The sequence below is a fragment of the Amblyomma americanum genome, chromosome 1, assembly GCF_052857255.1.
Source record: "Amblyomma americanum isolate KBUSLIRL-KWMA chromosome 1, ASM5285725v1, whole genome shotgun sequence".
NCBI classification, from domain to species: domain Eukaryota; kingdom Metazoa; phylum Arthropoda; class Arachnida; order Ixodida; family Ixodidae; genus Amblyomma; species Amblyomma americanum.
In genome coordinates, this window is record NC_135497.1 from 473,812,570 (window position 1) to 473,956,748 (window position 144,179).

Below are 144,179 nucleotides of genomic sequence, written 5' to 3' on the forward strand. Positions count from 1 at the left end.
TTTGGAAAAACGTGGGGAATAAAACCTAAGGAAAATGTGTCTGTCGCCAACCGGACATGACGTCAATAACAGTCACATGACCATGACGTTACATTTTTTTGACCAATCAGCGTTTCCAGCCTACCGACCCGCAAACGATTCTTTCACTGTTGTCGATGTTGGTCTAGTGGCGCGAACGGGACAAGCGTTTGCGGGTCGGTAGGCTGGAAACGCTGATTGGTCAAAAAAATGTAACGTCATGGTCATGTGACTGTTATTGACGTCATGTCCGGTTGGCGACAGACACATTTTCCTTAGGTTTTATTCCCCACGTTTTTCCAACGCGCGCGGGATAAAAAAAAGCGCATCTTGCACGTGTGCAGGTGTCTCTAGTCAAGCTAACTGCGCCGCTGATTCCGCATTGACTATTCCTGCCGAAGAGGCTCCAGGGAAGTCTGCCCTTTCTGCGTTTGATTCTGTTTATTTGTTTACTCGTTTTGGCCAGCGGCACGCGAATACATGCATCTATAATTCTTATCTGTTCCGCGAGTTGAGTGGTTGTAAACTACCGGTGGGTTTAGCCTTGCAGTTGCTGCCGGCAATTGCTCCACCATAGCGACACTTAAATAGAAATCACAGAAACACTGTCCGCAAAAACCCAAATAGACACTCCTGAGGTCACCATGTGGAGGCCAAATCCGTGTCCTGCAGGTAAAGTAGAAGAAGGCGAGAAGCATCCCTTCTACTCGACTGGCTCCCGCGCGGGAAAACAATGTCCTGAAGAGAACTGTGAGGAACTCTTGCCTTCTTGAGGGATCCGAATAACACAGCCCGTTCCGCGTTGTACAAAGTACAGCACAAGAGGTAATGTTCTATGTCACCACACACACCACACGTTGAACACAATGGTGACAACGCTAGGCCAGTCTTATACATCCACGCCGGCGTACGAGCAGAATCCGTGCGAACGCGGTGCAGCAAAGTGGCTTGTTACCTGTTCCGCGAATCCGCCACCGTCTGTTTCTGTACTAGACGCCGCTCTGCCTTGAGGGCGCCTATTCTCCCCTCCTGCTCCTCGTTTTCCTTTCTTTTATTTTTTTTCTGCCCGCTCCCCACGGATGCAGTCTTCTACGCCGCCGCCTCACGTCTCTTTTTTCCCCCGTGCAAATACTTCATTGGAAAATCTCCACTGTACCTTGGCCAATCCCCCCGCGTGTGTATGTGCCATATTTACTGAGGTGAAGAAGAAGAAGAAGAGTGTGGACTACAAACACTATATGTACTTGTGCTCTGTGTGTTTTTTTGTCTGTTTGCAATGTAAGCCAATACTAGGTGAAAAGGCATGCACGTAATGGGCATACCCTATGCACATGAATGCGGAAATCTGGCCATGGTTGTCCAAGCATTGCCAACAAAGCAACGGGACCTTCAAGAAACAGGATATGATTGTGGCCCCTCACATGCAATGATTTTCATACAATTTGAAAATGTGGCAATTTACAGCAGTCCCGTGGTTATATTGTTGCAAAACAAGCCAGCTCATTTAGGCGGAAACATTTTTAGAGGCTGCCAAAAAGGAACATGTCAAAAAGTTACACATAGCATCCTGTTTCATTGATGTTGTTTATATGTGTGGTAAACGATATGAACAAGCATCTCTTTGTTGGTTAACTGCATGCTTTGCTATCCACGCACTGTCATGCAGTACATACACAATCACAGTTCAGTGACTGCAGAGCGCTCTGCAACCAGTAACTTGCAACTATACTATGCAGCAAGCTTCTTTGCACGGTATTTGTTATATTTATCGAACGATGAGATGGAATTGGTATGGCTATTTCTACACAGTGCATTTCCTAAAGACTCCTTTCTGCCATACTGTACTTTTTACCCAAAAAGCAAACGTTTTGTTCTCACTAATCAGTTTTGTAATTTTTCGCCAAGCCGCTGTCGTCGAGATTACACAGGTCGCGCTTGCATGAGTTCGGGAAACTCATTCAATGGGCGAATGTCGTTAGCTGTGAATGTCATTGACTGTGCCCGTGTAGCAGCGAAAAAAAACGCCATTCAAACGTAATGTCATTCGCTGCGAATGACATTCAACGCCCCGTGTGACAGGGGTATTACACTGCAAAATGAAACCTTGTCTTTCTTTTCCAAATGCAATTTCATTTCATTTTTACAAAATGCAAGTTACATCCTACTGAGATGCAAGGGCTAAAAGCTGCTAAAAAGCAGCTTGACTGGGCCCAAGCGCCTCTGAAATGGCACTACACAACAAACGCACTTCAAGCAAAAAAAAAAAATGTTTACATATACGTATAAAAAAGCAATAAAAATGTTTACGTGCTCTTAACGCAGCGCTATCCACGTTATTTTTTTGATGACGCCATAAGCAGAGCTTCAAATCTGAACCATAGTCAAATACTCCAGGGGCACCGAAGAGATAATCGAAATGATTACACTTTAAACCTTATTCTCACATTTAACAGTAACGCACCGAACATAAACAGAATTCTTAATAAGCACTTTAGTATTCTCCAGCAAAGTCAACGACTATCGAAAATATTTACATGCGCACCCCGCGTGATTTACAGGCGTGACAAAAACATTCAGAACCATCTAGTCCACTACAAGGAATACAAAACCCCAAAATATGGATGCCAGCCCTGTGGTAAAGGTCGCTGCAAAGTTTGCAAGCACATGAAGACTACGTGTTCCGCAACTAGTACGAGGTCAGTTTTCCAGCATTCAATCAACGGCAAGTTTGACTGCGACTCATCAAACATTATTTACCTTCTTGAATGCACTGTGTGTAACCAGCAATACATAGGACAGACAAACACTGCATTCCGCATTCGATTCAACAACCACCGAGCACACACCAAGTCTCTCCCCAATCTTCCCCTATCCAAGCTTGTAAACTCAGAAGGACACCCATTTGACCAACTAAAAGTAACAATTATTCAAGGGGGCTTCAAAAACAGGCGAGAACGTGAACAACGTGAATTCTATTTTATCGACAAGTTTAATACTATTCAAGAATGTCTTAACGAAAAGCCTGGTATCCTTTCTTTTATTCACGACCTCCAAACAAAATAATACTGCACCTCTCGTTAATTGGCTAACTTAGATATACCCTTTATAACTCCTAGTGTATATCCCAGGCAATCATACCCCTCCTTACTTACACTATCCTGCCTCGTGCAGTATTAATAAGCTTTGACGTTCTTTCCTTTTTTCCGACAATTTGAAATCTTTGTACACAGCTAACCCAGCCCTCCTCCACTACAACCAAGTATTCCCGACGAAGTCGGTTCAACGACCCGCCCAGGGAGAGGGGTTCACCATTCAGTGAAACCCAGACCCCCTGAGTAAGTTCTTACACATGTGCTCGTTAACGTAGCCCACTCCTTCCTTAACGTTCTAGCCCTCGGCTCACCGGAAATTAGTGAGACCCCCGAAAGGCGCCTGGTTTGACCTGTTCGTCGCTGCCAGTGTCATTTGCGCAGCGGCGCCTCTTTGGCCACGCATCTGCAGCGGCGCCCATCTTTGTGTTTGTGCATTTTGTTTGTGTCATGTTTGCACGTTTTGCTTTCGTACGCCTGTGGTTGCCGCGCTGCCCATGTCCCCCGCACCGTCTTCCTCTCCCTTTCTCTCGTTTCGCCATCTCCTTTTTTTACCCCGTCCTTCCTTACTATAATAGTTCCCCCCTTTTTTTCTTTTCTTTCTATTTTTTGCTTCCTCCCCCAATCTTGTCCCTGTCTGCTCCCCACACCCCTATCTTTATTTTTTTTTACTTCTTTTGTTCAATTTTTTGAACTGCAATGAAAACAATGAGCATGTATGTTCACTAACAATAGTTTACAGACGCATGAAAACAAAGAGAAGACCCGAGAAAAATAAAGAGAAAAGAAACACTCAATAGGCATACATGGCACCGGCAGACAACAAAGGAACATTAAATGCAACCTGGCTATATATTAACAAAATACATTTTTAACTCGCTTGGTTTAACACTATCCAAAACTTTGTGCTTATTAAGAGTGGTCAGTATATTGTGTTCAAGCGTTTGTAGTTGGTAATTAATTCGAAAATATGGAATATACCAGAGATCGGTATTTCATGTGTAGAGTCGATTCGAAGCGGTCCTTAAATGTGTAGTACGTATTAAGAAATCTCTATAAGCAAGAGAAGAATGGTAAAAGAACCTCAAAATGCGAAAAACATATATATGTTCAAAACGAATTATGTTATAATTTCTAAAAGCAGTTTGCGTTGGAGAGACAGATAAGGAAGGTTTGCAATGTAGCGGATCATTTTCTTACGCAGAACCTGTATTTTTATCACATTTGTTTTTGTGGTGTTGCCCAAACAGAGTTACGGAACCGAAAAGAGCATGATAAATTTGAATTTTCACGTGAGTGGGAAGGAGCCATCGACATCGTGTTAGAACACCTGCTACTGAAGAGAGCTTTTTGCAAATATTTTCCACATGTCGATCCCACCTGAGATGCGACGAGAAAGTAACTTCAAGGATTTTGTGGCTGTCTACAATTTGAATTTCTTGACCTGCGTATTTAGGAGCGCGTTGTAGTTCGACTGGCTTGTTCCTTGCACGGAAAATCATTACCTTAGTCTTTGTAGGGTTTATTTGGAGGCAATTAGAAGAGGACCAGTTCTCTAGTCTCGTAAGGATTACGTTGCACTCTTCAATTAACTTGTTTATGTCGGGACCAGGGATTAGTAAAATGCTATCATCGGCGTATATAATAAATTTCGCTTTGTCATAAATATGCACAATGTCATTTATATAGATGTTAAAAAGCATCGGGCCCAGAATGCTGCCTTGAGGCACACCATTTCGTACCGCCAGAAAAAAAGACTGATGGTTGTGGATATAGACAGAGTGTTTTCGATTTTGCAGGTATGATTTCATGAGGTCTAAAGGTGTTCCACGAACTCCGTTTTGAGAAAGTTTATGAGTTAAAATTTGATGGTTTAGGGAATCGAAAGCCTTACTAAAATCAATGAAGAGTCCGACAGTGAGAATACCTGCTTCAGTGTTTTGCAGGATACATTCCTTAAGTGATAACAAAGCCGTTTCCGTCGACTTTCCCCTTCGGAAGCCAAATTGAGCATCAGACAGGATTTGTTTTGCATTAAAAAAGTTGACTACACGGGAAAAGATTACTTTTTCCAAGGCCTTTGAAAAGACTGGAATCACAGATATAGGTCTATAATTGGACACTACAACTTTATCTCCCCCTTTAAAGACAACTGTCACTCTTGCTTTCTTCATTTATTCCGGGTAAACTCCCGTTTCAATTAACAAATTGAAGATGTATGCAAGCACAGGTGCAATATATGATAGTACATATTTGACTGGTTTTATCTGAATATTGTCAACATCTAAGGCTTTGCTATTATTCAAATTCATAAAGGTCTCATTGGTGGGCTCAAGGAAAAGGCTTTCGAATGGGCTACAAGATGAAGGAACTTCATGTAGATGCATCATAGGTAAATGGGGTGGTTAAAAAATTGCTGTTTAAATGGCCAGCAAGAGTCTGACCGGATAATTCAGAGCCCTTATAGATTATTCGTTGAGCTGGCGCATTTTTCGTATTGCGACGTAACAAGTTACCTACAACTTTCCACACAGTGTCTGAATTTTTCATTCTAACATCAGAGAACAGTTTTGATGATACACAGTCTTAGCACGCTTAAGCTCAGCATTTAGATTATTTCTTGTTTTTTTTTTAAATAAGAGATTCAAGATAGCGATTGTTTAAAAAGGCATGGTACTTGTTTTTGCTCTTTATCATTCTTCTGAGCTCTGGCGTGATCCATGGTTCTCTTATTTGTTTAGACTGCTTAATGTTCTTTATATATTTCTACAAAAACATTGATAAACGCTGAATATGCATTATTTGAGTCCTATATAGAATAACTAGGACTCCCGCCCAAAACCATTTCAGCTTATCTGGGTACCTCCAACCTTTTTTATTTGCGTGTAACTCCAGCCCCTGTTCATCTTTGTTATTGTAGCCGCTATTGTTCCTCAAGTACCATCTTGATATTAGCAGTTCCTAATTCAAGCCTTCTGCAGGGTTTGAAGGACCTGTTTAATTGGAAATGAGAACACGTGCACAGGGTGGAAAGCGTGTGATCTGCCAGGAAACACTGAGGCGGCCCCGAGAAGTGCGTTTATTAAGGTTGACCGCCGTTTTGTGCCTCTTCACTTGGCAGCGACGACACAGCGTGTGCGGTCCCCATGGTTTTGCCCCAGCTGTCGAAGCAATCCTCGGGCACGACCTTCGACATCTGATGTTTTTATTTTAAAAAAACACATGGACCAAAGTCGTGCTGTATGCAGTGCGATCGCCATGTGGTTCCACTGACGGCGAACAATCATCCACCCAGCCCGGCTCTTTGGACAGATTCCGGAAACGACTGAAAAGAACAAAAGTAACGAGCAAACAAGTTAGAACGCAAAGAAACGAAGGCGCTCTGCGCTAATGCTGTAGCGAGGTCTAATATGTAAAATTTCACGGCTGGCGTCGATTTCTACAAAGCGCGGATAGTCGCTACGGAAATAAACAAAGGCGCACTGGAGCTGGGTAAGTCTGCAGCAACAAGCACGAGTTTTTTTTTTCTCTAACGCCGATTTCCACACCGCGCGATCGTCATAACTTTTCTTGGACTTGCTGTTGAAGCTGACAGCGATCATAAAAATTAAGGCCGCCGACTGTAGTGACAGAGGCTTGCCACTGAAAGGAACAAAGCCGTGCACTTTGTCAACCGGGCAACGAGGCCTAGCGCGAGTTTTAGAGCCGACTTGGACAAAGCGCGAGACGGCGCTCGCTTCTAACGCTTGCCGACGCAAAGAAACCAAGGCGCGCTGCGCTGGGATAATGCTGTAGCGAGGTCTCATATGTAAATTTTCACGGCTGCCGTCGATTTCGACAAAGCGCGAGGAATTAAACAAAGCTGCACTGCACTGGGTGAATGCTGGACACTTAGGCCAGGCGCGATTTCCACAATGCGCTGATAGCGATCCTAAAGGGCAGATTGTAGTGGCAGAATTATCGTGGCCACTTTTACCCTGGACTTGCCACTGCAAAGGAACAAAGGCGCACTGGGGTCGATGCCCCGGCGTCTCGCCACGTGGTATCGGTCCGCGGCAAATAAGGACAGCATCGGCTCGCCAGAAGCATCCAGGAAACGATGCTGCAAAAAAAGTTACGTTACAAGCGCCGCAATTTGGCGAGTTCTGCACGAGAAAACTTGCGAAAACGTTGTTCAACCCTTACCTCGTGATTGAGAACGTGCACGCCCGACAAGCGCTTCATCGTGGCTGTCAGACGGCGGTTCAGATGGCGACGCCGGCGGTCCTCAAACCGCACCTTATGTGGGTCGTCGTAATGGAGTTGCAAAATTTTGAACACCAGCACGACGTGCTCCTGCAGCAGGAAAACGAGGTCCTGAAATGCGCAAGGCATGTAGGTAAGCGGTACAGCACTTCATGAAGCGAAATTTGAGATAAAATGCGTACCTTTATGTCGCTGGCGATTTCTCGCGGGTCAGCGCCTTTTGGGGGTCGTCGCAATGTCGTGGAAGCAAGAACTGTACAGAAATTTCAGCTGGCTGCGCCGACGAGCGCACCACGCAAAAAAAAAAAAGCCATACCTGGACAGCTTCCAAAACACGCGCGTCGCCGCCTGCGCTCACGAAGAGAATGCCCGCGGGCCGCAGACCACGCACGCCCGGCGGCCGGCCGGCCGGCCCTAGCGATTTCCTAGGCACTCTAGGGACAGGCCGAGAGGGGCGCGGCGACCCCACATCCGGTTGAGAACGAGGACGAAGCGAAAAAACGTCACGCAGACACGCATCCCACCGACCAATCGGCGTTTCCAGCCCACCGACCCGCAAACGCTTCTTTCCTCGACGGCGTTGTCGTGACGCTTTGCGCTACCGCAAACAGATGGCGCCACTGCCGCCCTTCAGCGAAAAAGCGTCGTCTGCGGGTTTTGGTTTCTGGTCTCTACGTAGACGATTATGTTTTCGCATCATGCACGGCTCAACTAAGTAAGTACCGTTGTCAAACTTCCTACGATACAAAAGTTACCATAATACGCAAGCTCTGTGTGCAGTTTCGCCGCATACGAGCCAGCGGTTGAGGCGGGGAAATTTTTGAAAGTGACAGCGATAAAAACGCACAAAACTGTGTGTGTATATATATATATATATATATATATATATATATATATATATATATATATATATATATATATATATATATATATATATATATATATATATATATATATATATATATATATATATATATATATATATATATATATATATATATATATATATATATATATATAGTTTACAGACGCATGAAAAGAAAGAGAACACCCGACAAAAATAAAGAGAAAAGAAACACTCAATGGGCATACATGGCACCGGCAGACAACAGAGGCACATAAAATGCAACCTGGGTATATATTAACAAAATACATTTTTAACTCGCTTGGTTTAACACTAGCCGAAACTTTGTACTTATTAAGAGTGGTCGGTAAATTGTGTTCAAGCGTTTGTATTGTATAATTAATTCGAAAATATGGAATATACCAGAGATCGGTGTTTCAGGTGTAGAGTCGATTCGAAGCGGTCCTTAATTGTGTAGTACGTATTAAGAAATCTCTATAAGCAGGAGAAGAATGGTAAAAGAACCTCAAAATGCGAAAAACATATATATGTTTAAAACGAATTATGTTATAATTTCTAAAAGCAGTTTGCGTTGGAGAGACAGATAAGGAAGGTTTGCAATGTAGCGGATCATTTTCTTCTGCAGAACCTGTACATTTATCACATTTGTTTTTGTGGTGGTTGCCCAAACAGAGTTAGGGAACCGAAAAGAGCATGATAAATTTGAATTTTCACGTGAGTGGGAAGGAGCCATGGACATCGTGTTAGAACACCTGCTACTGAAGAGAGCTTTTTGGAAATATTTTCCACATGCCGATTCCACCTGAGATGTGACGAGAAGGTAACTTCAAGGATTTCGTGGCTGTCTACAATTTGAATTTCTTGACCTGCGTACCTTCCTTATCTTGATGATGAAAAATGATGAAAAATCGCGTCGCTCTATGTCGTCTGCTACCGACAAAGGGCAATGCGAAATGCTCACAGTTTTGCTGGTGGATGTAATTTGTTTAGGTGCATCTCTTACTGAGCTGATTTTGTTTACGAGGGACTATTGAGCTATCCTAGTGATTCATCTGTGAGGGCACTGTACGAGTGATCTCCTAAATAACTTTTCCACATTTAAAGCGACAGTGTTTAGGAGCTCGTGTCGCAGAAAAGCTGGTGTCGTCGGCGTCTTTGGCCGTGAGCAAATATGGCGCATCTCGGTGGGCACCTGAACCGCGCCGTAAGGGAAGGGATTTTCCTTCCCTTACGGCGCGGTGAAAAACGCTAAGGCGCTCGTGTGCTGTGCGATGTCAGTGCACGTTAAAGATCCCCAGGTGGTCGAAATTATTCCGGAACCCTCCACTACAGCACCTATTCTTCCTTCCTTTCACTCCCTCCTCTATCCCTTCCCCTACGGCGCGGTTCAGGTGTCCAAAGATGTATGAGACAGATACTGCGCCATTTCCTTTCCCCAAAAACCAATTATTAATTATTATTACGGCGCGGTACGGGTGTCTCGGAGAATTGTGAGACAGGCGTCATTTCCTTTCCTTAAAACCAATTTTCATTTCAATTTCCTCCGCGTGCGGGAGTGTCTTCAGGGAGCGCTGACAGCAATCGACGCCCGCTTGGACGGCATAGGTCTGTCGCTGTGCGCGAGCAAAACGGTAGCCATGGCTTGCGTTTCGCGCTCGCGCCCTGCGCCACTGTCGCTGGGCGGGACTCCGATTCCTTGGCGCAAATCGGTGCGGTACCTTGGCTTGGACATCGACTGGCGCCTCTCCTTCCGCCCCGCGGCGACCAAGGCCTGTTTGCAGATGAAGAGGATCACCGCCGCCGTACACAAGCTCACCGCTCGAGGCCAGGGCATCAGCCAGCAAGCCGCGCTGCGACTATACAACGCCGCAGCATTGGGGGCGGCACTCTACGCGTTGCCGCTCGTCTCGGTGCGCAAACCGTGCTGGAGGAAGCTTGAACTCCAGCACCGCAAGTCCCTGCGCGTGTGCCTCGGCCTGCCGAAGGACTCGCAGTGCGCCGCAACACTGGCCGAGGCAGGAGCATGGCCGCTTCAGCTCCAAGCGGCGCGCAGGGCACTGCACCACATTGATCGTTTGCATCGCGCACCGGACGGCGGCCCGCTATTGCAACGATTACGCACGCACCCACGCTCGCAAATGGGTGCGGCGCTTTTGGACTACGAGCGCCTCACAGAAGCCGCCCCCCCCCCCCCCCCCCCTACGGCCCCTGCCAGCCATGGCCTGCTGCCTCGGAGATACAGCGCGAGATCGTCGGCATCGCGGGAAAGCGGAGCACGCCCCTCTGCGCTGTGCAGCAGCTGACCAGAGCCGTCATTCACGAGGATCTTCAGGGCCATGTCCTCGTGTACACAGACGGCTCAGTGGTCCGCGACAGCCGCTCCATCGCAGCGGCGGCTACCATCCCAGCCCTGCGACTGCACAGCCAGACCCACGCCAACTTCCTGGGATCCTCTACCACGGCGGAGCTGATGGGGATAAACCTGGGCCTGGACCTGCTGCTCTCCATCGCACCTCCGCCACCCAGGAGTGCTCTGCTCTGCGACTCCCGCACCGCCCTCACCCGCCTACAGTGCATCGGCCGCGGTACCCCCCTAGTGCGCGGCATTCGCGCAAACATCGAGCGCCTGTGCGCGTGCAGTGGGTGCCCGGTCACTGCGGCATCGCGGGAAACGAGGAGGCCGACGAACTTGCGACCGCCGCACATCAACTACCTCCGAGCGATCCCCCGCTAGCGCTGGAGGACGTGCGAGCGGTCATACATGATCATCTCCGACAGCAGCACCCCGACCCACGCATCGCGGGAGGTGAGCGCATTCCAAGCATCAACGGCTGCCGCGCCCTCTCGCGGGCGCAACGCGCAATGATCCTCCGCGCGCGCATCGGCTGCGTGTGGCCTGGGGACCGACGGGTGCGCCACTGACTAGCGACGAGCGAAGTGTGTGTTAGATGCGGTGCAGTGGAGACACTGGAACATCTGCTACTTCGCTGCACCGCGTTCGCTGACGCTCGTCGTGATATGCTCGCGACCTACAAGGCGCTGGGCATCCTACCAGACTCGCTCAAGACGCTGTTGTGGCCGCAGGGCAGTGCGCGCACCCGTGAGCGAACAATGGTGAGCTTGTGTGCTTTTCTCGAACAGACGGGCCTGACGTCCCGTCTGTTCTGCGCCAGGTAGTGTTAGGCAGTGACGGAACGCTCCGCTTGTGCTACCTCGGACGCTTAAAACAGCTGGCCGCCCCACACCAGCTGTTGTGTACAAGTGCTGTGCGCGTGTGTCGCGGTGGTTTCTGTTTGTAGGCGCACGCGCGCAGCCATCTGCATTCCAGGCGGCGCCTGGCGGCGACGACACGGGCACCTCCCCCTTGGAGACGACGCGGAGACCCAACGCAGCCGGCCGCCTCCTCATCGGCGACACCCCCATCTCCCGCCCGGCAGCCGCGGCGGCTGAACGCGCGCGGCCTGAACATTTGACTTGTAAATAGTGTATATATGCCCTCACCCCTATCTCTTTCCTGCTATCCCCTCACCTCTTTTGTTTCACTTCTTCAAACTGCCTGCTATCCTATATTTCCGCTACCCCAGCTCAGGTGCCGTCGTTTAGTGATGGCAGATGCCGGGGTGAGCAAACATCTTTTACCTTCCTTTTTGTTATTTTAAATAAATAATCACTATATATATATAAATTTCCTTCCCTTATGGCTCGGTTCAGGTGTCCACCGAGATATGTGAGACAGGCATCCTTTCCTTTCCTTAAAAAAAATATTTTCATTTTCCTTGCATTACGGCGCGGTTCGGGTGTCCACCAAGATATATGTTTCCTTTCCTTAAATTGTCCGGGCAAGGGGTCGCACCGAAGGACGATGGCGTTCCGTGGATCCCTTGGCAATGCTGCAACACGCTGTCGCGTCCTGCTCTTATAAGGCGAAGCTTATAAGCGTCGTCCAAATTTTCCTGAAGAGGTTCATCGGCCTCAGAAACACATTTTATTCACAAAAATTTACACACGTATAAAATTAACATATTCACCCCAATTTTAGGCAAGGCTTGCATTGTAAGTGTAAACATTTGTAAAATAAAAAATATAGCAAATGTTGGCTTCCTGGCAGGCACATTCTTCGAGTAACCAGCCGAAATTATGTGAAATGGTATTTCACCCTAACAGGTTTCTTCCAGGTTTAAGCACACTGACTAATTTTCTGATACTCAGAATCTTTTTACTTCCGATTGTTCAAAAATGGAAGGTGCTTTTGTTTTATAAAGTAGTGATAGCTATAGGCACTACAGCAGTGAGCTCGGCTGCCAAATTTTCAGTGGCCAGAGAGCCAGATCTGTTTTTGCCTTAAACACCAATATCAATATGGGTACTGTCTGCATGTAGCTTTATAGGAGGCTAAAGCATTTAATGTAAGCATTTTCCAGGTCAGCTACAATTTGTAGAGGGGGCCTGCAGAGGGACGACGGTCACCCTTGTCGTTCATGCGAGTGAACTCGGCTGGCTTGAGTTCGCTGTCGCTTCTTTAATTGCATTAGAGGCAAATTCAGACAGCCTTCATAGCCTGTCTTCAACACGCCATTTTTTTTGCTACATAACATTGCAGCTAACAATACGAAACAGCGCTAACAATACGAGCGCGCATAGACGATACGTGCACATGAGCGCTCGATCGTGTGTACTATCGCAATGGAAAGAAACGCGAACAGAGCGGAGCCTACAGGCGCTCCGCTGTTGGGATTCATTTTCATCGTGCTTTTACCTCGGTGGTAAGAAAAAGACGTTATAGAGTCATCCTAGAAAGCATTACGGACGACTCTGGCGTCCTTTAGCGACCACCGAAGTAAAAGCACGATGAAAATAAATGCTAACAGCGGAGCGCCTGTAGGCTCCGCTCTGTTCGCGTTTCTTTCGATCGCCCCTTACCTATTGTCTCTGCGTCCTCGAATTGCTAGCGCTGTGTTTTAAGAATGATCCACCACCAACACGCCCAAGCTTCTCCATTAGAATATTAGCCGCCTAGGTGTCACTTGATGCTACAGTGCAAGTGGAATGGTATATGGCGGTATTTTCAGAATTAAGTGCTGTGCCTGCTGCATCTGGATGTTGCCTGCATCTAGAATTTATCATTAAGCTCCTGCGTGCCACTGGGACAGCTTTGCTGGCCAGCATCTGCGTACAAAATGGTAATGAGGATGCCAGGCTCGAGGTTTCCCGTAGAAAGCGAGTGGGAAAGGTTGTTAAGTGCAAGACAGATTACAGTATAACTATATAGGAACGTCTTCTCAGACGCTGGGTATGGGTATTGCAGCCAGAACGAAGACTGGCGCACAATTCTCTTAAGATGCCTAACCGGATCCTGGCTCACTCTACTTGTCATCAGGTAACTGAAACCTGCACGTTCTATTAGCTACTTCAACAGTGACAACACGCTAAACAGCGTCGCACGCAGTCCTGTAGGTGTCGGCTTGATTATAAAAGCCTTGCATTCCATCCCAATGGGCACTGAAACTCGCTTAGACGTCCTGTGGACGTCCAGGACGTCCATGAGACATCCAAGGTAGTTTCAATGCCCATTGGGATTAGTCTGGTTTTCCCATGCACTCAAGTGCGACAGAAATTAATGAAGCTTGTCAACAGATGCAGAACTGGGACCTAGAACACCAGCAGCGAGGCGTGAAAAAGCAAGTGTTGAGCCATTCGTACTGCCCTGCCAGCACGGCGGCAGAGGCGCGGAGCTAGTAAATGCGCGGTAGCGCCCCTTGCGGCGAGAAGAGGCGTTTTGCTTCAGCCGCTCCGCTGCCGCGCGCCTCCGTTCGCGGCACTACACCAGTAGTCTAGTTATCTGAAGATAGATTCACCGCAAAAAAAATCAAGTTTCGGTTTAAAACTAATAACATTAATAAATTAAAGATGTCCCTTAATAGAGTCAATCAAAAAACTTTTAAAAAAGCATTTGAACATTAGCGCCATCTCCTATAAAACATTGAAGCATTGGTTCCTGTTGCATCGCCTAGATGGCGCCACTTAATGGCAATGTGGCGCACCACTGTAAGAGAATAAATGGCGGACATCGCGGGCACCGCGGCGGAGCAGGGATTGAGCCTCTCCGTCGGGTTATTTTTTCAGTTTCCTATGAAGCTCCTAGTCGGGTACCACCTACTTTGGAAGTACAGCGGTAAGCTTCCTGATTTCATTTGTTTGCTTTTTAAATCTATATTATTAAGGCTGGTAGTGCGCGTAAACTGCGTAATCTTGTCGTGCGTTAGGCTTACTTCCGCGGAATTTGGCGCCGCTCAGCAGAGCTGTTGCTGCCACGGTTCCTTAACGTAGCGCTGGAGTTGAGACTGATGGTTTGCTAAATTGCGGTTAAGATTTTGGTCACTGCAATCGGACTCCATTTCGCAGTGTTTAGGATAATTTTATCGCTCTAGCCTAGCCGCCGCGCCGCAAACGTGAACGGCGCATCGCCACGAAGGCTGCAAATCCTGTTTTAAATAGGTTACCAGATCGGAATGTGCTTGTCGCGCGCAGTGGGAGAAAAATATCCGCGAGCGTCGCAGCGCATAGCTGCTGGTAACGCACATTGTCGCAGAAACGGAGACGACGAACTCGTACGAGTCGTGGCATTTGGCGTCAGCCGCACGATGTTGCGCGTGAGAGGTACGCGCTAGATTTGATTGCGTGGTGTTCTTTCGTGCTTGGCTTACTCATTTCTGGCTTGCATTGCGCAGAGAGTTGATACGAGCCGGCAACGACCAGCGGTGTAGCCGTCCCACTGCGACTGCCAAAGCTACGATGAATTCGAGGCACTCCGAGATGGCCCTGAAGAAAGGTATGCACGCGCCGTGTTTTTGTCGGTCGTCACGTCCGTCGTGTCGGTGTTTTTTTTCACCAGGTGAAGTGCGGTGGTCGCCTCTTTGGCCACGAACGCCTTGGTTCGTTGCCAAAGAGTCTGTGCTGCATCATGTGGGCGCTTCGTTAGTGTGACGTAACCGTATGCTGACGTTTGTTTTTGCATGCGCTCGGTGCAACACGCCGTTCGGCCCGGGGAAGCAGTGAAAGGACAGCTGCGGAGCGTCCCTTTCGCTGCTCTCAGGACGGGCGTTTTGCTATCGAGCACTGCTTCTGCGCGATGCGAGCAAACAGCTTTGGTACTGCGTAGCGACCGCTTGCTGGCCCCGCGCGTGAAAGCCGAGTGCCCCGCTGCTGACATCGTTTCGACTGCGCTTCTGGGTTCCTCGATCCGCGGCGATGTGCTTTTTCTTTTGCCGTGCGACCGACCGTACGCACCAAGGCCTGCCAACTTAAAGCTGCACAAACGGCCCTGCTCCATAGTTCATTACTTTTGCCGCTAGGGCCGGAACCCCGTTGCCTGCATCGCTGGAAGACTTCTCGGTGTAATGCGGAATTTGGCCGCCACACACAATACAACAGAGCAATGCGCAGGTCTGGTCTGGATGGCATTTCACAGTCGGTGACAGAGAATGCGCAATGCTGACTCCTCCCTAAAGTTTGCTCACGTTGCGTGCTCATGCTGAAGGAGTACATTTCTTTACATTACAGTGCAGCTGAAGGATGGCTCGTGCTTTCCTGATCTGTTCGTTTTACATGGGCAGCTTCATTGTTTTTGTGCTCGCACTGCGATTGATTACCTCCAATTACTGTTTTTCAAAGATTTGTTCAGTGTTATTTGCAACCTCTTGCAAGGAACTTGGCTTTTCCTACCAATGTAATTTCCTTTTGCATTAACTCAGCCTCATATTTTAAGCACTGTGCCTCTGTCCAATACAGGTCCTTACATTATAGCAGGGTTTTGTACGTGTCTTACTGCACACTCCACAAATGTGCTGAGGTGATGTCACATCCACACTTCCTTCGTTTCCTGTCTCAGCATGTCTAACAATGTTGGAAGTTGTTCTGTGGTAACGTGGTCACCAGACCTTCGTTTTTTTATGTGTGCTGTGTATAATTGAGCACAAAACGTTAGGGGTTTCAGCTACAAAGTGACATTATATTGAGGAAGGAAAAATTCCCAGATCTGCCTTTTATGTTTCTCGCACCAGCATGTGTTGAACTGAATGGTGCAGTTTATCTGCAAGAGTATGGAGCTGTGTAGGTTCACATGTTCCAGTTTCTATCCCAGCTTTTGCTTGTAAAGCAGTGTTGGATGATAGTTTCTGTCATGCTGCTTATTAAAATGTTTAGGAAGTTAGGTTTGGTTTGGTTTATGGGGGTTTAACGTCCCAAAGTGACTCAGGCTATGAGGGACGCCGTAGTGGTTTTTGAGGACTTCTTTGCGACAGTGTGCGTGCTTGTGTGTTGAAATGTTGGGAGTCAGAGATTGCCTTCATCCACTTTATTCACCAGGTTCCCGAGTGAATGCTAGTCAGAAGCTGACCAAGGGACATGTATGCTTAAAGCAAGAACCTTGCACTACCAAACCACTTCTGCATTATTCAGCAAGAGCTTAAATTTCTGTTTGCAATCGCTCCTGCAATGCTTGTGAATGTGCCGTGGGGGAAGACTTCCATTCTTAAGGAACATATGGTTTTGCTTGGCATACCTTCACTGGGGTGAAAGTTATGAGGGTTACAACTAGTGTAATTTTCGTAACCACATGTGCTTCATAAAATAGGTTTGGTTTATGGGGTGGAACGTTCCAAAGCTTCTTGGGCTATGAGTGATGGCATAGTGGAAGGCTGCAGAATTTTTGACCACCTGGGGTTCATTAACATGCACTGACATTGCACAGTACACGAGTGTCTTGCTTTACACTTCCATCGAAAAGCCGCCGTCGTGGCCAGGCTTTCAGAAAATAGTCCTTGCATTATATTGCTAATGTTAATTATTGGTTCTTGTTAAGCTACAAAACGAAGTGGTTCGTACCAACTACTAGTACTCCTTATGACAAACAAACCTTCACCTACGTGCAACTACCTCTAACGAACTAATAATGAAGATTTCATTATTTCCTGTAAACAAATCTTTCTTCAAACAGTTTTGCTTGCAGACAATAGTAAAATCAGCCTTCCATTTTTATTGATTCATTCTTGGTGAGTTTATGTTGCTGATTCATTGCCATTGTACTACCTTTTTCATTGTTGTGTTTGTGTCACATGGTCTGCGTGTTGGCAGCTTTTCTATCACTTGCTGTTTGCTTATAATTTTTGTGTATTACTGGCCATCGTCTTGCCACACTGCCAATCAGCAACTTGTTGGTACCTTGTCAAGTAGTACAAGCTTTTAGTCTTGCACTCCTACTTCTGAAAGCAGATGTACTTGCTGAGACGTTAGTTGGTTTATCATAAAGTTGAATGGCACAAAGGAACAAACACAGGAAGACACAGCAGGGGCACTTTTTCTGTCTCTGTGTCTTCCTGTGTTTGTTCCGTTGTGCCATTTAACTTTATTCTGAAAGCAGTATAGTGAATGAAATGCATTCACTATATAGACCTTTCCAATAAGGGCCCCCTGGGTATCACCATATTTTTTTCGCTAGGCTGTTGCATGCACCTGATGCTAGCCCAATGGAAGCGGATACCTCTGACCAAAAAGCTGTTGGTACTTACAATCATATTACAGTGAACATTTTATATCTAGTCGAAGATTAAGCAATAGCTGGGAGAAATTTTTTCTTTTTGCTCATGAAGGTAATGAAATCATGTTGGTCACAGGTGGAAGCTTCATATTTTTGCACACATTATCCACACACAAAGCAAACACAAAAATGTGATTTAAATGTGACCCAATGGTGAGAGCTTTGAAAGACTCACAGTGTGATAAATTTCATTACATTCCCATTCCAACTAGTTAAACGAAAGTATACCTTCTGTGAACAATTTCATGTCATTACTATTTTGCTGTGGTCAAAACTCCCCCCTGTTCTATCACTTGCCCCCCAAAAACCAGTTATGTTGCAAGAAAAATATCAGCCTTGAAGCAAACAGTTCCTGGTGAACATGCAACGGGAAGTGGTTCTGAGTGGAGAAGCAGGTAGAGTGTTACTGCGAGAGCAGCAGCAATGTACTTGCAACAGACTTGTACCCCTGTAGTGTATGAATAGGCTCTGTTAATAACTAATACTGCAAGCTTCCGCGGTAGCCGGCCCGCACTACACAATTCACTGTTTAAAACACAATACAAAACTTTCAGCAGCAAAAGATCTCAGTTCATCTCATCACATGGTGTAACATCATGGAAAATCAAATAACTTCCAGCTCTTCTTTTGATCACTTTTTACAGGGCGAGTCATTATTTTCTTTGTTGCCTAGAAAGTTTGCAAGCAGTTGCACCATGCTTGCAATCCGCCTTTTTCATTTTCCTGTGCTGCCACCTCGCGTACAACGCTGGAAGCTCACTGGTAGGGTACTGCGCACCCAACCCGGCCGGACTGAGTGCCGCTGCGGAGCACGTTTTGTTGGAATCTGTCAACGATGGCGTGTCCTGGGCAGCACCTGGTACGTGGAGGATTTCTAGGGTTGACTGATGGCTGGGTGCGAAGTCCGAGGCAGGCTGCAGTGCCCACCGAAGAGCAAATTCTTCAGTATATCCGATCATCCGGCATGCGATGCGAACACCAGCTGCGCAAGGGCCGCCGCTTCAGAGATGAAGGCTACATTCGGAACGTAATGTTCAATGAAATATCCCCGACCACTGAGGTTGGCGTTTTTCACTGTATATGCCTGCCATTCATGAAAGGTGGATACTACATCGTGCACGCCGTATCACAGAAAACAACTGGGGACAACAGTTTTCACAAGAAATCGTTGTGCTCAAGCGCTGCCGAATAGCTACACGAGCTATAAAAGCACAAGCGTACTCGCAACAAAGCAGCTCTGCTAGCATTTCACTGTATTTTCCCACAACACACCGCTGCATATGTTAAACAAGCATGTGCGTCCATAAAGACGAGCGCGAGAGGCGCACACTGATCCATTCCGGCGATACCACGCAGAGCTCTTCATAATGGATATGATTCGAACACACGCATAACGCACCTTCTTCTTCTTTTGCCTCTTAATACATGGCACATACCCACACGGGGGGATTGGCCAGGGTGTAGTGGCATAAACAAGGAAATTTCCATAGCAGATTATGACAAAATTTTAGCACCATGCGTGAATGCTCTCGTAGCTTCTTTTTCGTTGCCCGCTCCATCGCGCGTTGAAAGCGGCTCACAGCACTTGCCCATTTGGCCTTGCTTGAGAAAGCAAAAAGCGTCGGAACGAAGTCTGGGTGCCGCGGTGACATTCGAGGCCTTCCTGCCCATGAATAAAACACTTCGTGATAGACTGCACACGCTTTTAACCACAGTACCTCTCCCGTACCTGTCACAAAGTGATTCCCGCACAGTCGACATGCGCGTGCGACGGTGCCCAAGGGCAGCCACGATTGTCGAGCCGGCGAACTGCTTTTATCCAAGCTTCGCGTCGAAGGCTGTCCCGGGAAGCGCTCGGAAAGCGAAAAAATCAGTTTGCTTCCCTTTACATATTGGGCATTGCAGCCGCATGCAACACATTTCGTAGGTATCGCCAAATGCGTCGCGCTGAACGCCCGACGGCTGCAGCAACGCAACCCGCGTAGGAAGCCGGTTTGTTTACACTTCCACGGCCGGTCTCGAGAAGAGCGTGCGACCCTTCCAATATGTTTCGCGACATCGCCGCCAGGGGATGGGCGCATGCGCAGTCGCGTCGTGAAAAAGGCGGATTGTGGCATTCGCTTCCTTCTGGAGGCGCACCATTTTCTTGCGTATTTTGTGTGCCTTGCGGTCGGCCTTTGCTGCTGCCTCGCTTTCTCCTTTATGGAGGGCAATTAGCTGCTCTATAGCAGATCCTTGTCGCTTGTGGTGGGTCTTTTGGGGTTTCCTTCTTTTGGCGCGTGTGCCAGCACCGGCACTGCTGCTTGGCCCAGCACCGGCACTACTGCTTGTGTCGCTGTTGCCTGTGCTTTGCAGTACAGGCACTGCAGCACTGGTATTGCAAATGGGGGAGCTGGCCGCAATCCGCCTTTTTCATTTTCCTGTGCTGCCACCTCGCGTACAACGCTGGAAGCTCACTGGTAGGGTACTGCGCGCCCAACCCGGTCGGACTGAGTGCCGCTGCGGAGCACGTTTTGTTGGAATCTGTCAACAATGGCGTGTCCTGGGCAGCACCTGGTACCTGGAGGATTTCTAGGGTTAACTGATAGCTTGGTGCGAAGTCCGAGGCAGGCTGCAGTGCCCACCGAAAAGCAAATTCTTCAGTATCTCCGATCATCCGGCATGCGATGCGAACACCAGCTGAGCAAGGGCCGCCGCTTCAGAGATGAAGGCTACATTCGGAACATGATGTTCAATGAAATATCCCCGATCAGTGAGGTTGGCGTTTTCGGCTGTATATTCCTGCCATTCATGAAAGGTGGATACTACATCGTGCACGCCGTAGTACAGAAAACGACTTGGGACAGCAGTTTTCACAAGCAATCGTTGTGCTCAAGCGCTGCAGAATAGCTACACGAGCTATAAAAGCACAAGCGTACTCGCAACAAAGCAGCTCTGCTAGCATTTCACTGTATTTTCCCACAACACACCGCTGCATAGGTTAAACAAGCATGCGCGTCCATAAAGACGAGCGCGAGAGGCGCACATTAATCCATTCCGGCGATACCACGCAGAGCTCTTCATCATGGATATGATTCGAACACACGCATAACGCACCTTCTCCTTAGTCTGCCTCTTAATACATGGCACATACCCACACGTGGGGATTGGCCAGAGTGTAGTGGCATAAACAAGGAAATTTCCATAGGAGATTATGACAAAATTTTAGCACCATGCGTGAATGCTCTCGTAGCTTCTTTTTCGTTGCCCGCTCCATCGCGCGTTGAAAGCGGCTCACAGCACTTGCCCATTTGGCCTTCTTGCTTGAGAAAGCAAAAAGCGTCGGAACGAAGTATGGGTGCCGCGGTGACATTCGAGGCCTTCCTGCCCATGAATAAAACACTTCGTGATAGACTGCACACGCTTTTAACCACAGTACCTCGTCCGTACCTGTCACAAAGTGATTCCCGCACAGTCGACATGCCCAACGGTGCCCAAGGGCGGCACGATCGTCGTGCCGGCGAACTGATTTTATCCACGCTTCGCGTCGAAGGCTGTCCCGGGAAGCGCTCGGAAAGCGAAAAAATCCGAGTTTACTTCCCTTTACATATTGGGCATTGCTGCCGTATGCAACACATTTCGTAGGTATCGCCAAATGCGTCGCGCTGAACGCCCGACGACTACAGCAACGCACCCCGCGTAGGAAGCCGGTTTGTTTACACTTCCACGGCCGGTCTCGAGTGGAGCGCGCGACCCTTCCAATATGTTTCGCGACACCGCCGCCAGGAGATGGGCGCATGCGCAGTCGCGTCGTGAAAAAGGCGGATTTGTGAGAGGTCATCTCTGCTGCTTCCTTCAGTCAGGCTGTCCTCACATGACGGGAGCACTTCTGAGCCGTCTGGTGCCTCATTGACAACTGGCAGCTGCACATGATGAAGCATACAAGACAGAATGTTATCATCTCAGAACAGAGGTTAGATGTGTCCTAATGTAATGCGATCATTAGCTTCCACAATATATTACAAAAACACAAACTTATGATGGCCAAACTGGAAAGAAGGCAGTGGTTCAAATTTTTGTTTTCCTGAACATAACTAAATAGATATATGAAGATCCCAACATGTACATGAGCATTCTGTAGCCCCAACTTTCACATGAATCAATGGGTTCAGTTCAGCTTTTTCCTGAATACTGTTGCGGAGTGCAGTCACCTTCCTTTAGGTTTTTGTGACTCGAAATATTTTGTGAAGGAGTTGTAGGATTTTTGTATGGCTCCTAGTGTTGGTGTTGTGATGAATGTTGGATTTTATGCCCTTTATATGACTTGTGGCTGTTGCAGCTAATGGTTTTATGGCTTTTATAATTGTGTGCCCCTCCTGCTTGGGGCCAAAGTTATGGCTCGCAGTAAGTACAAATAAATGAATGAACAGCTGAACAAGGCAGTATACCAAGCTGATCGAAGTCAATAACAAGCAATATGTTAAACATGTGCAAGTATGTGGGGCATGGTTGACCAAGGGTAAACCCAGCTGATGAGGTTGAGTTGAACAGAAGTATATGGAAGGTGAGGTGCGAACTCCGGCACGACAAGGCGCTCCGATTTGAAGACGCAGGTGCCATTCCCGAGTCTGTCCAATGGTAATCCCTCGTCAACATCAACATCATTCTAAAGGAAGGATTGCTGGGTCAGTTGGATCACCATTCAAGGCTTAAAAACAGCACGAAAAATGGGATAATACAGAAAGAAGCAATAGACAGCACTGAACCTGCACTTGAGTGCATTTTATGGGAAATGGCAATTAATACAGAAAGTATACACAAAGAACTTGTAGACAAACACGCAGTACAATACAGATATTACTTATATACTTCGAACGAAGACAGCGCAAAAAAGGACAACCACAGAAGAGGACACGACACAAAGAACGCTTCTCTTCTGTGGTTGTCCTTTTTTGCGCTGTCATTTGGTCCAAGTATGAATAACCAACTAGCCCACCACTATGCTTTATTGAATTACTCGGACATTACAGACATTACATAGAAATTTATTGTCTACTTTGCTACTTCCCTTCAGTGTCCCTGCAGAGAAACATCAGTTCACAATAACAGCTTATGGTCCACAGGTTGCTGCGATACTCCACTGTAATCAAGCCCAGTTTCTGATGAAATCAATCGATGACGATGGGTATCTACAAGAGAGAAGGATGAAGGTGAAGCTGCATGTGCACAGGTGTGAAAGATGAATTGTCATACAGCACTAGCAATATTAATATATCACGCAAATAAAGACACCGAAATTCTGGTGCGTACCATAATTTCATCTTACTAGAGACTTAAGTCGTATCCATCCGCAGTGTGTGCCTATTGACATATGATTCCCACCTGAAGAAAAAGGACGTAACCTAAACATACAATGCGCATTGAACTCCCTGTACAACAAAGAGGTCTTTTCTCTGGCATGGTAACATTAAGTATATGGGGAGACAACCAGCTAACTATCGATATGTAGAATTGCTAGACAAAAACAAGGATTTATGGACGAGCAGTGGGAGTTGCTTGGCTAGTTGGTTCTCGTTTCATGACAAAGAACAACAGCACAAGGCAAAAATGTAGACGTGGAGGCCAGTGCCCATGTTTGTGGGAGTGGTTTACACAGCTGCTTGAGTCTGTTCTTTATTATCTATTGTTGGCCAGAATTTATAATGAGTATATGTTCCGCACTGAGAAATGAGCAGCAATAGAATTCTGAAGTGATCTGAACGACAGATAACATGCAATGTTATAAATCACAAATTACCTCTAAACTTTCTTCGACTCACCTATCATCGTTGATGGGAAGGCAGCTGAGGAAACTGTGGAGCGGCCAGTAGAAGATCCATGGGACACCAGTTGACCCAGTGGGAGTGCCTGTCCATCTCAGCTGCCTGGACAAATAAAAATGATGTGCGCTATTAAATGTGAGCTGTTAATTTGTCTAAGTGGATTAAGCCTCACTGTACACATTCTCAATGCAAGACTAAAATTTCTTAGATAAGTGTCTAATGCATATGCAGAGGTACTGGTGAAATTAATGAATGCAATTTACATTTGCAGTGTGGCTAAACTAAATCCTGCTAGTTGCAGCAAATTGAAGCCACAACTATGCATTATGGTTCAACTATTGTCATTCTAACAATATGTTACTTAGTGAATTTCTAGATTTTTTTTCTTTCTTTCCCAGGCTGCACTGTGTATACTACTTCAGTGATGCTGCTAGTACACTGTGAAGCCTGGTAAAGAATTATGAAATAAATCTAGAAATTCAGTTCACTACATTCTTGCTCTAGCAGGTGGCCAGAAATAGAGACGCGTACAGCAATGCTGTCAGCGCTGCAGCTCACAATTTGCAAATAAGAACGACGAACAACACCTGTGCAACAAGGAAGACGATGTTGTCATGCAGCGCGGCGCACGCGTGCACGAGCGAAGGTTTTAAGTGCTGCGTATACTGCTCCTGCCTGGGGTCGTTACCCTAGAGTCCTTACCACCTTAACAATGCATTCTAAAGACCGTCTGGAACACTCCAGAACTGCGCGATGACGGGGAAGAGAATCGACGCGCTACTCCAGCGACAACACATGCTACTGTCGCACATGCGAGGCTGACGTAAGCAGTTCAGCTGCACTATGAAAACAGCGCCAAGAACCCCATGGCACGAGCATCGTTCGGTAAAGATCACACTTACCGGTATTTCTTGTTGGGGTTTTCCATTTTCTGCTTCACTTGTTTGCTGGCGTCTGAGTATTCTCCCGGCGGTAGCCTGGCGTTCAGTTCCGCTGCAATTGCAGCGTCTATCCGAGCGTTGCATGTGTTACCACGCAGCGCAGGTCCTCCCAGATGCGTATCAGGGCTGCGGTTGTTGAATCAAGCCAGATGACACGCCTCTGGGAGGACGAGTCGTTGGATGTTACTGCTGCCACGGGCGCCGCCATCTTGTCGGTTAAGGTAGAAAACGGAGGTCGGCAAGCTCGGTTTGGGTAACTGTTGTTAGGTGGCGTTACTGCAGTTTCGTCTGCCGTGTGAGCGTGGCTAACTATAGTTATGGGGAACCATAGTTACCTTAACTGTGTTAAGGTTGCCCGTGTAAATGCGGTATTAGTGTTTGGCTTTTGAAATGCACATGTTGGGAAATCTTAGCGAGTGCTTTCTCAAAGCAAATGTTCTTGGTTTTTCCTGGGTCATTGCAATCTACCTTTCATCAAAAAGGTGGCACTGAATTGCTGTTACTAATGTAGCCTGGTGGCTGCTGTATCTTTGCAGTCAAACGTTGCGAGTCCCAATGCAGTTCAGGTCGTGCAGAGCATTAAAAAAAAAGAAAGAAGTGGAGTGTAAAATGAAGGCAACCTACAACATTGCCCCTTATCTGTCTTGTGCATTGTTTCTGACTTGCTGTGCAGTTTTCTGTTAGCAGTGCAACAGCTAATAACTAACATGTCCCTGTTCTTCTTGGTGGCCTGCTGTTGGTTCTTGTTTCCTCGGTAATCACTAAAGGCATCACATAAGATAGGGGTGGACCGATGATGCACATCAGATGTACGATCTTCACTTGCTTTATGCCACCACAGCATCATGTCTTCTCTGAGGTCAGGGATTTTAGAAAAAACAATGTTTCTTATCGTTAAGATGACAGCAGTAAATGGAGTAACTGTTGCATGCTACGTCTGCAACAGTGGTCAAATTCCGTTTATTGCTGGTGTGGGACAATCCCCTCTTTGGCTTTGCCGTTGAATCCTGCCTGTCTAGTTTGGGTTGTGCGTGAGCAGTGCTTTGTTTTGCTGTGTCGGTCAACTCTGACTGAATGGCCTTTTGCATTCTTTCACAAAAAGACAGAAAAGTGCTACATAGATGCCCATGAGTTAGAAGGCACAAAAAAAAATTCAGCACTTACTCACAAACTAAGTTCATTCAGCATCAAAATATACCCCAACAGAAATGAGCTGCTGTGACTGAAAAGAAGAATTGCACACAGCACGGGTATCTACTGGAGTTGACCTGAGAAATTCAACACACTCGTACAGTCCTTGTGACATGGATGTGCCACTAACGCAGTCAGTGCCTTTATTGAGTGCGGAAAATGCCTATAGATCTTCACAAGAACCATGTTTCTGCAGCTCACAACTAATGGAAAATAAAAGCGTGGGAAGGTGGATGCCATCATTTCCCTGTCAAGTTTCCATGCTCCCTCAGGCAGTCAGTCGTTAAAACAACGGCTAGTTTGTCTGATCAGTTCTTTTACTTCAGACGTCCTCTGCAGGACAAAGGCCTCACTTACTGAGCTGCACCTAACCCTGTTGTGCACCCACAAACTTCCTAATCTTGTCTGCCCTTTGACTCTGTTGCCAAGTGCTGCATTTGCCTTCTCTTCGAGTCAACCTCATTACCCTAAGGGACCATCACTAATCTCCTGTCTGCATTGTAGCTGATGAATAGGATTTCACTGCCATCTCTTGACAGGAAGATGAGTTGTATATTCCCAGTACTCACCAGTGGGGCAGAAGCTTGGAGGCTCATGCAAAGGGTTGAAATTAAGTTCAGGACTGCCAAACAAGCAATGGAAAGGAAAGCTGTAGGTGCAATGTGACAGGCAGGAAAAGAGCTGAGTGGATGAGGGAACAAACGCATGTGGACGATATCCTAGCTGAAATCAAGGAACGGGGATGGGCAAGGCATATAATGTGAAGAGACTGTAACCGGTGGTTCCTGACTGTAACAAAGTTAATTCTCATCGTCATCATCATCATCAGCCCTACTACACCCACTGCAGGGCAAAGGCCTCTCCCATGTCTTTCCAATTAACCCTATCCTTTGCCAGCTGCATCCACCCTTTGCTTGCAAACTTCTTAATCTCATCCGCCCACCTAACCTTCTGCCGGCCGTCCCCTGCTACGCTTACTTTCTCTTGGGATCCACTCCGTTACCCTTAAGGACCAGCGGTTATCTTGCCTTCGCATTACATGCCCTGCCCAAGCCCATTTCTTTCTCTTGATTTCGACTAGGATGTCATTAACCCGTGTTTGTTCCCTCACCCACTCTGCCCGCTTCCGATCTCTTAACGTTACACCTATCATTTTTCTTTCCATGGCTCGCTGCGTTGTCCTTAACTTAAGCTGAACTCTTTTCGTTAGCCTCCACGTTTCTGCCCCGTAGGTGAGTACCGGTAAGATTATGCTGTTGTACACTTTCCTCTTGAGGGAAATTGGTAAACTGCCACTCATGATCTGCGAGAATTTGTCATATGCGCTCCACCCCATTCTTATCCTTCTAGTTATCTCCCTCTCATGATCCGGATCAGCTGTCACTACCTGCCCTAAGTAGACGTATTCCGGCACAATTTCTAGGCTCTCGCTGCCAATTGTGAACTGTTGTTCCCTTGCTAGGCTGTTGAACATTACCTTGGTTTTCTGCATGTTAATTTTTAGACCCATCGATCTGCTCTCCCTGTCTAACTCGTTGATCATGATTTGCAGTTCACCTCCTGAGTGACTCAGCAAGGCAATGTCATCAGCAAATCTCAGATTATTTAGGTATTCTCCATTTATTCTTATTCCCAACTGTTCCCAATTCAGGCCTCGAAATACCTCCTTCAAACATGCGGTGAACAGCATTGGCGAGATCGTGTCTCCTTGCCTGACGCCCTTCCTTATTGGAATTTTATTGCTGACTTTATGGAGCACTATAGTAGCTGTGCAGTTGCTATATATATCTTCCAGTATTTTGACATAAGGCTCTTCTACCCCCTGATTACGCAATGCCTGTATGACTGCTGAGGTTTCCACTGAGTCGAATGCTTTCTCGTAATCAATGAAAGCTATATATAGAGGTTGGTTATATTCTGCGCATTTCTCTATCACCTGATTGATAGTGTGAATATGATCTATTGTAGAATATCCTTTACGAAAGCCTGCCTGATCATTTGGTTGATTAAAGTCTAACGTTGCCCTTACTCTATTAGCGATTACCTTAGTAAATACTTTGTAGGCAACGGATAGTAAGCTGATCGGCCTGTAATTTTTCAAGTCCTTGGCGTCTCCCTTCTTATGAATTAAGATAATGTTTGCATTCTTCCAAGCTTCTGGTACAGTCGAGGTCATAACGCATTGCGTATACAGGGTGGCTAGTTTTTCTAGCACGATGTCCCCTCCATCCTTCAACAGATCTGCTGTTACCTGATCCTCCCCAGCTGCTTTTCCCCTTTTCATTGCTTCTAAGGCTTTCTTTACTTCATCTTTCGTTACTGGCGGGATGACGCATTGCTGTGCACTGCTGTCTTTCTCATTAGCGTTCTGATTACATTGGCTACTGTACAGGTCTGTGTAGAACTCTTCGGCTACGTTAACTATCTTATCCATATTGCTAATGACATTGCCCTGCTTGTCTCTGATAAAGATCTGATTAAGAAGCGCCAAAACATGAAGTTAATTCTAAGAAGAGGCAAACGTAGGATGGAGCAGCAGAGCGTCAGTTAGGGAGGAATTTTCAGGGATAACATGGCTGCAGGTAGTGCAAGACGAGGTTAATTGGAGGTCATTGGGGGAGGACCTTGTCGTGCAGTGGACTACAGTATTGTAAAGGTGTTGATGATGGTCACTCTAACCGCTTTCATCTTGCGATATAATTGTAATGCATGCACTTGCATTTTTTTAAATTTTCTTAAAGGCTTTAACTGCCCCTTTCGCGTTATACTGTTAATGCTTCTGTGGTATTTGTGCATTGTGCCTTGAAAGCATTCGTGAGCAAGGGTAGGTGGACATGCATTCAAGTTAGTTTTACCTTTCCTGTCAATTTTGTTGCAGAGTGAGGAGGGTCTTGTAGTGATGAGTACTATTGGTAAAGGCTAGTATAAACCAAGGACTCTTTTCCCTGTATCGCTTTCATCAAAATTTAGCAGCTGTACCCTCATGTACTACTTGATATCAGAGAAAATTCTAGTTGTTGAAAGTTCACATATAGTGCCATCCAGTCGGCGAACAGCAGTGGGAGCAGTTTTATCCAGTGGTAGAAGGAAGCAGTCCAAGCTGATACCTCTTAAAAAGCGGAGTGTAAGGAAGTCATGCGACATTGAAACATTATATTCTTGCTTTTTTCTTTTTTGTTTTGTTGCTTTGTGCATGCGAGCCTTTCTCTTCATAGCCATTATTTTGCCTTCATTGTGCGTTTCTTAGAGGGCGCCACATCTTTAAAAAAAAAAAAGGCTTGGTATAAGCTTTCATTCTGAACTTGGACTCAAGTTTAGGAAAGGACAAGGTTATTGAAATGCACGTGGGCAATCACCAGAGCTGGGCTTGATCTGAAAACAGAGATTGACAGTCATGTTAGCTACTGCGCACACAGAGAATAGTACGGGAGCAACCATCCTCATGTGGTGTGCTACTCTCTGAGCACGGTGACCATTCCAATTGCAGAACAAGTACTCTTTTCCTCGATGTGCTACTGCCACTGGAATGCGCCAGTAGTTAGGCTTGGTTCAGGGCTTATTTGGTTCATATCGAGTAAACTTAGCAGCACTACAACAGACCAATACAGGACAGCCCCTAACTGATGAATTTAAATCCATAGCATGTACTCTGGTATAACAATTGAGTTAGTGCCTGCCCCTTATCAGTTCCTGTCTGTCTGTAGCAGTACAATTTTTTTTTTTTTTTCCAAAGAGAAGACTTGTATCATGGCATTCATATGCGCACTAAACAAATGGCATTTGCAACCATACCTATGCCCACGGTCGTTTTTCTGCACACATTTCAGTGTTTGGATGCTATCCTTGCCTGGCTTCTGCATGTTAGTGAAACAAGACGCAGGTCTTTGCTCTGGGAAAGTTCTTGTTCCTTAGCTTGCTTATTGCCTCCTCCAGTCCAATGTGCAAAGCTGTGAGCAGTAAGGCACTGGGCTGACCTGTCTGTCAATTGGAATTGGGTGGTGGAAGAAAAATTGATGGAACGGTCAGGCGATTGTCTGACGGTTGATGCTTCGATGCTTTTACAGTTGGAACTTTTCTAAATGATGCTTTTGTGTTTGGTGCTTTTCTGGTCTTGCCGCATCTAAATGCCTGAACTTTGCATCGTTTCATTTCATCTTTTCTTGGGCTGGCTCATGTGAACTTGCCACAGTGTTGCTTGCGATGGCAGACTTAAGCGAATGGTTGCCACTCTCATTTCTGCAAGATCATGATGGCCTGCCTCCACCCATGGAAGCTGATGCAATTGCTCACACCTGTCAGTCACTCAATGAATTGTTCTCCATTGATTTTCTTGTGTTTTGACGGATGGCGTTGTTTTAGGCGTGACCACCAGTTGGTCTTTCCGGCTCCAAGACCAAGACCATTTATCTCCAAGACCATAGCCATGGGCTCTTGTGGTGGTGACACACGTGCTGGCATGACCTGCTGATACGGGAAGCTGGCGTGCGTTGCTCCGCTTCTCCGCCCTCCTTAATGCGGCTCAGTTGTTGTCACTGCTGATGCGAGCGCTGCCAGACATCAGTTGCAGGTGTGTGCAGCTGAGCGTGCTGCACTGCTTGTCCCCCTTATCGCTGCATCCTTCTCGCTCACTCCTTGCTTTGCACTGTACCCTCCCCTATGTTTGAGTGCTGCTCCTGTATGTAGTGTGCCGAGGCCTCAGGCACTGAGTTGTGCCATATTAGCATGGGAGGGAGGGAAGGGTGGAGTAGCAGTGCTTATGCAGTGAAAAAAATGTTTTAATGCTTAAGTAAAAATTTCCAGGAATAAATGTGTCACTTGCTGCCAAGCAAAGATCGGCACAGCCAAAAAGAGTCACACCACAAAATTTTTATGAAGACCGAAAATTGGACTGAGTTGTCCTAAATGGCCCTTTGATGTGTGGGCCCTGGATTCGAGCATTTCTTCCATGTGTTTTCTTGCTATCAGTAGCGGGAAGGGCTGTTCTGGAATGCGAATTGAATGTTTATGTGGTATCATGTTCACAAGGAATGCAGTTGCTGGGAAGATGTCCTCTTGGGAAACAGTAGAAACGTGTTGGTGCATGTGATGCAGGTGGAAATGCATGCTGCATTCATTCTCTTTTTTCACAACCTTCCAAATGTACTCCATTTGGTCTTGAAGGAGGTGGTGATGTACTGGTACCTGGAAAAGTGCTCTGCAGCATAGCGCAGATTATTTAATGCACACCTCATGGCATGACACGAGTTCGTTCACGCAAAGGTTACGGCAACTTATGCCCTTGCAGGTACTGAGGAATGTTTTTTGGGTGTGATCCACCGTGGTGGCTCAGTGGCTATGGCGTTCGGCTGCTGAGCCCAAGGTTGCGGACTTGAATTCTAGTTGCGATGGCTGCGTTTTGATGCCGGCGAAATGCAGAAATGCCTGTGTTCTGCAATGTCAGTGCACATTGGAGAACAGCAGTTGGTTAAAGCTTATCCGAACCCCTTCACTCTCTCATAGCGCCATGTGCAGCTTGGGGATGTTAAACCGTGCGTACCATACCATCTTTTGGTATACGGCCTGATGTATATAACACAGAAGTCAGACCCGGAAGTGCTGACCACACGCTCTGGGCTTGCAGGTCTATTAAGTCATTTTAGTCTTGGCAGGGAAGATGCTTTTGGCATCACGTGATACTGTTTGAATTGAGTGGGGTGTTGCAGAAGCGGCGAGTGCTGAAGACGAGGACCTGACAATCCCACGTGCGGCCATGAACAAGATGATCAAGGAGCTGCTTCCCAACGTGCGCATAGCCAATGAGGCGCGCGAGCTCATCCTGGCCTGCTGCACTGAGTTCATCCATCACCTCTCCACCGAGGCCAATGACATCTGCAACCGGCAGCAGAAGAAGACTATTTCAGCTGACCACGTGCTTGGAGGTGGGTTGCTGTTCAGCGTTTCTTTGACCAAGTTTTTGCCTTCGATGCTGTCGTTTGCTTGGTGGAGCTGAGCGGCACTTTACTTAACTGGCATCGTTGTGTGCTATGAGTCTGAGCGCATTGTAGCATCTGCGCACTACAAATGGAGAATGCGTGCAAAGTGTCTTGCCTGTACTAGTTTCCTGCTTTCATTCTTGTGGGGATTACTATTCAGACGCACATGCTCATGACAAGAGGGGTCCTGGCTCTGCCATGGTGCAACTTCTTTTGATAACACAGGGTCATGTGGGAATAGCAGGGTTCGCACGGGTCCTTGAAAACCTTGAAAACCCTTGAATTTGAAAATGTGGTTTTCAAGGCCTTGAAAACCTTGAAATATTTAGTGGTTCCTGAAAAACCCTTGAATTCCGTGATGATAGTCATTGGCGCCGTTCAGTGATTGCCTGTTGATCAGCTGGCCACCTTGAAAGTGAAGGTAGCCTCCCGATCCAAGCCAAGAAAATTCAGTCCGGTTCGGGCGTTCGTCCTCCATGTTGTCGGGTTGTGTTTTTTTGTTCGCTGCGGTCGCGCACTTTTTATAGTTGCCGTCCTCATACTGCTTGTTAATCGCCTCCCGTTGGCTTATTCAGAGCACTTGTATTGCGGCACGCGCTGGACGTGGGCGTAATTGTGTGTGCGCACAATGGCCGGGAAATGCAATTTCCAGCGATCGTGGCTTAGCCATGACGAGTACAAAGACTTGATTGCGCCGGACACCACGAGTTCGCATCGTGCTAGATGCAGACCGTGCGGAAAAGTGTTTGATATCTCATCGATGGGAGAGTCTGCGCTGAAGAGCCACAAGAGGAGTTCGAAACACAGCGCGAGCATGAAGAACGCAGCAGGTAGCTCCATGTTGAACTACGTGACATCGCGCGAGTGTGGCGAATCCATTCGTGTGGTCGAAACGCAGTCCTCGAATTTGAATGCCGCAAGCAAGGCTCACGATTTAGTGACAGAAGCAGAAATATTGTGGGCTTTGAAAGTTGTCACGTGTCATTACTCGTACAGCTCATCCGCCCACACAAGCGATCTGTTCAAGAGAATGTTTCCTGATAGCGAAGTGGCGAAGGTCTTCACATGTGGAGAGAAAAAGTGCACGTACCTGGCGTGTCATGGTCTTGGACCATTCTTTGTATCATCCATTCATCGGGCAATAGATAAGTGCGACTATTACGTCGTTCTGTTTGATGAATCCGCAAATGATTACCTCCATCAGAAGCAGATGGATATACACATCAGGTACTGGGATGCATCTCAGAAAATAACAAGGTACTTCACATCCATTTTTATGGGCCACGCGACTGCAGATGACATCGAGGATAAATTGTTGAAGGCACTGGAGCCATTACCACTTGTTAATATCCTACAAGTGTCCATGGACGGACCGAATGTCAACTTGAAATTTTTCAGAAGCTTTCAGGAGCACCTGCAAAAAAACTATCAAGTACAATGCCTAGATTTAGGCACTTGCGGTCTGCACGTTGTGCACAACGCCTACAGGGCGGGTGTAACTGCCAGCAAGTGGGGAGTGGACATTCTGTTGTCTAGTCTAAATGCATTGTTTGAAGATTCCCCGTCGAGGCGAGAAGACTTCGTAGCTGTGACTGGTCAGGCTACATTTCCTCTTAAGTACGTCGCCCATCGCTGGGTTGAAAACGTTCCGGTAATTGAACGAGCCCTTTCGCTGTGGCCTGGCGTGAGAATTTACATTGAGCCTGCAAGAAAGAAAGAAGTGAACCAGCCGAAATGTGCCTCCTTTCAAAACTTGCTCAGTTTCTCCAGTGACCCGCTAGTCCCCGCAAAACTTGACTTTGCCCTTGGGATTGCAATGATTGCACGGATTGCACCAACCACTTGTGTTTTTTCTGGCAAGGGACCTCGAAACAATTGTCAGGAAGCTTCTCACAAAGTTTGTGAAGTGTTCAGTTCTCTCTGCGTCAGTTGGGACTACAGGCCTGTTGAAAATCAACATTGAAGACGTGAACAATCACACAGCACTTGAGAAATGGACATTGGTTATGCAGCTGAACAAATTTTGAAGAATTCCAAGGTCAGTGGAAAAGATGCGTTTGCTTTTAAAATGGAATGCAAGCAGTTCCTTGTTAGTGTGTGTAAAAAGGTTCTTGAGAAGAGTCCTTTAAGATTCCCTTTGGTCAGAGGCCTTTCCTCACTGGATCCCCGTCAAATGTGCACCAAGCCAGACCAGTGCCTAGCAGGACACAAGAATGTTTTGAATGCCCTCATCGCTGCAAAAAGGTTGAGCAATCACCAACGGGACTCTGTTCTCTCTGAGTACGCCGAAATGCTGCAGATGGAGAAGCATAAGCTGCAATTGTTTGAAAAGAGCTCTGACAGGCTAGACATTTTTTCTTAGAACTCCTAAAGTTCAATTCATCCTACGCTGAGCTCTGGACAGTAGTCCAACTTGCTTGTGCTCAGCCACGGCCAGGCAACTGTGGAAAGAGGGTTTAGTGTCAACCGGCAGGTCTGTGTGGAAAACCTGAAAAATCTGTCGTATATCTCACAACGCGTTATATGTGACGCCATTGACAAGGCAGGTGGCATCCTTAACATTCCTGTAACAAAGGAGTTGAGGACCTCTGTTTCAGCTGCAAGGCATCGTTATCAGGCATATCTGGAGGCGCAGAAGAAGGAGCAACTTGAAGAAGCAAAGGAGTCAAAGAGGCGTCTTGTTGAGGAAGAAATTGATACCTTAAAGCGAAAGAAAGTAAGACCTGAAGCAACCGTTGCTGATCTGACAGCTTCAGCAGACAACTTGGCTGAGAAAGCAGAAGAGACGGGCGACGTCGTGCACATTGTGAAGTCAAATTGCCTTATGAAAACGGCAAAAAGCAAGACTGAAGAACTTCTGAACATCAAGCAAGAAATAATCACAAAGCTTCAGGAGCTTTCATGAATACTTGTTGCGACCTGTCTTAGTTTAGTATTAAACTAGTCTAGTCTGTATGTGCGTCTTTTTTTAGTGTTCAATAAATTTGTTACAGCGTGTTTTTAAAAAGTTGTTTTACTATAAAGAGTACTAAATTGAGTATCGAAATGAGTCCTTGAAAAAAACTTTTGGGGGCCTTGAAAGTCCTTAAAAACCCTTGAATTTGTGCCCTCAAAGCCTGTACAAACCCTGATTGTGAAATCAAACAGTCTTAGAAAAACTGCAAAAGAAAAGATGCAGGACCTTCAAGCAATTGATCGTGCAATTACAGCAAAACTTCAAGCACTTTCTTGATATGCTTAATGAGTGTGTGCTTCAAGGAAATGTGTGTGTGTTTACTGATATGTGTTTTAAGATGGTATATGCCTCTTTCCTTTTTTCTTTTTCAATAAAATGAATGATTTTGTTGTTGAAGAATCTTTTTTCGTCCGAGCTGCTAAACACATTGTTTGAGGTCCTTGAAATTGCTATGCCAGGGCCTTGAAAGTCCTTGAAAACCCTTGAATTTTTTCAACTAAAACTGCTACGAACCCTGGAATAGGTTTGAGCAAACAGTTGGATTGAAATAATTTGTTATGCTGTCCAGGCAATGTCTTCATTGTTGCACTGTTGTGTTGAACTGGAGGCCTATGTGCAAAGCTGTTCAATAGTGATGTGCACAGTATACTGTATTTACTCGAATCTAGGCTGGCCTCGATTCTAGACTGACCCCCAAAATTCAGAAGGTCAGAAAATAAAAAAAAGGTTTACCTGGAATGTAAGCCGAACAAGAAAAAGGCACTGAGTGGGGCTAGAACATGAATTTTATTATGCTTGCAACGCTCGTCGTAGGTTGTCCTGTGCTCGCTCATCGTCGTCTTCAGCGACATCGCTGACGTCGCTGTCCTCTTTGTCGCTGGCTTCTTCCCACAGCGCTGTCCTCGCTTCCGTCCAGTGCATTCCAGCTGCTGCACTTCGGGAGGCCCGTACAATCAGTTTGTCTGGAATTTCGTCCCATGCCACGGCGACCCAGCTTGCTACTTCGCTAAGCGAAGCACGCTTAATACGCCCCAGTCAGTGTGAGCTGTTGGTCTTGCAGTGTCAGCCAGTCGTTTTAATGCTTCCGCAGCCTATCCTGTAACAGTTTGTTGATGGCAACATCGAGCGGTTGTAGCTGGCTCGTCATACCTCCGGGTATTACCGCAATGTCCGTACCGCCTTCCAAAAGCATGGACTTTGCGGAATCTGTCAAGTGGCCGTGGTAGGAGTTAAAAACCAGGAGTGACTCCTTGAACAACAGGGCCCTGGCACAGCGTTGCCTAACGGTCTTCACTCTATCTTCGACAAGGGCACCACTCATCCATCCATTCTGATGAGCATGCACAGACTTTTTTAAGGAAAACCTCTTCGGCTGGAAGCATCTTCCACTTAAGGGGAGACACTGGTCTTAAAATGAAAATTTGTATTATTAGAGATATCGTAATGAAATTACGTATGCATATGTATTTCTTCCTCCTGTTTTAAAAATGTAATTAGTTTCAGTTTATCTCAATTAGTTCTCTACTTATGGAAAAATAACTGAATTAAGGTACATCATCATATAAAAATGTTCAGTTATGTCGATGCATCACAATTCTGGAATATTATTGTTTACAAAATTTGATGTGTTCAACTTAGCCACATAAAAATAGCATAGCTCCACAGTTCAATTCTTTCTGAATTCAACGGTGCTAAATTTGTTTAAATTGCACCACGAAAACATAATGAAAAGTTCCGTAAGGCTAGTGACGGCAAAAAACATGAAGCTGAGAAAATCGCATTTAAAGTTTTGACGCTGACTGTAGAAAATTTTGGGAGGAATCTTGAACAACGAATTTTATTTAGATGTTCCCTATCTGTTTCTCTACAAAGCAAAACAAAAATTGTCTTATTCCATCCAAGCAAACATTAATAAAAAAAATGTGGAAGGTGTAAGCATGATGAAGTTGTAAAAAAAATAATTTCTCATGAAGTTATCGGTACATTTTTTTTAGAGACAATGGAGTGCGGGGCTAGGGTGTTGAGCTCTAAAGACAATATTTTGAACCCTGAAAACTTTTTTGAGAGACCTAGCGGTCCGGAGCCAAGGAGATTCGAGCCCCCACCATGACAAGCAGTTGGGTGGTCCTGAAAAGGACCGTTGGGTGCGACACTCGACATGTCTCCTACTCTGTCTTTGAGAAGAACCGCCTGGATGTTAGGCAGCACGCTGCCCTGTGCTGCTGGAGAACGTCTTCGTAGCAGTCCAGGACTGTAATCTGCAGTTGCTTGCATTTTGTACTGCCTTATCAGTCTCTTTCGTATTTGTGCTCTTTAGCTGAGCTCCATTTGCCTTGCGCAAATGCGTGGCGTCTTTTTCTAGGCTTCGGCGAACAAGGCAGCCACCAGCAGCGTAACCCAGACTTGCAGCTATGGATTCATTAGTTGCCCTCCTTCCTTGGTTCTAGATGGCAACAGCGTCAGCAGTAGCCTGCTTCACACTTTCTAAAGAAGCATTCCCATTCTTTGAAGCTTGCATCCAAATGAGAGAGTGTAGGCTCTCACTCATCTGAGTCTTTCCTTCACTGCACTGTGCCAACAGGTTCTCATCACTGAGCCTTGCAAACACTGGCTCCAGAGCAGCCCCAACACAAGCCGGGAGGGCACTCTTGTGTGGAGGTGGAAGTTCACCATTAGCCAAGGCTCTGTTGAACTTGCACCAAGAGTCAGCACCCTCAGGGCACTTGGAGTGGTTCGGGACATCATCTGTAGAAGTCATGTGCAGGAGTGTAGCTTCCACTGCCTTCTTCATGCCTGGAACGTCATTACTGTTGCTCCTCAGGGCGTAGCCGTAGTAGTTGGTGATCTTCTTGATCTTTTCCTGTGTTAGCTTGCCTCTTCCGCCAAGAGATTCACCTTGAGCTTTCTTTCTATCAACCAGGTTCTGCAGAGCAGTCCCCATTCGCTTATGAACATGGGTGATGCAATCCTTCTTGTCAATCTTTATGAATCCGTACACTTTTGCTTCCGACAAAGCATGAGAAGTCCGACTGTCTCTATCGGAGAGGACGGTCGTGTAGTGCAGACCATACTTGGCCAGAGACCTCTGAAACATGGTCAGCACAGCCTCCACTTCCGTGCGGCCAGAGTTACAATCGATGTTTTGCTGGCACTCGTGGGTGGCGAGCCAGTCGCTGTAGCCTTCATCTTGTGGCTGTGGTCCCAAGGCACATCCGAGACAAAAGTTCGAGTAAACAATGTGGCCGATCACAAGACCATTGTACAGCGCAACAATGCAGTCCACACTGATGTGAGAGCTACGACCTTGGGTCATCCACGAACCATCAAAAATGACGTCAATGTTCCCAACTGTATTCAAGAAGTCTCTATAGAGATTCTTGATGACTACCACTCTTGCAGCTTCGCTTGCGGTCGCTGTGCTCTCGCAGGCTTTCACAAAAGTTTTTAGGTGTCCCTGAAAGGTCGTGTGGTGCAGACCTCGGTGTGAGAGGTTCGTACAGGCGCAAAAGTCTGCGAGGATGGTCACGCCTTTGTCTATCGTCTGTATTCCCTTCATGGCCCTCATGCTGACCTCGAAGGGAGTTATGTTGGCAGTTCCACTTAGTCGTGGGGAAGAAAATTGCTTTCTCTCGAAGTTGCAGCTGCCGCAGACGAGCTGGAGCTTTACAGCTAAGCCATACTCCTTGTCTGTTGCCTTGCTCAGTCAGACTTCCTGTGCTGCAGGTTCCGCACTTCGCTTGCGCAAAAAAGTTGTTTAAAACTTTCATGTCCACAATCACAAACTCGGTACCAGCATCACCGGTCTGGCACTCCGCACTGACGCCAAGAAGTTCAAACTTGCGCTGGGTTGCTGACTTTTCCGACAGAGTGGACTTCGTGTGTGCCGATCGCTCAGCAAGCTGCGCCTGCTCCGCCGCAGAGTAGTGTGCAGCATCAACACGAACTGTACTTTGATCCGGGATGCAATTCGTGCTGGAACTCGGTCCCGCAGTGTCGTCAGCGAGCAGTGTGGTTGACGTTCCTGGCAGATCCAGCGAGTCCGGCACCGGCTCTAACGAAGGTCCCGACGGTGTGCTTGTTGCCGACGACTTCGGCTTTTTGTTCCACGCCCGTTTCTTACGGCTTCCAAAAGCTCGTTGCATGCACGGTTTAAGTCGAGTGTCTCCCGTCATCTTGATCGTATGGAAAAACTCCCGGCACAAGCAGAAACACGGCGTGTCGAGAAAAAACAAGCGCAAAAGCAGACGTGCACGAAGCGGCAGCAACTCTGGTGAACGCAAAAGAGAAATAAAAAAATGACGAGCCGGTCACTCCAGCCGATGGCAGGCGCGGAAACGGTCTTCGGAAAAGCGGCCAGGGCAGTCGTTTTGCTTGAGCGACGCCATTTTGAGATATCGCGAATAGTGCACAAAGAAAACAGCTTCAAACCAAGCCCAAGATGGCGGCGATCGGCCGGCTGCAGTGTCCGTGGTGTGCGCAGGAAGTTCGAACAAATTTCGCCTATTTGGGGGCATTTCATGGCTGCCGTGGTATATTGAAAGCATATTTTATCGCATTTCCCGACCGAATTTAACGTTAATCATTTGAGAATAGGTGTTCGAAGGGCCAAACGTTCTGAAAATTAGTTTTGCTCAAAATCGATTTTTTTGACCATTTTTGACTGTTTTAAGACCCGCGTCTCCCCTTAGAAATGATGTAGGGCGACATTTTTTGCCCATCGGCTGTGCAACATAACATCACGGTAATACGATGCTTCTTGTACCCAGCAGTTCTTACTTTCACCTGTTTTGCGCCCTTCTCGTTGGCTGTGTACGCCACAGGCATGTCGAAATACACTGGGATGTACTCCTTCTCCAGCCGCTTGTTGATAATGAAGTGCTGGAATGAGACCAGTTTTCCTCAAAGTCAGGGGTTAGGTTTTGGCACGCGGAAGTCCACCGTCGCAGGCTGAACCCAAAACGCTTCATGAAACAGGTGACCCAGCCCCTGCTGGCTTTAAATTGGGTCCGTGCGATGCCTCTAACACCTGTGCTCTTCCTCGCCTTTGTCTGTATTATTTTTGTTGTCACGGGTATTGCACTTTCCCTTTGCTTCCTGATAAAGTCTGCCATCTTTTCCACCACGTGGTGTTGCCCGCTCTTGGGTACAGTCAAGGCCATTCGCTTTGCAGTGCAGTTGAAAGGCTCGTTCCGCTGCTTCCGCCACCGGCGCATGTTCTTCTCGCCCACGGCAAAGTCGTGCTGGGTTTGTAGGTTTGAAGTTTTCTCCACCTCCAATACTACCTTCCACTTAAAAGCCATGGTGTAATGGCATTGCTTGGTGGGTGCCATTGCGCTTCTCAAGGTCACGCAATGACGAACACAAGCAATTTACAACGTTCAAACAAGCAAAATGGAGCCTACAAAGCTGCAAGTCTGTGGCCACGAGTTGGCGTTGTGTCTAGCGGTTGCGGGCAAACTGCATCCTTGAACCTAAGCTGACCCCCGACTTTCGTAAACGATTTTTTAAATAAAAAGTACTGGCTTAGATTCGAGTAAATACAGTAGTAAAGATTCAGTAAGCATTCCCCATGTTTGCCTCAGGCTGACATGACTTGCTGGTCCAGACAGTTGAGCTCTTGCATCAGAGGTGCACCTTCTGGGGACACAGCTTGCCTGAGTCAGTGTTGGCACATCAATTTTGAACAACTGAAGGAACGGGCGTTGTGAGCAATTTCTTTTTAGCCTATCTGACGGCTAGTCGGATGAGGTAAGGGGTGAATCTGACTAAACTGGAAGAGACCCTGAACCTGTGGTGGAAGAATAGGAGAGGTGTGTGACGGGTGCACGTCCTGGCGCCGTACGCAAGTGGCGGAGCATGGCCCGCTTTTCTGCCACCTGTCGAGATGGTGCAGGCTGTTGGTGGCCATGGGACTGTAGGTGGTCTCTAAGAGCACACATTAGGCACTGCCTTGTGCTGTCATGTCCTTTCTCGTTTGCTCAGTTTCTTCTGTTGGGCTGAATTGTAAATTTGAATATGCATTGTGAATATGCCCGCCACAAACGTGTAGTAGCGGCTAGCTCGCGTTAATAGATGTGATTGCTTCGGGCTCTGCCCCCGCGGCGGGGCGCTATGACCCCTCAATCTGCGCCCATTCGATAATTTGAACTTCGCTTAATTCAAACAATTTTCCGGTCCCCATTTAGTTCGATTTAATGGGCTTTTACTGTGTACAGAATGTTAGGTGAACGGCAGTTTGAATATCCCGTGCAAAATTATAGCACTGTTGTTCGCATTTATCAAAAGGATATTCAGACTATTTGATATAAATGAAATTTGATACATCCGGGATTGACTATATGTATAGCGCATTTGCTTCACGTTTAATTTAAATACCTCAAGAGCGCTGCAAAGCATTACATGAGAGAGGGGGGCATTGGTCAATTCGGACAGACTTTCAAACTGGTGCCGTGTTGTGCTATGACCCATTTGACAACTGATCATCCATATATTCGTCCCCAGGCCTCAACTGCATGTTAATTGCTTCTGGCGCCCCTTTGACATGCTTGCAACGACAGGTGTTCTGACGATTGGCAGGCCCCGAGCGATAGGCCAATAGAGAGTCTGGCTGTGTAGTTCCAGAGCTCCGCTACCTGCCAGGAGCAACTGCGGCTATTGGCTGCTCTTATCGGTCAGGCATCCGAGCCGCACGCCTTTTTGAACAATGATTGCGTTGTTGCGGATGTTTTTGTTGGTTTTCTTGTTTATCGAAGGCATGTTGTCGCTCTGGCAAGGCTTTCGCACCAATGCGCTCTTCCCCCCGATTCCGTCTGCGTGATACATATGTTCTCCTTGTGCGCTGAAACTCTGTGCTCGGTGTACGGGCCCGAGCCCGGCTCGGGCCCGTACATAGAGGGCCTGCGTACGGCTTTTGATTCATTACTGTAGAGTGAAATACACTTAGGTTGCTCTAGCAATGACTCAGACGAAATAGGGCCGTGGTGTTCATTGTGAAAAAGATTACTTGGCGCTTACATACTTATTTTTGGCATCTGCTATGTTCATGTTCCTCACATAAGAAAAAATATAAGTAATGACAATTTTTCTTTTCGACTGTTCCCCCAAAACATCTCGGAAATGAAAGAATCCCGGAGCTGAAATTTTTCCAGTGGCTTATGAATAAACCACTGCTATTACTTCTTTTTTTTTTGCCCATGCCAAATGAAAGTTCAGCTGATTTGTAGACCAACTTCAATCAGTGTCACTCACTGTGCTATGCCCAAATAATTTCGGATGCGTATGCCTTGCCGCATTGAATGATGCAAAAGTTAAAAATATAAATCTGCAAAACCCAGCACTGAACTGCTCTAAGCAGCGTTTTTATTGGAGCGTTCTAACAATTGGCTCGCGGCTTATTGCATGAGTGCGCTCGTCTACTAAAAGTATGTGGCACCGCTCACTTGGCTGTTTTCAGCTATCAGCAGCACACGCCGCCAGATCTTTCAGAAGGCGCTCCCCATCTGCTCATTTTTTTGTTGCCGCTCACGACTGGACAATTGAGACCTCATAAGAAGTGCTGGAGAAGGACCTTCGTTCAAGTATCGACGGTCAGCTGTCTGTTCTAAGAGAATCTTTGACTGTCTGCCTTCGTCTACCAATACCTCCTCTCTACGGTACAAGAAACACTATAGAAGAGAGCATATTGGTTTAGGGCACATGTGGTCTACAAACATGTACTACCCAATAAGCAGGCGCTTTTATTACTATTCGTCACCATAGAAACGCACCCATTGCTGCCATAATTCAACCCTAGAAATCATGGTCATTAAAAAAAAAGGAAATGTCATTGCTACAGATTTAAGGGGGCTTTAAGGGGAGTTGTGGGTCGAAAAATGCGTTTTCTTTTTCGAAAATCATGAATTTTTTGTTTTTACTTGTTTTTACAAGTTTAGGCTCTCTACTTTTATGAAAATAAAAATCAGCACAAAATCCGGACGGGAAAATGAAGAAAACTTCATTTAAAGGGCACACTGTGGCTGTTAAAAGTCCAAAAGTGTGCTGTTTTTGACCGTCCCGCGATTTATGCAGCGAGGCCATTCTCCATTGCGAAACATGTGAGGAGCTCAGCCAAGCCACATTCTCGCAATGACCAAGGTGGCCTGGGCTGCAGCAGTGGAGGAAATAATAAAAAAAAAACGCGTCTTCGCGGCGTTTTCCGAGCGCTGCAACTGGCTTTTAAATCGCTTGACACAGATCAGGGATTGCCATTGGCCGCAGCGGGCATGTGTGTGGTGACGACTACTTGCTGGGTCCATTTGTTCCATGCTTCACTGAGGTACGCAGCTGAGTGGCAAACCTTCGGCATTTTTATCTTCGCCATGGATGAAGCAGGACCAAGCAAGTGGAGTCATCGTGAAGTGAAAAGCCGTTCTGTGCGCAAATATAGAGGCCGCCTGTGGAAAACAAGGGCGAAAGCGTGTCCAGCGGCAAGTGTACCCGTGGCCACTAGGCCTAGCGGAGGCGACGTCGATTCTGGTGGAGAAATTGAAGCGATGTTGGAATACGCGAGGATGAGGAGAAGAACTTTAATGGAACAGGAGAGGTCTGCCTGATTGTCGGCCTGGAATGCTACTCTAGGGGAATACTTGAGTGCTTCAGAAAAGAACATTGGACTTTTCCAAGGTGAGGAAGGACTGCTCGATAATGGGTCGTGTGTCATTAGCGATTTGACAGCTCTGAACATTCTCATGAGTGGCGAGATTTGCCTGACGTGTCAGCGATCAGAACTTTGTGTCCGGGAACCAGTCGCGAAGCGTAAAGGACTAGCATCGTTTCTAAAACTCTACTGTGAAAACTGTGCGTGCCCACAAAGTGTTATTTCCAGAGCATATGCATCGTGGCGAGTTATGGCCGGCAAGGGTGCCAGCAAGAGTGCAGCCCGAGCTTACGACAGCGGGAGCTTGCACGAAAGCTTCGCCGTCAACGTAAAAGCTGTTGTAGCGGCCCATTCCGTCAAAATTGGGTATGAGCAGGTTATGGTGCAGGAAGTTTCTAGTGAAAGTGGCTTTTTTATGGACAATTTTCCTCATTTGTGTAAAAGTTTGATTAGAAAGTAAGCCTTCTTTTGTAAATAAACATGTAATTTAACTTTAAAATGCATTTTTCTCAGAACCCAATTTTGGGCAACTTTCTGAGTTTGCCCACCTTGCTTTTGGTACTTGTGATGCTCAGATTTTCGTGAAATTGTGCACATATTTTCTCTGAGGTGTGAGGAGTGTAATCTCCTTTAGACACCAATAGTGACCACATATTTACCAACAAATTTCAAGTTACACTCAGTGGTGTCTCGACAACGTAGACTTGCCAGGTTCCAATTTTTCTTTTGTATTATTTTGTATGCATTTCATGAATAGTTTTCGACATTCTACAGTCTATGTGGAGAAAAATAAGCCATCAATGGTCTATAATTATGGAGGTTTAGTGTGAGAAGTAGGGGCAAAAATATGTACATTTTGCACTTTGTCATGACACAGAATAAAAACTGTGCAACTCACAATAAAAATAATTGAAGGTGTGAAATCAGCATAAACAACTGTTAATAGCTGGAGTTTCATTATTCTAGGTCACATATTTAGGAAAGCGTGTCTTCGAGTGGCATCTCTCCTTCAACATGTTTTAATATTTAGGCTTCGCGGGCAGGTAAAAATGACTGACTGATTAAAAATCTGGACGTAATGCAAAGTTTATTGTGCATTTATGCAACGTTTTTCATTTGACTCTCAGAAGTTCGGGGCTATTCACAGACAAGATCACTGTTCAGAAAGCCAAGCGGGCGAACCCGCCTTTGTATTTGTATATGCCAAGCCAACTTTTTTCAGTGTTACTTGAGATATGAGCGCCTTTGCCTGCCACTTCTTTACTTGCGTAGCGTGCGACTAGAGAGGTTTAGCACCACCATAGGGTAAACACGGCAACTACGGCTACTGCCACCGTACGAAACATGCGGCTAGGCAAGCCTGGCAACGGTAGCAATGTCAACATATTGCCGTATTTAGCGAACAGCTGTCCGCTTGTGCTAAAACTAAGTACTATTTGTACTTGGTGAACGATTTACCACTTGAACTGCTGTGGGAATGGGCCCGGCCCAGGCCAGGGCTCAGTAAAGTGACAATGTAGCTGGCCGGGCCGAGCTGGGCTGGGCTTGATGCCACGGGCCTGGGCCGGGCTCGGGTCGGGCTCGGGCCTCAGAATGTGGCCTGTGCAGTGCTCTACTTTGCACATCTCCTATGTCAGGAGCCTTTTGTGCATGCCATGGCTTGGAGGGTGCAGTAACACATTTGCTACATGTGGCCAAGGTACTACATCAGTATCCCACATTGCTCTATATTGCCACAACTGTGCTTTTGCAGCTAGGACTCTGCCATGTTCTGGCAGGTGTGCTTTTCGTTTCTCTGCTTTCATGCTAGGCCTAGCTTGGGTGCACTCGAAGGGGCACGGCAAGATGTGGACCATGGGGGACATTTGGGAGTTTTAGAATAGGGGGACCCGATCAGTTAGGGAGATAGGGCAACAGCACCCTGCCACTGCACATATGCTGAACGATAACCCAAGGGGCGTTGTTATGCTCATGCGCACTGGCGGGGTGCTATTCCCTATGCCCCTCTCTGATAGGGCCCCCCGATTCTAAAACTCCCTATTGGCTCACTGCCTGCGTCGGCCATCAGCTTAGAGCACGCGTTCTCAAACTGGGTTCTGGGGAAAGTTCCTTGGAGTGGTTCTTGGTTCCTGAGCATTTGAATCCATGCTTGTCTGAACCCGCCCACCTTCACTCTGTCCGCTTTATTTTTGGGCTAATCCATACTGTAACTGCTTATAGCAGACTGTTTACCTTATAGAGCCAGTTATTAACTTAGCCGTTTATTGTTTTTTCTTGAGTGGCTATGCATCATGGCTTTCTTTGCTGGCAGGTCAGGCAGGGAGGGACAGCAGCCAGGCACCTTTCGAAAGCCATTGGGGTTGGCTGCGGCTGTAAAAAATTGAGTACCCTTAGAGTTAGTGTCAGAGGTGCATAAAAACCAGCTGGCGTGTGCAAGACATGGCAGGTTCTCCTGTGAGCTGTGGCCGCTTTCCAAATGGGCCTCTCCTCACTGTCGTGTGTGTGTGCAGCACTGGACAGCCTGGGCTTTGGCGCATACCGCCAGGATGCAGAGGCGGTACTCAAGGACTGCAAGGCAGTGGCTGCCAAGCGGCGACGCCAGAGCACCCGTCTCGAAAACCTGGGCATCCCTGAGGAGGAGCTGCTTCGGCAGCAGCAGGAACTCTTTGCACAGGTGAGCCATTGGGGCAGGCAGAAAGCTGCTGCGCATGCACGGGGTACTCTAAACTTACCACCACACCAAGTAAAGCCATTCGGGTGCTAGCCTACCCGTGTGTATCTTGTGCAGGACCATTAATTCAACACACCAGGCATTCAGTCATGTGGGCCAAGTGCATTCTCATGGGCGGCCTGATGTTGTGCTGCTCCCACCGCCAAGGATGAGTTACGTACGTTTGGCAGTTGCGTTGCTTTCAATTTTCAGCTCTAGAGGGCAGTAGTTGTCCATGGAAGTGTTTCGGGCCTTTAGTGCTTGTTTTAAGCCTGACAACAGTCATTTCATAATGGCATCACACATGAATGGCGGTGGCAATGATGTCCCGAGGAATGCTTTGAGCAGTTCTGACAGCAGCGGCGTTGTTGATGATATATAATTTGTTTCCAATAGTGACTAACTTAGTGAGCTGGAGACTGCTTCAGATGACGATGAGAGTAGTGCCTGTGTGTGTCTGTCTTTGTTTCTTCCTGTGTTTCGTCCCTTGCGCTGTTCCCCCACCATGGAGACATTGATGGTGATGCCCTAGGTAGTGCTCTCTAGCTACTGATGGTGAAATCTTGTTTGTGTTAGAGCGAAGCAATGCCTGTGCACTTTGCAGTGAGATGGGTGTTGCAGAGCATGGGGATGACCAAACAGGCTAGTGTTTCTTATACAGAAAAGGGCTGCAAATAAACGTGTTTTGTGAAGTAAGTTACTCATTATATAATTATTTTCTGCTTTCCTTTTATTCAGTGGTAACTAAGACTGTGAGTAAAATGAAATTTGCGAGACTTATTAAGCGCTTCACTTTATGGCCAAAATCGTGCTGCAAGCAGTGAACAGAATCCAAATGTGACCTCCCCCGTTCTAGAGCTTGTTTCTGCGTATGTATACAAGTCTCCACAGAAATTTTCAGAATATGGAAGTCAAGAATAAAGCTAAATGAAGGCTGCCTTGAAAGCATGGCTTGAAATTAGGGTTGCTTTATGCAGGTTGCTCTAGGAAGCATAAAGCACAACCTTCAGTTCAGTTCCTGCTTGCCTGCTTAGACTGGAGCCAAAACCTCTGAACAGGCTGTTTCCTGGAAAACTCAGGGCACCTGTGTGTGTTGCAATGTTTTTCTATTTGCTTTTCTATATTCTTTATTTGTTGCCTCTGCAATGCACCCTTGGCGTTTTGCTACTCGAGACGTGACCAGAGCACTATGGGACCTCCATGGTCATGTGCAGCAGCTTCTGCAATGTTTCTACAGGATTGTTGTCAGCGTTTTAGGCTCCTTATCTCAAAAGTTTGATGTCATCTTTGAATTGAGGGCAGTGAAGAATGACGGGCACTCTCAGCCTTATGGCTGCTGAGTGCAGGGGTTGCTGTCACTGACACTGAAGCTTTTTTTTTTTTGTTATTATTACCGTATCTGCCTAGATTCGAATAAATACGGTATTACGGCGAACTTATGCCCACAGATTAGTTTGCTGTCAGCCTGCTAAACCACCACATGACAGTGTAGGGAAGTTTGGTGATGTGATAGTTGTCATGTTTGTGCTGCTGTTCTTGCCTCTCATGCTTCAGAGGCCGACAGGGGGTACCATGCTGGATTTCAGCCTCTATGTTCCACATGTTTTGCCTTTTTCCTAGCTTCATGTGCCCACTATGGGACCTTTTTTTGGGCACTCTTCCATTCTGTCACTTGACATTCTCAGTTGTGCTACTGCGCTTAATTTTTGGCTGTTATGTGTATCCAGTTCCTTTTGAGTCTTTTGTTTTTTACCACTGGGTTTCAGCTATCACCTTGGGTTTTCGAATACTGTTGGTTCCAGGTATGTCAAACTAGACGGAGATTACCAAATAGTTTGATGTATTGGTAATTAAGTATAAGAAGTATGTTAGTAGCTAACCTAACCTGTCACCTAGAGGCACGAATAGGGCACACTCGAGCTACTGGCATGCTTCTAACAGCAGTGTGTTGCCTACCAGAAAACTGGTAGTGTGCCACTCTCTGGGTGTTGCTAGGCCTAGCATACTTCACATTGAAGCCGTAGTGGATGGTGCTGTGAAACTGTTTATTGCAGAATGTTGAACCTTTTTACCAATTTATCATGAACTCAATGGTTTCACATTAATATGAAGGCACGGTCGGTTTCTGCAATGCCGCCAGCAGCAAAGCATGTGGAAAGGCAGGCCGGGTGAGAGTTGATGTCCATGTTTCTTGCTAGATCCGAATCCTTCTTTCTTGTGTCTGTAGTTTCGGTGATCATGAAGCGCAGTGCCGCAAATGTTGCAGGGAAAATGCACCACGCTACTCTGGTCGCGAGCTTGAACATGGCATGACCACTGACTGGCCACCTCTGGTGCAGTTCTTCTTTCTTTCTCTATCCCCCTTCATGCCCAGTCACACCCCACGCTGCCAGTAGGCATGCAAGGCTGTAAGGCCGGTGTGGCTGTGCTGCTTCCTCTGCAGGGCCCTGTGGGAGGGCTGCTAGAGGCACCACTGGCAGGGATGATGCAGCATGCCTGTCAGTATAGCAAATGTTCTCTGCAGGAATTAAATAAGCATATACAATTGGGCTACATATGATTTTGCTTGGCATTTGCAAGGGGGATGCAGTATACAGTAAAACCTCGTTAATTCGTACTTCCGGTTAATTCGAACTGATGGCCAGGTCCCGGCAAAGCCCTGTGTATTTCAGTGGGCCAAAACTCCCGATAATTCGAATACGCCGGTATCCACGTCGGTTAATTCAAACTATGTGCCGATGGCTCGCATTGCTCCTCGCATATAGAAGTCGCCTTGTAGAGGGTACAATGCACTGAAAATATTAAAAAATGCAGAATGATGAGGGGAAAAAAAATAAGCCAGCACGCATGTCAGCACGCACGAGGCGAGACGTGAATTTCGTTGCCCGAACCAACCCTCCGGTGCATGCCGTAGCAGGTTTTCGATGCCGGAGCGCCGAAGCGTTGGCTTGTCTATTTTTGGCTGACGCACGGTCGCGCGGGTAGCCACAAGAGCGCGGGCGCCGCCTATGCTCCTGCCACAGCGGCTGCGGCGCAAGCCGTTGCAGGTTTTCGTTGCGTCGAGGCGGCCGTGATCGTTGGAGACGCACGCGACTACTGAGGGAGGAAAGTACAGTAAAACCTCGTTAATTCGAACTCGAGGGGGACCGGAAAATTGTTCGAATTAAGCGGAGTTTGAATTAACGAGCGGGCGCTAAAAAAAGCGGCCATCACACCCGGCAGCACGGGCCGAAGCTAAAACAGGCATATCTGAGATCGTTATCTCTTACTACGTGCTACTACATATTTGCGGCGGGCGATTGCGCGCATTAAAATCATAGAGCCCGAATGTCGAAGGAAATAAAGTTAATTTGTTTATGCGGTTGGAGCTAACATCAAAATGCATTCGCGTAAGCAGCAAGCTTAATGATAAAATATGACACTATGCTTCAAAAACATGTTTATTAACAACAGAATGGCTAAGCGTATCAAAGTGAAAAATAATCGGTGATGCGCATTTGTTTGAGTTTTCTTTGCCGTGACTCGACAAGCATCGTCTGCAACTTGCCCAACAGCTCCAACGCAGCGTCCGAATTATCATCGGCGGAGAAGTAGCGCGCAGCCAGATCGAGTGCTGACGCTGTTTCACACGCATTCGGGGGTGGCAATGGATCGTCGCCTCCGTCGGACTCGTCGTCGCTGTCAGCTGTGCTCGCCGCGCCCGAGTTGTGCGGCATCTGGTCACCGCAGGCCGCTTCAATAATCTCGGCATCGCTTAACGGCCCCGATGTCTCCACGCCGCTGTCAACGTCTACGAAGCTCTGGAAGTCAACACCCTCCGATAAAGCAGCGTAGGCAGGGTGCAGCGCGACGGAGTCATCACACTGAGCATCCAGCTCTGCCGTGCTGCAGGCTTCTGGGCCTTCAATGAAGCCGCACTTTCGATAACAGTTCGCGACTGTGCCCGCCTTGACAGCATTCCACGATGTTGCCAGCATGTGGCAGGCTCCGAGGAGATTGACGTCGTACGATTTGCCGCTGTCCATACACACAAGAATCCGCTCTAGGAGGTGGCGCCTGTACAGTGTTTTGAGGTCCTGTCCGTCCGCCTGTCCGTCGACCCCCAACTTGCACCCCTCGTCACCGTGGTGGCTCAGTGGTTATGGGGCTCGGCTGCTGACCTGAGAGGTGCGGGTTCAATCCTAGCTGCACCGGTCAAATTTTGGTGCAGGCGAAATTATAGAGGCCCGTGTACTGTGAGACATCAGTGCTTGTTTAAGAACCTAGGTCGTCAAAATTTCCAGAGCCCTTCACTACGGTGCCCCTCATAGTGTGAGTCGCTTTGGAGAGTTAAACCACCACCACAAACCAAACCAACTTGCACCCCTTGCTGAGCAGAAAAGAGTTGACTCCAAGTATAGGACGTATACCCCTCGCCCCGCAGGATACCAGAATGTAGTTCCCCCGAATTATGCCATGACAGCGCGTGTACAGCTCAGAGCAATAAATGTGACTAGCGGCAAACAGAACAGTGAGCGGTTCATTAGTTTTGGACTTTGGCACGCGCCGCAAGTTGCCGGAAGTTTGCTCTTTCAACTGTTCATCCAGGAATGCGATAGCCAATGTGCATGAGCCGGGCAAGCAAAGCAGAGCAAACTGCATGCAATCCTTCCCCTCACCACTCGCACCTTTCATAGCCCACACATGGCGGTGCAGCCGCGCCGACCTTCCTAAGCCGTTGTGCATGCACCCGTGTGCACACTGGTGGTCTGGCGCAGCAGGGAGCGTAAAATGTGCGAGTAAAATTTTAAAAAATAAACCCCGGTTGAAAAAATGGGAGTGTGCAAATTGTGCGAGTAGATATGGTAAATGTCCAGTTTGGTCAGAATTTTTTATTTCTCACTTCATCTTTTTTTCGTTTTCCTTGGCTCTTCATCTGTCTCATGACAACAAATTATAGTAGTGTGCAAATTTAGAAAGCGCCATTTTTTGTGTGTGAGGTTACTGAAAATTGTGGGTGGCTCATGCTTTTATGGGCCCAGTGCATCGCGGATTTGCGGCTGTCCGTGGTGGAACGCCACCATCTGATTTGTCACCATGATGAAGAGAGATCAGAAGATCAGACCTTCTTTTGGTTACAGTGCCGCATTTTTCTGACCAAAAGCAAAAGCAAATGAGGTGATAAGCGAAGCAGCCAAGGGAATAAACTTTGAAGTTCGATTTTCTCAGTTTTCACTTTTTCTGTAATCGCTACCACTCACTCCTTTGGCATTTAGTAGAATGATTCTCTCTTCTTTGCTTATGAATATTAAGGTGTTGAGGAGTGCAATAATGCTCTCGATTTTTCTATGCACATGTGCAATAGTTATTGAAAGAACTGTTCTCATGTCACACTAGCCCTGTTACATTAGCAAATTTAATGTCATTGGAATTAAATGGCATTAGCATCTAATGTCATTAATCGGCTGTACATGGGAAAACAGCTGAACCTGGATGTAACGAACCTCTATTCCTCAATGTAACGAAATTTTTTACTTCTCCAACGCTGCCCCCATTGAAGCGCGTGTATTTGAGACCTGCATGTAACGAACGCGCCGCGGTGGTTGAACTTGATATAACAAACTCGCTAAGCCGACCATCTGTTGGCTTGTGCTGAGTTACGAAATTTGGGAGAAAAGTTTCACGACAATGAAGCGTGAATTGACATGAGAGAAACGCCAACGATCGCAACGAGTGACCACATTGTGCTCCAGTGCCACCGGCGCATCTCCATTGCTTTCGCTTTTGGAACGCCACACCCCGTGGCACTACAACAGTTCATGCTCAGGAGCAGAGAAAAATGATAGGGCATAGCAAAAACGAAACTGCACGAGCAGTACGCACCCATTGCCGCCGCACGGTACGTTGTTTGCGTGGTTCCGGTGCCGATAGCTCTTGCGCATCAGGACTCTGGAGCAGGGATGACTGAGAGCACCAGAGACACAAGGTGAAGAGACAGTTTCCTGGGGTAACAGTGTCAGGCAGACTAAGAAGGGGGTTATGCGGGAAGAAACGTGTGCCTCCGCGGTCGGTCTATACAGCAGCAGTGCGACTGCGTGCGCTCTCCTCTAGCTCGGCCGGTGACCCCGCCTCTCCCACTCTCCCCACCCCACTCGTAGCGGTGTTGCGTGAGCCGCGGCTGCGGTGGCAGCAGCGTGATTGCGGAACGTTTCTCCATGTTTGTGACTTAGAGTACAGTGGACTCTCGTTAAACGGAACCTCAAGGGACTGGGAAAATATTTTCCGTTTATGAGGAGTTCCGTTTAGAGAGAGAAGGTTCAGGATTTCGCAATCCGTTCCGCGCTGCTTGGTCCCGACGAGGCAGGTGTGCGCGCAGTTGGCAGTCTTCGCGGAAGGTGATCTCAAATGCAAAATCTAGATAATAAAGAGAACGGTACACTATGGGCACAAACTTTATTGCAGTAAGCAGTGAACTTTTTTTTTTCAAAGCACTACTGAAATTTCAAAAAAAAAAGTCAATAGTTCACTTATTCCGTGGAACTCAGTGGGAACTGCTATTTATTGGCTTGTGAAAAAGGACTTTATGTTTGCTTGTTTTAGCTCCCGCAACCGTTTTCTTTGGATGGCACCACCCATACTAGACAGGCTGCTCACTTCTGAAGAATTTTGGGGAGCCGTCTTGCTCGCCAGTCCCCGCATGCTGTCGTGTCTGCAGCGGCAGCCTCCCCTGAAACGGCACAACACACTATGCCATTCCGATCTTTAAATCTCGTCAACCCCCTTTGCTGCACGAGAAACCTTACGATGCCGAGCTACAGAACAAATTCTTCTGCTTGCGCGTGAATGAGTGGCCCGCTGATCGGAATGTTTTCACTGCGGGCTCTCCGCAGCCAAACCACCAGGCACTTCTCCAGATCTTCGTGGTTGGCCACCCGCAGTCGTTTTCTTTGAGGGCCAAAGCGTGACGTTTCGAAAGCCTGCCGCAGCTTATCCTTGTCCTGAAGTATCCTTGTGAGGCTGCTCTTGGGGACAGCGTAGTTCGTCGCAAACGCTGTTTTTGTGAAGCGACCACTCTCGAAGTCGTTGATTATCTCCACCTTCCTTTCTAACGTAAAGGCATTGTGAGGTCGCTTCTGCGCTGCCATCGGATGCTGACTTTGCGACGAAATGTCGCAGACGACACTCAACAGCAGATGTAAGGCTTTAGCCTAGCTGAACACAACTGCAAGCACACCGTGACAGAAAGCATGCGATGCGGTTGCAGTGTGCGAGAAAACCGGAAACGTCCAAAGACGGAAAGAGGGGGGAGGGGAGGGGGGGCAGTGATGCGTACCGCGATGGGGCTGCGCGTTCACGTCAGATTGCGGTTTCGAGCCTATTTTCAGTTCCGTTTACACGGTGGTCGGAAAATTTTTGTTCTGATTAACGAGATTTTTTTACATTGCCTTAATACAAAACCAACCAACTGCAAGGCGTTTGTTCCATTTAAGTGTTGGTTCCGTTTAACCGACTTCCGTTTATAGAGATTCTACTGTAGTGGGGTTTTTCTGTAAACATTTTGAAGGTGATTTCACCTACATTTATTTTATTTTGGTTACCGTTCTGTATTTTTCTTTTGGATCTTCTTGCAAAAACTGCATGTAACGACAACCTGGATGTAACGAAAAATCCTGCACTTTTTCAACTTCATTATGTCCAGGTTTAACTGTATTTAATATCACTAGGTTCAAATGACATTTGCCATCAAATGAGATTAAAAAGCTTGCAGGGTTAGGGTGGTGGCAGCTTGCACAAGACAGGGTTAAATGGAGAGATATGGGAGAGGCCTTTGTTCTGCAGTGGGCGTAGTCAGGCTGGTGGTGATGATGAGGTTATGAAACTCATTCGCATTCGATCTCGAGCCGAATGTCTGCTCTGGACAGGTCCAGAAACACAGCAGAAACAAGTGACGTGAAAAAATAAAGTGCGCACCGCCAAAGTTAGATATTGTACAGTAATCCCTCGTTATAACGAAGTCAGCGGGATGGCGAAAAAATTTGTTATAAGCGGTAATTCGATATAAACAACCACCCGATAAAATCTAAAGCAGTTGAGCTTTAATTGCGCCGCAATGGCAAGGAAGTCAAAAATACAATGTATTCAGTGGAGCAAAACGTTATTCAGGTGCAAAAACAGCAGGGAGCTTTGGCTGTTTCAAGTTCTTACCGGGCGCGTGCAACAACTGCTCTAATCTGACCAAGCATTGCACGAGGCCGCGGTCGCCGCGCCCATGCATTCAACCTGCGGGGTATTTCGAATCACGAAGGCAGTGGCGGCTTTCATGCGGGGTGTGGGTGGGGGGTTACGGAAATGCCGTGGCTCGAGTCTGATCAGGGTTGTGTTTGTTGTGCTCAAAAAAACGATTAGCCGCTCATTGTAGGTACGCAGCGCGATCGTGAAAACTGAACGGTTTTGCAATAGGGGCTTCGCATGATTACTGGGCAGTTTTTTTTCCCGATGTGTACAGCTGTGAAGCTTGCAATTGAGTTTTTCGCCGCACCGTTGTCGACGACACTGTGCTAATTCTACGGTTCGAGTGTCAATGTTCGCGCACCGTCGCGTCCGCGCCGTTCACAGATGTCCAGGAACAGAATTCAATGACCCTACCACGCATTTAGGCCGTTTGTCTAGTTGGACAGCGCAAATCAAGCATGACCGGCTCGAAAAAATCGCCGGGGAAACACCGTGCTTGCGTTGACCCGCCATGTTGACAGCCTGACTCGCCAGATTTTTCATGTTTTCGGCAAGTTATCGATCTATTTGCACCGTCAAAAGTGAAACGAAGCTGGGGCGGTGTTTTATTGCGATGCAGGCCGATTATGACGAGCGGCAAGCAGATTTATAGATCGGCTTCGCCAAAGTCGTCTTCCCGATTTGTTAAAGTAGCTCCTCGCGTTGAACATGGCCAAGGGCGTGCGACCAGCAGTCGCTTGCGACCAGGCAGCAGTTCGACAACACCGTTGTTAACACCTGCAAGCGCGACGTGTGGGTCGCCTCCTCGTTTGAAGTGAAATCTCTGGGGATTGACGTTTTCGCGCGCTTTCGAGAGTTTTCGTCTGCTTTGGCCAATGTGAAACGATGTTGCTGATGTGGCTTAGCGACGACTACAACAGCCAGGGAGCAGCTAAGTTCGTTGCCGAAAGCTCACATTGCTCGCTACTCGCAAGCGTGAATGGGCTCATAAGAGGAGGGACACTTCTTTTGTGCTTTTTGGCACATTTCAGCACCAGAAATGTTCTTTAAAGCGGTAAAATTTTGCTCACTGAGCGCACCCCATGGAATGCTACGTCGCAAGTCTGCCCGCGGTCTTTTGGCCACTTTTCGGCATCCAAGAGACTGCGGTTTTCTGGCATCGCAAAGCCTCAGGAAAATTTCATTTTCATTTGGATTCTGTCACGGGGGACACCAGCGACGCGATTGCGACCAGTTCGGGTGCGCTTCTGTCTGCGTCCGCTGTAAACAGCTGGGGCCACTCAGCACTCGCTTACTCCTTACTAGGCAGGTCATCGGTCGTAGGTTTGGTACTTTTGTGGCCTGCTCTGTGCCTGCCTGAGACTAATTTGTCGGCTGTATTATTTTGACACTGCATGCGCAAAAGGGTCGCCGCCATAACGGCAATGCCTCCGCTCGACACTTCGCTCTAAGCGGGTCAAGCTCTTGTGCTTCGTGCGCTTCGGGTAATGCGACCTAAAATGCATGCATTTGGGTCGGGACCGGAAGAAATTTTGAATAAAACGATATTTTGAGTAAAGCGATTTCGTTATAACGAGGGATTACTGTATTTATATAGACCTGCTAAAGAAAATACTGTATTTACTCGAATCTAGGCTGACCCCGATTCTAAGCCGACCCCCTAAAGTCCGAAGCTGACAAAAAAAAAAAATCTACCTCGAATGTAGGCCGAACAAAAAAAAGCGAGGATAGCGTTCATTTACTGTGCAGAGCTCATTCAGCGTCGTCGCTGCTAGACTCGTCGCTGTGTTCCTTGTCACTGTCACTTTCAAACAGTGCACTATCTTCAGTACCGTCAAGCGCATTAGATATGCTGCACTTTTTAAAGGCGCGCACGATCAAAGTACCTGGGATGTCGTCCCACGCTGCAGCTACCCAGTCCGCCAGCTGCGATAGCGATGCACGTTTGATGCGGCCAGTTGCCATTAGCATGTGGTCTTCGTCAGTCAACCAGTCTATGTAATATTTCCGCAGACGATCCTTGCAAGGTTTGTTGATGCAGACATCAAGTGGCTGCAACTGGCCCGTCATGCCACCCGGTATGACAGCGAGGTCCGTGTTCGCTTGGGCGAGCGTAGCCTTCACGTTGTCGGTCAAGTGCCCACGGTAAGAATCGACGACAAGGAGCGTGTTCTTTGTCAAAAGGACTCCTGGATGCCGTTGCCACACAATCTTAACCCACTCTTCCACCATCGCACCCGTCATCTACCCGTTCTCATTTGCCCGCACAATGACATTTCTTGAGGAAGTTTCTCGAGCAGGCAGTGTCTTCCTTTTAAATATCATATGAGGAGGGAGTTTATGTCCATCAGCTGTGCAGCACAGCATCACAGTTGTGCGCTGCTTCTCGTAGCCTGCAGAGCGCACCTTCACCTCCTTGGCACCCTTTTCATTCATGGTGTACGCCACTGGCATATCAAAATGCACTGCCGTCTGGTCGGCGTTGCCGATTTGCCCAAGGTTGTAGCCTGCCGCTTCTCTCTTTCGCAGCACGTAGCGCTGAAAAGCTATCAGCTTTTCTTCGATATTGCTTTTCAGCTTTTGGGTGATTGAAGTGCGACGTCGGAGGCTGAAGCCGAAGCGCTTCATGAATTTCTGAAGCCAGCCCCGACTGGCTTTAAAATCCTTTCATGTTAGGCATCACTCCCTCGAAAATTCCCTAGCTTTCGCTTGGAGTACTTTTGTTGTCACTGGAAGGGCAGCTGCTCTCTGCTGTCGAACAAAGTCGGCCAAAACTGCCTCCACTTCTTGGTGACGGCCTTTCTTTGGTCCGCTAAATACCATCCTCATTGCGGCGTACGCAAAAAGCTGCTGTCGTCCCCTCCAACGACGGACGTTTTTCTCGTTGACACCGAAGTCCCGCCCGGCTTGAAGGTTCGACTCTGCCTCTGCGGCTATCACAACTTTTCACTTGAAAGCGGCACTATACTACAGTGGCATCTCTTGCTTGGTGCCATCGCGATAACACCATGCCGCACACCGATACGGCCGACACGACACAGGTCAAAATGGCGACCTCGCTTGTGTACGGTTGGCTACTGGCACGGCTGGTAGCGGCTGTGATTCTGACTTTTCTTGATGGCGCTAGCTATGCACCATATTTAGCAGTTTCAATGAAAAACTGGCGCGTTTTTAAAATCCTCGAATCTAAGCCGACCCTAGAGTTTGGAATATGATTGTTTGAAAAAAACAAAAAAACTATCTGTCTAGATTCAAATAAATATGGTATTAATTTTGGTGTGAAACTATTCACACCAGAAGTGGTCATGGATAGCTGTTATTCTAGGTCTCAGCAGCAGACAATGGTAACGACCTGGCCTGTAGCACACCAGAAGTGGTCATGGATAGCTGTTATTCTAGGTCTCAGCAGCAGACAACGGTAACGGCCTGGCCTGTAGCAGGGCAGTTTCAGCGCCTGTCGATCATTTCGGTTTGAGTGTTTCTTATTGGTTGGTGCTCCATGTATGTTTAGCTCAGAAGTACTTAAAGCTGTAACTGAGTGCTTCACCTTTTGGAAGTAATTTTCACACTTTGCTGCGTCAGTCATTTTGTTTGTTTACATTTATCAGATTTGTGGTTGACTTTGTGCTTGGCATGGCTTTTGATTGCTAAAATGCTGCAGAATGGCTGGAAATAATATTTGAAATCTATAATATTCCACAGAAATGTCTCACCTACATCTTTTTTGCGCGCTGATGTGTTTTAATTGTACAAAAATTTTTTCCTTGATCGTCATTGCTATTTCTTGCAAAGGACATTATTCTTTACTGTGTAGCACTGAAAGAGACCGAATGAATTCGAATGACATTAAATTTGCTAGTGTGACACGGACATAAATATGCCAGCTCCCATGAGTACCGGGGCATCTGAAAAAACTAATACGGTGAAACCTCGATATAGCAAACACAGATATTACGAATTATTGGCTATATTGAACTGTTCCTAAATATTTTGAACAAATGCATGCAATTCTTACTCTATACATCGAACGCGGTTGGTCATAAAACGGATATAGTATCGAACTGCCAAGCGCCAAGATGTGCTTGCTCGGATGGCATGCAGCAGGCTTTGCCTGTATTTACGAGTGATTAGTTGTGCGGCAAGCATTCATGCCACAGTTCACATTTTATCTCGCACTTGCCAACAGCACCACATAAGGTATAGCGACGTGAACATTCGGATGCCAGGTGATTGGCACCCTTTTGCGTCTCTCACCCCTCAATAGTGACCAGGAACAGCTTTCACTCTGGCGTCCCATTTTTCACGCGACACAGATTTGATGCAGGACAGCCACCCTAGCTGGCGTGTGAACTGCCGCCGCCACATGCGGTGCTGTGTAGGGAAGCGGACTTGATTGGGGTTGGGGTTTGGCGCTCAGTTTCTTGCGGCCTCTGCATTTGCTGCTAGCACCGTAGAAATGGTGCTAAAAATTTGAAAAGGTCTCTTCCAGTTTCCATCCTTCCACTGACTTGACTGCGCTTCTCGTATACAAGTTTGTGGCAAAATTTTGTATTATGAATTTTTAGCATAAATATAACCCTTCTGAAATATTTATTGATATCTTCTTTAATTCTGAACATTGTGTGTCTCGTCCTCTCTTCGTCCCTCGCCTGCCAGCGCTACAATGTTCAGAATGCCGAACCAACTTGCCCAACAACACACCCTGCTCGATCTCTTTAAGCTTTGTCTGTGTACAGTCGATCCCGGATAATGGAACTGGAAGGGGATTGTGAAGAAGTTTGATATATCGATAATTTGAAACATAAAATACACCTACCGTATAAACGCGTGTAAGGGCCGCACTTTTTTTCCCAGATTCGGGGGGAAAATTTCGGGGTGTGGCCCATACACGCGATTTTCGAAAAAAAAATTTTTTTTTCAAGTGAAAGCAAACCAATCTGGCATGCGCGGCATTTATTTACCGTTCAGGCATCACTCACGGAGTCTTCAGACTCCGAGCTGGTGCTGTGTTCAGGTAAATGTTCAGGCCACAGAAAGTCGTCTTCGGTCCCGTCTGAACTGTTTGAAATTCCGGTCACTTTGAAACTCCGGATTACTATGTCGGTCGACACGGAGTTCCACGCGGACAAAATCCATCCAAGCACAGTCGCGAGCGGTGCCCTCTTAAGCCGCCCCGTCGGCGTCTCGTCGTGATTGCCATTGGCCATCCATTCCGAATACTGCCTTCGAAATTCAACCTTAAAAGGCCGATTGACGCTTACATTCAGGGGTTGCAGCATGCCGGTGAGGCCGCCCGGTATCACGGCCATGTCTGTGCGGATACCACGCAGGCATTCCTTAACCCTACCCGTCAAGTGACCGCGGAAGCTGTCCAAGACGAGGAGCGATCGTCGGGCCAGCATGGCGCCTGGGCGCTTCTCCCAAACGCTTTTTACCCAGTCGAGCACAAGCTCATCGTCCATCCGGCCCTTTTCTTGGGCGCGAACTACAATTCCCTTGGGGAAAACGCCTTTAGGAATCGTTTTTCTTTTCAGGATGACATAGGGGGGCAGCTTCCGCCCGTCCGCGGTGACGCACAGCATAATGGTACACCGTTGGCGCTCCGCGCCGGTTGTCCGCACGAAAACACTCTTCTTTCCTTTCAGTTCAACTGTGCAGCTCTCGGGACAGTCGAACCACACGGGGGTCTGGTCGGCGTTCGCTATCTGCGAAAATATATACAGTAAAAGCTCGTTAATTCGAATTCCATGGTGCCGCCAGGCCAGTTCGAATTAACCAAAATTCGAACTAATGAAAGTGAGCAAAAATGGATGCGTTTGATGCCCGGAGGGCACGAAAAACATTTATTTAGCAAAACAATCTGTTATCATCTTCTGCTTCTTCTCTCTGAGGGCTACCGTAGTCACTTGGTCTTCTAGCGCGCGAATGCGATGCAGGGAGTCTTTTTCCCCCTCTTCGAAGCTGAAGAAAAGGCGCGCGACATTCAGCGCTTCCATAACTTCTGCCGCGGACGGATGCACAGGCTCTTGTTCCTCATCGTTGTCCTCGTCTTCTGCCTCTTCTGGGACAGATTGCTCCCCAACAATTTCAGCGACAATGTCCTCATCACTTCGGGCACCACACACTGCTGCATCGCTGTCTACTTCAACGTAATCGTCAAAACACATCCTGCAGCACAGCACGCACAGCCGCAGGCAGAGGCTCTGGACTCCCATCGTCGCCACTTTCTTCCATACTTCCGGCAGCAAAGCCACAGTGGTGGAAGCAGTTCGCACTTGTGGACGGCGTGACCTGCTCCCATGCACGCACCAACATGTGCGGAGCCTTTTTCTGTTGCTGACGAAATCTTCGGCTTCGTAGGCATCCTTGATGGCCTTCCTATTTCGGACGTAGGTCGACAACGTGCTTGGTGGAATCCCGTGCTTTTTCGCGATTTCCACTTTGCTGGCCTTCCGTTCGTCCACCTCGCGTAAAATCGCCACTTTCTCCTTCACCGTCTTGGCGCAGTATTTCCCACGTGAACACATCTCGCGGACACAAGCTCACAGCAAGCGGCGTGCAATACCAGGGCTAAAACACTAAAACGTCGTTCCTCGAAGCAGTCGCGGCAGGAAAGACTGGTTAGTACTTGTTCGAGCACCCTAGCGGCTCCCCGATGGTTTTGCCATCTATCGTTCTGCCGTGAAAGCTTCAGACGATGGTTTTCAACAGCGGCGCTTGGCGGCGCGCAGTTCGAATTATGGGTGGCGGCGCCAATTTTTGAGTGAATTAACGAGCTGTTACGCGCATAGATTTGTATGCACTGCGGACCGGACCACGATGACTATTTCGATTTATCCAAAATTTCGAATTAACGAGTTGTGAATTAACGAGCTTTCACTGTAGTTGTGCTCACGACGCAGACCGATGACATACTTCTGAAAGCTGAGCACCTTGTCGGTGTAGTCGGGGGGCAGCCGCTGGCACAGCATGGTCCTTCGCCGAAATGATAGGCCCTTCATCTTCAGAAATCTTCGTACCCAGCCGGCACTAGCCTTGAAGTCCTCGTGCGGTATGCTTTTAGCACGCGCCAAGGCTTGTGCCCTCACGCACAGTATGTCCGTTGTCAACGCGTAGCCGTTGTTCCGCACTTCCATTGAATAGCATAGCAGCTCTTCTTCTAGCTCAGGAAATTTGCATGGCTTGCCTCAGAAAGCGCGGTTTTTGGAGCTGGTATTCTTCAACGCATCCCTTTGTCCGCACCACCGTCGGACACACTTCTCGTCCACGTCAAATTTTCTGCCCGCGGCACGCTTGCCGTGTTCGAGAGCGAACTCCACTACTTTCAGTTTAAAGCCCGCCGTGTAGCGTGTTGAGGTGCTTGCCCATCGTGCAACAGTGACAATGCTTGAAGGCAGTTCATGAAAAAGTGAAGAACGACAGCGCACGAGAGCAACAACTCTGCCGAGCGATCACGCTAACACAACCATCAAAAAACGCATGCTTTGACAGCCAGAACAGAACAAAGTTAGACCTGGCGATACCGATGCCGATACGGATAGCGGAAGTACAGTAGCAGAAGCTCGCGGCAAAAGAAAAGATGATGATGATGACCCGCGGCCTCAGGCGCCATCAATGGGCGGCACCTCGAAGCTCCTGTGCGCATGTATTTCGAAGGCTATTCTTGCGTGTTTCCTGGAAAGTTTGGGTGCGGCCCTTACACGGATTTTTTTTTTTTCAAATATTTCCTTTGGGAATACAGGGTGCGGCCCTTACACGCGTTTATACGGTATTAGATACTTATTTCAAAATTGCACACATCTTGGAAAATTTCCCCGTATCGTCACAAGTGGGAACTTACCAATCTGCTCCTTCAAAGTCCACAGAAAACGAAAGCACAGCACCACGACCACCGCTTTTTATTTCGCAAGAAAAAAAGTCCGTGAGCTTAGCTTATGCACCATAAAGTTCATTAAGCTGTCCTCAAGCTTGTTGATGGTGTGCAAATGAGAAATTCCAGTGCCTTCCATTGCGCCACAACAGCGATGAATGACGCTGAATGTGAATGCGAGTTCAGCATAGTGGCTGGGTCTCTTTGCATGAATTTTGCCACTGCTTGGGTCTGCTTCCTTGGTATCTGTTATGTCAGCATCAGCACGATCCGCAACAGCTTGCACATCGTCGTCAACACTGACAAGATCTTGTGCTGTTACTGCATCTGGGACGGCACCTGCGAATGCTAAGAGCTTACAAAACTCACTGTCCAGGCATCCAGTGCTGTCGTCTTCTGTGTCTACACACCTGTCTCACTTTCATCCTCGCTTTCACCCGACACGGTTTTTCCGATGATGCTGCAGCAACTATTAAAAGGGTGCTGCCAACCAGTGCTGCTAGTGAAGCTCTCTTCTCCATAGGCGACAGCAAACCATTTCGCTTTCTCCATGAGCATCGGGTTGTCGACAGAGATGTTTCTGGCACGCGTATCTAAAAAACCAGGCGTACAAAGCTTTCTCGACCTTGTCCTTGGTCAAAGCACGCATACGACGCGCTCCAGGGTGACTAGATTGCGCTGCCTTCAGCTTCATGTCTGCTTTGTTCTTCAGGATTGTACTCGGCATGTTGCGAGGTATTCCGATGCATCGTCGACCAACTACTTTTTCTCGCTGGCCTCCTCCACCCATCGAATGATGTCCACGTTTGTTGCCAAGTCCAAATTCTTGCGCTTTTTTTGTGCTCATTGCTCCCAAACACCTGACCAAAGCGAAAAGAAAACGCACGGCATCGCGCAAATCAGAAGCGAACTCACATTGGCCTTGCGAACAAAGTGAAAACAATGACCTCCACATCATACCACACCAGTCACATGCCCAAGCAGCACCAACAGCAATGACAGCCAAAATGGACAAAGTGTTGGTGACAGCTAGCTGATGTCACTTGTTTTGGCTACGCCAGCGGAGTCAGCCAACCAGCATGCAGGAATCGGTTGCCTGTGGGCCTGCGGCGAGCACAGTTTCCCTCTTCTCAGCCCCTTATATGCTCCTGTGGCCATTCCCATTTCTGTTCACACGCCACAAAGTTGTCATCACGTGGCTCTTACTTGTGCAGCTAAGCACGAAGGTGTCCAAGGCCAGCGGCGCGCACGAGAGGAGACTTCGGGAAGATTGTGAACTCCATTAGGAGAAGCTCATTTGCAGGGGTGCACAGTGGTGGGAGAAACCCACTTCCAGGGTGGGTCATATTGGGAGAAGCGCACTTGCGGAGGCGCGGCGCGGCATGGAATTCGATGTACAGTTGAATCCTGGCACAACGAATGCCGCTTCAACGAAATTTTTACCACAACGAAGTATTTTTCATTCTCCGCGAAATCTCCATAGGAGTTAATGTATTAAAATTCCCTCGAAAACGAATTAATTTGTGAGCACGCATTCGCTTCTACGAATTTTTCACGAACCTTCAGCAGTCAGTGGCCCGCCTTTCTTCAAAAGTTGGGTGCTGTACGAGATTATTCCCTGCTAAAGCAGTGGCTTGGAGCAGCTAAATAATGCACGGAATGTATGTTTATTACATTTTCATGTATTCTTTATTAAAAAATTTGGTTGGGAGTTGTTCATTCGTCATAGGGAAGCAGCGAGGGGACTTGTTGGCGCCGTGCGAAGGCCGCCGGCCGCACGAGGGCCAAAGACGAATCTAAATTCAGTCGCCAGCCTCCCCTCCCCGCCTTCTCCGCAGCCCTTGCCGCCATTTTCTTGTGTGTCGGTGTGTGTGTTGATCGTCGGATCTCTCGCTGCAACCTGATCTCTTTGATCGCCTCTGCCATGTCGCCGCCAACGAAGAAGCGAAAGTTTATTTCGCTAGAAGAAAAGGATAGAATTATCGCTGAAGCGGAAAGCAGGAAGAAGAAGGCAATTATTGCCGCAGATTTTTGCATCGCACCGAGTTTGCTATTGACGATTTTGAAGAATAAGGACAGCATTAGGAAGGCACTTTCATCGGGCACTTCAGCGCAGCACAAGAAAGTGATGCAACCAACATATGAAGAGCTCGACAAGGCTGTCTATGCTTGGTTCGTCGATACGCGAGCAACAAACATGCCCCTGAGCGGTAAAATTGTACAGCAGAAGGCCTAAATTATGCATGTTTGATAGGGCTGAATGACTTTAAGGCAAGCATAGGATGGCTGAATCGCTTTAAAGAAAGGCATAACATCGTCGGCAAGGTTTTGTGGGTGAATCGGCATCTGCGGACGTCGACAGCGCATCAGCATGGGTGGCGGACAACATGACTGACATAATGAGCGGTTACGCTCCGTCTGATATTTATAACGCAGACGAGACGGGCCTCTTTTATGAGTTGCTGCCAGCGAAGACGCTTGATTTTAAAGGGCAGCGTTGCCACGGAGGTAAACATTGCAAGAAACGAGTGACTGTGCTGCTGTGCACAAATGTGGATGGGTTTGACAAATGCCCCCCGTTAGTTATTGGCAAAAGTGCAAAACCACACTGCTTTGAGGGGAACAGGAGCCTGCCTGTCAAGTATGTGGCAAACAGCCGGTCATGGATGACCTGTGCCATTTTTGCTGACTGGGTGGTGGCACTTGACCGCGACATGAGCAGACAAAATCAAAGGGCCTGTTTGCTCTTGGACAATTGTTCAGCGCACCGCATTGACGACGTCAAGCTGTCAAGTGTGGAGCTGAAGTTCTTCCCGCCACCGAACTGTACCTGTCATTCAATCCCTGGACCAAGGCATCATCCGGAGCATGAAGTCTTCCTACCGGGAGAGGTTGATCCAGCGGCTTCTCCTGAACACCGACACTGGTAGGGAGACGAAAGTCGATCTTTTCATGGCTTTAGAAATGATAGCTGCGGCATGGAGAGCAACACGGTGCAGCGTGATCCGCAACTGCTTTAAGCACGCCGGGTTTGTCGACAGCAAGGCGACCAGCACGACTGCTGCCGCGGAAAGTGTACCATCATCATCGACTCCGGGGATTGACGTTACTTGGAAATCGCTCCAGGAAGCTGGAAACGTCCCTGCTGACATAGCACTGGACGATTTCGTCAAGGCTGACGCGGATGTGATTGTCCACGAGGAACGAAGCGATGAAGACATCATCAAAAGTGTTCACGAGCCGGAAGAGCCGTCCGATCATGAAGATGACTCCGCTCAAGATTTACCTGCCCCGGCAGCCTCATCGCAGGTACTGGGTGCATTCGACGTTATTATAAAATTCCTTGGCGCACACGATGACGACGTTGCGATGTCGCTGTTAACAGAGTGCGAGGGTCGCGTGACGCCGTTGCTGGCAGTGAAACGCAAGCAGGCTAAGCTCACAGATTTCTGGCAATGAAACTGTTTTGCTGGAGTTATTGCGTTGCATTTTTGGTTAATTTCTCGCGCGTCCCGTCGATTTCGTTGTAGCAGGATTCAACTGTAACAGATATGGGGTGCACGGAAGTTCAATAAACGCAAACAAATTTGCAATACTTTTGCATAGGATTCCAAAAGGGATTTTACGACTGTTCGATGTAGGCAATAATTCGATACATCCGGGATTGACTGCATCTAATTTTGTACAAAAATCCACACAGGCAGAATATTTTTGCAGTCAATTTGGCATGAGCAAAAATGTGGGATGTAAATGATGTGGAGAAATTTGTATCTTTCTGGAACTGTTGGGTAAAGAGTTTATTCAGTTGGTTGGGTTTGAAGCTGTTCACCTCAGATGCAGAAGTGAGACATCTGTACTGTCGTCATGACAACCAAACAAATGTTGCCGTCTGTGTGCAAGCTAATCCGCACTATGCCTGAATGGCTTCTGGACGCATGTCAAGAGCGCCTGCAGTTTTTGTTACTGTTTGTGTTGATAATGGCCTTCTAAGGCACATTACTCTCTAGATTATTGAGCACTGAGATGATGAAAATGCGTTGGCCTGATTGGTGCACTGAGAATCCGTTATGGCCCGCTGGGCTGCTGTGGCAATCACCATGCGCACACAAGTAATCAGAAGTGGTGATGATATTGATGATGAGGCCACTTATGTGGTCGCAGTTATAACAAACGCTTGCTTATTACGCATGAGAGTGGTGCTACCGTGAAAATACATGTTAGGGCTATGGCTCTGTGTCTCAGATAAGACAAGCAGCCATGGCTGCACTGCTCAGTTATGACAAACAAGGAGGCGCCATAAACTCTCCCCTGCAGTTGAAAAAGTGTTTTTTCTGCTAGCGCGAAAACTGGAGGAAATCACGGGAGCTTCAAGATGCTCTTCAAAGAAAGTGTTGACCCCTCCAAATATCAATAAAAAAAGGCAGCGTTGAAATTGGAGTCATCTGCTGGCCAGGCACGCCCTGACGGGCTATAAGGTCAATCGGTGCTTGCATGCTCGGCAGCTATTCAAAGCGCCTACAGTTGAACCTCGGTGTAACGAACCTTGATGTAATGAAGTTGACGATACAATGGCCTTTTTACATTTCAGTTTCTTGCTTCCATTAAAATGCATGTTTTTTTTTCCTTCGATTGAATGAAGTAGTTTCGCGCCTCAGTTTCGATACAGCGTAGTTTTAACGAGCACAAAAAACAAAATTGGGCAAATTCCACCACTTTGTAAAGTTAAAGAATTGTACTTGTAAAAACGTGAAGATAGCCACTGCTACCAATGAACAAGCGTTGGGAGCAGTAGCAACCTACGAGTGCCACACGGTGCTGACGCTCTTCAGCAAACGTCAGGCAAAAATAACTGACTTCATAACCACACCATGAAGTGGGTTGCCTTGTGCAAAGCTCGTTTGTGAACAATGCTTGATATAACACGTGCCCATCTCGCCCTGCTGCGGTGGCTCAGTGGTTAGGGTGTTTGACTGCTGATCCCAAGGCCACGTTTCAATGGAGGCGAAATGCAAGGCGCCCTTGTAAGTACAGTCAAATCTCGATATAACGAATTTCAAGGGACCACCGAAATTCATTCGTTATTTTTAAATGTCGTTAAATTGAAAATCGCGTTGAGTAGCGCCAATAATTAGAGATCACCTACTTCAGCTCTACAGCAGCGGGTACGCTTGGAATAGTCATTTCCGGCCAATAAATACACACGGTTAACACACAGCATTTATTTGATAAAATCAGTGATCTTTTTCTGCTTCATGGAGGACAAACGGTGCAAGACAAACGAATCGATGTCGTCTACTTTCTGTCTACCGCCTCGGGCACACTGACAGAAGCTCCAAGGAAGACACGCACCTTGCCAATGGCATTCAAGACATCGGAGCTTGAGACGCAGTCGCCCGGACGATCAGCGATCTCCGCCTCCACGTTGTTGTCGTCACTGCCATCCTCCGGCTCGCGAACGCTGCTCACGATGTCCTCGGTTGTTAGCTCCGCCGCCGTCCATGCAGCCGCGTCTCATTCGACGTAATCATCGAATGTCACCGAAGGGTCTGTGGAGAGATTTTCTTGCGGCTCCTCCCACAACTCGCTTGCGTTGTCGTTGTCTTCGTATTCGCGATTTTGCAGATTGGCTGGCGTGTTCAGTAAACCTGCCTTCCTCCAGCAGTTTCGAATGGTGGTAGGACTGACCTTCCACCACGACGCGGTGAACATCTCCGCGGCCTGCTTGATGTTTATTGCAGTTGGCTGGTTCATTCCAAGGTTAATCAGCAGCCGCTGAACTAGGCGCTTTCGGAATTCTGTCTTCACGCTCTTAATTATCGCCTGATCTAGAGGCTGGAGTAGTGAAGTGCAATTCGGAGGCAGGAGCTCGAGGCGCACATTTGTCGATCGAATGTCCACAAGATGCGCTGAGCAGTTGTCAACAATCATGAGGATTTTCTTGCCTTCCTTCATTTCGCTGTCGACCTTGAGGAGCCACTCAGAGAAGATATCGCGCGTCATCCAAGCACGGCTGTTGTCTCGGTAGTCACACTGCAGTGACACTGCATTTTTCATGCAACGAGGTTTTAAATATTTCCCGATCACGAGAGGCCTGAGCTCCTTTTGAGGTTGCAAATCATGCATCGCATCTATTTTGGAAGGTTGAGCATTGACAAAGACCGGGACCTGCTTCAACCTCACTTTTTTTCTAGACGACTTGATCATCAGTGGAAGATCCGAGAGATTAAATGTAAGACAGATATTTACGAAGCCTCGTACTTTCCACGGACGATCAATGAGTGGAACAGGCTGCCGGCCGGCGTCGTTGAGTGCTGCACGGAAGGTCAATTCTGTGCATTCTTATCTGATGTGTGACGTGGCACGCAGCTCTTTTGCGCGTGTCTTTTCATTTCATTAGTGTCATTTTATTCATGGAGCGCGGTTGTCCGCCTTCAGTGCATGCTTTTCCTCATCTATTATTAGTTGTATTTTGTATTTTTTTGTATTTGTATTTTTGTATTTGTATTGTATTTTTGTTATCCTCTGTACTTTCGGCCAAACGAGCAGCAGTCATTGTGTTTCCCCCCCTGCAGTAATGCCTCCTGGCGCTGCAGGTATCTAATAAATAAAGTAATAAGTTGCATTACAGGTGAACAGCACGGAAAGCGAACCTTCGATTTCTTCCCGCCTTTGCACCTCATGCCCTTAAAATGCATTGTTTTCTCCGGGAGGAGCTGATAGAAGCACGCGGTTAAAATATCATCCTCGGAGTAAGATTGCACAATTTCTTGAAAGCGGCCGTTCGTCCACGCTGTGGCACCCTCCGCGTCTGCTGCTTTTTCTTCTCCGGAGGCCATCTGCCAGGTGATCCCATTTCTCTGACGAAAACGGTAGAGCCACCCGGCACTTGCTTCAAAACCAGTGACTTCAAGCGCTGCGGCGAATTCCCGCACTTTTTCCTGTAGCATTGGCCCCAACACTGGCACACCTTGCAATCCGGCATCCTTGAACCACGTCAACACTGCTTGATCCACGTTTTGAAAATTCCTGAGCCGCAGCCGTTTCCTGCTTGGAGCAAGCTGAGACCACCGGTGAAGCTCGACTATTTTCGCACGATCCTTCAAGGTGGTCGCAATGGTCGACGGCGCCACTCCAAGCTCCTTGCTCACATCGATCTGCCTTTTCCCGGCATCAATGTCCCGAAGAATGACGACTTTATCCTGCAGCGAAAACTGCTTTCGGTCCTTTTTGGTGGGCACCGCAAAATTCATTGTCGTCCGAGGGGCAGAGTGATCGCGCGGCAGCCGAATATCAACACGTCTCTCACCAACCTGTGAGAGACAACGGCGTGGGCCACAGGCTCAGATTAGTGCGCAAGAAAAAGTAGGCCTAGTTACGCATTCCACCTGCACGTTTGGATTTGGCTACGAAACACGTACCTCGTTTCCCCCGACGTGGCCTCTGCGATTGGCTCTGGCAGCGCTGGCGGAGCTGAGCGCGGAGGCCACGCCCTCGATCGGTTCCAAACTTGCCGCTTTCCTTTCTGTGGTGGATGTAAATTCGTAGTAATGAGGTATTAAACTTGAGTGACAGCGATAAAATTGGAGTCGTTATTCTGAATTACAGTTACAACGAACTTCACGGGACCACCGAATTTAAATCATTATTTTGAAATATCGTAGTACTGAAAAACCATTATTTTCATGTCAGTAATGCATCACAAGAACTAAAATTACGTACCTTTGCAGCAGATTTACGTGTTGGTAAGTAAATGATAAACGATAACGCTGGGCACAGTTTAACTACAATTTATTGCTTGACGAAGTCTGTTATCTTCTTCTGGTGAGTAGACGACAAGCGCTGCAGGGCGAACGCCTCCACATCCTCGACCTTCCTGTGCACGTCATCGGGGACATCTTTGCAGCGCCCGAGGAATGATCGGGTCTTCTCTAGAAAGACTAGGACATCCGAGCCGGAAACAATCTCTTCCTCTTCGTGCGCTGATCCAGTGTCGGCATCGTCTTCGTCGCTACTACATTCTTCTTGCTCACGCACTTGATTCACGATGTCTTCGGTGGTGAGCTCCGCGGATGTAGCCGCCGCGCTGTCGCTATCCACATAATTCGAAAGTCGCTGTCCACATAAGTCGCTGTCCACGGTAGTTGTCCAGCCGCAGACGTTTTCTTGAGGGAGCCAGCTGCGACTCTCGATGTAGTTTTATGATCTTGTCCCGATCTTTGAGCATCGTTGCCATTGTTGACGGTGCAATGTCAAGCTCCCTGCACAAGTCCGCTTGCTTTTTTCCAGCAGCTGCGACAGAATGTCCGCTTTTTCTTTAAGCGGATGATGATGACTGGCGTCAGCTTCAGGGATTTGGTACGGAACTTCGTAATAACGAAGCGTCTTGCGACGAATGCAAGATTAAATTACATACGTTATTCTGAAATATTCGGTAATTTGAAATTCGTAGTACTGAAAGTTTTTTACATTGAAAGTATAGGCATTTTGGCGGGGATTTAAAAAAAATTCGTAAATTTCGTTAGTCTGATGTTCGTAGTAACGAGATTTTACTGTATTCGGTATTTTGAAATTCGTAGTACTGAAAAATTTTTACACTGAAAGCATGGGCCTTCGGAAGGCGATTTTCGAAATGTTCGTAATTCTGAAAAAATAGTTAATCTGAGGTTCACTGTAACGAGATTTGACTGTACTGTGCGACGTCAGTGCACGTTCAAGAATCGCAGGTAGTCGAAATTTCCGGGGCCCTCCATTACGGCGGCCCTCATAGCCGGTGTCGTTTTGTGGCATTAAACCCGTCAAACCAAGCCATACCATTACGCTCGTTCCCATAGAGTGTGGACATAGTTGACGGTCGCTAGACCGTGTCTGGCACACGCGCACACACTGCCGATGACGGTGCACAAAGCAAGCCAAACCAGCTGTGTTATTTTGCAGGAACCTCCTGCTTTCATGTCCCGTTCTCGTCAACCCGTGAGAGAACGTTATGGGTCGCGGTGTTGCTTGACGCCATTAATGGCGTTTCACTGCGTCACTTGGTTTCGTATCGGGGCAAGGCGCCCGCTTTCTGGCAGTCTCTGTAGCAACGCACGAAGCTTGGGATACTTTTTCAGTGGCGGCATTTACCTCCAGCTATCGGTCAAGATTTCAAAATATCCGGAATTCGTTGAGAAAATACTTCAGGGTAAAGGGTAATATAACTGCACGGTGCCTTGGTGAGCAGCTCAGCTCCGCAAAAAATTGTGACTAATCCGATATTTTGAGATATGCAATTTCAAGGTAACTGAGCTTTATTGAACTACTCTCTCCGCCTATTTTGCTTAGTGTTTCTTCTAAAATCGCTTGTAATGTCATCACGAGCACACAGGGGCAAAATAAAATGGAATGGGAAGATTTTAAGAGTGCATAGTATCATTTGGGCCACTGAAAAACAAAAACTTTGTTGCAACAAAGTTCACGAGATAACGAAAGTTTTTTCTTAAAAGTACTTCTTCATAATATCGAGGTTCAACTGTATATAAAGTGGAAGCAGAATCATGGTAAACGGGAGAGAGGGGCAGCGTTTAAGGTGGAACTATTGCACATGGCTGGTGATGAATGAGCAGTGATTTTACAAGTTTGAATGGCGAGCATCAAGTTATGCCCTGCTGGCCAAGCTGGTAACGTGATGTGCGTCGCCTGCCCATTAGAAACTCCGCCTCCTGTGCAGCTGTCGCTCGCAAGCAGCGCGCTGACAGCAGACAGTGTGCGTCAACCTTGTGCAGATGGGTTGAGCACCAATCAATGAAAATTGAAATTAGACAGTAGCTGATGGTTTTTTGGGTAGAGTGCTAGTTCCAGCCTGGCTTATGCGGCTCTACTTGTGTGCAAAAGTTGCTGAGGAACCCAGTAGCTGCAGCAAGGTGTCAGCTTATTTGGTGTGCCTTGCGCTGCTTGAACGCTTTACACAAGGGTGACGCATATTGTACGTTTCCTGCGGTAGCTTCATCACTGCAACCTTATAATTTCGTTGAGGGTTGAAGCGAGTTTTTGTCACAGGTGCACTGCTATTCATCGCTTGAGGAAGGCAGTGAAAGTGCGTAGGAAAAAAAAAAAATTCATTCGGGAGTTACCCTTGTGGTGCAAAATGCTGGTGCAACTCAATAGTGTTTATTAACTCGTAGTAAGGGGTGTTCATCCGCATGGGACCCTGTGTCACTTACTGTCACTTATAGATATTTAAGGCAGTTGATGGTGTGACAGGCACAATGAGGGGGCGAAGCAGTAAGTGTGGTGCACTTCACCTGTTGTCTGTCTCCCTATGACATCACTAGTGGCAGGAGTTCTTAGTATGGCTAAAGGGACTATGCAGTGAATTAAAAGTCGCTTGTAAATGTTTTCAATGCTTAGAAGTGATGCTGAGGAGCATTCACACTAAATATGAGTCTTCGGAACTGGGCCGGCAATTTATTATGAATTTTTGAAAACCGTGTTTTTCAAAATTCGCGTGCCGATTGGTGTCCTCGTAGTGACGGATTTTGCAACTAAAATCATGAAAATAGACGTCACTAGTTCTGTGATGTCGACAGGCCCCCACACGCTGTCATTTGCTGGAGCCACGGCAGCCACGACGTCACAAACATACTTCCGGTAGCCGTGAAAGTCGTCTGCTCGTGCCTTCCGCGATGTCTTCCAGCACGCCGAAACTCTGTGCTCGTCACGGGATTACAGGTGTTTGCACGATAGAGCCGTCTCATAAGACTACCGCATTTTCGGTAGTTTGTTTTATAAATCGACTTTCGAATAACCCGGGCATTTCTGTCGGTTCTTGAACTTCGAATTAATGAGGTTTTACAAGCCATCATGTTATTTTTGGTTCCAGTCTTGTCATGTGATGGATTTCATTTTGCCTGACCACATTGCAGGTTGGATACTGTTTAGTAGTATACATTTCTGCACATATGTTCTTTTTTTTATATGGTGCTCAGGCAGTCTAGTTTTGTTTATTTCAGTTGCAAAGGCCATATACTGTTTTGAAAAAAAAAATATGAGCAACAATATTTGCCTGTTTATCTTTTCTGAATTTATTTTTTGTGTGCTGACCAGATATTCAATATTCGAAGCCATTTTTTCTTCATATTCGTATTCGATTCGTATTCAAAAATTTCAATATTCGCACACCCCTAATTATTATGCTTATAAACTAATCTCAGACTGTTCAGGCCAACTAAAACTCCCCACAAAAATGCAGATGGCTTACCAAAATACAGAAGCAGGAGATGCGTCTGGGTTATTTCAGAGACAACGGATCAGATACACATGCTGCAGTTCAGTGAAGCCAAGGCTCTGATACCTCAATGCACGCAGCCTCCCACTTGGCAGCAGCCGCCGTAACTGCCTTGCCATCGCTGCTCTGTGTTTTGAGATGCCCAGTCCCTCTCCTGCTTGCCCTTCCTTTGCTTTCCTATTCCAGTCAACTCTCAGTGTCTTCTTTTTATACTGAACCTACAGATTTCCTTTGTGTACCCATAGCCACCTTGTCTGTTGCACTTGCACGCTGCACGTTTGGCCCCAAACTCGTTAAAAGGCTGGGTTTTTCTTTCAACTCTCTAGCCTGATGTTGAAGGTCACTTTAGCTACGTTGGAAAGGTTGGAAACGAATTTTCACGCTATATTCATACCTTGGTTCCAAATATTATGCAAAGTGCATTCTGAACCATTATTTGATTAGTCCCGTGAAATTTCACGGCTTCTTTGTTTTCAATCACCGGAATTTAAAATTTTTCTCTGCTGAAAGTTAGGGGCCTTAAGTATTGTGTGCCGCGCTTGTTTTCTCTCCCCTTCCGTTCTCGCACTCCTCAGTGTTACGATGCCAAAGAAGTGGCAGACATGGTCTTAACAGCTGTTACTGTGCAAAAAGGAAATTGGGGGTCCTCTTAACCACATTCTTAAAGAAGAAAATGCGATAGCCTTTAGGTTGCCCGCTATGGTGTCTACAATGGGTGTATAATGTTATTGTGATTTCCCCGCTAAAACTCCAGTTGGAACCGGTTGCATTGCCCTTATATGGTAAACATGAGTCATCACCTTATATAATGTTAAAGTACCTTCTGTTGGGTCATGATATGGGGTTTTACTAATCTGGCCCACTAATCCACCTTAATACACCCACTAATCACCTAAATTCATTTTCTGCGGTGGGCCTGCTTCCAAAATTTTGTGGGTTCTTTGGAATTCCTGGAGGGGGGCCAACTTACAAATTTTGGGGTTCCTCAGGCAGTGCCTTATGGTTGGCCTGGTGGTCATGTTGTATTAATGACATCACGGCTCTTGACCAGAGAATTTTGTGGCAGAGAAGGCGGAAATTTTTTGTGAAACGATAGCCTAAATGCATAAAGCAGCATTTACACATTACAGATTTCTGGTGGATTGGGTATATTGGACTCACTGGCGTGGTTCCTCTGCAGGCGCGGCAACAGCAGGCGGAGCTGGCGCAGCAGGAGTGGACGCAGATGCAGCAGGTGGCACAGCAGCAGCTGCAGCAGCAGCAGATGAGCCGTGTCAACGAGGAAGACGAGGACGAATACTGACACCCTAGGCACCTGACAGGGGAAAGGTTCCCCCCTATGGTCGCTGTAGGATGCATGCTGCCTGTGGTAGACACAGCGGTGCTCTGACAAAGCTAGGGCTGTGGCCAGCAATTTGAATGTCGCGCTCAATAAGAGTGTGTTGGAAAAGACCTGCTGTCTTATTTGTGTCTGGCCGCAAATACTGCTGCTGTGGGCGACGCCTGGTTTTCCAAGGTGTCCATGGGCCGTGCCCTAGCTAGGCTTTCTGGAAGCTGGTGACGTGGGTGACAACGATGGTGTTTTAATTCGTTTTGCTTTTGCTGGCTGCGTGAGTTGTTCTTTGGTTATCTGCCGAATTCTGTTGCCCTCACTGGACTCCTCCCAAACTCTCCTGACTGTCGTCACTCAAAGCAGATGGCAACCCTTTGTCTGGCCCTGGCTGACGGGAGCTCAGACGGGTGCTGGACTGGCTTTGAGTGCCAGTGCAGTGCAGGCTGAAAAAAACAAGTCTCGAAGGTCCATCCACATCTGCAGACATGTTGTTACTGCTGTTGTGCACTCTACTGTCCATGTCAGGCCACATCGCAGTTTAGGTGGCTTGAAAGGGGTGCTTAATTCTTGGCAGAAACCCTTGGAGCATGATTAGAGCTGGTGAAATTTTCTTCAATTTGGAATCAAGGGCATGCAGGTGCTACCATATCGGTTCAAAGCATAGTGCACACTTGCTTTTAGAAGTGATTGGCTTCACCTGTGAGCTTCTCGCTGCACTTTCCAAGTTGACAGGATTGTTGAAGAAGATTTATTAAGTGCAAATTGTAAAACATTCCGAGCTTCTCGTAAGCTTTTGTGCAAATTTAACTGAACAGGAAGACATCAAATTCAAAATTTTTTTCTTACACATTGGAGAAAATTTTTATTTTTATGGCTTTGGCATTAAGTGACTTCCGTTCACTTTTCAGTTCGTTTGTTCTGCGAGTGTGGCCGGTGAAAAAAAACAAGACAAAAACTTTTTGTATACTGATGAATATCGCAGAACTGAAATATTTGCTCAGATAGAATTGTTCATGCTGAATCGTTAAGTCAGCTCCTCTGCACACTTTTGTTAATTAGCTTGTCTTGTACATTGTTCCAGTCATTTGTATTGAACCATTTTATTCATTGTGCTTTCATCATTTTCTTCTTGGGCACCTTTTTTTTTTAACATGCAATGACGTTTAGCAGTCATTGCTTATGGTATCCCACAAAATGCAAGGTGTATTGAGCATTCAGAGAAAATTGCCTTCATGCTGATGTAACAGATAAAGTGCAGACAGACTAGGGACTTGTGGATGGGGGACATGGTTGGCATCACTTGCCTGTTTGCTGGAGATTTGCACAAGCTTGGCAATATAAAGCGGTGTTCTTTTTTTCGTGCCTGCCTATAGCCAGTCTGTAAAGCACGCTTCTCTCAAGGTGACCGGTCTGTTCGAGTGGCTTTGGCTTTGTATCACGTGCTTTGTGCATGAAGATGTACGTTTTGTCATTCCTTTCCTCTCTGCCTTGCTTTCTGCAAGGTGACAGTCTTTACGTTTTCTCTATGGTCAATCTGCACTGTCCTTTTGGCACCGAGCCAATTTCACCACTTTAGCCACGCATGGTTTCAGAGTATCATGATGTCAGCAGTCCGTGTTACTATGTTGAGGCTTGTGGCAACCTTAGTACAAGTCTCGTACCCAGCTGTGTTGCATTCTCGAGTGACAGATTTCACAGAACAGTGTTTACTTCTCGGCATGCGCATGGTAATGTGTTTTGGTAAGGTGGAAGTTTGTAAGTGGCAAGCCTTCTGGTCTCCTGTTAAGGAGGCTCATAAAGTATGAATATCTTTATTGCATTCTTGTTTGCCCTGCTGGTGAATATCCCAACGCAGCAAGGAAAACAGTGGAAAAAAGTCTTTGTGGGCATGCACTTGAGTGAATACACTCATGGGGCAGCTGACATTGTCAAGCGCTGTCTCATAGTAACGCTTATTTGGACTAGTGGCTAGCAGTATGAAATAGTAATTGCCAGCAGCTTTGGTGATGACTGCCTGGAATTGTCTTGAAGGCACGTCATTGAAACCACTTGCAGTGCCTTTTGGTCAGGCTGAGGCCAGGAATAGAATGGAAGCAGCATGTGATGGTCAAAGTACCGAGAACTTGGGAGGTTTCACGGGTGTCCAGCTGTCTGCTTGTGAGATTGGCCATTGTTTACCAATAATGTTGCATTGACGTCTGAGCATGGCTGGCTTAATAGATCCTAGAAAAAGTAGTTGTATATACTGTTGCCTGTGCTGCTTCAAGCCTATTTTAAAATTGCTCCTGGAGCTGCTGCAAGATCTAGGTACATGTTTGTGGTTCCACCCCTGTCTTAGCCAAATTCCTGGTTTATTCAGAATGCATTTGCGACAGTTTTGATGTGCACTTCCAGCCGTGGCTGCTTCGTGGCATTTATCAAAGACCTTGACTACTGTGGTGGTGTTGCGAGATTAGTTGGTCATTTCGTAGCACTTCTAAAAAAAATGCAATTAGTTGGCATTTGGTGAAGGCAAAAGCGAGAATACTGTTTGATATATAAGTATGTCATAGCGTTTTCTTGTCTTGGTGGGGCTTGCACAGCCCAGCCGCACAGGGTTGTATGAGAACAGTGCAGATGCCTGTGTCTCCAGGTGGTTGGCTATGGGTGTTGTAGTGAAACCATTGCTTGCTAATTACATCCTAGCAAGCAGTTGCAGCAGGTTTTGTGTTACTGTGGTGCGTAAATTTAGCGTGGGTATGTGTTTAAGCGAAATAAGGGATGAATGAAGACACGAGGAAGCTGTACTGTCGGGGATGGAAGCTCCAAGACGCACGAATGGCACCCTGAGCATACAGGTGCCATGGCTTGTGATGATCGCCTCATTTCACCGCAACCCAACTTCTACTTGCACTATTATAGTATTGAGCCACTGGCCAGTAACGCAGCTGTGTGCTTCACGTGACGCTCGTGGATCCTGGAGGCTTGTGTCCCTGATTGCACTGTCGCATGATGTGCTGCTTGCCTTGGTGCAGTTTTTTTTTTTTTTTGGTGTTCTCTTATGTCCATCGACAAACATGAGGGGTAAGAGAGTTTAATTTGTATGTTTTGTAACCTTCTGCTGGAAAGAAATGCTACGTGGATAAGGGACTGCTTCATGTGGTAGTTGACTGTGAGAAGGCCCCGTATGTTTGGCAGTCATTCCTTGACTTGCATGAGGCCTCTGTGGCACACAGTGACAGTTCTTCTTTCTCTCACTTCTTGCACCCTGCAGAGCAAAGCCGTGGTGCCATTCAGTCACTTCTTTGTTGTACTTAGCTGTGCTTTCTCAGTCTAGGGCTGCTGTGGGAAACTACACTTAAACTGAAGTTAGCACCAGCCCATAAATCGCATTTTGCCGCTCATCTACTGGGTGTTTCACCAAAGGGTGTTAAAAGCATTTAAATCATCAGTTTCTGGTTTTCGAAAATGCAATTCTTGTCAGTGCTGAAGCACAAGGAATTCTGTCTTTACTCATGTAGCCACACCTGCAGGTGTGCGTCTTATGTCACACTCTCTCCTCCTGACCAATAGTCCAGGTGCTTTGAAAAACTGCACGTGACAAAGCAGCTTTAGTTTGATTCATGTGTAGGGACAGAATTCGCTGTGCTACAGTTCTGATGAGCATTGCGGTTTGAAAAACTAAAACTGATGGGGCTATTATTAATGGCAAGCTACAGATCTCTGACTAATTAGGTTCTATTAACACGTCCCACCTTTGTGATGTTTGCCTCGGGTTGTACTCCTGAAATAAAAAAAAATAATTTGTAAATAATAAGAAAAAGAACTCCTTTTAAGTATTGCTAATATTCTTTGGTAAGACACCTGTATAGCTATGTAGCCAGGATGCCATTAAAGACTGTCGGTTTCCCACTCAAGTGCTGGATTAAATTGCATAAGCTTGTCGTTTGTGGTGGGTGTGTGTTCTAATCTTGTATGCCTGCACAACTGATTTTGCCAGCAAAATCGGGTCACTGAGTCGTATGCAAGATGTTTGAAATCTTTTGCATGATGCTATGCATGATGCATGATCTATCTATTTCATGATTCTCTTTGTCTTGCAGTTTTTTTGCCTGCCATGTAGGTGCTCTGTAAAAAAGCATCTGCCCACCCCCTATTGGGCTGCTTGAGCTAAGGTGATAGCTTTGTTGTGTGCGCAGGTTATAACACACTTATTGCACTAGTGTGTGACAGAAGGCAAAGCTTGTTCATATTCTCCTTATTTACAAATGTGTTTACAATAGTCTACTTGTGCTGAAAAATTGACTGGGCTGTATGGTTAAGAGCCCCATTGTTACGCTGCTTGCAGAGAATGGCAGTTCTGTGTAGAGCAGGTTTTAAGTCTTCTTTTTTGGTAGTTGTTTTGAAATATACACTGTCTTTGGCACATGGACTTGTCATGGAAGTTTTGTGACAGACAGAGTGTTTTGGTTAAGAATTTTTTTGTGCACTGTGTCAAGCTCCACTTTTTCTGATGTGTTCTCACTGCTGTGTTGGGTTGCTGTATTCTCATGACTAAAAGTTGTTTGAGATGCAGAAATATGAAATGTGCGGCTGTCTACTTTTTAGACGAACCTGATGGTGTACTTTTGCATTAGCTGCTGTGCCGGGGCACTGCGGTTTCAGTTTGTGATAAGCGCTGTGCCACAAATGATTGTGTTGTCTCCCACAAGCTGTGCGTGTTGCACAATACTTGTAATAAAGCCTATTTTAGCGTAACTGAAGCTGGGACGTCTGATTCACCAGCCCTGCCAGTGAAATGAGTGTGCCTTGACTTCATAATGAAGCTCACTGGCTGCACTGTTTTGTCAAATCTCTTTCGAATGGTAAACATTTACAGACATATTGTCAAGAGTCGTCACTTCATCTCATGTGCATTGAAACGCGTGCTTCCAGGCTGCCTCTTTATGTTCTGCCCAGTAATTTCAGTACTTTTAGCTGCCATGCATTATGCTAGCAAGGTGTAATCAAAGTGCATATCAGTACATAGTATTGTCCAGCCACCAACTGACTGTGGCAGCTATCAGTGTGAGTACGATGCAGGCATGCACGAAACCTTAAGTTCAGGCAGAAGTAGTCGCGCTGCATCAGAAAACCTAAGCGCTGTCTGAGTTGTAGCTGTTGAACCCTTTGTAATTGGCGTATACCCACGTGGGGGATTGGCCACACAGGGAAAAATAGAAATCCTGATATTACAGAGCAGAATTTTTTATTTTCTACCTTTACGAGAGTAAGGAATCTTTTCTGCAGTCTGCCTGCCATGGTACCTGAATGGCTGACATTTGACTGTTGAATTATTGGTCGCATGCTTGAATCTCTGCCACTGTGGCCGCAAATCGACGGCGGTGAAGTGCGAAAACGCCGGTTTGCTGTGCGATGTGACTGCACCTCTGAGAACTAACTCCAGGTGGTTGAAATTTATCTGGAGCCCGCCACTACGTCGTGTCTCATAGCCCACGGTAATTGTTGAATTCCACCGCAAAGAACTATGTGCGATTAAAACTTGGCCTATTTCCATGCTGCTGCTTTCCTCAGTTTGCACACCCTGGGCTGCTGGGGCTTTGTCCACCCAGAGGGCAATGTGTCATGCCGTGACAGAGTACAAGAGCAGGTCTGCAACCTCCGCTTGTCTGTCAAAGCTCGCAAAGCGAAGACCTGTTTGGTTCTGATGGCAGTCGGTCGAACCTTGTCATGAATCTATAACTTAAAGCAGGTTTTTAACTGAAACCTGCTACTTCATGCTAGCTTTGCAGCGCACACTGCAGCTTCGGTGGTTACGACATGCTTTTGCTAACAGACGGATTTCGCTGTTCGGGCAAACTGCTGCATTTTCCTGAAGACACGCTGGTTTCTCACATTTGTGTGTGCTTTTTAAATGTTAGGGCAGCTCTGGGAATTTCCGAGGCTACCACATTCTTACAAGATTTGTACTATACGGTTTCCTTTCATGCCTGATTACTGCCACCAAGTTTGGCAGCTGTGTGACACTTCATTCCAGTGCAAATAGATTTTTAAGTTTGCCGTTTCCGCAGCCTCGATTCAAAATATACCTGCAGACAACACAGCATTTTTGCTTCCCAAACACTCCTCGCACATTAACGCCCGCTCCCCCATAGGCTTAGGCTTGCGCACAAGGGCCCCGGGGGGCGGGAGGGTGCCCCCTCCCCCAAACATCTAAGGTGGGCTCCAAGCCTGCCCCATACCTTTAGTCGAGCCCGCTTATAATGAACATGAGCGTCACGCGGCGTCCGTTCGTTATATCCCGAAGTTCGTAGTAAGTGGACCACAGCTTTAAATACAGTTGCTTGTCAATGCTAAATTTTTTCTTTGCGAAAAAGTCCGTGATATACGTTTGTTTCTGCAGCGCAGATCCGATTAGGGAGGTTTCCAGTTTATTTAAAGCAGAAGCGTGCTCTTCGCCGAGGCCCTTGGCAGAGACAAGTTGCCTGAGGCTCTCTGTGTAGCACATTGCAAGAGGCGCGCTTTTGGGTGCTCGCTCCGAAGTTTCATCCTCATCAGATTCCTCCACGTCACTCTCTACCCGTGCTTCAGAAACGATGCCCTCGTCCGTGCACGGTTCCGCGTTGTCGGCGTCGTCATCGACAGAAACAATCATTCCAACCAATGTCATGACCCCCCATATCAGAGTCGACGATGAGCTGCCACAAATCGCCGCCGGGCTGGTCATCTTCCGAAGCATCAGGCTCGACATCGGACACTCAACAAAGCCGGCCTTGTGGAAGCAGTTCCGCACGCCTGTGGCCGTCACCTCTGCCCAGGCCGCTTTCATCACCTCTACCGCCGATTACAATGGCAAATGGGCGCGGTGTTCCCGTCCGCCATCCCGAATATCAACCAGCGCCCGAGATTTGAACGGAACCAACGAAGCGCCCGCACCGCAACATGATAAACAAGATTGACAAAAGCGCGAGACGGGGTAGTAGACATGCAACGTGCACAGGGGCTGGCGTTATTTCGACCAGGTGAAAATAACGGAAAACCGAGCCAAATCGTTATTCCGACCTGGTCGTAATAACGGAAGCGTTATTTTCACCCGTGGATTATAGATTGGCTTGGCGTCATTTGTGATTTGTGGATCGCGGTCGTGCGGGCGTTTCGCATCACTCACTTATTTGGTCGGCCTCTGGATGCTCTGGACGTGTGGTGTGGTACATTCGTTGTGAAAGGACGCTTGTGTGGTTTGTGTGCTCGCACTTGTGTAGAGCCTGTGCCTTCGAAGGCGCTCCAGAAAAATGAGTCTTTTCGAAGCTTTCTCAGGAAAATCTTGTATGAAATACGCTTTCATTTTGCGTAATTTATGGGTTGGTCGGGTGGGCATATGTGCGCTCATCCGTTCCGAGCTTTCATCCTGATTTGTGCAGTGTATAGGCAAGTTAGTAATGTGAATTCTTTACGTGTGGCAATGGTCCGAAATACAATCAGACACTGTGGTTCTGCAGTCCCCGAGGCATTTGTCGGTCGAAGCGAGCAGCGGTCCCATACGTACAGGGTCGTCCACCCTGAACACGCGAGTGCGTGGCTGCACTCTCTGGAGGGCCACTGCATCCGACACGGCCACTCATCGCAGCCGAGTGGCGCAGGACAAGTTGGACCTGGGCGTGGCGCTTCGCGTCATCTGCCACTTCGCTTCGATGCGCGGCCGTGTCGGATGCAGTGGCCCTCCAGAGAGCGCAACCATGCGCTCGCGTTACAAGAGAAGGCTGCTAGTGGCACGTCGACAGGACCAGATGGTATTCCGATTATGGTAATAAAGAAGCTAGGACCAAAATCCAAGCAAACATTAATAGAGTTAGTGAACAAAATGATAGTGGGTGGCAAAGCCCCCAATGAATGGCGATCAAGTAGAATGAACATGATATATAGGGGAAAGGGGGACAAAGCTGATATAAGCAAATACCGTCCCATAACAGTGAAGTGTGTGGTTTATAGGGTGGTGAGGCAGATTATAAAGGACAGACTGCAGGCTTTGGTGGAGAACGAGGGGGTGCTAGGGGAGCTACACAATGGGTTCCGGAAACAGAGGAGGTTGGAGCTAGGACAATCTTTTTTCATTGACGCATTATATAGAGATTGCTGAAAAGGAACACAGGCCCCTTTGGCTAGCATTTCTGGATATCAGGCGAGCCTACAGCAACGTTATTCAATAGGATTTGTGGGACATACTGGGCACATTGGATGTGGAAGATGGAGTAATTAATCTTTTAAAAGATATATATAAAGGTAACAGAGTGCTTATAAAATAAGAAAAAACCGCACAGCATGTGCTGTGCGATGTCAGTGCATGTTAAAGATCCCCAGGTGGTCGAAATTATTCCGGAGCCCTCCACTACGGCACCTCTTCTTCTTTTCTTCTTTCGCTCCCTCCTTACGGCGCCGTTCAGGTGTCCAACGATGTACGAGACAGATACTACACCGTTTCCTTTCCCCCCAAGCCAATTATTATTATTGTCAGGGCCTATAGACATACAGCGGGGGCTTAAGCAAGGATGTCCTCTGTCTCCTTTAATTGTTGTTCATGTTCCTGCAAGGGTTAGAGACCAAACTAGAGAGGAGCGGACTTGGGCTTCAACCCTTCTTTTTTCAAGCAAGGAGAATGGATTAAACAGTCATTACCGGGACTAATGTACGCGGATGATGTAGTGCTAATGGCTGACAATAAGGAAGATTTGCAGAAGTTGATTACCATCTGTGGTACAGAGGGAGATTAGGTTTGAAGTTTAGTAAGGAAAAAAATCTGCTGTCATGATATTTAATGATGAGGGCGGCCAGCATAGAATACAATGGTTCACACTAGAAGTCGTGGATGAGTACAAGTATCTTGGGATGTGAATAAATAACGGTGAATGAAGGGGTGCAGCTAGGTGACAAGAATAAAGCGGATGGCAGAAACAAAATTGTCGGAGCCAACCTATGCAACCGCATTTCGTACAGCGCTGCTTGTGCCGTCTAGCTGCCACGGCATAGTTTCGTTTTTGTGCTTTGGGTCGTTCGCGCTAGCGCCGCAGCGGCGATGTAACTGTGCCAACAGGCGCACAAAAATCACAGTCTGTAAGTGTGTTGGCGTTGGCCTGTGTGCTTCCTTCCAGAAGTCGCCGAACGCAGCGGCGAACAAGCGCCGATATAGAGTATACTTACGTGTATAGTCTCGGTTTTTCAGGCCGGCGTCGCCATTACACGCGCATTGAACGAATTCCGGGATGGTGTAAACTACCATCGTGAGATGACTTTCTCGACATACGACAAGGGAATTATGCAACAATTGCATTATGTAACAGATATAGGCGATCGAATTTCAGTTGCAGGGGTTTCTGTGGCAGATGGACTACCTGGCTCATATGGAAAAAAAAAAACATAGCACCGGGAAAAACGCAGCAACCGCGGATGTAACTGCGCGGGTCTACTAGATGTTTGTTTTGCAAAGGGAAAAATCAATCCTGCCTCTTTTCATTGCGAGGGCTAGAAGCGCCAGCTGCGGAATTTTATCTCGTATCGATATCGCCGTTTTGCTGGCCTCATGCAAGCACCATGATCAGTGCGTTTTGTGTTCAAACCTTTTATGCGCAATCCTTCCTCAGGCACACGCTCACACAATGAACTCTCGTTGTTTCGTGCTCGCTTTTATAGCTCAAATTTTCGGTCAATCTATTGGAACTGAATTAAGAGCGCCAAGATAGTGGACGCGTGTGTGCGGCGGTGGTTTTGTAGACGCATGCTCCCTTTGATGAGCCATATATAAATTTGTCGCTATAATAAACTTTGAGATTTGCGAAAAGTCTTTCGAAGGTGAAAACAATATATCCAAGGGCCATTATGTTTAGGGACAAATTATGCGCACGCCATGGATGGGAAATATATATATGGCCACGTACCAATGGCCAGGCATTCGACGTCTCGATACTTGAAACTATTAAGTGACCGAAAATTTGTTCAAACTATGCTGATTAGAAACGAAGGTTAAGGGGACCGAAAAATAGTTCTTTTACGCCGAGTTCAGAATAAAGAGAGCCCGACCAGAGGGGTTGGTACGGGTCTATTCATTCTCATGCGACCGCTCATCAGCACTGATAGCATTAATAGCAGCGCCTCATAGATTCCACTCCATCTGCCCCGCATGTGCTAAAATAAACTGGTCCCACGTCGTGACAGGAACAGGAGTGCAGCTGGGGAGAGAAACTGGACTTCGAAAGCACCGTGTGACTGGGGTAGTAGAGTGGTTCTCCACGATGGCCGCATGCAGCACGCTGCATTGCCATGCTTCATCAGTCAGGACAGGTAAGCTGTACGGCCGTTGCGTACGCTCATATTGCCGTCAGCTGTCCCACTGAAATACGCGATTTTGGCGGGAGCGAAGTGCCAGTTTGTGACTATCGCAGGTTTGAATCAAGCGATTTCCCTGTCTGTGTACAGTACACACCTTACATACCGCTCTGGCAATAATGGCCCTCAGCAGCTGAGAAAGAAGAAAAAAATTAATCTGACTTTAACAGGTGATGCAAATTCACTCAGCGACCTAGCTCAGGTCACTGTTCTGTTTGAGGAAAGATAGGTCACAACAGTAAGAGAAGACTATAAATCAAATTTAGCAAATATTTAGGGCCTTTCATTAGCAGTTAAAGCCCGATATTATCCAGTTTGTGCACCCGAAGCAGAAACCATGAAAACCAGGATAAACCCAATTCCTGCTCAAAAAGTGCCTTCAAGAGAAATGTAGTTTTCCAACGCAACAGGCTGAAGCTACCGTATAGAAACTGGCAGATGCCTTGCACCTCGAGGCAATGGATAAACTGGCCAGGTGATGGTTTCTATGTCATGTTGCATGGCATGAATTACCGAGGAAGACATCGTTTCCTTTATGCTCTTTTACAGTGCAGTTTTGGGTAATGCGAATTTCACAAACTGCCAGCAAGAGCCCAGTGCTACAGAATCCACCTCGTTTGCAGCGAGTTGCAATCCCAGTAGCACTGTTAGGACTGTTATCTTGCCTTTGTAAAATACCTACAAAAACATTAAATTCAAGGGGCCTCAATTACAATGTTCAGTGTGCTTCAGCACCCGTTTAGCAGTTCTCAAAGCAGTATGTTGGCGAAATTTTTTTTTTCATTAGCTTTGGGGAGCATTTTCTGCTGCAGTGGCATAAACAGGAAGGCAATATGCAGTTCTGCAGCAACACTTCAGACTGTGATGCGACACACGGCAAGCACTTACCTCAAAGATGAGTAGGTTGCTCAGAGGAAACAATGTGATGGCTGGGTATGGCCTTAAAAAAAACTGCTTTGTAACAAGGTTTTTCTATACGGCCAACGAAGTTGTTACTCATTTATTCATACGCTTCATCAATTACTGACAAGGTGTGTCGGTAGGAACACTTTATTTGGCAAGGAAGTCCTGGCCGACGTGGGCCTAATGCGACTCTGCCTGTAGGCCAAGGTGCAGACTTGTGGGCACAATCTTGAGCCAGTAGCCTGGAACGGGGAATAGGTGCCTTGGACCAGAGAATGCCGCGCCATGCAAGGTCGGCTGCTGCAGTCCCTCCACTAGTGTGAGTCATACACAGGGTTGGATGCCATGAAAAGAGAAAAAAGTATGCAAGCTCAGAACAATAAAATGCAACTAATAAACCACTCAGAGAAACCCACATACAAATACACAAAAAATGGAATGCATATGAGGGAAAAAAGATAAGCACATCTCCAAACAGGCTACAGCAGCAGCCCACGCACTCCTGTAGTGGCTTTGCGTATGGACATTAGAAAGATCCTTAAAAAAAAGAATAAAAGGAACATTGTTCAAGATGTGCCAGAGAAACCACACACAAAAAGAAGTGTGTACAAGGCAGAGACCAAGAATGAATAAAAACAGTCAAGACAAACAACGAAAGTGTTTCTGAAAGGCTTCTGACGTTGGCACACAGGAGGTCACAAGCTCCATATGCTGAACCCAAAACCTTAAAGGGGCGGAGACATCAAATTTTTGGTTGAAGTGTTCTTAGTTTCAAACATTGCATACTCCCACCCGGTGCGTGATACGTGTTCCGTAATTTAAATATGAACATTAAATATTACCGCATTATTTATACTGAGCGATTTCGGTTTCTGAGTGTCGGGGTGCATTATGACGTCACTCCCGAGGAAGAGCAGCAACCCTGGTCATGTGGGCTCCAAAAGTAGTGACACAGGGACCACTGCATCGTCTGCTCTCGTACCCATGCTGTGCATATCACGGCCTTTCAAAATGCCGGCCAGTACTGCGATATGCTTTATTTTCGAGTAGTTCAAATTATAAAACATTTGAAATTACAATACAAACATGTTTCCATAAAATGCAGTGATGAAAAGAAACATTTCACACAAATATTTCATTCCTCTTCATAATTTATCGCATCCTAAAGCTTATTGAGCGTCTCAATAAATGAGGGAAAATCATGTAGAATGGTACAATTAGCCAGAGCCACAACTGTGTTCAGGAAAAAACATGACAGCTTGACTTTGTAAGCTGCCGAACGACAATCTCTCGGCCTTTTGGCGACGATCATAGCACCGAAGCGCGACCTTGTGGTAGAGCATCCGCCTCACATTCGGGAGGTGCTGTATTCGATTCCCAGTGCCGCCGGGTGCCCACCGGTTTTAAGATTTCCCCGCCATGGTGCTCGGCTCATCTAGGGTGAGATGCTTGGGAGAAGGGTCTTCGACCAAACCGTTGCCTTGATGGATCACAGATAAGTTCTGCCGTCAAGCAACCCTAAATCCACCTCGTGCGGTAGAAGCCCATCCTTTTTTTTAACCCGTCATGCACACCTGCTGATGCGTGGGAGCCAGCCACAACGATAGCAAGCAAATACCGCTGCACTTTGCTCGAATGAGGTTTGTGAACGGAGAGAGCTATGGCACATCTCTCTTGAGGCTAGAGAAGCGAACGTTGTAAGTTTTGTAACTGGCACAAGGCGAGAGTTTTGGACTGCGGGTTTTAACCACGCGGAGACGTTTTTGTGCCCGCATTATACGGGAATTTTGAGGCGCAGTCCATCCTTCCCATGCAGTGCAGCCCTGGAGAGCCGAGCACTAGGCCGGGGGACCGCCTGTTCCTATTGGATTAATTGGCTGGTGGACCGGAGGCCGCGGGAATCATACCCACGACCTCCCATAGCCGAGGCGAGCACTCAAGCACGAGGCCACGGCTGCGGTGGAGATGCTCTTGTCACAGTTCAGACACTGAAAAGGCGTATGACGTGATGTGGCATTGTTGAGAAACATTAATGACACAAAAAATCGATGAACAGCAGCTTAAGCGACAACAAGACGGCCTCTTCCACACTTTCTTGTGACACCTCCAGCTGTGGAATGCTGCCCCAGATGCAGCATTCTTGACGGGACATGGCCCACTTAACTCTTGTACATGGGCTTCACCACACTGGAATCCCTGGCCGTAACGGACCCACAGATGCTGGCACATTTCACTAGGAATCTGTGCTGAAATTTCAGCAGCTGTTTTCCTTCTCACTGGACGAAAAGTGCCTGACTGATCCGGACTCTTAGATTTGGAAGTTTTAAAATTATGCTTACAAGTTTTTGCCTTCTTTTAATGGTTCATAAGAGTGGTGGCCATATGTGCTGACATTACATGTGCTTTCACAACAGAAACAAAACTCTACTTTGAGAAAATTCTGTAAAATTTCCAAACGGAACACTCTGCATGCTTTCAGGGACTCCATACACTGTTCATTGTACTGCAAAAGAATATTTCAGGCTTTCAAGAAGGAACCCTTGAACAAGAGGGCTGACAAAGGTTGGTTTGCTCATCACTGAGAAGCACTGCCTTTCCAATGAAGGCACACACTGCCATCCCTTTCGATAGCAGCAATGCCACAGGACAAGCACCAAGCATTTCCACAAAAAGTAACAGCTTTTTACGACTTCGTTATCACAGCTCGAACCGCAGAGAAACTAGGCTCTGTTTGTTTCTGCAATAGCCTACAAGATTGACGAGGCCTGAGAGCAAGATTTGCAGATCGATTTTGATGCCACACTGGGGTGGCGTGGCACCTCGCATCAGTATACTGAAAGCGCATGAATTCTGTGCATTCCTAGGACTACGGTTTATTCCACAGAAAATACTTTTGAACATAGCGGTGTCTATTCATATGCACCAGACCAAACTTAATGAGCAGTGTGGCAACCGGTACAGAACCAACCAGTATATACAATGCTCACTTCATGGATGACAAGAAGCAGACAGCTAAAACAGACAAGCTGTCATGCCTTATACACGTTAGAAGCAAAAATATGTCATGCCAATGAGAACGGACCGTGCGCTGGACACTCACAGTATCGTTAAAACTAGCGGCAGACCCCTGTGTTAATTTCAGTCCGTTCTTTTCCCAGACTTGGCCGCTTTCTTGATGGTATCCCTCACAATTCCACAATTTTTCCAGGTAAACGAAATTCCTCTGACAATTTTAGGTTACTAGACGCCCTTTAAAACCGTCACAGCCTTTCAAAGAAATACAGTAGAACCTTGCTGTTCTGTTCTTGGTTCGTGTAATCTGCAGTATCACAAAACCAAAAATTATGCGTGTTGTGCTATTTTTATTCACAGTACAAATCCTAGATAATTTTTTGAAATGATTCCCCAGTATACATGTCTATAATTTTGCCAAATTCTGACCATATGATGCTTGGTTTGGTTTATGGGGGTTTAACGTCCCAAAGCGACTCAGGCTATGAGACACGCCATAGTGAAGGGCTCCAGAAATTTCGACCACCTGGGGTTCTTTAACATGCACTGACATCGCACAGTACACGGGCCTCTAGAATTTCGCCTCCACCGAAATTCAACTGCCGCAGCCTGGATCGAACCCACGTCTTTTGGTCCAGCAGCCGAGCGCCGTAACCACTCTGCCACCACAGCGGCTGACCATATGATGCATTCAGAGACCAAGAGAAAATGCCAGCCAAGCTAGTCATCATTTTTTGGATGCTTTGCCCACATGCACCTGAGCACTGCGAAAAAGATGCCGCTGCTGCCCTGCACAAAGGCAAGGACACAAAGCATGTTAAGAGCAGCTGCGGCTCTTCCACAATGCAGAAGTGTAATGGGACAAAGTATCTCAAAACGGTAAGAAGTAGACAGACTAGACGTGCCATGAAACTTCAGCCCCATGGAAAAAAAAAATATGAAAACAACTTGCAAGTGCTAGAAAAGGAACTTTTCAAAATTTGTGCCAGCACATTCACAAAAGTTTTAATGAAGTGGAAGTGCCAATAAATGCCAGGGACTAGGAAATGGCGCAAAACGTGGACATAAAGACAATCACGTGCAGACCAGCAAAATTTTTTTCGTAGGTGCTATTTGAAGCTTCTTGCTAAAACATTGCATTCATAACACCCATAAGAAAATATAAAGGGGGAAAAAGGGGGGCCTTTGCCTTAAAAATGCAAAAGGCCTTGTCTTGTACCATTTGCAGATGCAATCATGTCAGGATTTTGCATTCACTGAAAAGCAGTGTGCAATCACCTTGAAATCAGTGTGTGGCAGACTAGCCAGCAATTAAATTACTATAATAAAATTACTTTTCTCGGTAATTTCTAATGTAATTCATTACTTTTGTGACCTGGTAATTTAGTAATTTAATGAACTGCTTTCAAGCAGTAATTTCACGGAAAAGTAATTTATTACTACAGATATTACTTTTGCTGCATACCGAGTCCATGCTTCTCGTATCTGCCATGCTTTGGCCTCACGTTTGTGGAGATGAGCATATTGCCACACTGCTGACATTCTGACGGCGCCACACGGTGGCCAAACCTGTCTCCCAGTGCGTGGCCGAACGTCTTCTTTTGTCTCTAATGAACACGGCGGTTCGGCAAGCCTCGGCCCAGTATACGGCTGTATTTCCCACTTCTTGCTACGTTTGTCGGTGACAATATACAAAGCAAAGATGCAGTTTATGGGGGTGTAACATCCCAAAGCAAGCGACTTGGGCTATGGGGGACGCCATAGTGAAGGGCTCCGGGAATTTTGGCCACGTGGGGTTCTTTAACGTGCACTGACACTGCACAGTACGCGGGCCTATAGCATTTCTTCGCCACCGAAATGAGACTGCTGCTGCCGGGATCAAACCAGAGTCTTTCGGGTCAGCAGCCGAGCACCATATAACCAATGAGCCACCGCGGCGACTCCCAAAGCAAGAATAAATTACGGAGGGCACTTGAGACTACTTCGATGCTTTGAAGGCAAAAAACATTTATTTTTTAATTTATATTGTTTCCTTCCTTTCTAATGACATACCTACTCATTAGCATAGTCATAAGGTAACACATACATTAAATGAATCATTATACGCCAAGAAACAACGCAGTTTTGTGGCCCATGGGTTGCGCGATCGCCTCGCAATCTGAAGGCCCTCAATTGGTTCAATTCTTTGCACCTTCGGAAGAAATTTTTCCCTCTGCTGATGACGTCATTGGGGGTTGTGGACCACGTTTCCTGGACATCGACAACGACGCCGGGTATCAATGTCAATGTGCCATATAAGGCGTTCCCCTTAAAAGTGCCAGCACTCCAGGGAAGCGGCGCACGTGGACGAGAGGTGACGTGCGCTGCGCATAGGCGTCAGCACTGCCTTGGCGAAGAGTCTGCATATCAGTCACAGGACTGCTACGCATCTTCCTGCACTGCACACGCTCTCACACACAAACGCACTGCGAGCGCTTGAGCAAGTGCTTTGACGTCGCTGCACTGACAAGAAGTCTCAACTGACACGTCTAAGAAAGTTGGTCGTGAGTTGTAGGGTTGTTGTGGCCCTATTTCTAACTTAAGGGCAACATAGGCAACAGCGTCTCAGTGACATGCAATGCATTTCCACCAACTTGCCTCCAGAACAAATCAATTGAACAGCAGAATTGGCAGCTTCTCGCGCACCTGTGCACTCCTGGGATGATGCGTGGATAAGCGGTCAATGCACTCCCGCTGTTTACGCGGATGATAAATTCTTCAAAATCAGGATGGTGGGACCATATTACACATTGAACGATGTACTTCTGATTGAAGAGTGATATGACAAAGACCTCATCTACATCAGCAAAGCGGCTGTTCAAATTGACTAAAGAGGGGCAAAATTTTTGACGCCTATTTTCAAGCTCAGTGGCGGTGCAAACAAAAAACTCAAGAAATTTTGCACAAACTATGACCAATGCGCAACATTTTAGCATCGAAACTAAGTCATTTTCATTACTTAAGGCAGGTAATTGTAATGTAATGTCATTACTTTTTGAGACCAGTAATTTGTAATCTAATTTAATTACTTGTGATATCTAGGAAAGTAATTAGTAATGGAATTTAATTACTTTTCAAAAGTAATTTTGCCACGTATGGTGTGTGGTCAGCGGCTGCCTAGGGAACGTCTCAGTGTCCTTAAGTTCTTATGCAAACAATGACACACCACCCAGCTTCCTACATGTGACAATGTTCATGAGAAAAAGGAATATTGTGACAAAGACCACGAAGCTGGCTGTGGTGCGTTACAGAGCACTCGCGCTAGGCCAACGGCCATTAAATTGCCATCGTTCATCGCGCCTCACTCTTTGGACGGCAACCACGTAACATTATACACCACACAGCATTTGCATTGGAGGGAATGGCCAAGAGCATTTTCCATTTGGTTTTCTGCGTGCTAAAGGAATATAGACATGTAATTTTGGTGGAATGTTTTCTTCTCTACAACGATGCAGAAAATACTACTACCCATAAATAACCATGTGATATTTGCCCATGGACGCTAAATAATTTATAATTGAATTTTTTCTGTCGCGCTGTTTCAGTTTGAACAGCCGAACAATTGCTGTGACGTCAAAGAGTGCTTTTGTGTCACGTGAGGCATGGAAATACGCCCATATAATCGCTGCTTCATCGTTACGATTTACTGCACTGCTGAAGCCAGCCTTCCTCAAGAGCCGGAATGAAAAACTAATGTGGAAGCAGCGATTATATTGCAGTTTTTCACGCCTCACATGACCTACAACCTCTCTTTGAGGCCACAGTCATCGTTCAGCTAGTGAAACTGAAACAGCACAAGAAAGAAATTCAGTTATAAATTATTTAGCAGCCATAGGAGCATACCACATGGTAATCCGTGTATAATAATGCCTTACACCTCATTACAAAAAAAGATTGGTTTGGTTAATGGGGGGTTAATGTCACAAAGTGACTCAGGCTATAAGGGACACTGTAGTGAAGGGCTCTGGAAATTTCGACCACCTGGGGTTCTTTAACGTGCACTGACATCACACAGTACATGGGCCTCTAGAATTTCGCCTCCATCAAAATTCAATCCCCGCGGCCGGGATCGAACCCACGTCTTTCGGGTTAGCAGCCAAGCCCCATAACCACTGAGCCAACGCAGTGGAGTCATTACATTAAAAAGAAGAAACCACGCACCCAAAAGTTAGGTGTCTATGCTCCCTTAAAGAACACCAGGTGGTCAAAATTTCCAGAGCCCTTCACTACGGCGTCCCTCATAGCCTGAGTTGGTTTGGGACGTTAAACCCCCATAAGCCATAACCTTTCAGCAAATAACTGTCACCATTTCATTAAATAGCTCGTGCCATACGTTCTCTGCTTCTTCGACCTACACATAGAGGAGGTGAGTGACTGTTAGAGGAGTCATAATGAAAACCTAGGCGGTCAAGTCGAGTCGCATGGGCAGCATTTCAGAGCTAATTCGTAAGTCGCCTGTGTGTATACATGCAACGATTTTTTTTTCTTTCCGTGAAACGACCATTTCCTAGAGCAGGTTCAAGGTAAAACTTCATTGCGATTTGCTGCTTGAAAATTCTTCCAAGTGTTTCAGGATTTTGGTGGTTGTTGGTGTCGGCGGCATGCAGTTGGTTGCAATTTCGTGACGACAGCAAGACTATTGGACAATCGGGCCTGCACTCGACCATTCGTTTTGGAAGTGGCCAGTGCCAAGCTGCATTTGAACTGCCTGAACTGTTGTTGCACGCTGCCGGCACCACCGCGGAACTTCACAGAACTAGTGCAGAGAGTGCAGCCAAATCAAAGTAACCTATCATGACCAATCTTTACAAAGTTGTAGTTTGGGCTTGTTCGTATAGCATATTAGAAGACATACCGCAGCACAATGGGACAGAGAAAAGCACACAGGACGAGCGCTTATCCTGTGTGCTCCTTTTCTCTGTCCCATTGTGCTGCACTATGTCTTCTTCTAATATCACCACAATGACCTGTCACACACTGCAACAGTGCCTTGTGAGCTTTATGCACCTCACAAGCTTCCAAACAGTTAAAGGACATCAAGCACAATGCCCACAATGTTCATCTCTTTAAGGGCTCTTTACACCATCAGCTGCAAAAATGTCTTAAGCTTAGAGGCCTTAAAATTAAGCTTGCTTCCCCAGTTGCCTCATGCGCTCCATTCTAGTTGGCTACCAGGGTCCAAGCACCTTTCCCACGTAAAACCGATGCTCGGCGCACGTGGCACAGCACTCATTTTAAAATTATCACAGAAGGTTGAGGGCTCACCTTGTGGCGCCTTAGAGCCTTTGCTACCTCAGAATTTTAACGTCCCATTTGTTCAGCCTCTGCGCCAGCAAGCCAACGCCGGACTCGAAGCAGGAATCGGGAAGGTCCGTGCATACCACAAAACTGCCAGTAAATTTTTAAAGTCCTGTTTTCTGAAATAAATATGAATTTAAAAGAACATGTTTCGCGCTGCAGACACCAAAGCGTAATCGCTTATCTCGCCGCAACTTTTGCACCTGTTTTAGAAAGCGAATTGTAACAGCAGCACACAACTGTAAAGTGCAGCATTAATTCAACACTCTACAGACTTTCCCAGCCGCGGGGCCACAAAAAATCCGACCGCGTACAAAACTCATCGTACAAACGGTTAGTTCAACTCGACTGTTGTCAAAGGTTTCCCGCCTTTTTTCGGGAGCACCCAAAAGCTGGTAATTATGCGTGTTTTACATGACCATGAGTTACGTTGGGCTTGGTTGACAAAAGATATAAAACACGCTCAGCGCAAGCTCCTTCCTGTTGAACTGCACAGAGCTTTTGAGCAGAACTTACGAAAAAACAGACGAGTCTTTCCCTCCGGGCCTTTGGGTCCACTGCCGGGCAAGCGGGCTCAGCGCTAGTCCTGGGTTATCTGCTAACACAAAATATTCGGGCGCAAGGAAGTTGACAACGGAATGCTGAGTGTCAGATAACGGGCAAATCACTCAGTATGTGCATACCAAAAGATAGCAAGAACAAATTACTCACGTGCAACACGATCGCGCGTTCTTTCCGTCGGCCGGCCATAATGCTACTGAACTGAAAGCAATGCTCGGCTCGGCTCAAACATGGCTCAAATAGCAAAAAAATTGCCGGACGTGACGTCCTTTTTTCAAACCGGATTCGACGTCATGGGTTGAAATAACGCTTGCGTTATTTCGACCTGGTTCCAGCAGTCACTGCCCGTGCACAGGCGGCAGTCAAGCCAATCAAGCTAAAGCATAGCCGCCTCTATTTTTTTCATACCCGCTTAACCGCGGGGAACGCCGTCAGGCGCCGTTCGCGCTAGTACGCTAAGCTGCCGGGGTTAGGGGAACTACAGAATGGGTTTGGGAAACAAAGGAGGTTGGAGGACAATCTATTTTCATTGACACAGTGTATAGAAATTGCGGAAAAGGAACATAGGCCCTTATTGCTAGCATTTCTGGATATTAGGGGAGCCTATGACAACGTTACTCAGGAGCATTTGTGGGACATATTGGGCACATTGGATGTGGAAAATGGAGTAATTAATCTTTTAAAAGATATATATAGAGGTAACAGAGTGCTCATAAAATGGGAAAAAATGTATCAGGGCCTGTAGAGATACAGCGGGGGCTTAGACAAGGATGTCCTCTGTCCCCTTTGTTGTTCACGTTGTACCTGCAAGGTTTGGAGGCCAAGCTAGAGGGGAGCGGACTAAGCTTCAACCTATCTTTTTTCAAGCAAGGGGAATTGATTAAACAGACATTACCGGGACTAATATACGCGGACGATATAGTGATAATGGCTGACAACAAGGAAGACCTGCAGAAGTTGTTAGACATATGCAGTACAGAGGGAGATAGATTAGGCTTCAAGTATAGTAAGGAAAAATCTGCAGTCATGATATTTAATGAAGAGGGCAGCGAGCATAGAATACAGGAGTTCGTGCTAAAAGTAGTGAATGAGTACAAGTATCGTGGGGTGTGGATAAATAACAGTGTTGAGTATCTGACAGAGCATGAAAAATATGTAATGAATAAAGCTAGTAGGAATGCAGCTGTCATGAAAAATAGGGCACTGTGGAATTACAATAGGTATGAGGTGGTAAGAGGGATCTGGAAAGGGGTGATGGTCCCTAGCCTGACCTTCGGTAATGCGGTCCTGTGTATGAGGCCAGATGTTCAAGCAAGGCTGGAAATTAGGCAACGGGGAGTAGGGAGGTTAGCTTTGGGAGCACATGGCAATACACCAAATCAGGGGGTACAGGGTGATATGGAATGGGCGTCTTTCGAGAGCAGAGAAGCTAGCAGTAAGATAGCATTTGAGGAACGATTGAGAAGGATGGAGGAAAAGCGGTGGGCTAGGAAAGTTTTCAGATACCTGTATATAAAGAATGTTGACACGAAATGGAGAAAGCGAACTAGAAAATTGACAAGCAAATATCTGGACAGCAGTAAGGGGGCAAATCAGCAATTATCGGTTAAGAAAAAGGTTAAAGGAACAGAGAGAGTTTGTGGAAAACAGGGATGCTGACGAAATCAGCACTGGAAACATACCGGACCTTTAAACAGGAAATTGTCAAAGAAAATATCTATGATAATTGTAGGGGAAGTTCTTTGTTGTTTGAGGCCAGGACTGGAGTTTTGCGGACAAAGACGTATAGAGTCAGGTACCAGGAGATAGACACTTTGTGCATTGCGTGCGGAGAGGAGGAGGAAACGGCTGAATACTTGATACTTTTCTGTAAAGGGCTTCACCCTACAGTGGAAGGCAGCGGGGCTGACTTACCCAAGGCATTGGGGTTTAGGGATAGTGAAGGGAAAGTGGATTTTAAGAGGTTAGAAGTAACCAAGCGAAGGTTATCTGATTGGTGGCTAAAAGCAAGACAGGAGTAAAATTTCACACGACATGGCTAGGTGGCTTGAGCCACCGCCCGATGTAAAGGGTTCACCCGTATCCATCCATCCATCCATCGAGCAGACGACGTGGCTTGTGCTGCCAACTCGCGTACAACGCTGGAAGCTCACTGGTAGGGTACTGCGCACCCAACCCGGCCGGACTGAGTGCCGCTGCGGAGCACGTTTTGTTGGAATCTGTCAACGATGGCGTGTCCTGGGCAGCACCTGGTACCTGGAGGATTCTAGGATTGACTGATGGCTGGGTGCGACGTCCGAAGCAGACTGGTGTGCCCACCGAAGAGCAAATTCTTCAGTATCTCTGATCATCCGGCATGCGATGCGAACGCCAGCTGAGCAAGGGCCGCCGCTTCAGATATGAAGGCTACATTCGGAACAATGTTCAATGAAATATCCCCGATCAGTGAGGTTGGCGTTTTCCGCTATATATGCCTGCCATCCATTAAAAGGTGGATACTACATCGTGCACGCCGTAGCACAGAAAACGACCGGGGAGAACAGTTTTCACAAGCAATCGTGCTCAAGCGCTGCCGAATAGCTACACGAACTACAAAAGCACAAGCGTACTCGCAACATGGCAGCTCTGCTAGAAATTCACTTTATTTTCTCACAGCACACCGCTGCATAGGTTAAATAAGCATGCACGTCTATAAAGACGAGCACGAGGGGCGCACATTGAGTCATTCCAGCGATACCACGCAGCGCTCTTCATCATGGATATGATGCGAACACACGCATAACGCACCTTCTTCTTCTGCCTGTTAATACATGGCACATACCCACACCGGCGGAATGGCCAGGGTGTAGTGGCATAAACAAGGAAATTTCCATAAGAGATTATGACAAAATTTTAGCACCGTGCGTGAATGCTCTCGTAGCTTCTTTTTCGTTGTCCGCTCCATCGCGCGTTGAAAGCGGCTCACAGCACTTGCCCATTCGGCCTTGCTTGAGAAAGCAAAAAGCGTCGGAACGAAAATGCCGCAGTGTCATTCGAGGCCTTCCTCCCCATGAATAAAACCTTTCGTGATAGACTGCACATGAATTTAAACGCAGTACCTCGTCCGTACCTGTCACAAAGTGATTCTCGCACAGTCTTGACGGTGCCCAAGGGCGGCCACGATCGTCGAGGCGGCGAACTGCTTTTATCCACGCTTCGCGTCGAAGGTGGTCCCGGGAAGCGAAAAAATCCGAGATTGCTTCCCTTTACATATTGGGCATTGCAGCCGTATGCAACACATGTCGTATGCATCGCCAAATGCGTCGCGCTGAACGCCCGACGGCTGCAGCAACGCACCCCGCGTAAGAAGCCGGTTTGTTTACACTTCCACGGCCGGTCTCGAGTGGAGCGCGCGACCGTTCCAATGTTTCGCGACATTGCCGCCAGGGGATGGGCGCATTCGCAGTTGCGTTGTGAAAAAGGCGGAATACTCTTCTTTTAGTAAGAGTGATATGCGGGCACGATCGTTAAAGTGCTAAGTTGTTTTCGTTAAGCCATGTGCACACGTACTTTAATAAAAGCTGCTCATCAAGAAAATTATGAAAGCGGTGGCCGGGCATACATATCGAACCTTGCTGCAGTACCGAGATGAATTCCTCATTTTACCAGCTTTATCGACGGTAATTATTAGTGTGCTTCTTTGTACAAAACGCGCATTCTCAGCACAAGCCGTATCTAATCCAATATATAAGCAGAAACATTAAGGAAACATTTTTGTGAGAGATGAGTGAATGGAAAAAAATTTACTGTCGTAGTTAGAATAAAACATACATGCGCAAAAAAGTTTTCACAACTTTAACAGCTTTCTAGATAGAGGCTTTGATGTGAGCGGCTTCACTGCGTCGTTCCTGTCTGTCACTGATAACGCATAGTTCACAAAAATAGGCCGGAAAAACTTTGTGCAGATGAGTTTCAGAAGCTGGCCGTGGTGATCACTGCAAGCAAGCTCACATTTCTGTGCTCCATGTTCTGCAAGAGCATCAACTGCATTCTTCACTGCAGCTTGCAGGGGTTTTGCTAAAAATCTTTTGTGAGCAACACCTTGACGTAGTTCTTCAGGGCGTACACAAACTGCATTGAAGAATAAAGGAGGGCCCCCTCTGTCCTGATGACGGATCAAACTCACTGGGCGCAGATGAGGCTGGTCGAGTAAGAAGAGCAGTGCAGCTGCTGCAATAAATTTTTTCTTGAACAACTCGAGCCAAATAACCTAACAAGAGCTGCAGCGCCTGGCGCTGGCAGCAACGTTTTCTGTGTCCTGTGGAAATATGGAAATATGGCGTTAACACTCATATGCTATTTATTACAGTTGCAATTAATACACAGAGCGGGTCAGCTAGCTACAAAACATCAACGAGGCATTCCTCGGAAGTAACTGCAGTTTCGTCTGCCGTGTGAGCGCGGCTAACTATAGTTACGGGGAACCGTAGTTACCTTAACTGTGGTTAAGGTCGCCCGTGTAAATGCGGTATAAGAAGGACTTCCGACTTACCGGCTGGGGCAGGGGCGCGACTTCGGAGGTATCGGCGGCGAACGTTTGTATGCGCCGATAATGGCGGCCGGGTTTTCCCGTGCGCGCCGCATTCTTGGGGCAAAGCCAATCCCCGAGCATTTGCTGGGGAAGGCGACCAGAGCGTGCGTTTGCTGCGCTCGCTTCGCTGCCTGGAACCAGAAGTCGAGCGGCAAGGCACAACGGATCCCCGTGCGCCTGCCGCGGAAGGTGACGAGAGCGTGCCGCTGCAACCTGTCACGACGCTGCCCGCAGATCCCGTAGAGACTCTGTCCGGTCCCGCAGAATTCCGCGTAACCTACGAGATGGCGCTGCCGTCGCCGTTCCCTTTCCCCCATGAGGGAGACTTCTCTCCTCGCCCAGCCGGTGCTGTGCGACCGCCAACGAAGATGGGCCGCGTCGAAATGGAGGGGGGAAACAGGTTTCCACAGTCCTGAGAAAGTCTTCGATGAGACTTTTCGCCTCCGGTGGAAAGTCGTCCGCGCGCTTGGTGACTGCATAATTGTTCCGGCTCGGAGCATGCTGGTTTCGTCGATGTTGATTGTCTGTCTTGGGGAGGTTTCCCTTTGTGCTGTTGATGTTCGGGGTAGTTTGAACGTGCCAGGATTCGAGGAAGCGCGTTTTTGCTGACTTCTTCCGGCAACAAGTATGCTGGTTTCGTCGAAGTTGATTGTGTCTTAGGAATATTCAGTTACAGGACTGCGCTTTCTTGCATAGTTGGGGACGTCGTTTTTGTGTAGCCGAATTCTTTCTTTTATATATTTTTGGTTTCGCCGATGTAGCTTGCGTCGCAGTCGGCGCAAGGAATTTTGTAGATAATGCCTTGGGCTCTTTTTCTCCGTGGCCGATTTTGGGAACATCTGGTAAGCCAGCGCAGCAGTGCGCAGAAGTATTGCAAAAATTTGAAAGAAGAAAACAAACAAGAAAAAATTGGTGTCGAGGCGCTCGGCGCTGCTGACTCACAATTAACTGGCGTTTATTTTCCAGATGATATAAAAGAGCGTTCCTCTTTGTTGTAGCCATGAGTTGGTAATGGCTTAGGACGAATTGCTCCTTTGCGAAGTAGGCAAAGCCCACGTTTATTCCGCGGCCGCCGAAGCCCCTGCAGCCGGCCGCAACTACACGCACGCCATCCTTGATGGATGGATACGGCTGAACCCTTTAAATCGGGCGGTGGCTCAAGCCACCTAGCCATGGCTTATGAAATTTTACTCTTCTCTTGATATTAGTCACCAATAAGATAACCTTCGCTTTGTTACTTCTACCCGCTTAAAATCTACTTTCCCTTCACTGTCCTTTATCCCCAATGCCTTGGATAAATCAGCCCCGCTGCTTTCCACTGTAGGGTGAAGCCCTTTACAGAAAAGTATCAAGTGTTCAGCCGTTTCCTCCTCCTCTCCGCACAACGTGTCTATCTCATGGTACCTGATTCTATATGTCTTAGTCCGCAAAACTCCCGTCCTGGCCTCAAACAACAAAGAGCTTCTCCTACAATTATCATAGATATTTTCTTTGGCAATTTCCTGCTTAAAAATCCTGTATGTTCCCAGTGCTGATTTGGTCAGCATCCCTGTTTTCCACAAAGCTCTCTCTGTTTCTTTAACCTTTTTCTTAACTGATAACTGCTGATTCCCCCCCCCCCCCCCCCCCTACTGCTGTCCAGATATTTACTTGTCAATTTTCTAGTCCGCTTTCTCCATTTCGTATCAACATTCCTTATATACAGGTATCTGAAAACTTTCCTAGCCCACTGCTTTTCCCACATTTTTCTCAATCGCTCCTCAAATGCTATCTTACTGCTAGCTTCTCTGCTGGACAAAGACCTAGTGGGTGGCTACGTGTCTGCTTCTAGGTCTGTGTATTCGCTTTTCGCTGTCTTCTCGCGTGTGGCGTGGGTCGGAAAGTGCCCTCCGTGAGACCGAATGCTGACAACGCCCCTGCGGAGAAATTCCCGGCAAGGTGGGCGCATTCTCAAGTGAGAAAACCCGACCGGAACCCTCAGGGGCAAGCTAGGCTTAGCTCGGCGCTGCCGAGCGAGGCCGCGCTACGCGTCTGCATGGATTCTGCGTTGTCGACGACAGCTACGCGGATGCCCGCTGTGTTGCCACCTGATGCAGCCTCCACGTCCACGCAATCGTCAACGCCTCTGGGCCTCCAGCCTGCGCCGTCTTCCGATGCTACGACTTTGGCCTGTGACATGGACTGCTCCACCGCCTCCGTGCCCGTGGCACTCCCTCAAGAAACTGTGCCTGTCGCGCCGGTTCAGTATTCCCACCAAGGGGCGTCACCAGCGTCTGAGCCTCCACAGATGCCTCCCGTGAGTCAAGGCTCTCTTCCGCCTGCTGCGAACTCGTTCCGCGTTACCATCAAGCCTACATTGCGCTTTGATATGACTGCCATCCCTGCCCGGAATGTTTAAGCCACAATTGACCACGCTCTTGGCTCTTCGAACTACTGCGGGTTTGTCGTCCATCGCCCATCGAACACCATCACGGTAAACTTGTCATCCTTGATGGACGCTCAGAAACTGCGCAGCTACGCGGATCCCCCTGGATGACAGCAAGCATGTCCCGGTGCAAATATATTTTGCATCTGGTCCTGACACACTCCGCTGCATGGTTTATCATGTTGACAGCACGAGCCCTCCCGAAGAGGTGCGCGCAAATATTCGCTGCTCAACTCAAGTTGTACTGCAAGCACGGCCTATGGGTCGCCGGGGCTCATACCTGCTCATCCTGCAAGGCCCGTTGACTCTCCCGAAGTACCTTACCTATTACGGTGCGATCGTCAAACCACAGCCCTTCCGACCTCGTCGTATTTTTTGTTATCACTGCCACAAAGAAGGACATATGCAAAATACCTGCCCTAATCCAGCAGCTGTGGCTGACATGAATAAACCAACAGTTCCTTGTGCCCTGTGCAAATCGCCGGACCATAACATTCGCTCCCCCACTCCAGGTATACATACTTCTAAGGCATTTTTACATACCTTTTTGCCCTCTCTTGGTTTGGCATTTTTTTCCTGTAGACTGAAGGGAAGATGCTGTGCACATACGAAGGATGGTGACTGATATCACTCTTAGATTTGCCCACGAAGTGGTCGCTGCAAATTCTTGATGAAGCATTTGGCTTCCATGTGGTGCCGCCGGGACTGCATAAAGAACAGTACGTAGTGTAGTGAGACACCAGGCATAAGCCAAGAAAATCATAAAGAAATTTGTTAAAGCTGTATTCTGTGCTTTACTGCATTTTCTAATGTAACAGCAGAATGTAGTAATATTTATTACTGAAAAAAAATCACAGTGCGAAAAAAACTATTCAATCCCAAAACAAAGACGCTGAACCTCCGCATTAAATGACATTGATCAAAGTGCCTGTCAGGCGCTGTAGCCCATAAGTGAGCATAATATTAATATTTAGCTCAAAATTAGCGTGCCATGGTAACACTAAACAAAAAGTAGCCTTGGCAAAAGCTGTTCAGGAGATTAATAACGGATAGTTGTTCTACCTATCCTTAAAAAGCGGCCGCCCTACCACGGTCCTCCCTCATAAATCAGCTGACGACGATGAATTCGCTTATCACGACACACTTACCGGGCGAAGCCAACAATCCGGTGTCTTCATGACCTGTCACTAACTACAGCCGAAACGAAAACTGTCAAGTATCTTAGTGCCATTTCGAAAAGCACCGCGAAAAACACGAGAAGCTATACAAGCGTTTCTTTTCGTTCGGTGTTTCGTCCTGCAGCGCTGCTAATCTAGATTGGATCAAAAACCCACTAAACTTCCTAGCCTGCAAATTATGCGGAACTGTCATACTTATTACAATCTACCTGCTAAAAACGAGCGCTGCCTTCAAGTGCGCGATAAACATAAGAGCCCATCCACACATTCAACTGCCGTGCGCATCGGTAGCGGGTTAAGCCAGTCTTCGCGCTAGTTAGCCTCACAGGTATGACTGGGATCACTAGTATTGCTGTGCGATACGAATTAAGCTCATACTACCGCAAAGGAAACACTTACTTGATTCTGCGGACTGCTGAGATCCACGCTTGGCACCTTTCTCCTACCACTTACCAGGGAAGCGGTTAAATCTCACCGGCGGTTCCCGGTTCTTCGTGTTGTGCAGACCGTTATGGCACTCCACAACACAACAGTAATGGCTTCGAGGTTTCCGTGAACACGAAGAAGCTGATGCCATTGCAAAAACTGCAATAATATCACGCGAGATGAGCGTTTGGCACTGTTAAACGCGCCGCTGCCCTTGGTTTTCCTAGGCGCGGCACTCCCTACAACTTCGCCTCGCGCCGAAGCGGCGCTGCTGTCGCGCCGTCAAACTTGAGCTTGGACCTCCTCCATGTTTGTAAACAAACGAGGTGGCGCTGCAGTCGCTAGCGAGCTCGTGGTAGGCAAAAGGTCGGGGAGTGGCGTCGCGGATAGGTGTTGAGCGCGGGTTTTCAAGGCTTGTAGGCGCGTTTCCAGTTTCTGCGAATCATACCAATGGTCGATGCTTCCAACTTAGTAATTTGTTGAAGTACACAAGCTCGCGTTGGCCACGTGCGGCCTATAAAGAGAAATAGTTTGCCACTGTATTGTATATATGTTTAGTAGTAAACATGTAGAAAGCGTTCCTGCCGTTTATTTATGCGCTAGGCATTGAATAAAACAAGTTTTGAAACACTGCACTAGCCGGAATGATTTTACTTCGGGACAATAGTGAGGGGAAGTGCTGGCCTTGTTTCGTCAGAGCAGACATGCGCTCATCGTCTGCTGACATACCTACGTGTCGCGCTGTGCGAAAAGTGGTGACAGCGTCGTGTCCCTGATCTCCTGTCTCGCTTAGCGCTGTTTTTAGCAGCATGACCACGCACCAGCCAGGCCGACTTGTCCTCTTGTTAAGCTGGTCGATTTGGTGAAAATTTTTGATTTCTAGAATTATTTGCTTTCCTAGCCCTGAAGTCTAGTTTCGTGACGAAAAATTATAGCAAAATATTGAGTACAAATTTATAAATTACGCTTTTTAGAAGTGTGGTCGTCAAATATTGTGAGGTAATTTCTTTGATTTCAGTGCCGCATTTCTTTGACCAAAGCGAAAGCGAAGATGCCATAAACGAGGGAATAAACTTTAAGGTTCGTTTTGTGACCTCTCACATTTTCTGCGACTGGATCACTCACCTTCTTAATTCGCATGAAAATCAAATGATTCCATTTGTCGCAAACTATTCTTGAGACGTTGAGGAGCGTAATAAATCTCTCGATTTTTTCCCCTACACGTGCAGTACTGTGTTAGTTATTTCTTGTAAGAAACGTTTTCATGTAACTATGCTTGCATAAGTACTGATCATATAGAAAAAGAACTAATCGCGGCATCGTACAGAACAGGGCTTTATGTACATGCTGGCATGAAAAAACTGCGCACTATCTAGTCAATTATTTCAGACCTTGAGGGGACTTGACGACGGTGTTAATTATAATTACCCAGAACTGCACCAGGTATAGCTATAAATAAAAGGAATTACTGAAACTAGCGTAGGAATTTCATATTTGCACCAAGTTTAGTTACATATCGCATGCATGAATAACGAAAACACTTTTCATTGCCGCGTCCCCTCTCAATCTCGCCACGTGTCTGCTAGTAGCACGCCTGCGGCTGCTTCGTTCCAAACAAGCTTCGCGATCATGTACTACCTCATGAAACTTGACACATGCATGATGCAATGAAAAAGCATATGGCGTTTAGCACACTTAAGGTACGCTATTCTAAGCACACCAACGCGACCGCGCAAGATTGACACAACTTACCAGACTTCTTTCTACTCGAATGAAATAATTACGTCGTCATATCAAGAAACAGTTTCAAGTAAATATTAAATGTCATAAAACGCGCCATTAAAACGTGCTGTGCTATTAACAAAAAAACGCATTCCTTGGGGGCGAGTGAACCTGTCGGCGCCCCGTGCACTCCGGCTCAAGGTGATAAGTACGTGTGCAGCTGCATATGTCTTTTTTTTTTCCTTGAGCAATTATCAGCCTACTATCCTGAAGTTCAGGTGCATGAACGCAGTAACTTGCATGCTATTAAGTGCATTGAGTGTCAGTGCCTATCGACTCCCAGACTTCGCGCTTTACTACCGTGGCCCAATGCCTGTTAGCCAGTTTCCGAATGCGGCACTTATGCGCGAGAAACCTATCGAGGCTAAATTAATATTTTTATGCTACTACGCGGATCCAGCAGTGACGCAGCTGGTCAATACATGCTGTTTCTGCAGTGCACAGGCTTGAAGCAGCCGCCGGTAGCTGCGGCAGCTGCGGTAGGCACGGGCAAGCAGACCTGTTTTGCCTACCATGCGAAAGTCGCTGCTAACATCAGCGCCACCGCATCTTCGTGACGTCGCGGGGTGAAGGAGGTCCTATTGCTGAAAGTTTTTGGTGTAGGATTTTTGGCGGGCGTTTACGTTGCGTAGTGCCGAAGGTTTTTGTGTAGGAATTTTGGTGGGCTTTTACGTTGTGTATTGCCGAAGGTTTTTTTGTGTAGGAATTTTGGCGGGCTTTTACGTTGCGCAGTGCCGAAGGTTTTTGTGCAGGAGTTTTAGCGGGCTCTTGCGTTGACTAGTGCCGAAGGTTTCTTCTGTAGGAATTTTGGCGGGCTTTTACGTTGCGTAGTGCCGAAGTTTTGTGTAATATTCTTGGCGGGCTTTTACGCATAGGAATTTTGGCGAGCTTACACAAGGCGTTGTCGGCCGGACGATGGGTCGGCAAGCTAGGAAAATTAAGGAGGACGAGGACGGGGAGTTAGTACAGTGCCAGGAGTGCGACCGTTGGTGTTACTTAGATGAGACAGGGTTCGGGAGCTTAGCCGAGGCGGATGAGGCTAGCTTCGTGTGTAAGATGTGCAAGCGGTTTGGGGACGCCGTTCATGCGTTAAAAGGGGAATGGGAAGCTGGGTTTAATGTACTTAATGCGGACCGGCAGGTCGAACGAGAGGCACGGATTAAGCTGGAAGCTCAGGTCGCCGATTTGATTAAAAAGGAGGAGAATAATGCCGCCCTGTTGAAGCGAATGGTGGGCGAGAATAAAGAAGAGCGGGAAAAGCGGACCCAGCTAGAAAAACAGGTTGAAGCGCTCAGGTCGCGGCCGGCTGGACACCCCAGTTCGGAGAAGTGTCAGGTGGGGGACGAGGCTCGTCGATCGTACAGTGCTGTAGTGCAGCGAGCATTGAGTGAGAAAAATGAGAACGAAATGAAAAAGGTTAAAGCGGGCATGGAAACTCGCGACAATAGCGTACAGCGGCAGGAGAGTCAGCTAGAGCGATCCGGAGGCCAACAGATGGAATTAGGAAGCGAACGATTGGGGCGCAGGAGAGTTCTGGTGGTCGGGGACTCGAATGTAGCGAGGGTTGAGGGAGGCGTTCTGACGGCAGTGAAGGCAGACAGGCGGGTGCAGGTGGAGGCTCAGTCGGGAAAGTGCATGGTGGATGCAATGGCCAGAGCCCGGGAGGTGGTGGTGGGCAGCATGGATGGCGAACACCTTGTGGTCATCCATGCTGGTCTCAATGATGTACTGCAGGGGAGGAGCCAGAATCTTGAGACGCAGTTGGAGGTGGGGATGCGTAGGCTTAGAGAGGCCTCTGAGAGTGTGCATGTGACCATATGCACAATCCCAGAGGTCCAGAGGCAGGCTCGCGAAACGGAAAGGAGGGTCGTGGAGACTAATCGGGTAATTAGGCTATTGAGTCGACGGCTAAGATACGAGGTGATGGAGGTCAACAGGGAAGTGTACGAGGTTAGGCCCCACCCTTTTGCACAGGATGGCATCCACTACGGTGGTGCCACTGGCAAGAAGGTGGGTAGTAGGATAGGTCGCCAGGCAACAGCTTTTTTGGGGGGACCCAGAGCTCTGAAGGAACCAGTGTAGAGAAGGAAGAATTAAGATCAAACGGACAATGGAACCATAGGGGAAGAAAGAGACGCAAGCGCCAGGGCCAAGTTAATTCAGATATAGGTTTCATTAACATGCAAGGTGGCAGGAACAGACTGAAATGGGAGGAAATAGAAGAACAGTTAAGACAGGAGGAATTAATGGTATATGGTTTAGCGGAAACACATCTTAGAGACATGGAGCAACCACCCTGTAACCCAGACTACGCATGGGAATATTGCAATAGAACAGAAGGCAGCAGAAAGGGTGGTGGAATTGGGGCATTCATTCATAAAAGTATGAATTTTCAAAGGGTTAGACTGGGATGCAGGGAACATTTATGGCTAAAAGGAACAGTGGCAGGCAAGCAAACACTCCTTGGCTTTGTATACCTGTGGACAGAGGTTAATGCCAAAGAGGGAAACAGGAAAATGTTAGAATGTATTGCAAGCGACATTGCTGAGCTAGGAGGACAGGGCGAGATAATTATATTAGGCGACATGAATGCACACATAGAAGACCTGGATGGGTACACGGATTCGACAGGAAGCATGCTGCAGGACATGTGTGACAGGCATGATTTAGTTGTATGCAACAGCACCGAGAAGTGTGAAGGGCTCATAACATGGGAGGCGGGGAGTCTGCACTCGACGATAGATTATGCACTAATGTCACAGAGGGTGTATAACAGATTAGGGGTAATGAGCATAGATGTAGATGGTTCCAGAAGTCTAGGTAGTGACCACAAGCGTATCAAGTTGAGCTTCAGAAGAAAAAGCAATGTAGGACTGAAGCAAGATAAACAATCAGGGGGAAATTTTTACTCAGAAAAGCAATTGGAAGTAGCAGCCAAACAAATCGAGAAAGTAATTTTTGAGGATAGTGAAACAGAATGGACTTATACCAAATTAACTCGATTACTGGAGCTAGAGCTAGCTAAGGTGCGAGTAAAGCTAAAAGGGAAAAGATGCAAACCCAAGAGTTGGTGGGATGAGGAGGTCAAGAGGGCAATAGAAAAGCGCAAGGAAGCATCCAGGGAACACAGATATTCCAAGAAGAGGGGGGAACCAAAACCCGAAGTAGACAGAAAATGGGATACCTTCACAAAGTGTAGAAGGGACGCATCCTATTTGATTAATGAGAAAATTAGAAGAAAGGGTGCCCAATGGATGTCAAAAGTAAATAAAAAGGATAGAAAAGCAGCCCAAAAATTCTGGAAACATCTAAATGCAATGAGTAATAAAACTAGGCTAGAACAAAGGTTTATTGTTACAGATGAGGGTATTCGACTAGAAGGGGATGAAGCAATAAAACACATAGGAACAAGGATGACAGAAAAATTTTCAGCAAAGCACGTGGTACATAATTTATCGAAGGAGGATAGACCGGTTACAGCAATAGCTGCACTTGAGCAAGGAGAGTGGGAAAGGGCAGAGAAGAAGGTTCCTAGTGGCACATCAACAGGACCAGATGGTATCCCGATTATGTTGATAAAGAAGTTAGGACCAAAATCCAAGCAAACATTAATACAGGTAGTGAACAAAATGATAGTGGATGAGAAAGTTCCCGATGAATGGCGATTAAGTAGAATGAACATGATATATAAGGGAAAGGGGGACAAAACAGACGTAAGTAACTATCGCCCCATAACAGTGACATCTGTGGTTTACAGGGTGGTGATGCAAATTATAAAGGATAGACTGCAGGCTTGGGTGGAGAACGAGGGGGTGTTAGGGGAACTACAGAATGTGTTCCGGAAACAAAGGAGGTTGGAGGACAATCGATTTTCATTGACACAGTGTATAGAAATTGCGGAAAAGGAACATAGGCCCTTATTGCTAGCATTTCTGGATATTAGGGGAGCCTATGACAACGTTACTCAGGAGCATTTGTGGGACATATTGGGCACATTGGATGTGGAAAATGGAGTAATTAATCTTTTAAAAGATATATATAGAGGTAACAGAGTGCTCATAAAATGGGAAAAAATGTATCAGGGCCTGTAGAGATACAGCGGGGGCTTAGACAAGGATGTCCTCTGTCCCCTTTGTTGTTCATGTTGTACCTGCAAGGTTTGGAGGCCAAGCTAGAGGGGAGCGGACTAGGCTTCAACCTATTTCTTTTCATGCAAGGGGAATTGATTAAACAGACATTACCGGGACTAATATATGCGGACGATATAGTGATAATGGCTGACAACAAGGAAGACCTGCAGAAGTTGTTAGACATATGCAGTACAGAGGGAGATAGATTAGGCTTCAAGTATAGTAAGGAAAAATCTGCAGTCATGATATTTAATGAAGAGGGCGGCGAGCATAGAATACAGGAGTTCGTGCTAAAAGTAGTGAATGAGTACAAGTATCTTGGGGTGTGGATAAATAACCGTGTTGAGTATCTGACAGAGCATGAAAAATATGTAATGAATAAAGCTAGTAGGAATGTAGCTGTCATGAAAAATAGGGCACTGTGGAATTACAATAGGTATGAGGTGGTAAGAGGGATCTGGAAAGGGGTGATGGTCCCTAGCCTGACCTTCGGGAATGCGGTCCTGTGTATGAGGCCAGATGTTCAAGCAAGGCTGGAAATTAGGCAACGGGGAGTAGGGATGTTAGCTTTGGGAGCACATGGCAATACACCAAATCAGGGGGTACAGGGTGATATGGGATGGGCGTCTTTCGAGAGCAGAGAGGCTAGCAGTAAGATAGCATTTGAGGAACGATTGAGAAGGATGGAGGAAAAGCGGTGGGCTAGGAAAGTTTTCAGATACCTATATATAAAGAATGTTGACACGAAATGGAGAAAGCGAACTAGAAAATTGACAAGCAAATATCTGGACAGCAGTAAGGGGGCAAATCAGCAATTATCGGTTAAGAAAAAGGTTAGAGGAACAGAGAGAGCTTTGTGGAAAACAGGGATGCTGACGAAATCGGCACTGGAAACATACCGGACCTTTAAACAGGAAATCGTCAAAGAAAATATCTATGATAATTGTAGGGGAAGTTCTTTGTTGTTTGAGGCCAGGACTGGAGTTTTGCGGACTAAGACGTATAGAGTCAGGTACCAGGAGATAGACACTTCGTGCATTGCGTGCAGAGAAGAGGAGGAAACAGCTGAACACTTGATACTTTTCTGTAAAGGGCTTCACCCTACAGTGGAAGGCAGCGGGGCTGACTTACCCAAGGCATTGGGGTTTAGGGATAGTGAAGGGAAAGTGGATTTTAAGAGGTTAGAAGTAACCAAGCGAAGGTTATCTGATTGGTGGCTAAAAGCAAGACAGGAGTAAAATTTCACAAGACATGGCTAGGTGGCTTGAGCCACCGCCCGATGTAAAGGGTTCAGCCGTATCCATCCATCCATCCATCCATCCATCCATCCATCCATCCATCCATCCATCCATCCATCCATCCATCCATCCATCGGAGTTCCCGGATTCGAACTTGACCGCGGCGGCTGCGTTTTTATAGAGGAAAAACGCTAAGGCGCCCGTGTGCTGTGCGATGTCAGTGCACGTTAAAGATCCCCAGGTGGCCGAAATTATTCCGGAGCCCTCCACTACGGCACCTCTTCTTCCTTTCTTCTTTCACTCCCTCCTTTATCCGTTCCCTTACGGCGCGGTTCAGGTGTCCAACGATATATGAGACAGATACTGCGCCATTTCCTTTCCCCCCAAAACCAATTATTATTAATTATTAGCCCTATAGACCACCACCACCACCCTATAGAGAACCATACTTTGTAAAGAGCGGACACTTCCGTAGGGCCCTGAGGCCGAGCTACTACACTGCCGCCAGCGCCCCGAGCGGGTGGTCAGATCACTAATTTCGTCCTCTGAAATTTTAGGCCCGTACTTCAACTCTGTTTTAATTTCGGTTTCGATACCAATGGTTTCGATTCTGATTTACCTCTGGCTATTAAAATATTTAACTACAACTTCCAAGTGAACCACGGGGGCTTTAATATCTCATTTCTAAGCAAGCCACACATATATACGTAATAAACTCTCGGATCACAGACCTTTACTGGAAATACCACTATAGAGGCTAGAAGATTTGACTAGTGTTGTGAACGCGCCAGCGGAGAGGAAATGATTTGCAATGACGGCTCACAAATGGCGCTGCAGCTAGCTGGTGTGTTGTGCGCGCGCTCGGCAGCAATACCGGGAAACGTATTTCGCTGCGCGCATCTCGCTGTAACGGCTGCGATATTTGTCTGGCCAAAGCACAAAATATAATACGAGTGTCCATAAGTTCTGCGGTGCATGCGGCGTCGGTTAGCAGCGATATTCTCAGCAAACCACTTTCGAAGCTACTGCTTCAGGTGGCCACAGACTGTTGAAGCCGCGAGCGGTTATATTTTTGCTTGTTTATGCTTTGGTTGACCCATTTTCGCGGGAAAAGGAACAATGAAAAACTGCGCAACAAGACAGTGACGAAGAGGAATGAACGAGCACAACACGACATGTGCAGAAACAAGAAAGGCTCGTCATCCTAGAGATTGATCGAGCGCGTCTTGTATAACGACCGAGCGAAATTACGGCTTCACGTGTGGAAGGCACCATTCGCGGATGGTCGTTACAGCCCCGAATGCATTAATGTAATCACATAAATAAAGGAACAAAACACATTAACGCAATGTTTATTTAAAGGAACATTTCACTGATGCAGTTTTCACTGGCATCGCCTCAGTTTGAGCAGTTTTTGCTTCTCGCGATTGGGCGCCTTATCTTTGCTCATCGCCTTAGTAAAAAAATGCGACCTCGTCAATACATAAAACTTAATCACATCCCTTGTAAGAGCGCGGGAGTGCTCGTCGCAGCCGACTTCTTGGAGTTCATGCCCTTGTAGAAAATGTAAAAACGACATCATGCTCCCAGCATGCAGCTCGTTTCTGCTGAAAAAGGCAGTGAATGCATTTTCTAGTTTAGTTATTAGCACTTCACTGCGCTTTGAAGCGTACACCAAACCTCCATGGTCAGCCTGCCTCGTCAGTGAGGCGTTCTCATTTTTATCAGCCTGTAGGGACTAAATAGCCAAGGCAGATTGGCATGTGGGGCATGGGAATCTTTTCAGCGATTTCCTGACAACGTAGCCAGCGACATAAAAAAATGATTCGGCTGTCGCTTTTCTTTTCTACGCAGCCTTTATGGTCAAACATGATGTCGTGCTCTTGCAGCACTGCTGACGCCTGTGCGAGGTTTCCCTCGTCCAAATAGGTCATCAATTAGGCTTGCTATCAGTGCCGCCTTTTCTTTCCTTGCATCACAGGGCTGCAGAATAGAACTCACAACCTCAGCTGGTGAATTTCCGTTCCTTGGCGGCTTTGCAAATTGTAGACGGCAAGGTTATTTACTATAAGCAAAAACTCTCTGGAGAGGGGTGGTCATTGCAGCCGAAGGATTGTTTTACAATTCCAAATAAATTCTCCAATTTGTCTGCTCAAATTGGCTGTCAGGAGATATTTGTATTTTAGTGATGACGTCACATAATTCACAATTGTGACAGTGTGCTTTTCAGCGTCACACGAAGTCCGAGGGCAGTCCCTGCTCTGAGAAATCCACCACCGTGCTAAGCGGCATACCGTTCCCATTCATTCAAGAAGGTTAGAAATTCTTCTAGAAATTTCGCACTTGCTGAATCTGGGCAAAGCCCTTTGGAGGGCACCCTTGATGTTATGACAAATATCAAGCGTTCCATGAGCTTCACAAATCGTTCTGTTCGCTCAATTGTACGGAAAATTTTGTCTAGCTTATCCTTGTAAAAAAAAATCATTTCAAAACCTCATCACTGAGCAGCTGGAAGGCAAGGTAGACACGCATTTTGTCAAATGCATTCGGCTGCAAATGGGATAAAGTTAAATGTGGCATGACTTTCAATGTAAGCACGGCTTTTTCAAACTTCCACGCTTCTTTGATAACGTCAACGTACGCATTACCACCTGGGATCTGGGCTCCCTTAGAAGTAAATGCATTCCTTATACATTTTACGATGTGAGGAAAATCAGAAATGAAATGAAGGTTCCTTGTTTTGTCCACGGTATGTTGAACCTTGCACTCGATTTCCTGGGCTGATGCTGGCAATGCACTTCGATTAACACAGTAAACAATATCGTGGGCGCAATGCAGACACAGATTAGCGAAGCAGAAGCACACCAGAAAGACGCGCATTCACTCGACGAGCTGCGGCGGCGGCATCGGCTTCTCTGCTCGCCTAACTCGCCTGCCGCGAACAGCGCCACCTACGCTAGCATCGAAACAGGCTTCGGCGCGGCGGCTGGCGAGGGCGCCTCCTCACGACACTAGTCAAAACTTCTAGCCTCTATAATGCCACCTAGCTGCTCGAAGTACGCAAGCTGAATTAGCTCATGCAGGTTGGAATAATGTAATCAGAGCTGTTCTTACTTTAATTTTGTGCCGTCATTGAGCCGCCTATTTCAGTTGCAGACATACAAGGGAGTGGTTTTACATAAAGAGTTTATTTTTTCTTGTTTACAATTTGAACTGTACAGAAAAAATGCTGGATCGAACACATTTTATAAAATACATCAGAATACGAAAGCAACAGGAATGAAGTTATGGTATAGCGGGTGGCACCATGTCACGAACAAAAAATATTGCACACACGCTCTGCGGGTTGTCACCCAAAACATCACCCGTGCGAACAACAGAACAGGAGTTGTCAACAGCTAGACACAAGTAACGTGTTAATAAGGTACATATAGCGCACTCGATTCCTGCACATCAGCAGCTTTGACCGATAGGTTCATAGGCTGTTGAGAAATACAAGCACAACATATTCAATACATCATAGTAACACATTAGTAAGCTTGCACTCTTCGTAAAAATCGATTATTGCGATTTTTTGGTCAAGGTGTAGACACCACGCAAAAAAATCCACATTCGGGCTGCACGCTCTTGTTCTAAAACAAGACAAATATGGACAAATGGCTAACAACAACGTAAATCGTCTCTTCGAAAAAGGCTGCAGTTGCCTTCGAGAACAATAAAAAAATACAGCTTTCTACAAGCATTGTCCTACATGTACAGATTTAAGTCCATATATTTACTAATTATCGAACCTAGCAAAGGGAAGGAAAGATGTAATGAATGATCAGCGCAGTAATGAACATAGCGACGGATATATGTAAGCGAACCGTGTGTTCTATTGGCAGCGATGAGAAACAATCAGACATCAGGCTTTAAATTTGTCCAGCTGTCTGCCAGACAATGATTTCTTGAAGCGAATGTTATCTAATTTTCTATTGATGAAGCGCACATGCCAGAAAAGGCGAATTCTGCAGATCATACTCGGAAACCTCTCACGGCACTGCAGGGAGCAAAAAGGAAAATCGCCAACATTTGTCATGAGCTCATACAGTGTACCACAGACGTGGCGTACATGGGATGTTTCTTCAATTACAGTAAGGAATCGAGTCTCCAGTTGCTGTATAAATGCAAAGGCTGCTTCAGAAGGAACTGTCAAGTTTCCAAAAAACCTACCCGGAATATGATAGGCTTTAAGCATGGTGAAATACTGATGCGGTTTGTTTAGGCCACAATTCTCATCTTTGAGCACTTCGGAGCATGTACATTCTTCTTCTATATTTCTAAGAAATTGTCTAATTATAAATCCACGACACGACAAGCGCACACTGAAAATGACCTTGAGCGAGCTAACAACCCCAATATCCTGTGGGTTAAACAGTGGGAATGGCGGTCTTCTTCAGCGAAGTCATCCCGGGGCCCATGAAGTCATCTCCGGTGAAATGGTCCCCGCAGATGCGGTACGTGGCGTACAGCTGGGTCGGCGACTTTTCTAACAGGTCGCCCCTCTTGGCATACTCGATCCAAGCCTTCGACCTGAAACAATTATGACGCAGTATAACATGTAATTATTCGCTTCACTGGCTGACTAAAAAAAAGCATCCGCATAAGGCGGTTCTAACAAGACATTGGCAGCACTGTTTTATGTTTTCTTTAAACTACACAGAAAAGGCGTCAATAACCTGCTGTCACGAGGAATGCGGAAGAACTTCGTCCCCGGCTTCCTTTGTCTTCGCCCGTTGTTCCCACTCCATGAAACGCAGCAGTAGCTCCCGTAATTTAACCCGCTCCGGGGCATATTAGCGTGGGCTTGTGTACAGACTGTAAAGATTGTTGCAGTCATCAAATGGCAAAGAGAAATTTATCGCAGCAAAAAACATAGAAAATAAGAATAAACTCGCTGATGACAGTTATTTATAATATGCTTGCAGGCAAGCACGTTAACATATCGTTCATGAAAAATTCTATTTGGCTTCAATCCCTTGCGGAAGCGAGCTGACGCAAACTGATTTTGTGTCTATAAAGCGGTGACTGTGGTCAATGGTTCTCTCTATGGTTTTCTTCCAGACCGTACCTATATACGGTACGGGTCAGTGATAAGCTTTCATTTTACAGTGATCGCACACTGTCGTAATGATTGCGTAGATAGCAGTATCCGCAACGATTTTCTTATACTCCTTCACGTGGGCACTTTCGATTGTGATCGAGCCCTCGACCGGGATCCGATCGACTTTCAATCGCGATGGAAAATGATCGCTGATATAGCGGTCCAAGGATCGGGAGTAAGAACAGCCCTAGCGCAACAGATGTCACCAAGTAGGTCCGAAACAACCAGCAAATTTCGCCGAGTTGGCAGAAAAAAGGCCTTGTATATTACTTTTTCCAGAAAAAAAACACATTCCAATTTGTTATTATGGCCAAAAAAACGTACCTATCAATGCCGATCACCTGAAATTCTCTGAAATACGTCAAGTCAGCGGTATATGACAAACACACACATATATGACAAACGTATTAGCATTTGTTGTAATGCAGTCTAAAACAACCGTTTTTGTTTATATTTTAGGCTTCTCTCTTTCGCTGTTCGTTTCCTAGCAGTCTATGACACCTAAAAAGCACACAGTAGGTTTCGAACGCAATCGGGCAGCTCGATTCCAATGCTCCGATGGCAGTCAACTATTCCTAAACGCGGCTCAAACGATATCTGAGCATATTGAGGCCCGATTAGGATCTGACCGATCACGATCAAAACTGCCCGCTTCCCATGTGACGAAGGCGGTCGATTTCAAATGTGCATTACACTACTCGACCCACGCCATATAAAAGGTTTGTGTTACGATACGGGTTAGCCATCGATGAATTCTGTGTTTTAAACCGAACGTGTTGCGAGTGACTTTTCGAAAATTACGCTTTCGAAGTAATGCACATGCTCTTCTGGAAAAGACAACAAACGGATGACTCACGGCTAATATTATATGCTACGAGTGCAAAATACGTTCACGCAGCATAACAAACAACTTGCTACAATGTTCTTAGCTCAAGAAAATTCATAATTAATCCTGCAGGCAAAAGGAAACAACTTACCCGAAAAAAGAGGCGATGGGTTGAAAAGCGCGGTGAGGTGGGCGTAACCAGCGGCACATGACAGGCGCAGCTCCAGCTTCTATATGGAAATGGAGTGCTTGGATGCAAGCCGATGGACGTGTGATAAGCTGTCGACCTTTGAAGCAGAGTGGAAGCAAACATAGGCCGCCTGGCGGGTGGTCAGACCCTTGTTTGCTCGGCCGCGAAACGGCCTGAGTGTCCGCTCTTTACGAAGTATGTTTCTCTGTGGGGAAGGCGCGTCAGGGCGGAAAAAGTAGCTCGTTACAGAGCGGTACGAAACGGGGTGGGCAGTTTGCCTGGGATGAGGCTCGAAGAAACATGCCGCGCGCCGGGTGCACAAAGGGGTCGGAGTCAGGTTATCTCGCATCGCGGCGCCGGGTTTACGCCATCCGTTCGCTGTAACCGGTCAGCAGGGCTTAATGACGTTCTGTATACGTCTGATTTTATGCCATTGAAACAGTGTATAATTTGACGGTCGCGCTGGTCTTCTTCGCTATATGCGAAAGTTCGTCTTAAGTGGGGCCGTTATATATGGGCTCGACAGTACTTTGTCGAACCTGACCTCTCATTGTACATTGGGCAGTGTTATGGCTGCGCAGGTTTTTTGACGTACTGGCTGCAGGGGTCCCATGGTGTTGCGTTCCAAGAACTTTTTACTTGCCGGATCACCTTGAGACAACCTTTTCAGGTTTTTTTGCAGTTAACAGAATTCAGATGTATCGTATATTTTCTATGGTTTAGAGAGAATGGAAATTCCTTCGGACACGCGTTGTTAGATTGATGCCTCAGCAGCGCAGCGACTACTTTCCTCTGACGATGGTAGAAAGGGGCTAGGCAGATGGCTGTTTACACTCGCAAAATGCACAAGTGAACCCTGAGGTGTCTCCCTTGTTCACTCTGCGAGTTCCTCTGCCGATGTTACACGTGCAAGTAAACACCGCTGTTAAATAATATTTTGTATATTTTGCAATTCCATCACATTGAAATAAATATTTTACAACCATTCCTCAGCTTTGTACTGCGTTTTCGCCGTAGGGGCCTCTGTGGGAGGGGTTTCCTCCCCCTAATGGAGAACCCTGCTCACGCCTATGCGCTCCCGACTTCAGTAACAAAATTTCGAGGCTTGTACTGGGTCATCTCTTGCATTTCATGAAAGCATTTGTGGATTTCAGTCTTCAGTTAACCATTCAACGTGCGTATGAGTTTATAGGGGAGATTGGCGAGAGGTTTGTAGTCTTGAGCTCACCCCTACTGCTCTCTGTGCATGTGTAACGTTCTTTGCAGAGTTTTGTCAGACGTTTTTTGTTCTGGGAAAACTGCCATTTAGCCCCAGAACACTTCCTGTTTGAAGAGTGCGTGTTTTTCGAGCAAAGAAGAAATGCATCGCAAGCTTGAGCGTCACCTGTACCAGCGCCATATCAAACACTACGCGGAATGCTTCGCTTGCCACGCTGCGTTATCAGAACCAGCTCGACAGTGTGTTGTCGGCACTGGCGCAATCCTTTCCAAACATCACATCACTTTATTTTCCTTAAAGCCCCCTGATGGGGTGTTACATAAGGGGTGGGCTTACATAGTGCAGGCATTCACAGTGGTTGAGAATGTTGATGGGCAGGATGGGCTCGCAAAAAAAAAAATGAATTGGTAAAAAGAACGGTATGGGCACGTGGACGTAAAACTTGAAGCGCACGGCCGACGTGAGATTATTTGCGTGGTGGCAGTGTGCAGATGTATGGTTCCTGTCATGAAACAGGGCAAGACTGGTGATGTGATGACGAGTAGATAGATTAGACAAACCGGACTGATATTTTAGGGATGATATGCTAGTGTTGTAGGAGTATGAGGAGTGAATGAATCTGGTTGCCCTGTTTTGTACAGCCTCGAGGGCGTTTGTTAAATATGCTTGATGAGGGTTCCAGACGGCCAATGCGTATTCCAATTTAGTTCTAATGAGCGAGGTGTAAAGAGGTCGGTATCGATAATTTGAGGTCAATATCGCTAGCGTCGGGCACCGGTAAGTTGATGTAAAAAGTTATATGTAAAAGAATTTACAGACATTTAGATAAAAGTGGCTTCTTCCCAAACATGATATTCGGGTTCAGACCAAACATTTCGACTCAAGATTTACTTTTACAGCTAAAAGAAGAAATAGTCGACAAACGTAGAGGCTATCCGACCAGGGCAGTTCTAGCATTAGACCTCAAAGCTGTATTTGACAATGTCAAACATATCATACTCAAAAATTTACAGTACTGCAATTGTGGTGTAAGGACGTATAATTGTATCAAAGAATTTCTCTCGAACCGAAGAGTTAGGCTCAATGTCGGAGAAGTCAAGTCGGAGTTCACACAGCTGGGAAGTAGGGGCACACCAGAGGGGGCAGTGCTCTCCCCTTTGCTCTTCAACATTGCACTATTAGGACTACCGAATAGGTTGGACAGGATACAGGGTGTCTGGCACGCACTGTATGCTGACGACATTACGAGTTGGACCTCAGGAGGGTCAATTGGGAGCATGCAAGAAAAGACTACAATGTGCGGCGGATACAGTGCAAGAATACGCTAATATCTGTGGACTCCAGTGCGCACCCATAAAATCAGAGTTACTAATATTTAGGAAGAATGGAGACTTAGACCCTGTTGTAGTGTTTGTGGGGGAGCACAAATTCAAGAGGTTCAACATGCGAAAATCTTAGGTCTGTTAATAGACTCCAAAGGCAACAACGTGGAAGGGATTAGGCGAATATTGGTACGTACCGCGTCCGAAAACAAATTATGGCTTTCAGTCACTGAAGTTCGTTCTACCATCTGTACTAAATAAGTTTGGGTTTACAAATTATTGTAACTGCTCCGTAACAGTCAACTCCATCCGAAATATGTTCCTTTTGCGGGTTTTTTTTTTGCTTGCCTGTGCAGTGTATTGTGTGAAATGCTTTTGTTGTTTGTTGTTTAGTCACTATCAGAGCTTGATTTCTTAGTTTTTAGTAATTATTTCGTTGTGAATGCCCTTCGAGTTTTTATTATAAAGAGCCATGAGTGCTTACCATTGTATTTGTCGTGTAATGTCCACTTGCCACCTAACTGCTAACCGAAGCTACGTAGGGGTTGGGAGCTTTGTCAAGCCGCAATTGCGGCTTTTTTTCACTTCTCCTCAGCCATGTATCTGACTGCAAAAATAAACCTTGACCTTGACTGCAGGCAACAACTGAGCAAGTGGCGAGAATGTGTAGTAGGGTGTCAAACCACAAGCATGAACTTAAAGACCAAGAAACCATGAAGTTAATACAGGCTTTTATTGTGAGCAGGATAGCTTACACTGCACCTAATCTTAAATGGAAGAAAAGTGAGAAGAACAAGCTTTACGTCATTATACGCAAAGTATGTAAAAGACCATTTGGTATCACGGTCAACGCAAGAACAGAAAGATTACTACACATGCGCATTCACATTACGGTACATGAAATTACTGAAGGCAGTTCGATATCGCAGAGTATACAGCTGTCAGGAAGCTGTATACTCTGCCTGTACTGTAGACTAGGGCTCCCATGCATTTGGTCTACGGAGGAAAGAGGAGACTTGGGATATCAGCTTAGAAGAACGATTGAGGTGGAGCCCATTCCGAGAAATAAGCACCCCGAATATCGTTAGGAAAAGAAGGAAGGCTAGGGCGAACGCCATCTTTTTTTTTTCTCACAAAGTCGGGCAGCCGAAAAGCCGGCCTTAGCCCATGACCGTAGTGATACTCTGCTGAATCGCTTCTGACGAAGGACCATAGTGTTGAACCTGACGCTGGTTAGAGCGTACGAGTCTTGAGTCTGAACTCTTCACTGGGGAGTGAAGAGAGCATGGGGCGCGATGGAAGAGGCAATGTACGTGGACGCGACAGGACCGGCCAACGGGATATCAACGATAGCATGCACGGACGTTCAAGGCAAATTAGTTAATGGGGCATCAATTCGATGCCAGAGAATCGCCCAGACTGAGGAAGCGGCGATAGAGCTTTGGCCATGGTTTCCAGGAAGGTCTCGTGTGTCTCCCAGACTGCATGTCGTAGCTATACAAGAGGAAGGATTGGTAAACACACAAACAGAATACTCGGATAGTCGTAGGGACTCCAGGACACTCTGGTGAAGTTGGAAACAGGTGCTCACGCCGCTGCTCGCGCGCTATTACCCCGGGTCACCCAACATTCGCAGGAACATAATTATTGTGAACCACAATTAGGCTACAGGGATTTACTCCAACATATGAGATTAACGAGGAAAGTGTGCACTGAACCAAACAAAAATCTAAACAGGAACAAGGGGTCACTTTAAGGAAATTGCAATCGCATACTTATGTGAATCTTGTCAAATTCAACTAAATGTTTCCAAATTCGTACTATCCGCACTGCGCCTTCTGCGGTGAAGTGGCTGACTTGTACCATGTGGTATCGGCATGCCAGCCTTACCAAGATTCAATAACCCAACAGCTGAGGACTGGGAGGCGGCGCTGTCCAGCTCACATTCGGAGGACAAGCTTTCGTTGGTGGACCGGGCAAGAGCGGCGGCAAAAGCCAATAGGCCCTGTAATGAGGGCCCAATTCTATCCATTAAACGTTTTTCTCTCTCTCTTTCTTTAGCTGTATGCTTATTGTTTCATCATCATCAGCCTTATTACACCCACTGCAGGGCAAAGGCCTCTCCCATGTCTCTCCAATGAACCCTGCCTTTGCCAGCGTCATCCACCATTTGCTTGCAAACTTCTTAATCTCATCCGCCCACCTAACCTTCTGCCGGCCGTCCCCTGCTACGCTTACTTTCTCTTGGGATCCACTCCGTTACCCTTAAGGACCAGCGGTTATCTTGCCTTCGCATTACATGCCCTGCCCAAGCCCATTTCTTCCTCTTGATTTCGACTCTATATCATGTCATTAACCCGCGTTTGCTCCCTCACTCACTCTGCCCGCTTCCGATCTCTTAACGTTACACCTATCATTTTTCTTTCCATGACTCGCTGCGTTGTCCTTAACTTAAGCCGAACTCTTTTCGTTAGCCTCCACGTTTCTGCCCCGTAGGTGAGTACTGGTAAGATACATCTGTTGTGCACTTTTCTCTTCAGGGAAATTGGTAAGCTGCCATTCATAATCTGAGAGAACCTGCCATATGCGCTCTACCCCATTCTTATCCTTCTAGTTATTTCCCTCTTTTGATCCGGATCAGCTGTCAATACCTGCCCAAGTAGACGTATTCCTTTACCACTTCCAGGCGCTCACTGCCAATTGTGAACTGCTGTCCCCTTGCTAGAGGGCTGAATATTACTTTGGTATTCTGCGTGTTAATTTTTAGACCCAGCATTCTGCTCTGCCTGGCTAACTCATTGATCATGATTTTTAGTTCACCTCCTGAGTGACTCCGCCAGGCAATGTCATCAGCGAATCGCAGATTATTTAGGTATTCTCTATTTACTCTTATTCCCAACTGTTCCCAATTCAGGCCTCGGAATACATCCTATAAACAGGCGGTGAATAGCACTGGCGAGATCGTGTCTCCCTGCCTGACGCCCTTTCTTATTGGAATTTTTTTGCTGACTTTATGGATGACTATGGTAGCTGTGCAGTTGCTATATATATTTCCAGTATTTGGACATAGGCTGTTCTACACCCTGATTACGCAATGCCTCATGACTGCTGAGGATTCCACTGTGTCGAAAGCTTTCTCGTAATCAATGAAGGCTATATATAGAGGTTGGTTATATTCTGCGCATTTTTCTATCACCTGATTTATAGTGTGAATATGATCTGTTGTGGAATATCCTTTACGAAAGCCTGCCTGATCATTTGGTTGATTAAAGTCTAAGGTTGCCCTGAATCTATTAGCTATTACCCTAGTAAATACCTTGTACGCAACAGATAGTAAGCTGATCGGTCTATAATTTTTGAAGTCCTTGGCCTCTCCCTTCTTATGAATTGAGATAATGTTGGCATTCTTTCAAGCTTCTGGTACGGTTGAGGTCATAAGGCATTGGGTGTATAGGGTGGCTAGTTTTTCTAGCACAATCTCCCCTCCATCCTTCAACAGATCTGCTGTTACCCGATCCTACCCAGCTGCTTTTCCCTTTTCTATTGCTGCTAAGACTTTCTTTAATTCCTCTTTCGTTACTGGATGACACAGTTGCGGGTTGACACAGTGCTCTGCGCTACTGCTTATCTCATTAACGCTATGATTACTTTGACTACTGTACAGATTTGTGTAGAACTCTTTGGCTACTTTAACTATCTTATCCATATTGCTAATGGCATTGCCCTCCATGTCTCTTAGCGCAGACATCTGGTTTTTACCTATGCCTAGTTTACTCTTCACCGCTTTTAGGCTGCCTCCGTTTTTTAGAGCATGCTCGATTCTCTCCATATTAAACTTCCTTATGTCGGCTACCTTGCGCTTATTAACTGACTTCGATAGCTCTGTCAGTTCTAATCTGTCGGTGGGGCTAGACGCCCTCATGTTTTGGCGTTCCTTAATCAGATCTTTCGTCACCTGAGATAGCTTTCCGGTATCCTGTCGAACTGTCCTACGGCCTACTTCTACTGCGCACTTCATAATGATGGCTGTCAGATTATCTTTCATTGTATGAACATCAAGATTGTCTTCCTCAGTTAAAGCCGAATATCTGTTTTGCAGTGTTTTGCAGTTCATGTACTTTCCCTCTTACCGCTAACTCGTTAATGGATTTCCTCTTCACTAGCTTCTTCCGTTCCCTCTTCAAGTCTAAGCTAATTCGAGACCTTACCATTCTGTGGTCGCTACAACGCACATTTCCGAGGACGGCCACATCCTGAGCGATGCCAGGTTGAGGTCGATTATGAGGTCGATTTCATTTTCAGTCTCACCATTGGGGCTCTTCCAGGTCCACTTCCTGTTCTATCGTTTGTGGAAGAAAGTATTCATGATCCGTAAATTATTTCTATGTGCGAATTCGACTAATAACTCTCCCCTGCTATCTCTAGAACCTATTTCATAGCCGCCTACCGCGTGGTCGCCAGCCTCCTCCTTGCCCACCTTCGCATTGAAGTCGCCCATCAGTAGAGTGTAGGCGCTGGATGTAGGCGCGCAGGCCTGCACCACTTTCAGCTGGTACCTCCTATTCAGTCTAATTGCTATAGCTGCTACTCTCTCGTTAATACTATAGAGCTCTACGTTGCCAGCTATATCCTTATTAATGAGGAATCCCACACCTAGTTCTCGTCTATCCTCTAATCCGCGACAGCACAGTATGTGTCCGTCCTTCAGTACTGTATACGCCTCACCTGTCCTCCCAACTTCGCTAAGCCCTATCGCATCCCATTTAATTCCCGCTAGTTCTTCGAACAACACTGCTAGGCTAGCCTCATTAGATAAGGTTCTAGCGTTAAACGTTGCCAGGTTCAGATTCCAATGGCAGCCTGTCCGGAGCCAGAAATTCTTAGCACCCTCCGCTGCGTCACAGGTCTGACCGCCGCCGTGGTCAGTTGCTCCGCAGCCGCTGGGGACTGTGGGCCGAGGGTTAATTAGTTTGATCATAGAAGGTTGTGGCCAAGTAATACACCAGGGTGGCCAAATCCTCCTCTGGTGAGAGTGCGTTGTCGGTTCTGGTCACCGAGATCAGGCCGCACTCCAGGCCTGGTTAGGCAATTCCATCAACACGCGGATTTTTTTTCTCCAAACCCGGCGGAGAATTGCGCGGCGCCAGGACTCGAACCCCAGTCCTCTTGCACGCGAGGCGGATGCTCTACCTCTACGACATCGCTGCGACTTTAATCGCTGCTATGTTTAACATGACGCTTTAAGAAGCCTGGTGTTGTTTTTAGCCGAAGATATTAGGTTAGTTACATGCAGACGCCAGGATAGGTCATGAGGAAGTGTGACTCGAGTACTTGTATGACTGGACGAGGTCGCGCCATTGATACCGGAAAAGCTTTGGGGTTAGTATCATCATCATGTTTGTAAACATGGTTTGTAAACGACAACCGCGACGCCTGCTTCCCATGGCGCCGTTGCCAGAAGTCGTTCGCGTGCGCTCATGGAGGAAGGAGTACTTTCCTTCCTCCATGCGTGCGCTGGAAGTTACAAGTCACGTGTTTGAGCATTCTACTTGAGCAGCGCCGGGGGAGAAGGCTGAGAGTGGCTTCGTCTGCTTTCACAGCGGCGGTGACTGAATACGCACGAAGGTGGTTGGTGTTGCCGGATCGCATGGATGGCTTTGTAGCAAATGCAGGTCTACACAGAGTCCTCCCCGCTTCTAGGCGCGCCGCATTTGTTTTGTTTCCATTTGAATTTCGTTATGAAGGGCAAGCACTCCGCCGCACCCCTCCAGCGCGCGCTAGGTAGTGTTGAAAAAAAATGCAAAAAGGAAGGAAAGGATGTTGCCGGCCGCTGCATCTGATATCCTAAAGGAGTATAGACGCTTAACTTTTGGGTGCGTGTTTTTGTGTTTGTAAGGATGCGTAAGGCATTATTATAAATGGATTACCACCTGGTATTCTCCTACGACCAGAAAATAATATACAATCGCATTTCCTTCTCGTGCTGTATCGGTTTAAGCAGCCGAATGAGGACTGTGACGTCAACGTGTGCTTACAGTTCACGTGAGACATGAAAAAACTGCCCACATTCGTTGTCATTCCTGTCCTTGAAGAAGGCTGGCTTCAGCACTGCAGCAAATTATTATGTTGAAGCAGCGATTATATGGACATTTTTCTATGGCTCACGTGACACAAAATCCCTCTTTGACGTCACAGCCATCGTTCGGCTGTTGAAACCGAAACAGCATGGCAGAAAAAATTCGATTTTAATTTATTTAGCGGTCGTAAGAGAATATGACATGATGATTCATGCGTAGTAGTGTCTTCCGCATCATTATAAAGAAAACATGCCACCAAAATCAGATGTCTATATTCCTTTAAGCACCGGAGCTGGGGCCGGCGGAAATGAAAGGGACAGGGAGAAGATAGCAAGAAAAAGTTCAGTGGCCAGTGACAGGGAGAAAGGAGAGGGGGAGATATGGGCAGTATTTACAAAATACAAAAGCTAAACAAGTTGGAGTGCGAGAGTCCAGGCACTGTCCGAAGTATAACCGCGCGCGATCGACCACTGCCCATATTTACACGTGAAAAATTAATACACTTTATATATACAAACCCGCGCGGATGTAGCATCCTGTCGCTAAAAAATCGCGCGCGTATCACAATCGCACTTCAGTGACTGCGCAAACAGCCGGCTTGGGGCGTCCGGCCGCATATCACCCTATAGTGCCTCGATGCAGGGTGTCAAACGGAATTTTTTCGCGTTCGGTTCGGGTTCACACCTTTCGAGTTCAGTTGCGGGTTCGGCTCTGGAGCGACATACAGTTCCGGTTCGGACCTAGTTGAACCGGTTCAAAGGGGTAAAAAAATTCATAATATATATAGAATGATACGAACTTTGTTATGCTGTTAACTTTTCTGTGTGACATTGGTATATAAAATTTAAATAAACGCAGATTTTGTTTAATGCCTGATGTTTTCGCTTAACCCACTTTTATTTACTTCCGCGGCAAAAAAAGATGAGAATTTACGGTAAACGCCGCAAAATCAAATGAACTCAAAGTTAATGTAAATTCGCTATGTATGCGCTAGGATCCACCTGATGAGGTACTATCGGGGGCAAATGTCTCCAGGACGCGCAACTGACGATCTTTGATGTTTACGTGTGAAGTGTGCCAATGTCGGCTGATTTCACTAGCACACATCAGACCCAAGGCCATCTCTGAAAATATGGTCAGCAATCACCGGCTGGTAACAAAGCCATGTGCTTCGATTTCCACTCGCGTGTCCTGGCGACCTTTGTCCCCGATAGTACTACATAAGGCGAAAAAGCTGGTGGTTTTGCATCAGCGAAACCCTGCAGCTTCAGCGGTTTCAGAGTACTGAGAGAGTACTTACGCGGGCGCCGTCAGGGCCGCCGCATGCGCGCTGCTGTATACGTTTCGCACAATATTTGAGAGGAAGCTGTCTTCTATCGACAGCTACATCCTTTTGCATCCTGAATCTTTTGTGGGCGAGCACAAAACTTTGTGATGATTTTTTCCGATTAAGAAGCTATTTAAAAGCGCGCAACAAAAATTATGAAAACATGAAGACAGTAACCCCCGAATGCAGAAATCTAACTTGTGTCGCGCTTGGACTTCACTACAAGAACTCGGCTTGAAGCACCGCGGCGACCTCAAAGCGATCAAGACTGCTTTCGCGTTTCACAGAGGCTCAAGCCGACTTACTTCGTTAAGTCAAGCGGGTGCTTGAACGGGAGAGCACTTTGCTCGTCTGCGAACGAGAGTAACGAACAATTTATTACTTTTTCGCACATCGCATGAAAAAAAAAAAGTATATATTTTGCTAAGCGTTCGTAAACGCATACATTCTATGCAAGCTTTTTGGAGAAAGATGCTACTAGCGGGCGCTAAAAATCAGAGTTCTCCGCCTCTTGGCACGAATCATGTTTTCGGCTGGCAACATGCATCACAGCCGCTGTCGCAGTTGACGAGAGAGGAGTCTATTTTTTGCCTTGTGCATGCGTTGGGGGCGCTTTGTAATGTGATGGAGGAAGTAAAATGTTGCAAAGAACCGCGAAGAACTTGTTGCCAGCTTGTAGGCGGCGCGGTAACTGCTGTTATTTAGATGCTTGTTAAATGATCCTGTTGTATTTTGGTTCGGAGTTTTCTAGCTAGTGCGGTTAAATAAAATAGCTCTCTCTCTACTTTTAACATCTTTTTTACGCGCCGTTTCTAGCCGCTGTGGACTGTGGTCGCTGGCCTAGGCAGGCTAGCATGGCAAACTATGCTTTCGGTTGTTTTTTTGTGGTGAGAAGTTGAGGGATGCTTGAAACATGTGAGTTTGTGGAGCAATGTTGGGTAAGTACGAAGTTTCGTTTCCAAAGTAATTTAACTATGTGCTCGTTTATTACTTACGATCACTTCGTGAGCGCTTTTGAACTTAAAAAGCTTTGTCGTGTCTTCGCTCACTGTAATTAAGCCCATGGCGCGAATCCTCGTTTTGAGTCTCTTCCCAGATGACCTGGACAACTTTATTTGGACTCTGTAAATAGTGTAAATATGACTACTCCCTATGTCCTTTCTTGCTGTCCCCTCACCTCTTTCGTTTCTCTTCTTCAAACTGCCTCCTATCCTTTATTTCCGCTGCCCCAGCTCAGGTGCCGCCGATACAGTGATGGCAGATGCCGGGGTGAGCAAAAATCTTTTAACTTCCTTTTTATTATATTTTTTGATTTTTGATTAAACACTTACTACTACATGCGTTGGGTTATGGACCTCCTTCACCCCGCGACGTCACAAAGATGCGGTGGCGCTGATGTTAGCAGCGACTTTCGCATGGTAGGCAAAACAGGTTCCGCTTGCCCGTGCCTACCGCAGCTGCCGCAGCTACCGGCGGCTGCTTCAAGCCTGTGCACTGCAGAAGCAGCATGTATTGACCAGCTGCGTCACTGCTCGATCCGCGTAGTAGCATAAAAAATAATAAATTAGCCTTGATAGGTTTCTCGCGCATAAATGCCGCATTCGGAAACTGGCTAACAGGCACTAGGGCCACGGTAGTAAAGCGCGAAGTCTGGGAGTCGATAGGCACTGACACTCAATGCACTTAATAGCATGCAAGTTACTGCGTTCATTCACCTGAACTTCAGGATAGTAGGCTGATAATTGCTCAAGGAAAAAAAAAAGACATATGCAGCTGCACACGTACTTATCACCTTGAGCCGGAGTGCACGGGGCGCCGACAGGTTCACTCGCCCCCAAGGAATGCGTTTTTTTGTTAATAGCACAGCATGTTTTAATGGCGCGTTTTATGACATTTAATATTTACTTGAAACTGTTTCTTGATATGACGACGTAATTATTTCATTCGAGTAGAAAGAAGTCTGGTAAGTTGTGTCAATCTTGCGCGGTCGCGTTGGTGTGCTTAGAATAGCGTACCTTAAGTGTGCTAAACGCCATTTTTTCATTGCATCATGCATGTATCATGTTTCATGAGGTAATACATGATCGCGAAGCTTGTTTGGAAAGAAGCAGCCGCAGGCGTGCTACTAACAGACACGTGGCGAGAGAGATTGAGAGGGGACGCGGCAATGAAAAGTGTTTTCGTTATTCATGCATGCGATATGTAACTAAACTTGGTGCAAATATGAAATTCCTACGCTAGTTTCAGTAATTCCTTTTATTTATAGCTATACCTGGTGGAGTTTTGGGTAATTATAATTAACACCGTCGTCAAGTCCCCCCAAGGTCTCAAATAATTGACTAGATAGTGCGCAGTTTTTTTATGCCAGCATGTACATAAAGCCCTGTTCTGTACGATGACGCGATTAGTTCTTTTTCTATATGATCAATACTTATGCATGCATAGTTACATGAAAACGTTTCTTACAAGAAATAACTAACACAGTACTGCACGTGTAGGGAAAAAATCGAGAGATTTATTACGCTCCTCAACGTCTCAGCAATAGTTTGCGACAAATGGAATCATTTGATTTTCATGCGAATTCATGCGAATCAGTCGCAGAAAATGTGAGAGGTCACAAAACGAACCTTAAAGTTTATTCCCTCATTTATGGCATCTTCGCTTTCGCTTTGGTCAAAGAAATGCGGCACTGAAATAAAAGAAATTACCTCACAATGTTTGACGACATACTTCTTAAAAGCGTAATTTATAAATTTGTACTCAATATTTTGCTATAATTTTTCGTCACGAAACTAGACTTCAGGGCTAGGAAAGAAAATAATTCTAGAAATCAAAAATTTTCACCAAATCGACCAGCTTAACAAGAGGACAAGTCGGCCTGGCTGGTGCGTGGTCATGCGGCTAAAAACAGCGCTAAGCGAGACAGGAGATCAGGGACACGACGCGGTCCCCACTTTTCGCACAGCGCGACACGTACGTATGTCAGCAGACGATGAGCGCATGTCTGCTCCGACGAAACAAGGCCAGCACTTCCCCTCACTATTGTCCCGAAGTAAAATCATTCCGGCTAGTGCAGAGTGTCAAAACTTGTTTTATTCAATGCCTAGCGCATAAATAAAAGGCAGGAACGCTTTCTACATGTTTACTACTAACCATATATACAATACAGTGGCAAACTATTTCTCTTTATAGGCCGCACGTGGCCAACGCGAGCTCGTGTACTTCAACAAATTACTAAGTTGGAAGCATCGACCATTCCTATGATTCGCAGAAACTGGAAACGCGCCTACAAGCCTTGAAAACCCGCGCTCAACACCTATCCGCGACACCACTCCCCTACCTTATGCCTACGACGAGCTCGCTAGCGACTGCAGCGCCACCTCGTTTGTTTACAAACATGGAGGAGGTCTATAGTGTTCTAGAAGGGGGTAGTGGGGTCAGGGAGAGCCCGCGGGTGCGGCATCTCACGTCGACAGCGCGAGATGGTGCCACCGGAGCATGGGCTGTAAAGAACCCGCGACATACCCGCGTACGCGCTGCTTTCGCAGCGCCGAGAAAGCTGCGTGCATCTGGTTGAACACCGAAAATCGGACGTCTGGAGCTCTAATGCATATTTTCTTAAAAGAAAATATGCCCAGAAAAGGTGGAAAAGCGGACATGCCACAAGTTTGTGCGAAGATAAAGCCTACCCTACGAGTGCAGAGACAGAATCGCCGTACGACGATCCGGTTGCCTTCCTAAACGCAGAGCTCACAAACAGGGCAGAAGTAAAATTGTGGATGAGCAAATCGCTTAATTTTCTATCAAAATTTTTGATGCCGTTCAGACGCAATCACATTAACTGTTAAAGTTAGCTAAATAATTGCGGCACGCGTACTTACGCATCCTGAACAGAGAGATACCGAATCGACGAGGCTTTCTTTGATCAAATTCAGTTTTTATTTTCCAAAGTACACATCCACTGAAAACTAGAGATAATTCCTGCTACGGTGATGCCATTAGTAGGCGATCATGGCGGTTCCTACAATGCGCGAAATTTCGTAATACACCTGCAAAAAAGAAAGTGGGAGACTAATGGCAGCAAACAAGCTTATTGGTACAACAAACGGGCAGCCATTTCCTTCTCAAGACACTGCTACGAGAGAGGCACTATGAACAACGGCTTATCTTCGTGTGCAATTTCTTTTTCCGCCGTTCCTCTCGCGATTGGTTCGGCCCTTTTACATAAAAGTGCAGCCTTGTCAGCACATAGAACTTCGTCAACTCTGTTGTGAGCGCATCTGCGTGCTGGCTGCAACCTAAGGCATAACCAAAATTTGCCTTCACAAGCAGCATTACATCTACTATGCTGTCACTGCAGAGTTTCTCGCGACTGAAGAAAACAGTGAATATATCCTCTAACTTCTTCACTGCCCGGAAAAGTTCTTGCGAAGGATACAACAACCCTCCCTTGTCACATATCACTGTGAACTCAGAATTTCTGCCTTCCTTACTGGAGCTTTCCAACAGAAAGGCTTTGCAGTGCGTGCAGTCATAGCGTTTCAGAAACTTCCGGGCAACCAACCCTGCCATATAATGTATAAGCCGGTCGTCGCTCTTCTGTTCTACATACTCTCTGTGCTCAGCAGGAATACTCTGAAGCATGCGCTCGGCTGAAGCTAGGTTGCCTTTCTCGATGAGCTGGTCAATTGCAGCGATCCTGTCTTCTTGAGCAGGAGCATCGCACGCACCCAGGAGAGAACTTATTTCTCCACTACCTCCATCAAGATCAGCATTGCCTGAGCGCACTATCTTGGCAAGATTGTATAACGACAAGCAGTTTACAACAATTAAAAACTGCGTCTGTGTTGGGTGGTCATTGGACCCGCACGATTGCCTGATTATGCCAAATAAATTTTCCAGTGGATCCTGGCTCAATCTGGATGTCATGATGTATTTAAATCCCTGGCTGGCAAGGTAATCCAACAGTGATAATGTGCTGGATATTGTCACCCTAAGCCCATCTGCAGTTGAATCACTTAAGAATCCACCGACTCCTTTAGCATGGCATTGCCAAGAAGAAAGAAATTCAAGAAAGTCTTTCAGTGTCTGTGTCTTTCTGGAGCAGGGACGTAAAGCTTCGGTTGCGAAGCGGGACGTCATCGTCTTGATGAAGCAGTCGATGAGCCTGAAAGAGTACAGCGATGTAATTTTTTTCCTGATAAATGCGACCACTACACAGTTCTCGTGTTTTATAAATGGGGCCCCTTGATACAGTCAATATACATGCATACTGTCAACAGGTATATGAGAAGGCAAACCATGTACTTGCAAGAGAATGCAAGGTACAACTGCATGCGACGTTCTTTGGTTGATCAGTCATGCATAATAAAAGCAACATTATTTTTAGTGGGCTGCTTACCGAAAGAATGATAGCGTAGCATCAATGCTGCCCCATGAAGCCTCCAATCTATCTTTGTAAAACTGGAGACCATTCAAAACACGATCACCAAAGAGTTGAAAAGCGATATTCACTCGCATCTTTTCGAAACCGTTTGGTTGAAAATGAACGGACGTAAGGCCAGGCATCGCTTTTAAAGTGACGTTATGCAGTCCAGCTTGAAAGCTTGCCTTAAAGGCTGGATAGAAACCTGGGAGAAAATACAAAGAATATAAAATATATACATACAAGGTATATACAAGGTTGCATGATGTAACTCTGCACTGGAACTCCCAAAAGACGAAAGCAAAGTTATCGACTGTAGTCTAAATATGGAATTTAGCCACATACCATGCCATCAGGTGTATTCAGTGGATGCTTGAGAAGCGTGTTCCTGAGGCACTTAAGCAAATGCGGGAAATCTGATAGGAAGTGGACATGCCGAGCCGAGTCGACTGGGTGGTCTAGCTTGCAGGTGATCTTGTTTGACTTGACTCCAACTCCCAATATTTTCCACATGCGCCTATTCCATGATGCGCCATCGCATGTGACAAAATCGACGAATAGTCCACTGGCTTCAGCAAGAATTGTTGCTTCAGTTAATATTTTTGCGAGCATCTCTGCTTTGACGTTTGCACTTGTAGCAAACACACCAATAATCTGGCTCCATTTTCCAGTGAACGGTACGTACAAACATTACTATCATGCCATGGTCACACGTTACGGTTTGCCCTTCAGATGTGAACTGGCCCATGTCGACAAAACCTTCTATGCGGCCCGAAGGAGTTACAGCAAGGTGCTCTGATAGTTTAATTTCGTCGACCAAAATGCCACCATGTCTGTTCATGCTGCTAATATGCTTTGTTTTCTGCTTAAGTTGGTTTAGCACTTTGTGGTTGAACCCAAATCCACTCTTGAAGAGCCTCAGGTAGCGTATCAATGTACTGTTGCTCGGGAGAGAAATGATATTGTGTTTGCGAAGGTGCTCATATAGTTTGGCACTCTTCATTTTCATTAGAATACATTCCAAAATCCAATCCTTGCAATAGACGTTCCCTTTAGCATTTGGCCTTTTTGCTGCAGAGAAACAGTGCATAACGCATTGTCGTTGCTTGGGAGGTAGAGTTTCAATCTGTGCTCGAAGCACTTCTTCGGGCTTTGAGGCATTCTCCAGCTGCATTTTCTTGAGCTGGTCTTTGAGGGCAGCAGAGCGAGATGACAGTCTTTTGATTTTATTGCTTGCTGCACGCAGCTTCTGAGCTGTATTTAGGACATTCTTCTTGAGTGATCGCTTCAGCCTTGACTGTCGTGTTAGTAGTGCCTTCCTCAGGTATCGACAGGAGATGCATATTTGCCCTGAGAACCGAGAACAGTGAATGGGGCACTGTTAACACGATCTGTTCTGACAGACAGAAGCAGTCTCAGACGTTAAAAACTATGGTGCAAAAATGATTTTCACAACAGTTATAACTACAATCAGGCAGCAGTGAAACATACCTCCGGATGGTTCTTTCCCGGCACAGCGCTTACTGAAGTACATGCCCTCGCGGGCTGTCACTTGTTGTTCGAGGCCCTTAGATAGGTCCGATCTTGACATGCTGCTAGTTGGCAAGGCCCCTTTGCAGATCCCATACGCGTCAACACTTCGGAGAACGTTCTATGCTTCCGCACAAGAGGTGACGTGCCCTTGCTCAACAAATGCGGCCACAAAGCAACGCTGTATACGCGACGGCCATTGTCCTCTTCTCTGCATCCTGGGAGAACATCACCACCCTTTCGGACGCAATTTCTTCGTTGCCGTGCATTCTTAATTTGCAGTACAGGATGCCTGTGTAATCAGGAACACGGTGACAACTCCAGTAGACGGACGGAACACTCAAAGTGAGCAGATATCCAGGTATACACGCTTCCCCATGTCCCGAACCGGGCGCATGTTCCGATGTCGTCGCAGCCGCTTCGCCAGCATCTGTTTCCGCGCCAGAACAGTCGCATTGCTCATCAACGCACACTTTAGACCTTTTGGCCTCAGAAGATATGACGTCCGTGCTGATGCGCTTCCTTGGTGGTCTTGGCTGAGTCGGTTTTTTCGACAAGTAACGTGGGGCATTTGGCAGCAGCGTCGGCACGGCATCGGGCAGCAGCTCCGGCTTTCCGCGTGCAATACGAACTTCTTCACCATTTATAATGTTGACGTAGTCACGCAGAATGCATGATGGTTCGAAGGGAAGTTCGCAAACAGCACAAGTTTCGTCGAGTTTCTTGTCCTGGCGGTGCAAGTTTCGCTCCCAAATTCGGCGTCTTTCCTCATCTTTCGGCACGGTAAACAACGACGGCTGCTTTCCTTTAGTCCACTTGTAGCCGGTTTGACACCCAGGAGCAAAGCAGTGTTGTTGCCGTTGACGGTTCGGCATTCCTACGTTTCACGAATGAAGAAGGCAGCCGGCGAAACAAACTAAAATAATGCTCTGAAGAAACGGAGAACAGCCAAAGCCGCAAACCATGCGTGAAAAGACGTGCGAGAGGCAGCACATGGGCACCACAAATAGACAGCCCACGCGACTACATCGCCGCCGCTAACATCCGGGTTCCGTCCACACTCGCCGCCTCGCCGCAATGCATGGGGCGCGCCGGCTGCTGAACCCACTACCCCCTTCTAGAACACTATAGTTGGTTTTAGCGTTTGTAAAAATGTCACAGACACCTTTGTCTTCCCAAGAAAGCATGCCCCAGCGTAAGGCGGCACCCCGCTTCACCATCGAAGAGAAGCAGCTCCTGTCATCGCTTGTGGACAAGTTCAAGCACATCATCGAAAACAAGAAGACCGACGTCTCGTCGTTGGCGAAAAAAAAATGCAACGTGGTTGCAAATTGCCAAAATGTACAATTCCAACCATGGGATTACGCGCCGCGATCATCTACAACTGAATAAATGTTGGATGAACTTGAAGCAAAAATGGAAAGAAGCAGTCGCTAAAGAAAAGCGGGAGCGCCACAAGACCGGTAAGCGTGCGTTGAAAGTTTTGCATGGCTGGCGCATTTGGGGCGTGTTTACATTTCGCTCGCCCGCATGTTTTGTATTCTATGGATGAGTGTGTGTCAGTTCGGTGTACTGAGCGTAATTGCGGTCGTAAGCGCTACGGAGAACATTGTGAGGGGATCTGTGGGACTAGGACAAGAAAATAAGCTCGAAGTGATGGTTTTCGCGACTTATGTTAGTTCCTTTACGATTAAACGTACAGCGCGGCCGTAATAAAACGCGATAGCATGCGAACAAAATATTTTCACTGTGTCCTTACTACTATATGCAGCTAGCATAATACATACCTCTGGCTAAAGAGTTTACCGAAGTGCACATTCGTCACATGTTCCCAAGGCAGCCAAGTAGCAGGTGCTACATATTTGTGTCGGTTTGAGTTTCATTTCCAGCTGTTGGCATGTAGTACGAGTGTGCCATGTGCCAACTGTGTTATCAGCGCAAACAGTATTCAAGCAGTGGCATGCACAAAGAGCAGCCGGCCTTTAATGGCTGTTTTCATGATTTCTAGCAGGTACGGGTAGTAGTTCAATGAAAGCGACACCAGCACGGGCTGGCGTATTTGCCGTATTTTTTTGTTTGTACGAGACTAGTTTAATAGAACTAAGAAGATATAGTGGCGGAGCGCGATTTCTAGTTGGAACAGTTTGTGAAAAATTGAAAATGGTTTCATTATCGGATAAAAACACTTCATTGCTGTTTAGGAGGAGGATCACAGCCTGCCTCCATAGACCCCGTGAGCGAGCAGGTTGGGGCCATTGCTAGCCACATGGCCACCAGAATCGTCAACGAGTTTGGCAGCGATGGGGCATATCACCCCCCCCCCCCCCCCCACCCGTCGAAAGTTTGCCTGTCGTGGGGCTCCTGCAGCCGATGATTGACGGGCCAGATGACATGGAATTTGTCTATGCTGGTAAGATGTTATGTCTGTGGAATGTGCTGGAATAATAGGGAGGACATTTCCTTCCGTGTTCACTTCTTGTGGTGTCGCAGGCAGCATGCAATTTCACAATATAACTGCATTTCTGTTTCTTGTGGACACCCTCTGCTCAAAACGCTCTGAAAAACCCCAAGCGTCTTTGCTTCCATCTGTTCCTGCCTCGCTTGGATGCACAAAAGGGCATGTGTGTGTGCAGGGATCCTGAACTGATGCAATAACGAATGCCAAAATTCAATTATTACGACTGACTGTGTAGTGAAAGAGGCTGCTAAAAGCAAGCACAGTGAGATGAGCTTGAAAACAAAGCGTACAAAAAAGAAGTGCCTAACATGGCATGTATGGATAATGAGTGGGGCTGGAGGTGCCCAGGATTTTGCACAACCCAATTTGACGACTTCTCGTACGTGTCTTGTACATTTTAGCAAAGAAGTAAACATGCAACCTTAATTTTGTGTCTGTTCTTCAACTGCACCCACTCGGGACATTTTCATGCTTGCACGTCTGCAGTGCTGAAAGTTTTCTTTTTTCATCATGCACCCACTAATTTCTAGCACATTTGTTAACTTAATTTGCAAACGTCGTAAACAGTTGGCATTTGTACTTGTACTTCATTTTGATGCGCATTTCTGGATTTTTTCTTTTGAGTTTTACTGTAGTACGCCGCTGTGTACTTTTCATGTCTAGCATGAGCTTTGAAAAATATTTGGGGGTTTCGAAAGTAGCACCATTTATGACAGCATTTTAGCAAACAAGCAGACTGCAACAACTTGCATGAAGGCAGCATGAGCACGAACAATGGAACAGAAGTGCTGACAGCGAATGGAGCATTGCCAGTGCCAGTCCATTGTGTTGTGATGTAAGCATGTCACAATACTCACTTGCCAGTTTTACATACTTTATTTCTTTACAATGCACAGCTTGTCGTGAAAAGAATGGTTCCCGTGCGGGCAGTTGCAGTGCTCATTACAGGAAATGCCATGTCTGTGGTGGTAGAGCACGAGAACACTTGGGCAGTTTTTCATTGTTTTGTAGTGCAGGACAGCAATGTGAAGTCAAACGAAATGCCAAGACTGCAAAGTATGTGGAACTAATCAGTTCATTGCATACTAGCAACTTGGATTCATCTTATTTCACATCTCCCTTTGCTTACTACAGATGACACGTGGGAAGATGCCAGCCACGCTGGCCAATCACAGCCACCAGCTGCTGCTGTCAGTGAAAGTGGAGAACCTGCAGCAGCTCCAGAAAGAAATGAAGAAATCACCTCCTCGCCAATTGTGCAGCCCTCCTCCTCCACCTGCAACATAGCGTCACTTACTTCTGGAGCTGCAACGGGGTGCACCCCTGCTGCTGCATTAGCCAGTGGTGACAGCTCCAAGGAGGCGGATGGTCCTTTTGGAAAAGACACTAGATGACGAGAACGAGGTGCGCCCGGGGCTTCTGAGGGAGGAGCACACACACCGTCTAAAACTCCTCCAGGAACACCATGACAACATAATGCATGAACGAGCCTCAAAACACAAGTTTCTTGAGCAAGTTCAAGAGCTCGAGCTCCAGAAACTAAAAAATGAACTTTTAAAACAAGAAGCAGAGATAGCGCAAATAAAAAAAAATTAAAGAGCAGCAGCTTTGCAAGGCGCTATGCAGCAAGACACCGCAGGGCTTAATAAATGGAAATTCTGCGTGTATAGCAGGCGTCCTGTATATCCTGCTTGATTCAAATAAACATTACTTATTATTATTGTTAAATGTGACGAGTCTGAATGTGATGCTATGACACCACTCAATTGCATGTATGCATGCATGAGTTGTTCAAAGTGCATGGCTGGGTCAATGAAAGTATGCTTTGCTGCCGTAAGAGAAACTCCTGCATCCTCAGCTTGACAGGCGTATTGGCTCCAAAGTGCTGACTATTTAACTATTCAGTACTGGCATTTGGCTCAAACACTGCAACTACTAGTGAGCACAACTACCTGCAGATTGGGAAGCCGTAGCAGTGGGAACAGAATAGTACCTCCGCGATTTGCTTCTTGGCACCTAGCATTACATGGTCGAGTGTAGCGACTTGAAAAAGGTGCTCCAATGCCTGCGTTGAAAAGATGCACGGCAAAAGTGAACTCTTAATACAGCCTGTTTGAGGAACAGATCCTAACAAGCACTCTAGAAAAAAATAGAGAGAAAGAAAATAAACTTTATTAATATAGTGTAATTACGCGGGTGATGCGGCTATGTGGAGCGTACAGCTCACTGTTCAAATAGCACTGTGCTCATAAAAATGAGCTTCCAAAACCCGGATGTAGGTAACACCGCATGTGACATAGCCATATGTGGGCATCACAGCTAAAAATTCAGGGGGCCATTTTGTTGACCTAAAGTGCGATGAGGCGAAAGCCGTTAGCGCGGTGTTGCTGCTTGTGTCACTGATGTATGGTTAACATGTTAAACAAGTACACAGTTGTTTGTGAATCTTAAATGCTGGAGACACTGGAGGGCATCTAGGAGGCATCCATCTCATTCGACGCCTTTCTGCAACCAATCTCCAGCATCCTAGACAAGGAGAACTACATGTGCATTGGCAGGAAGTAGCGTAGTCGTTACCACGCTCGGCTGTGGAACGCGAGGATGGTGGTTCGAATCCCATCGTGCACAAAGTTTTTTCTTATCGAGTTGGAGTGTAACGGATGAAAGGGTAGACGCGAGCATGAGCTATTAAAGGCTTTCGCATTAATAAATGAAGGTACGTGACAGGGAACACTGCGAAAATGCACAAAACATTTCTTGCATGCTGTGAATGCGCACCAGTAAGGCAGTTCCAAATCAACGTAAATTTTGCATCACCTCTCCATCAAAGCAAGGGCCTGCAGCTAGCACTTACATATGTAACTAGGAAAGGTCGTTCTGTGCTTGTTACTTTGCGGGCCCATCTCTTGAGTGTGTCCAACATTAGGCCCAAATGCTATACGATGTCGAAGTGATTGAATCCCGGCAAACACAGCCAGTGCATTTCTACAAGAACCCGCACCAGGCATTGGCAGACTCTAAATAAGTATACAACGTCGAATGATTGTTGACGGCATTCATGTTCCGTTACTCTTATCCACAAAAGCCTGCAACAATTTAAACAGCTGGTCGTTCTTGTGGAGTGGAATGCACGAAGGCAGACTGAAAGGCAAAATCTGTGCTTTAGTACCTGACAGCTAACCAGTACCTGCAGGTACAACTCGCAAGAACAGCTAGTCGAAGTGTTGTGCTTGCACATGGAAAATATGAAAGAAGTAACTGTCTAGTTGGATCGCAAACCACTGAATGGCCTACAGAAGAAAATTTCACCTGTACTTCAGAGTGTGGTGGTACATCAGGACTGATCTGTGTTCGCGGAAAACCGGCAGTCGCACCGCCTCTCATGACACCAAGAGAGCTCAACAAAATAGAAATATACCGTCACAATACTGCATTGCACAGAATGCTCCTAAAAGGGTGAAGAAAAGTTCTAAAAAGCATATTTTGGTGATGTGGATGGGACTCGCGTGCTATAATCGTGAGGCGTTGTCGCAAACTTTTGGGAACGACGACTCTGCCACCTCGATACAATACATCCTGCAGGATGGACAACCCCGTGGGTGGGAGATAGTATGGCTTGGAATTATGTGGCAGGGATTTCTTGTCAGGCCATGTTGCAGATGGATTCTCTTTGTTGCACTAAAAAAATGTTTTTTTTTTCACTGTATTGATGCACTGTATGTAATATATTATATTCTAATAATCAGCACATCAAAAGCCATTAGATAATATTGCATGACTAGGAGCCATCATTTCTGTATTACTAATTTCTTTGCTGCTTTGTATGTTTTCCTCTTATTTTTTGTAACCACTCCCCTCTGTAATGCCTCTGGCCCTGAGGGTAAACGAAATAAAAAATAAATAAATAAATAAATTGCATGGCCTGTGCAACAATCTTGTCGATGGTTGCATCTTGTAGCTCTTGTGAAGTCACATTTGAGGATAGCAGGCAGACGAAATCGCCATCACCTGCGTCAAACTGTTTTGACCCACTGCATGATGTGGTCAGTAAAGGAAGGCGAGACAAGGCATCCACAGCAGAGCTTTCATTGCCTGTACAGTACCCTACAGTGAAGTTATAATACAACAGGCGAGCTGACCGACGTGAAATTCGCAGTGAGCGATGTCCTGTTCTTTTTGTCGACAGGAAGGTGACAAGTGCACTGTGATCAGTTCGCAGAACAAAAGGCCGGCCCCACAAGTACACGTGCCACCGTTCACACGCCCAAACGCAAGCTAAGGCGTCACGTTCGCCAACCGAGTACTTTCTTGAGGTGTCAAGGTACGGGAGGCAAATGTAACGGTTTGCAGGGAATGGGCGTTATCTTGCTGAAGCATCGCCCCGAGGCCATATCCGGAAGCGTCAGTCGTTACGAGAACAGGAAGGGAAAAAAATGCAGCACATCGCACGATGTCAGCATGAATTTCAGTAGCTTGAAGCTTGATTCAGCTGCAGTGGTCCAAGAGAAGGCTGAGTCGCTTCCACGAAGCAGGGCGCGCATAGGTTGAACGAAATCGGAGTAATGCGGAACAAACTTGGAGCTGAAACGTGCGAGTCCAAGGAGAGAACGAAACTCACCGATGTTAGACGGAGCTGGAGCCTTCGTAAACACTTCGATGGCATAAGAAAGTGGAACCAGTCCTTCACCGCTGACAACGTGCCCCAAGAATGTAAGCTTTGGAACATCAAAGACACATTTGTGATTCAGCTGGAGTGCGGCTTGCGACAGGTGCTGAAGTACTGCACGAAGATTGATCACATGTTCCTGTTGGGTGGTGCCATGGACTATGATGTCGTCGATGTAGAAGAGGACCCTCTTGCATCCTTTCACTATTAAGCCCCCTGCAAGTGTGCCATCTTCTGAAAAGCTGAAAGCGCCAAAACAATGCCGAAGCAAACTCGCTTGAAGCAAAAAAGGGCATCATGGGTAATGAAGGTTGTCAATTCCCGACTGTCAGGGCTGTTCGGCCCTGATGGTTGAGCCGAGCCAAGGCCCAACTTCAAAACACACTGCGGACTGGCCAAGCTATGCAGGAGCTCTTCTCTTTGTGGGAAGAGGAAACTGTCAACCACAATAGCATTGTTAGGCTCACGCAAATCCATGCACATGCAGATGGAGCCGTCGGAGCTTGCAAGCCACAGTAGGAATGGAGTCCTGTACTCTGACTTTCTGCATATATCCGCGGGCTACTCTGAGTTCCTTGGTGAAGAGATGCTTGAAGCTCGAACGTAGCTCAGGAGGTATCAGGGGCGTATCAGGTGTCAGGGAAGGACACTCTAGTGATGCACCTTTTATCCTCATTTGTAAGGCCGCAATGGCATCCAGACCTAGCAGCGTTGTCCCTCCACATTACATAATCCTGCCGTTCACATTTCAAGCTTGCTACAAGCAACTCGAAATGGACTTCATATGGCAAAGAGATGTCAAGAGATATAACTCTTCAAAAGAGTGAACAACTCCACCGTCTCACCTAAGAGCGCCGCAGCTAGCTACGGCTATGTAACAAATTGTACTTCTCAACCCCGAATAAACAGTTCCTTCCCTGCTCTCGAATGAGCGGGTCTGCACCTTGAGTTTCTCCAACACAGTGCCCAAACGTAACGATAGGGATAACATTAAATGACTGCAGACACCTAATTAGAGTTGTCATGGTGGCTCAGTGGTTAGTGCTCGGCTGCTGAGCTGAAAGACGCTGGTTCTATCCTGGCTAGGATGGTCGAATTCCAATGGAAGCTAAATGTTAGAGACCCGTGTATAGTGCGATGTCAACGCACACTGAAGAATCCCAGGTGGCCGAAATTATGTGGAGCCCTCCACTAGGACATCCCCGTAACCTGAATCGCTTTGGGATGTTACAAACCTCGCAAGAAAAAGAAACCCAATTTTAGTTTCATGCTTTCTTCTTTCAAATGATGCATTAGAAATTAAAATACGTGGCTCATCATGTGGTATTTGCCTATGACCGCTAAATAATATATAATTGAACTTCTCTCATGCTGTTTTGGTTCATCAACCGAACGATGGCTGTGACGTGTAGTTGACCTTTAGGTCACGTGAGGCACGAAAAAAACCTGCAATATAAATCACTACAACACTCACACCACCCTGCTTCAATACCTGGAACGACAAATTATGTATCAGCAGTTACATTCTTATATGACCAATATTTAAGGCGAAAGCCTTTAATGGCTCATGCTCGCGTCTATCCTTTTGTCCGCTACACTCCAACTAGATAAGAAAAAAAATCTTCGTGCACAATGGGATCCAAACCACCATCCTTCCGGTATACAGCCGAGCGTGGTAACGACTACGCTACTTCCTGCCAACGCATATGTACTTTTCCTTGTATAGGACGCTGGAGAGTGTTTGCAGAAAGGCGTCGAATCAGATGGATGCTTCCCAAAGGCCCTCTAGGGTCCCCAGCATTTAGGATTCACAAACAATTGTGCACTTAATTAACATCTTAGCCACACATCAGTGACACAAGCAGCAACACCGCGCTAAAGGCTTTCGCCTCACCGCACTTTAGCTCAACAAAGTGTCCTCTGAACTTTTTCTGTGTCACGTGACCTAAAGGTCAACCACACATCACACCCATCGTTCAGTTGATAAAACCAAATCAGCCTTAAGAAGAAATTCAATTATAAATTATTTAGCAGTCATAGGCGAATATCACGAGGTGATCTATGTATAATAACGTATCACTTGAAAGAAGAAAACATGCCAGCAAAACTTTGTGGTCTATAGGCCTTTAAAATGGCAACTACAAAGCAAAACAGAATGACAGGAGCACATATTTCCGCAATGTGCACTCTGAGACTGCCCGCAATACTGGTGCACAAAGATGCAAAAATGGCCCGGTTGTCGCTCTAGCAGTGGCCATTAGTTATGGAGCTCCCATAGTGCAGACGGCTGTTTTGGAGAATTTGGCCTTCTGTGCAAGCAGTATGCTTGTACTCGCCTACTGCAAGGTCAATGCAACACTCTTGAATGATCGCACCAGAAAACTGGACCCTCTGTCAACAAATGCAGGAACACAAGCAAGGAAAAATAGCTTTGTAAAGTGGGACAAGCTCAAAACTCAAGATCCTCACAAGCTGAGAGAAAATCTCAACGCTTTCTTAATCATTGCAGAATGAATTTTATGATGTAAGTAGTACACGTAGGTGCACTTTGCAAGGATGTTTGACTCCAGATGCACAAAACAACGTGGATAATTCTGTATTTTTTACCTATGTGAAGCTCTTTTGGATCAGCAGCCGCCGTGCCTGCATGCCCGATGCGCTGTCGATAAGGTCGTTAACAGGTGGCAGGTACAGTGGGCTCCTTGCAGCTGCCGTGGTGGTAGTGTTCAGCGCAGCTGTGGTGACAGGGAGCTGCGGCTCCTTCATCAAGCAGCCAAAGTTATGAAGTGCCGCACAGACTGTTATTATGCAGGCCGCCTTCTCTGGTTTATGCTGCAGCCCCATGTCCAGGCAAGGGAAGCGGCGCTTCCACACTCCAAATGCCCTTTCGACACTGTTCCCCATCTTGATGTGGGCTTTCAGGTACCAGTGTGAATAAATGAATATTACGCACTGCCCTGTACGGTTGTACCTCGTTAAAATGAACACTGGTTAGCAAGAAAAAGTGTTGATAATGCGAGTCGTCTAAAATAATGAGTCATGAATAAAAATAATCAAGAAAATATTGAAGATTATGGACTGCTTCTATGCATAGTGGCGGGCAGTGAAGTAAAAATATGGCAATCTTGGAAGCTGATCACCATTATCTTTAAAATTAAGCGGTGCAGGTATAAGCATGTTAGACGCGCCTAGTGGTGAATGAGATGAAGTATCTTGTACTACATGTTCACATTCCAAACAAAAACTCGCAACTCCTTACGCTGACAGCTGCTGATTGTGTTTTTTCAGTATGCGCATGGAGGTAATTTTTTCTTCACAGCCATTCATACAATGTGGGGGGTAGTAAGGGATGTTGACTGCCACTATATACCACTACACAGCAC

The 144,179-nt window shown here is 46.8% G+C and overlaps 1 protein-coding gene and 3 long non-coding RNA genes across 6 annotated transcripts; 1 reads left to right on the forward strand and 3 right to left on the reverse strand.

Moving 5' to 3' along the window:
* Positions 1-6,221: 6,221 nt before the first annotated feature.
* LOC144104716 (uncharacterized) lies at positions 6,222-7,678 on the reverse strand. The gene is made up of 4 exons (XR_013308621.1): positions 7,535-7,678; positions 7,293-7,463; positions 7,084-7,209; positions 6,222-6,432 (listed from the first exon to the last, which is right to left on the reverse strand). It is a non-coding gene; the product is annotated as an uncharacterized LOC144104716 (long non-coding RNA).
* Positions 7,679-14,213: 6,535 nt separating this feature from the next.
* On the forward strand, positions 14,214-79,437 carry LOC144116051 (protein Dr1-like). 2 transcript variants are annotated; one of them, XR_013311697.1, is made up of 6 exons: positions 14,214-14,389; positions 14,946-15,046; positions 31,448-31,663; positions 45,819-45,982; positions 46,097-46,196; positions 74,543-79,437. XR_013311697.1 is itself a non-coding variant. In XM_077650711.1 (5 exons), the coding sequence occupies exons 1-5, from the start codon at positions 14,229-14,231 to the stop codon at positions 74,663-74,665; spliced, it is 765 nt and encodes a 254-aa protein (XP_077506837.1). In that variant the 5' UTR covers positions 14,214-14,228; the 3' UTR covers positions 74,666-79,437. The 2 variants fall into 2 exon arrangements, 1 of the variants encoding a protein (XP_077506837.1); XM_077650711.1 differs by lacking the exon at positions 46,097-46,196.
* A 6,601-nt stretch (positions 79,438-86,038) lies between these two features.
* Positions 86,039-103,682, reverse strand: LOC144116052 (uncharacterized). 2 transcript variants are annotated; one of them, XR_013311699.1, is made up of 5 exons: positions 103,437-103,682; positions 102,403-102,564; positions 94,820-94,898; positions 94,271-94,422; positions 86,039-86,268 (listed from the first exon to the last, which is right to left on the reverse strand). It is a non-coding gene; the product is annotated as an uncharacterized LOC144116052 (long non-coding RNA). The 2 variants fall into 2 exon arrangements; XR_013311698.1 differs by having other exon boundaries at positions 94,820-94,901.
* Positions 103,683-113,782: 10,100 nt separating this feature from the next.
* LOC144104724 (uncharacterized) lies at positions 113,783-116,799 on the reverse strand. Its single transcript, XR_013308624.1, has 3 exons — positions 116,734-116,799; positions 115,332-115,470; positions 113,783-115,185 (listed from the first exon to the last, which is right to left on the reverse strand). It is a non-coding gene; the product is annotated as an uncharacterized LOC144104724 (long non-coding RNA).
* Between the last annotated feature and the right edge of the window lie 27,380 nt (positions 116,800-144,179).

Bases quoted from the DNA above. Each gene is read 5' to 3' on its own strand.
- LOC144116051 (XM_077650711.1), top strand. From the start codon at position 14,229: ATGGCGCCACTTAATGGCAATGTGGCGCACCACTGTAAGAGAATAAAT. The intron at 14,390-14,945 runs GTAAGCTTCCTG...TGCATTGCGCAG, and splicing joins CCTACTTTGGAAGTACAGCG to AGAGTTGATACGAGCCGGCA. The intron at 31,664-45,818 runs GTGGGTTGCTGT...GTGTGTGTGCAG, and splicing joins AGCTGACCACGTGCTTGGAG to CACTGGACAGCCTGGGCTTT.